Source organism: Macrosteles quadrilineatus, unplaced genomic scaffold (assembly GCF_028750875.1).
Source record: "Macrosteles quadrilineatus isolate MER2022 unplaced genomic scaffold, UCM_ALF_1.0 Scaffold_8__2_contigs__length_117827958, whole genome shotgun sequence".
In the NCBI taxonomy this organism is placed as follows: Eukaryota; Metazoa; Arthropoda; class Insecta; order Hemiptera; family Cicadellidae; genus Macrosteles; species Macrosteles quadrilineatus.
The window spans coordinates 74,723,963-74,852,757 of record NW_026542601.1 but is presented as its reverse complement, the minus strand read 5'-3'; the positions used below and the strand labels follow the sequence as shown (position 1 = coordinate 74,852,757).

Sequence of the window (128,795 nt, the reverse complement as noted above, 5' to 3'; positions counted from 1 at the left end):
TACAATCCTAACCTAACCACTTAATGCAATACAAAAATGTGTGCTCATTATGGACGTAGTTTACCCACAACTCACGACAATTGAAATCCAGACGAGATGACACAGTTTGTATTTAGCGGCTGCTGCGGAGGATATGCCATAATGAATGCAGACGCGCTTTTTTGCCCTGTGCAGTTCAACAGCCTACGTCTGCGTTCTGCTAGTGTGCGCCTGCCCTGACGCCGGCGCAGAACGGTCCTCTCTCTTCTGTCTGTTAGTGTTAGTTTTGCCGGTCCGTCCGTCACCGACAGATCTCCGGTGTCAGGCTTCAGGAATAACTTTACCATGGTAAGTGTATCATTTGTAGAAGCAGTAGTTTTTGGGCTTTTTGATTTTGTAAATAAAGTTAGGCCTACAAGTAGAAAAAGTTGTTCTATTTTGGAGATTTAGATTTAGGTCCTATTACCTACAGCAGGTTGAAGAATCATTATTGATTGTTGAGTATTTTGTTTTTCAGTTTAGTTCGTTAGAAAAATTTAGACTGACACAATGCGTACTTATCGAGTTTTGTTTTATGTTGTTGTTATTGTTATTGTTATTTTGTTTTTTATACCCTACCATTCAAAATCCGTTAGTTAGCGACTTCCTTACGGCGTTTACATTTGATAGCTTTGCATTCGTTTTTAATGTCCCATTCAGATGCTAAAATTCTTGCAATACACTAATGGTAGGGGAATAATTTTAATACGTTTTAGCACACTTTCTTAAATATTTTCTACCATTTTCATCCAAACCAAACACGACGATTTCTGATTTCATTTTGAATCATAAAACATCCCCAAAAACATTTTAGGTACAGTAGTTTTTTTTTTTAGAATCTCGAAATTTTTAGAAAAACGTGTAATCTATGTTTATTGAGCTTTAGCCCATGACAAATTCTGTACGGAGTTAAGAAATGTTTAAAAAATACAGTAAAACCAATGCAAAATATCGTTTGCACTTTAGTTGCAATAAATGTAGTAATTTTAATGTTTAAATATGTTTAAAAGACTGTGTTTAGTGCAATGTTTAGTTCAGTTGTTCAGTTCAACATTAAATAAATTACACTGTAAATAATTGATAGCTTTGAAAGAAATATATTTAATTTAATATTGAAGCTACACGCTTTAATTCCTGTCAAAATTATTTTAATCGTATATTTTAAAATATGCAACTACTAATTAAAATATTAGCCAAGTAGTTAAATACTTTAATACGTTAATATTTCAAGTTTAAAATGAGTAAAAATAAAACTTGTGGTAATAATTGGTAACATGTTAATAATTGAATTGTAAAATACCAAAGACGTTAATATGCACATGAATTGGCTCAAATGTATATAAAGGAGTTTAGATGCAATATTGACTCATCGATCATAACGTATTTTACTTGAATACTTAGTTAAAAATACTAAGTTAAAATTAATATATGCTTCCTTGACCATGACTTAAAAAATGGATAAGAATAGCCCATTGAAAATTAGACACACAATAATTGCGCTGAAATTAAATTATATGCATCGAGGGACATTACATTTCCACGTCAGGATTCCTATTGTAGATTGAAATTGGAATGTCTTCCATACGAATGCGAATTGAAATACTAATTGAAAGCCCGCGAGGAGGATGTTGAGTGGAACTGTGATAGAACGGTAGAATGGCAGACGGTTTCTGTGTCATCGTCGATTATCTACTGTCGCGCTCTATTTGGAGGCCTACACTCGAAACTTGATCCGGGGAAACTCTTTCCCAGACCACGAGCCACGTAAAGCCTAAGAGATCTGCCAAAAGTAGCCTATTTATTATTGTTAGATTATTTGTCACTTAAGCTCATCTATCTGATTTTGAATCATATGTTCTCTGGCGATCCGTTGCTGTTGCGGCTTGCCCGGACGAGAGCAGTGGATTCGATCAAACGTTTCAGGAGGTTTGGCAATTATTACCCATGAAAAAATTTATGACTTCTCTATTGGAAATTCCACAGAGAAAACTTCTTGGTGAATAATCAAGACTGTATAAAACTAACAGCAGTTGGTAGACGGTTGTAAACTGAATTACGTCGTTAAGATGTTATTCGAAAACTTAAGTTCTCAAAACAGATTTTCGGTTTATATTTTTTGTATATTTTGCTTCATTTTATTTTAAACTAGGTGTTGTTTTCCCGGAGAAGAGAGCGTAAAATGCCATATTGAGTGTTACAGAAAGACAGACAGACAGAAAGAAATGAAGATAACACGCGTTTCGGCTTTCCTATCGTATTAAATGAAAAATTACCGAAAAATTTATGATTCTACGCAATGTACAGACAAAACTCTAATTGTATTTATGTAGAAAGTAATAAATACTTAACCACTATTTTTTCAGTAGACATTCTTCATTTCTACGATAGCGTGCTTTAAACACGTTATTTTCTACAATCACATACAAACGGTTCTTCGGCGCCGCTGTTCGCGATCCTTACTAGGTAAGACGACGCTGGTTTTTAGCTCATAAACCGCGGTTATGCATAACTCTTCCTTATTGCTTTCAACTGCCTTCGCGTCTCATTGCCTTCGTAAACTCAGACGTTCCAGACTCCGAAGAATTCCTAACGTTTGAGAAACTGAGTGAGAAATGCTTAGTTTGAAAATAGTTAAATGTAACTGTAGTTCTAAAGTAGGTTAAATTAGGCGCGACCTGTCATATTAATGGTATGTGTGGCTAATTCGCGTTTCTACACGTAGCTCAAATTAAATTTACAAACCAATTAATCTAATTATGTTTTGGACGCATCTCTCATTTGCACCTTTAAATCAAAAGTTCGAAGCCTCTGAAGTTCAGCTTCGCTATTACCAAGAATCTAGGGAAATCAATTAAGAAGAAATCCACAGAAAGTCAATCATTTACTACAATTTCTTTAGCTACATGCCAAATTACCTGTCATTCTTCAATGTAAACTCAGTGTGAAAGAGATCATGCGGTTTCCATTGAACTTATGGAAAGTTCACTTCACCGAACCAAGGGGGTCGTGTACCAGGAAGCCAGCTGTCTCGACCCTGAAAAGACTCCTAGGATGATGCTGATGCCTATCAGGATTTTGAAAACACTTTCCACTTGATCATTTACTGAAAAATTGTACGAAACAATAATGTATAATGAGGCCTACTGAATATTTCAGTGATATACCGGTAAGTCAATTATTGTTATGTTCAAAAGAGACCTTCGAATCCGGGACGGCTGAAAAGAACCGGATACATTTAATTGAAAGAATGATAAAAACGGACCTTGAGCCTCGGATGATGCCACGGACCTTGAACTTCATCAAGCATTCGCAAAGTAAATACGTACCTAAGTTCATCATTTACTTGTGACATCATCATGGTATTTTTATACAACTGAGAGTGTTAAGGCACATGAAAAAATAATGAGCTTACCTTACAAGGATGACAGTCGTATGTGTTAACAAAAGCAAAACAATATGATTAGGTCTTTATAATGGTAAATAAAAGTGCTTCATACACATTTGTATAGGTAATTAACTACATTATAACCCTTGCCATCTTGTCAAAAATATATATATTTCAATCAAAAGTATTTTAAATTCAAACGTAAAGTGTTCGTTTTTCTGTGAGACAAAACTCGCTTGTAAAAAAAAAAGTCGTTGTAAAAAATCGGTTTAGACGAATTGGCTTATTTTGAGAAAATCCGTTCACCGTCAAATACAATTACAGTAATTCATTTATTTCCAGACAAAGTCGGTTAGTTGAAACTAGTATGAAAAGGAACTTTGTCTATTTAAAACATGTTAGATAAAATCGGGTCATGTCCGAAACCAGTTTGTTATGGACCGTAAGGTTTTACGTGTTGCAGTTAACGCTTCTACAACACTTATACAGCTAAAACTCTCCAAAATAACCAAAAACTACAGTTTTGAAAGATTTTCGAAGTGCGAGCATGAACGAGATGGGTCTGTAGTTAGTCAGCTCTGCTAGTGGGCAACTGTGTCAGCGCTCAGCGTAACTAGGTGAGCGCATTGTGATGTTAGCTGCTCGTGATCCTCATGGCACGATGGTCTGACCGTTTCAATTACTTCACCTCGGTCTGCTCTCAACACTCGACACACAATCGATTGTCACACTCCTTCACGCTAAACAGACGTTTCTTGCCTCCTGTTCCCAATATCCGGTAAATCAGATGATCCGGATGTAAGTGATCTAGGCTGATCTTGAAACTGGTGATCTGTTGGTGTAAAACCTGAACCAAATTGTCGACTAGGTAAGTAGGTCCATAGTAAGTAGGTATAGATCATTGACTATACACACATAACCATTCACCATATCACCAGAGGGTACTAGTGTATGGATGAATTAAAATCAATGCAGTTATCATAGCAAACAGTTGATTGTATAAATAACTTGACACAAAATATTGTCATTAGTTGGTAGACCATCTGAAAAGATTACATCAGGGTTTTTGTCTTCAAATTTTTAAATTACATGGGAAAAAGTCTAGTAGGTCTATCCATATGAATATTAGTACACTAACTATAAAGATCATAAACAAAGCAAATTACGTAACTAGCTCGAATCCTATAATAATAACGTTGGCATGGTTTAGTAGACAGTTATATTTTAGTAATGTTAAAAAATGTTTACCTACGGGGACAGTGACATAATTTGTCTATGTTTCTGATCCATGTTTCTGTTATAATATTTTTGGCCCTAACTCGCCGATATGGCAGAGAAGATTGACACTAAATAACCGTTGTGTTATAATCATTATCATGGGTTTCAGGAGGTGTCTAATTCTTAATTGGGGGAAGTGACGTTCCCAAAAAATAGCTATGCGGGTAGTTAATTAGGACAAACCGCGTGAACACAGGCCAACGACCTAAATCTACAGGGTGTCCTCGAACTCTGCCAAATGTTTGAGGTATCATTCCAAAGACAAATTAAAATACATCGTAAAAATAACAAAACTCAAGCAACCCGAACCACCGCAATTTTTTGATTGTTAACGACTTTCTGTTGTGAATTTAAATTTGTTACCGTACTGTATTGAATCAATAAAGCAATAAATAGATATATATTTAGAAAAATAACTTTTTTAATGTTTAGTTTCCAAATTGTTGTGGTTCTTTGATTAAGTAAATTCTGTATATTTCTTTACTCCTACAAACAACGAGCTGATGAAGATTAATCATTGTTACCATCATTGTTATTAATCATTGAAGTTAGTGTAATAATCATTTACAATAAACATATTTGTACAATAAAATTATCCAACCCCAACAAATGGGGTTACGGAACTAATTACAAACCCTTTTGTATATGTAAAAAAATCTGTAATTCTTCAATTATTTGTGAAATAAAAGTTACACCAATTGGTAAAGTCAATAATAATGTCACAAAACCTGTTGTCAATTAATAAATAGCAAAGTCGTATTCGATTGTATTTTTCAGCTACTAATTGAAGTTGATAGTCAACATTCTGGTACTAGTCACTATTTAATATACACATTGGGTTACACATATTTACTAGAGTAAAAAACAGCAAAAAACAATGCCACACTCTTAAGCCTGAGGGGCAAATCTCTAATTGCAGCTTCAAAACAGCAATCTTTCTGTCCATGTTTATTTGTTGACGAAGCACGTTATCGGAGCCCCGTCTCTCGATCTCACGCAGTCGAAGAGAGCATTTTGCAGATCTCTGCCGCAATATACATAGCAAACATTAATGAATAATTACTTACTTTTGTTAATCCGCTTGTTTAGAGTAATTTGAAAGCTGTTGATTCATAACTGTAAACTAAATCTGTGACTATGAATAAAAGTTGAAATCCAATCATCGTGTAAAGTCGTGACCAGTTTAGAAAAAAATATACGTAGACGAATAATTGAGACTCTGACAGTAGTATGTTTTCTGTGCACTGACTTAAAACAATGATTAAAAATTTAAAAGCCCACTTATTGTCAACCATAGCATCTTTTTTATCAAATGAAAAACATCATAGTTTTTTTTTGTGCTAAGACGAGCCCAGAATTGTTTTCCACATTACTTCACGTTAAAGCTAGAGGTTGCAGCATTATCACTTGGATAAAATCCATTGGTGACTTGGTGGGATTTGAACCCGGGACCTCAGGGACTGAAATCCCGAGCTGTAACCACTAGACCAGATCGCTCCTCCAGATCAGCTCGCTCCCCCGAAATATCATAGTACCATAATGACTAAAATGAGAAAATTAATTTTGACACAAGCATACACTGTGATAACCCGTTATCATTTTTAATGAACATTTGGCTATTCTGGTCCACACAGGTTGGATGTCTTCTTCAGTGTCCATAAGTCATAACCGGGTTTCACAAGTAAACTATAGTGACTTAAACCTTTAACATAGCAGTAAACTTGTTGTCATTGCATTTTCGAGAAACTAGAACGAACTGATGCAGTTTGGCCGTATCTCTTCCAGCTGAATCTTATATTCTCAGACAATGTAATTATTCGCCTACCACCTGAGTCCGAGTCAGTGCACTCGCCACAATCACACAAACCGGTCCCACTTGGCGACTTAAACACCAACCGGTCTAAAACAAGTTCCATATCAGCTGATTATCAGCCATTATCTTCTAATCGATCTTTGTTCTAAAGTATCAATCATTAGACAATCGGTTCTTCAGATCGCCGTGCCCCTGTATCGCTATTTTGTTCGCAATAACTTGAAAGACTCATGATTACTATTGCTCAGTTGGAGGAAGTACCCGAGTAATCAGGTAGATTCTGTGTCTGTATAAGTCAGTGTATTTTTTGAAGGTACGTGAAAAAACGCCTTTAATGTGTGCAATTTTATGATGGAGACAGGATCGTCAGAATCAACCAAAAAAGGTGCCTTAGTGTCAAAACGACCCGTAGTTGGTCAATCAATCAAACAACTGTTCCATGCTGAATGTCCCTCATGATCAAATCCGTATGGTAAGTTTACACGGGCATAAGAACAGAAACGGTACGGATCATAAACATAAACAAAATGATGTCACTGGACCGAAAGTAAACATATTTGTACTATTTATTTATATTGCACTGTCAACAAACGTCCAAACCGTATGTTTATGTTATTAGTATAAGATTCGGGCCAGTGACGTAATTTATGTTTATGATCCATACAGTTTCTGTTCTAATATTCGCGGTAAACCAGTATCGAGCGTTACGTTACGTGTGTGTTTGTTGTCGTGTGTTAATTGTATAATTTAAAACTTCTAGAAACTCCACCATGACAAAATAGCAAGACTAGATATTTTGATACGAAGATGTGCTCAATCTTCCGCAGCGCGAAACAGCTTTTATTGATTTACACTACAACGGATCGTTTCGACAATAACACAGATTACATAAGCTTTCATTTACATTTCTTTTTCCTCAATCCGGATTGATTCTCTACGACGATGTACCTCTTGTCCCGGACGATTTATCTGTTGGTGGTACAGCTATCGGCGCTACGCAGGATTTCCAGATCAGGATACTGAATAAAAGGCGTAGTCCTGGCATCCGCCCTGTGTCATCCCGACGCGTTGTTGATGTCCGTAGTTTGCAATCTAGAATTGCTTTATAGTACCATACCATCACCGTTATCACGACAATCTGTAAAAATGTCACACAGATTATGTGAATTTTAACTCCACATATACCAACATGAATGTTTATGTTCATAGATTTTCTAATCAATGTAAACATTGCAGCGTACATAACGTGATATTAAGGTTTAGTAACGTGAAGTTAATTGGTAAAAGTCTATATATGAAACCCTTTGGCTTTATGTTTTGCCACAGAAAAAATCCAAAGATCTATTTGCTTCTTGAGGTGTAAGGGGTATTAGTTGAGCGAAAGAGTTTGTCGGTAAACTGGGATGTCGAATGAACAAGGTTATTAAAGTAATTAGTTGGATAGATGTTGCATGATCTTGAATTCCAGTTCAAGATCATGAAATTCCAAGAAACACTTTCCCTAAATTTATACTTTAGTAGAAATTATGGATGGGCATTAATTGCACCAGCTGACCTGAGTCAGGTAGCCGGGTATTCCTGAATTGCGCCAACTACTCCAGAGAGACACCCGATACGTTCCTTAACTAAAGCCAAGTGGGCCGTCTTTGACTGTATAATTGAGAAGTTTACGTTATGTTAGGTTAGGTTAGGATAGGTTAGGTTAGGTTAGCTTAGGTTAGGTTAGGTTATGTAACACTTAAACAAGGACATTCCTTCTGCCGGCAACTCAACACCTCAACCCTACCACACCCTACCTGGCTTGGGCTTGGAGCAACCAAGGAAGATTTTTTGGGACCCTTTGAGGGCTTGGCACAATTAAGGAACTCTGGCGCAATTAATGCACGACCAAAATTTTTGTCCGGTTGAAAGAAGACCCCCAACCTGCGTTGACAGTCACCTTCATTGATTTATATGCAGAGTAATCGATGGCCCAAGCAAAGACCCACAAGTCTAGAAAGTCACTTAGTTCGCAACGGTGCTTCATTCCACGTCGTTTACCAGTGACAGACGTCAGACGTAAAGTGTGTAGTCATCCACAGTGTTGTGTTGGTTGACTGTAGAGTGTACAGTAGCCCATCAGCCCATCACTGCTGTTGAGGAACGCTATTGTTTACCGCAGTTGCATGTCGCCGCGTTATTTGACTGTCATCCGAGTCCTGTTAGAGACCGCTACCCAGCCAGAGCCAAGACAGCCAAGACAGCCAAGTAGCCAGTCAGTAGCCAGTCACTTAGTTCCATGGCCCCCACAAGGGTGGGGCTGGCGCAACTCTGGTCACAGGGCCCGGGCCCTCTGGGGGCCCGGGCCTACCCATTTTTTCCTTTTTTTCTTTTTCCCCCATTGAAGATCACTTTACAGCAGATCATAAATTGAAGATAAAAAATAGTATATATATATATTTTACAAAAAAAACTAAGTTAAATAATTTAAAATGTATTAATTCTTGATTCTAAGGAAGTTCATATTTAAATACTATATGTGCGTAGGTGCGTATGTACTATCACAGCCACCTCTAATACAGTACTATACAACAGCAGAACAGCCAGCTCGGGCCCCAGTGGCCGGCTCCACAAACTCCCTCTACCCCTTCCTCCCGCCAGGCGCCTAGCCACTCCTACCTCATTCCCCCCATAATAAACAAAGTTTGGTTTTATAATTGAACTGATAGTTTCAAGAATGAATTCTTATAGTTATAAGTTAAAATAAAATTTGTAAAGCATTGAAAAATTGACATGTACTATGTACCATAAGGTGACCAGACGTCCCGTTTTAGGGGGACTGGTCCATCCCGACAAATCCTCTCGGGACGCTTATTTGTCCCGTTTTATCAACATTTGGTCCCGGTTGCACTTTTATGTATGGAATATTTCAATTTAATTGCAATCTAGGTTATTTGACACAAACTTAAAAATTCTTTACTTTTGGAGTTTTAAAAATATGAAAGATTGTAGGCCTAATAATTTTGACCTAAGTTTTCTTCCCAATTCACTCGGTATAATACTGTACTAAAGCATGGATTGGATAGCATCGGCATCGACAGCATCGGTCATTCTCGGCATTACTCGTGCACATTCGTTTTTCTCCGTGACTACTCGGCGCGAGTACTACTCGCGCAAGTTCGGCAGCTCAGGCATCCACTCCCAAAAAATTTAGTATTGTTAAAATTCTTGATGAAAATTGTCACTGAATAAAATATGATTTCATTGGTGTAAGCTGTTAAACTCAATTTACGTAAGTTTTTTTCCTACTCCATATTACAAAGTACAATTATAGCAGTTAAGATAGCCAAACCCTTTTACAGGGAAATAAAAAGGACAAAATATTAATAGGCATGGAGCTTTTGTGTATTGATATAATAGTTTTAATTGCTGAATTCCTGTAATTTTAAGTCTTATAAAACTCATTGAAAAACTCTTTCTTCCTTAAAAAAGGCTGCAAAAGTGCCATTTACCACTCACAAATTTAATACCTAGATTGCATTAAAAACTCACTAAAATACATGACATTTTCAAAATTTTCCCGGGGGAGAACCCCCGGACCCCCCCTCTACGCCGGGGGGTATTCCATACCCCCCCGACCCCCCGGTTGGTCGGGGGGCCCGAGCCAGATCCTGGTAACAGGGCCCACAATTAAATGTGGGGGCCATGCTTAGTTCCCACCACATTTGCCGCTAACTTACTCCACTGATGCAGAACTGGGAATAATGCACGATCTGACACAGCTCAGACACTCCGGACATCTCTCTTTGTGGAACGGAAACTGTCGAATTCGAGATTGGATTCTGACTCTTGAATAGTGTCTATTCGTTATGTTACTGTGAGATGAAATAACTGTTATGCTACATATGGAGGATTTGTGAACTAAAATATCTCTTCGGCGAGGTCATTAAGATGTTGATGATCAGTGATATTTTAATTATATGTACAAAAAAATACATTTTAGTAAATACTGCAATGTTACTGTTGGTATTTACAACTCCAAATCTGATTTAACCAATTTGTTTTCAGATGTGGTGGACTCTTTTGGTGCTAGACGGATTTTTGTTACCGATCCTCGCTCGTTCCAACGGTAAGTATTTACGTTTATTGAATAGTTTTTCACCATGAACATCTTTATATTTCTAGAACGGAAACGGTAGGGATCATAAACATAAACAAGTGACGTCACTGGTCAGAAAGTAAACCTGTTTGTATTAAAGGAACTGTCAATAAACGTCCAAACCATATTTGGGCCAGTGACGTCACTTGTTTATGTTTACGATCCATCCGTTTCTGTTCTAATATCCGTGGTATAAGCTATATATAGTATATTTTTTAAAACCTGTATTTTTAAATATTTTTGTGTTATTTTTGTTTGTAACGTTTTATTGATACAATTTATCAAAAACCACCAATGAAAAAAGTTGTAGAACGCTTAAAAATCTTTACAAAAATACCAAATACGATATGTTTTCCTAAAAAGATTACGTCAAGAAACTAGATAAATCTCATAAAAACACCAATTTTGGCGCAAAAACGCCTATTAGTCCGGCATCTAGGGCAGTTCGCAAGTCTTATAAAGACAGTTTTACCATTCAATGTTGATGTATGTGTCTAAATAAGCGTTTTCAACTCGGGTGTCACGTCTGCACCCACTGCAGTTTCCGGTTATGACGTCATTAAAATGGCGGAAAGGGCTATATTAAAAATAACTATATTTTACATACCATGTATCGGATCGGAATGAACATTTTTTTGATTGAGAGATAAGTTTACATGCTATCTTTCTTACGTTTACACTTTTGTTGTATGTTTAGTACATTTTTCGTAATTTTGCAAAAACATATATTTTTAAACATTTTTGTGTTATTTTTGTCGATAACGTTTTATTGATACAATATATCAGAAATAACTTAAAGACAAAGTTGTAGCACGTTAAACGAGCTTTACAAAAATACCAAATTCGATATGCTTTACTCAAAGGATCACGTCAAGAAACTAGAAAAATCGTACAAAACAACCTAATTCGGCGCAAAAACGCATATAAATCCGACATCGATGGCTGTGTTCGAGTCATATATAGACAGTTTTACAATGTTGATGTATGTGTCTAAAGAAGTGTTTTTAAGTGCCTGGATTGATTTTAAATTAATCTATTAAATTAACATTGTTTAAGAGTACCTATGTTTTTTGAACGGTAAAAGTGTTTTTGAACAGTTATTGGTTACTGAGAAAATAAAAACATTTTTCATTTTAAACTCCAATGTTAAAAAAATAACACAAAAATGTTTAAAAATATATGTTTTTGCAAAATTACGAAAAATGTACTAAACATACAACAAAAGTGTAAACGTAAGAAAGATAGCATGTAAACTTATCTCTCAATCAAAAAATGCCCCAAATGAAAAGGCCAGGTAACTAAGAGGTCCATAAAGACAGAGTGGGGCTAACTTTATATAAAGTTGGCCCCACCCACAGTTTTTTAAACTATGCCTAATTTTTTGTTTTTTTTAGCGAATTTTAATATATTTTGCCTGTACTATTCTTAGAATAGTTACAGATAAAACAGCTTGTTAGACGTTACTGTTGGTGGAAAACTCCAGACAAAGACAATAAAACTCTAGATAAACCTTGTCTGGATTATGCTAATTTGAGAAAGATTCAGCAAAGAATTCGTTACACCACTGGGATGAGCTAAATTGAAATTTCTAGCGAGTTTATATTGAGAACGCAAGACCAGTTAAAGGTTTTTATTGTTTGGTATTATTAGACGCAAAGTCAAAATGGATGGAAGAACTAATCTGTAACAATGCACCTACATCTTAATCGACTATATTGCACCTATCAGACATCTTCAGCTTCTATGGGCTACCCGAAGGGATTGTATCAGTGATAAAATGTACAATGATTTCAAAAGATTTTGTGAAGAAAGTTGTTTAAAAGTACATTGCACCGAAACATCCAGAAACTAATGGTTTAGTAGAACGAACAAGCTACTTAAATCTGAAAAATCGGTCAAGGTAGGAGTGCAATAGTTTTTAGGTGCAGAGTCACACCACAGAATGAAAATCAGTCACCAGTAGAGAGTTATTTAGGTAGATGAAAGAGAACAAAACTTGAGATTCTTAAGCTACCAACAGCAATAAAACTGAGTCACAAGAGACCACCAATCAAACATGAGAGCAAGGAGTTCAACCTTGGAAAATTGTTTACGAGCTAGATGGGACACCTCTAATACTGTTATGGAAACTGGGGGTGGTCCCGTAAGTTTAGAATATATTGTCTCATTTTAAATTCGTAGGTTACACTTATAATTAAGCTTGATGACGAGGCGAGGGTATACGTCAATATAAAATAAGGCCCTTATGTCTCTGCTCAATTTTGTGGACGCCTCTGCGAACCTAGTTATTATTGTTTACATTAATTTGTTATGGGTTTGAAATAACTCCTGTAATACTTTGCATTTGATCGAATTCGAGCAACATGTACACTAGATATGATTTAATAAATCTAACTAAATGTGCACACCCTGGATAAATGAATTAAATACAGAGAATTGTTATACAGTGATATTATAAAAAATGAGAATGATAAAATAGCAAATAAAACTGAAATAATATGCTTGAATATTTATAATATAATTTTGAACTTTTGAACCATTGGTGTGCGTCGTATGTGTCCAACTGATGGTGTCCATTCGCCGTCGGGGCGTTGGTGTCCATCCATTGGTGTGTGTCGTATGTGTCCAACTGATGGTGTCCATTCGCCGTCGGGGCGTCGGTGTCCATCCATTGGTGTGTGTCGTATGTGTCCAACTGATGGTGTCCTTAGCCGTCGGGGCGTCGGTGTCCATCCATTGGTGTGCGTCGTATGTGTCCAACTGATGGTGTCCATTCGCCGTCGGGGCGTTGGTGTCCATCCATTGGTGTGCGTTGTATGTGTCCAACTGATGGTGTCCTTAGCCGTCGGGGCGTCGGTGTCCATCCATTGGTGTGTGTCGTATGTGTCCAACTGATGGTGTCCTTAGCCGTTGGGGCGTCGGTGTCCATCCATTGGTGTGCGTTGTATGTGTCCAACTGATGGTGTCCTTAGCCGTCGGGGCGTCGGTGTCCATCCATTGGTGTGCGTTGTATGTGTCCAACTGATGGTGTCCATTCGCCGTCGGGGCGTTGGTGTCCATCCATTGGTGTGTGTCGTATGTGTCCAACTGATGGTGTCCTTAGCCGTCGGGGCGTCGGTGTCCATCCATTGGTGTGTGTCGTATGTGTCCAACTGATGGTGTCCTTAGCCGTCGGGGCGTTGGTGTCCATCCATTGGTGTGTGTCGTATGTGTCCAACTGATGGTGTCCTTAGCCGTCGGGGCGTCGGTGTCCATCCATTGGTGTGTGTCGTATGTGTCCAACTGATGGTGTCCGTTGTATCTTGTAACAATTATGACAATTTAGTTTCTTTTCCAAACATTCTTTAAGGGTGGCAAAGAGTCCTTGTCCTTTTTTTTATTAGTTTTTATTTGTTTCGCTGGTTCCACCTTCAATTCAGTTTGACATTTGACATTTTTTAAAGGCGGAAGCGTTTTTTCTAGATGTGATTTTTTTGGTATTGACACTCTAGATTTGCTTGCATTACCTCTAAAAAAAATGGGAGGCAATGTGTGATTTTCGCTTTTTCCTTTTACGGCCGTAGCCATTAGTTCAGTATTTTTTTTCGTACTATTTTTCTTGATTGGTACTTTTGCCAAAGGTGGCAAAGTATTGTTTTTTTTTTGGATTTTCATTGCAGGAGGTTTTACATTAACATTTTTATTCGACTTCAACGGAGATGTCTTATCAATCCATTGGGTGGAGAACACAGTTTTGGAAATGGGAGGGTACTGCTTCCACAAACGGAATTCCATCACTTCTTTCCTCTGTAAAGTATCTGTTCTTTGCGCTGGAAGTATTGGCACAGGAATTTTAGTTTTCTGTTTACTTTTGTATATTAAAAATGTTTTCAAGCGTAACATTTTTTTACAGTGTATTTCTGTTTAGTTCGAAAATTATAATGATATGACTTTTGTCACCATGGATACAACTTTCAATTCATTGTTCGTAATATATTCTTACTTTTGTACTTTGTGTACTCAACTTCCTGCTACTTTGTACACATCCCTAACCCTTAGAGGCGTGGGGTTGAAGTAAGGAGTTGGAGGATACCTTATTTTAATACATAGGAATTCAAAGCTATATTCTAAATCCATTATAGCGGTGCCCTACACAGGGTCGCTTTAAAATAGTATAGAGCATATAAAAATACCTTATGAACTGTGGTCAGGTTTGATTAGTTAACAGATAATACAATAATATGATAATACTCTCTGTTTCTTTCTGAGAAAAAAAATATATATACAATGTAGTACAACTACCTTGTAAATAATAAATTGTATTCATTATTTTGAAACTAACCCAGCAAACTGCAGAAAAATGCAGTAAAATTTTGGATTACTGTATATGATTAGCAGTTCAAGGGCCAAAAAGAAAAGCATCCATCCAGTTTAACCCACTGCATGAGTTTCGCCGTATTTGGCGTTTACAAGTGGTAGTCTATACATCGATGGGGGCAACAGAACATCCGCTTTGCTAAATTCATCACTAGACGAAATCCTACAACTAACTGAGTCCTAAAATTTGCCGGTGGAACGTAGTCACGGCTCGATAAGGAGCAGGCAATTTCAAAAGTATTTTTGTAATGTTTTGTACTGGGACTAGACCTACCGTCTATTAAATTTGTGTTTAAAGTATTTCTTATTAACCACAGATATTTCTAAATGATAACACCATATTTTTGATAGGCAGTTTGGTTCATGTTAGCAGTTAATGTTTATCAAAACACCACACAGCCTCTAAAAAAATCTAAAATAAGTGTATCATGTCTAATCTGCTTCTACAAAAGATAGGTTTGTAAAATAATGTTTATCACATTTGGCTTGATATTTTACTCCTAATATTAGAGTAGTAGGTAAAGTACTTGTTATATAGGTTAACTTTTATGCAGTATAATTTGAGAAGTTATAGCTATGATATATTCCAAACACGTGTAGATCTGGATGGTTGTGAGGGTGTTGAGGTTTACGGTCAGGGAGGGAAAGGGCAAAGACGTTACAACTCCAACAAGCGTGAGGTGCAGTTGTACAAATCCTCCGTTACAATTGTGCTGTGTTCCCGCTTAAAATTGAGATTTCCTTATTATAATCGAAAACAATTTTGCCTGGACAACGAGACTTTATGACATGCTAGTTGTTTAAGCTATTTTTACGGTCCGTAGGCTGTAGTAAGGTTTAAGTATCTTAGTTAACAACTCTATCTAACACATACATACCAGAATTTAAAAGTATTAGTAATCCTACTAACATGGAGATCAGCTGATCCAGTGGTTCAAGCGCTTAGCTTCTGACCAAGGGATATTGGTTCAAGCCTTGTCAATCGCCAATGGTTTTTACAATGTGTTAAAGCCTTTCGAGCCCTCTTATGCTGTAGGTCCTTCGGTAAAGTGAAAAAGGTATGGTTCTTATACATAGGGTTATTCTTCTCTGATGTTTCCCTCCAAAATAATTTCAACTATAATTCTCTTATTTCTCTCTCTTAAGATGCAAGGCATGAGCCTGGGATTGTTTTTCACATTACTTCAGGCTAGACCTAGGGTTGCAGCATTATCTAAATTTCATTAATTATCATTCATTTGATTTTATACTTAGATAAAATCATTTGGTTTGGTGGGATTTTAACCCGGGACCTTAAGGACCAAAGTCCCGCGCTCTACCACTATACCATGTAAATATTACCACTCCCCATAATTCCCTCCTAACATAAACCCAAAGAAAATAAAATTATTCTCATTTTTAGAAATGAAGTAGGTCTCTATACACTACTGATCTGGGTAACTGAGAGGTTAAATTGCCCGCCTAACAATCAAAAGGTCGCCGGTTCAATCCTTCATGTTCGAAACTGGATCCATATGTCCCTGATAGAGCTTTGAAATGATCCTGACTGATAAAGCAGCTGATATTAGTCAGTAATAAATCCACACAGATCATCTCACAACATTCTACACTCGTTCTTTACTCATATTCGGGTTAAAATACGCACCTAGGTGGCTTCCCAATCTCAACTAATTTATGAATTATAATGAATTCATTCGATGATCATATATAATATGTTGAACATGATTGTGGATACACCTTTGAGTATTTTTATTATACAAAGTAAAGTTTTACATGGAGTTTGTATCGAGTTCATTTCGTTTTCAGAGTTAAGCCCTGTGAATGACAGTTGTGAGCAATAAGGCTCGTCTGTCACCACCATGTGTCATCCGACAAAAAAGAGAAAAAGCGAGTGAAAACCAACCACTAATTTATATTTTGTTTGAATTACTATAGCTTGTAAGACCAATCAAGGAAAGAACCAAATTGTTTAGCCACTTAACCGATATAGGTAAATTTAATGTGAAAATGTAAAAAAATCATATACCTCTAAGATGTGGTAACAAAAAAAGAGCCAATACAGAATTTTCCTATGGCAGTCTATTGGTGAAGTGTATTTAGGAAATAAGTTGTATGAAAAAAGTGGATTTTAATAATGTACGTTGTCAAAAGTAAAATTGAAATTTTTATTTCTTAGGCATTTGAGCTTATTTTATTCCAGGCCATGATGTTTGAATGGAGCTTTTTTTGAAGAACGTGCGTGAGAAATCAGCGGTTATTAACCTAAGTAATCAACTGAATTCTCGACACGAAACTTAAAATCAGATTTAACCACCGTTTAGAAACAACTAAATTTTCTAAAGTTTTCTTATGACTTGAAAATTCGACTAAAAGTATTTTTGATTATTTGTATATACATATAATGCATCTCTGGTACATAAAAGTATTTTTAGAAGATAGTGTTGTCCCAATTTGTGAACTTATCTTATGAATTTTTTTTAAATTGTCATTTGTTATAGGTATGACAGGTTGTTTCACGCGGGTACTGAGTTCGACAAAGTTACGACCCTCACAGGTTTTGCCACGTAATAGGATTAAATTTCTGCCCTTTTTTCACCCCATTACTTTTGTGACATTTACTTTAAAGCTGTAGATATCACAAGTAGTGGTAGGTGATTGTAAAAAGGTAAAAATTGTCTGGTTTTACCTTATTGCTGTATTTTTATACGAAGATTCTAAAATTATATTTCTTTTGATTAAAAGGGTCAGTTTCTTTTTGATTAAAAGGGTAAGTTTCTTTAATAACAATTGCCAATTGAAATATTTTATCAACAATGATCTTTTATTCTGTTCATGTGTTAACAATTATATTTTACACAATACTTGAATTTGAATGTTTTTAGTTTCACTATGTTTAACCTGGTAAATATATTTTTTGTCAATATATTTTTAACATTGAGTTGTACTTCACGTTGATTGAAAAATCATGTTATATAACCAATAAACACATTGTTACTCTATTTCAAATTTTCACCTAATACGTTGTAAATATATTGATCACAGAAATTTAATTCTCGGTTCTAACCTCCATTTCAATAATCCTGTACAAATGATTTGATAAGTGACTGTTCAACTTCAACATTTATAAAAGTCAAAAATATATTTTATGAGTACCATAAACGCTTCAAATGGCTGATAATTCCGTGCAAACAATTTAAACAAATTTAAATGATCATTAAAATTCAATTTGGGTTTCAAATTGTAAAAACACACATTACTATTTTTGTTTAACCAACTAAATCACACTACAGAACAACAACTTTTTCTGACAAATGTAAATAGATTGTTCTGAAAGGAGCCATAGTTTAATAGAATAGCAAGGGTTGCTAAGACTGTATATTGCAACCACAATCCAAGGCAAGATGAACGTTTGAGACGACAATTTGGTAACTGAATTACAGTAGTAATTTCGTTGCTAATGAACTAAACAGGCTTGTTAAGCTGTTAGCTGGTGTTAGGCAGAAATCGAATTGACAAAGCACTGTTTTCAGTTCGAGGACGAAAATAAAAAGTCGTAATTCAGACCAACAAAAATTTACTTTATAAATCGTAACTTTATTATAACAGTATATGGTTCTAATGATGGATAGGGTAATGGGTATAGTTGTGTAGGTGCAAGATAAATTCAAATACAAATCATTAATCAGTAAATTGTGAAATCGAGTATTGTAAATTAAATGAAGATCGTTTTCCACCAATGATTACAGTGTGATAATACATTAAAATGTACATAAATATAACTTGCTACATGATTCAAGTGTAACGAGTTGTTTTAAACATCACTTACTGACATGACATGGTAACGTAGACTAGAACTTAAAATTCTTATAAAACATGGCATTTCGCTTAAACTGTACGTTGATGGTATATCTGAATCACGTATATTAGAACAAAGAAAATTATACAAAATTGTATCAATGTCATTTATACCTTTAGATATACACTGTACTTAGACAAGGAAACACATACAACTTTTATATTATGTCAATATAAAACGTGTACAGAGAATTTTAAATTGTTTTTTCGTCATTTAGACTAAATTTGTATTGTACAAGCCACTTTTCCAATCCATCAAAATTACTTTTATAGAAAATGCGATTCCGTAATTGGCTGGCATCAAAAAATCAATGAAAAGAGTCAATGAAATCCATAAATAAAATAAGGACATCCATAATTTAAAGGAGTCAATGCAATCAAATGAAAAGTCAATGAACTTATTTTATACACATATTTGTAGGTAACGATGAAAGGATCTATCCCAATGTGTACCCAATGTTTACCACTTGAAAAGTAGATTATGACTGGCATACACAAAACAACCAAAGAGCTGTATAATATAGCTTATAAATTATTTATACACACATAAGTACGCAGCCCCTTTTAACAATAAAAATACAAAAGAATTACACAATTGAGTGGTCGAGTTGGTCCGCTCACAAGTTGCTTAATATGATCCAATCCATAAAGTAACATCATAATCCATTCCTTTATGTAGGGGGAAAACTTGTAGATGGACTTGTTTTGGGTTTTATTGTGATCTATGACGTAATCGTGAACACAAATGGCCACATTGAAGATCAGTGATGCGAGAATATTGTTCATTTTTGGCTTGCCCCTCTTTTCTTACCCCACTCCCTCATGTAAAAACAAACAACAAATCTTGAGGACAACAACACAACAACAACCGCGTTCAACTGTTTGATTAAATTGTGGTTATTTTAGCGAATTTCTCATATAAAAAATAAGCTTTTAATTGTTGGTCTGTTATCATAACTGATCATTTGCCATATGTTCCGGGCTTGTGCCGTGTTTAAATGTTTGTATATTTTTGTGTTTTGACGCTCTTCATATGAAAAAGGAAATGTCCTTGTACATCCTGATGATGGCTCCACATAGGAGCCGACTCTAGTTGAGTTTGCAACAAGATTGGATTGCAAAATAGTATTCTAAGCTTTTTAAAAATCTTTTATTATGAGGGGTATTTCCTAATCTAATCTTAACAGACTTAAGAAAGACACCATTGTGATAAAACTGATAATAGTGTTCTTGTCAGCCGATTTGGCGTTTTGGTTGCTGGCCCAGTGGACATTACATTACAAAACAAACAACAAACGCGGGGAAGTGGTAATTAGTGGATTATACAAACAGTATTCGTATATACAGACACCCGCAGACACCATGTAACTGTTGTTTATTCTTAAACTGCTTCCAATCTATTTTATCTACGTGTTAGCAATAACATTTAACCAAACCCCAACAAGGAAATGTCGAAACAATCACAGTGTTTACTCAAAACAAGATTTCCTTCCAAATTGCATTGCATCCAGAAGTAACGCCGCAGAAGCGTGATCGTTGCTGAGGATTCCTACTTAATTTCGCTCCTCCCAATTATCTAAATAAACCCATAAAACCACTAAACTATCTAATTTACAAGCTAACGGCCTTACTTCGTAATTAGCTTGATTAGGAAATTTAAATTTAGACTATTTTCATTACAAATTCTAATTAACGGATGGGTAAATTAGCTAGTCTAATTATATTAGAAGACGTTGATTGATTCGTCCTATGTTATGGCCGTAGCCTTAGATTTATTTCCCGTCATAATCCAAGAACGATAGAGTCAATTAAAGTTCAAGTATCCTTTTGTATTTAACATGTCCAGAGTGAGGTTTGAAGTTTTTCATCCTCAACCAACGATAGTGGTGATAGCCTTGCAATAGTCCGTCCAATGGTTTCAACGACCATCAAAGTTAATGTTGGTTTTTCCGTGGTCTTTGGCCCTGCAACAGTTATAGTGTACTGTGTGCTGTGTAGGTTGGTGACATTGTCGTGGTCCTCGAACCGTGCATGTCCGCTAGTCCAAGGCCGTTCCATGATAGACGAACATTGCCATTCCGAAAATATTCAACGAGCACTCTTGCTCTAAATAATAGAGCTTAGAGTAAGAGTAACAAACTTTTATGCAAACGTAAACACCATTGAGTTTAGAGCTTGAGAATCTTCTTGGATGGGAATTATTTTTCTTCCTTGTTTGTTCTCCCAGGCCAAGGCTGGACTTAGTCATGGAAACTTGAGAATTGAACATGATCAAATTGTTCTTTGAGGGGTGACGTGCATAAAAATAAACCTGTCTTGCTTACTAATAGAATAAAGGATAAAACATTTAAGTAGGGTAGTACAGTTGCAAGAGGAAGAAATTTAGACAATTTCAGGATCCTGAGAATTACTTCCATGTCTTGAATTTAAATATCATATATATAACATTTTCGTATAGTCTGTCCTTGCTGTGGTAGTCTAATTAACTTGTTATTTTGTAGCTCAAGAAACAATTTTAATGAATCCTACCAAACCTTTAACATCTTTGATTGAAATAACAATAATAATTTTGGTATACTGTATATTGTTACAGACCAATTTGTTTATACAGAACATAGCATAGAGTGTGATACTTATTCAAAAAACTATATTACATTTTTTAGACTTAAAACCTGTATCGCCAACCTGCTCTTCCCCCTTTAGCTTTCCAACAACCCTTATCATGAATGGTGGGAGTAACTATGATATTTTATGGGGAAAATCACTTTCTGACAGTCATTTTTGCAGCAATAGGGGTTGTATGGTTTTGTTATTATGATTATAACTTTATGACTATAAAGTTATCATAATAATAAAAAAAGTGAAAACCCACATACTTAATAATTTTATTCATAGGTCTGTAACTGTGCACACATCCACAGACACACCCACACACAGACATCACTTTTGAAATTCACCTTTTAATTTAGGGTTCAGGGGGGGCCTAAAACTAATATTTCTACCAAAGAATCAAACTCGAAAATGTAGAATCTCCATCAGCTTCAAGAATTAATAGAAGGCATAGAAACTCTGATCGTGCCCAGCTTAAACATTCGTTGCAATTTTGTCATTTTACGGAAATATAAATTTAGTACTCATATAATAAATACTGTGTTTGGTTTGTATTTTGCAGAGATATACCAGTTGAGAGGTGAAGGAGACTACAGGTTTGTCACTCTACACTGGCAATATCCTACACAACTGGCCGGGCTTCATGGCTTCCAGGTGGACTATTGCGAACTTCAGGCTTGGGGGCCCAACCGCTGCAGATCCAAAGTAAGATTCGGAGACGCTAAAACTATGTTTGTTAAGTCTCGTCCACACTTGGTGATTTGTCCCCGGAAACATGTCTACAGTATGTCTATGTATCTAAAACTGTGTTTACCGACTGTCGCCTGACTCAGTCTCCAAGCGTGGACTAGGATACCTACACTAAATATCAAAAGCATGTAAATGAAGCAAGAAATTTAAATTCTCTTTCAGAATATAACCTTCCACTTTGGTCAATTCCACACCATTTATGAGTTACTTGCAAAAAAAGTTAAGCAACCTCCAAATTTATAGTTAGGAAAATGTGATAGTAAGTAGGGTTACAAGTAAGCAGGTAGGGTAGTAGGGGGTATGCCCTTCTGTTATGAGAAAATACTAAGTTAGAGATATTTTAGATAAACTTTGTACAACTAAATCTACTATACCGTCAATGAAAAGCTTCATCCATGTAGATTTGCAAAATAATTATGAATGTTTGATTTTGTTTACAGATTTTTGTTAGTAATGGGTTTGCCATGCATCACCTGATCATATAGATCATGTGTTAATAATTTAACAGCTGACTGTTGTATCGTCATTTCCTTGATTTTTCTTTTTTTATGCCTAAAAATTACATTTGTGGTTAAAGTGTGTTCCTTATGTTATGTGCTTAATCTGTATCATTCACCATTCGTGAGTAAAATGGTGTTTGGATTTTATTACCATTATTTTTCTAGTGTTTTTAACCACAACCAGCTTGTTGTAAAGTAAACAAAAGTCCAGATTTACCATTTATAAGCTCTACAGTTCAAATAATAAATATTTAAAATATTCTGATACGATTTTGAACTTGATATTCAACATAAAATTGTACATAAGAGTCCGGGTAGTCGAGTGGTTAGAGTGCTCACCATCAAATCTGAAGGTCGCTGGTTCGATTCCAAGAGAGATCTTTCCAGACCCAGATGCAATTTTGTCGTTAGGCTTTGAGTTAATGCCATCTAATAAACCGGGTCGTTAGAGTAGCTATGCCAGGGTTTTGACAAGTCGCTTTCGAAACAGAAAAAATGCCATGGGTGTAAAAAACACACAACAAAAATAAAGAGAAATAATTTGCCAAGTATTATCTTTGACTATCCTATAGTCAAGTCAATGGTATTATTTTATTTATCAGCTGTTGAGTGCTTGAACTAAACGGTAGTGTATTCATTATCAATGCAGAACAGTGCAATGTATTCAGTGCAGAACAGGCTAACTGTGGTTTCATTTGGATAGTTTACATTTACGCTTGAAGAACTAGGCCTCTTATTAGTATAGATTTTCTAGTGTTTAATGGATCTTAATATCTCAATTCAAACAAGTGGATTGTTTTTATGAGAATAGCTTAAAAACTAAACTTGACAAATAACTTGTGCTAAGAATCTTAAATGTTATGTGCTTGTCTCTAGGTACATCATGATCTTACTGTAACTAGACTAATAAAATCCAAGTTTTAATAAATGAGCTGACAAAGAATTTGCCACTAATTAACTTAGTTTTTACTCTCTTAATTACATGAATAGTGATACATTTTGTTTAGCTTTTAGGTTTAATTACTTCTATACATTTAGAGCATTTGTTCTGTATATGTATGATCATTCAAACATAAAAAAACCAAGTGTAATTTTAAATTAAAATTAGTACACTGTATTTTGTAGCTAAATTTTGCAATATGCTGACATCACTCTTAAATAACTTGACTCAATCACACTTTCACTGTGGAAACAGTTTTGTTCCAGTAAGGTTTTAATTCAGAATATGGCAGCTACAGAAACATAAGTTGAGATATATTTTTAAAATTCTTCATAAATATATGTAGTGAAACAAATATTGGATTTATCTCCATCAATACACTACAAGATTTTTATAGAGAACTTAAATGTTTAAAACACATAACATTCAATTAGTGGTCAGTTCAATAGTAATAGAAAATAAAATAATGATTAAATCTTTCCTACTAAATGAATGCCCTAAGTTATTCCAGTGAGACACAACTTATTTTTCATTCTCTGGATCAGGAACCCTTGGGTATAAACCTCTGTTCCTTCTTATCTTTCCAGGCAAGTCCGCTTTAGTAAACTGAGCCTGGCCCAGGGGCATAATCATATTTTCACCTCATCATATCTCCTGTCATTTATTTATTTATTGCATTTGATAAATAATGTTATGTTTGGACGCAACTACAGTCGACGCACAGTCTCGCTGCCCATGTCGGCTTATTCCCTTTTAACATGTACGCTTTTTTTTAACATAGATGTAATGTAAAGGTTAATTTTATTTTATTCTTTTAAATTCACTTATGTTTTTTTTCTTCCTTTAAATATTTGTGTACATATTCTGCAAATAATTTGTTGGAATAAAGAAATAATTCGTTCATTTATTCATTCATAAGAGGTTTAGGTTTCTTGGGGGCAGAAGAATTCCCCCTCTCCGCAAGGAACGGGAGAAGGTGCGCAAATATCTCTTGGGCCCATAGCACATCACTTGCAACTTGCCTGATTCCACAAGCCTGTTTCCAGGTCTGGCTCTAACTTTAACTTTTCTTGTGACTGTAATGAAAAATATCCCTTAAAACTCTCTTGTAATCTTCATTATTTGGTATGCCAAATTAATATACAGCCTTACACATTTTCAATGCAAATTTACTTCCTCAGTGGTAACACACAAGATTCAAATAGAAAAATTGCTTAATGACAGTTGTAGTTTCTAGATGCCTCGTCTGGGGTACCTTACATGGGTGATCCAGAGTTCCGAGCATACTCAGTGATTGTCAACGGACTCAGGATGGCGACCAATTACAGCTTTGAGGTTCAGCCGAGAGAGTCTCGTAGGACAAGGTTCTACGTACAACCTCCGGCCTCGGCTCCTTGGAACCTCAATCCAGCAGCCGAGAGAATTGTGGTCACCACTAAAGGATGTAAGACATAGAGATTTATGACTGTAAACCTATTAGTCAATGTTAACTGTGGCATCTGGATTGTTTACAGGATCTTGTGTATAACAATAATTTACTTATTATCTTTTAGATTAAACTTTTTGTGCTTTTCGGATTTAATAATCGAAGGTAAAGAGTTTAATGGTTGGGCTGATATGGTCTCCTATAAATCTTTAGACATTTATTTCTCAACTTTGCATCAATTTATTCTAATCACCACAAAGTTCTATTCTATCTTTGATTTTAAAGTTACTTTCCTAACTAAAAGTAAACAATAACGACAATTGAGTATTGAAAATGTAATTGACGTATTTGTTAGGTGGAGTGCCAGTAAAAGACACAAAAAGAGTGTAAATCTTGCAATTTAATTCTAAGGTTATAAGAGTTTGATATAACATCTCAGTTTCTAACACTTTCAACAATTTTCACTGGGATTCATCTAACACTTGTCAAATTACGTAGGCAAAACTAAATAATTACTGAAATAAGACAAATGTATCAGAGAAGAAGAATGAAGGACTCACTAATCACTATTGCTCTCCAGCCAGTTAATGGTTAAACTTACAAACAGGACAAGTCCTTTCTATTCACACGATCGTTCAAATAATCTTTTACATATTGTCACGCTTTCCCAGTTTCCGCGAGAGCCAGCTTATGTCTACCCACAGCGAGTGAGGTGGAGGTGTGGACGGGGCCGTACTTCAGCGGCCGCATTGCTGTGGAGGTAGCCGCAGGGGTACCGGGACCTTGTAGTGTAGACGGAGACCCAACAAGTCCACAGGACTCTTACACACTCAGGATAGATCACGATCTATGTGGCAGCAAGGTAAACTGGCTATTCTCTTTGAGGATTTTTTTCTAGGACACTAGGCAATACAAAAAAATTACCCGTATGGTCAAAAACTGTACGGCCAAAGCTGTCTAGTGTTTAAGAAGCATTAGTTGTCTTTTTAGCTTAGCTTGGTCAAAAAATTTGTTGTATCCGACAAAAATATATAATTTACACCAGCACATTCTGTCACATTAACTATCACCATTTTTATTTCAAATTGGGTACAAATCTAACATGAATATGGAAAGTCTAGTTATACCAACAGTCAAAGGTATTACACTTGATATTTGATCTATTTACTGGTGTGTTGTTAGGTGAACCGCACTGCTGTCGAGACGTTTATCCTCGTACAAGAGAACCTCCCTATCCTGACACACAGTACTCGCAGGTTCCTGGTCTTGTGTACCTTCCAACCAGAGACACTCACTGTCAGAGCAGGGTAAGACTTGTTATTTCGATATAATATCTGGTATCTCTCACTATGTAGGTGCCTGTTAAAGTCAGCTGTTTACACTGATCAAATATACTTGCACCAGTTTTAAATCAAAGTGGTTTACATCGAAAAGTGGTAATGGAAATTCTGTGGCATCTAACATAATTGAAAATACTCCCAACTATTCCAGTTTCCAATTTTATACTAAAAATTTTCTATGGTAGTACTCCTGAGAAATGTCTGAATTTGTTCTGTTTCTAAACTTGGACTCAGCTGTCCTTGATCGTTTGACTTTTAGTAAATGGTTTTGATTAACGGCACAGCTGATCTTAGTAACAAAGCTATAATCTTGTTCACTTTAAGCTAATCCTTGACCTAAAATACACATAATGATATGACAGCAATGTATGAATTTATCCAATAACTAGTATGAAGGATTAATTTTACAAACTTAAAGGGAGTCGAGCTCAAATGGTAAAAGAAGGAACCATGATGGAAAAGAAACTATTCACTCTAGATAACCAAAGGACATACAAGTACAGTGGCTTCTTTATATTGTACCTAATAGTCAGATTTGCCAAAGACACAGAATAGACCTAGTATCATGAATAATGAGTGCTTTTTTTCTTGGTCAGTAAACATTTTGGAGATTGTAAAGTAAAATTGAGTATTGTTAAAATGTTTTGGGTGTAAAATAAATAAATTATATAAGCTAAAATAAAAAGCTGTTCAAGGTAAATAACTTCATACAATTTTTCAGACTCAACTTGCCTCACACAAGCAACGGTGTGACGAGTCCAGAGGCAGCCGAAGTAGACAACCAGGTTCACGAACACAACAACGTTCACGCGTCAGCACTACAACTGTCTGATGAGTCTGCTCGTGCCTATGCTGGTAAAACTGTCTTCATGTTTATAGATTGGAAATAAGTTCATTTATATTGTTGAAGATTAAAAGATTTAGTTTTGATTGGAAAAGAAAGCTGGCTCAATTGAGAAGTTTTGCCAAAATACGAAGGTTGTCTGTAAATTAAGTATCTAAGACCAATGTTGTGTTCCTTAAATCTTCTAATATTCTAGCCGGTTTCCGCATGGGACGATTAGTCTCGTCGTAGAATTTGAAAACGTTTTCATAGAACATTGACGCTCTTACCTATTATAAATTGTGTTCTCTGATTATCTTTGCCAGTCCAATTATAAATTCTCATGAAAAGTCTGGAGGGAACTGAGTGCCAGAAATTTGTTCTACGATAGGACGGGACAGCAAATGTCTGTATGTGAAGTATTGTTGTATCTTAATTTCAGGAAAGAACATCATGAAATTGAATGTTTACAAACTATATTTACGAAGAAAGTAGAAACTGACGTGTCATATTTAAGGTTGGGATGGTAGTTAAATTGAAAATACAAATGTGGGAAATATTTGTCAATATTTGAATGGTTGGTTATATGCTCTTTCAATTTTTTATGGCTGTATAGTAATTTTGGACTCAAATAAACTAACAAAATACATCGATTCAGGTTGCCATTTTGCTAAAAAATTATTACATTGAGTAGGCCTAATAAGTTCTGTAGATTATATATATTTAAAACTACATTATATCCCCCACCAACTTTTATCAACATTATCAACATAATTTTACTACTAATTTCCAAGAGATTGATTGTGACACACCTACAAATTCCCAGTGATACATGACGTATATCTTAACCAATAGTTTCCTAGAGAAACATAAACAGTGGTGAGATCTCATTTACATCAGTTTAGTACCAATTAGCTACAACTCAACAGTCAACACCAAGTGACAATCAACATGTTTTGCAGAACAAGTGTCCGAGGCCCACACAGTTATGTTGTGTGTGGTCATTGCGGCTGGACTTGTGGTGATTGGACTTACGGTTTGGTGGTTTATGCCTCTCAAGACAAAATCAAGTAAGAAACGTTTAGTTTTTAATTTTCATGAGTTTGTTAGTTTTAAAGTGATTTGGTGACAATTTTTTATGATTTTGAATGTATGATATTGTCTGTTATGAAATAGAACAATTAGATAGAGTCTTTATTTTGATACTTGATGGTTATAATAATAATCTTTTTTCTCATTACTATGCGAAAGTAATGTTTACTATCTATTTTTGGATTTTGCTGACATAAACACAAATATTTGTCATTGTTTTATCAACTGTTACAATTTCAACAACTTAAGTAAAATATAAACTTTAAATTGAAGGCATAACCTAAAAACTTCTACGAGTTTCGTAATGAAGAAAATAATTATTCTTTGTAGTGTAGCGAGAAGTAACGTACAAAACACAAGTGAAAGTGGGTCTATACATATTCTCAACCATTTAAAGTGCTCGATAAATCTCGCACTTCAAACATGGTCTCAAATATGTAATGAGTCACTTTCTACTCTTGTTATGAAATTTACTATTTATCACCACTTAAAGTTTTTACTGCGCAGATCCTATACCAATATAAGCTGTGGTTGGTTTTTATCATGTTTTTTTTACTTTAGCACCCAGCAACATAACAGTTTCTACCTACAGAAATGGTGCAAAATTCGACTTTAGATAGTAACAAGACCCGGGTCGGGTTTTGAATGTTCTTTCCCAAAAAATGTAAAAACATTTACTATATTTATGAGCACAAAACGTGGTGAAAATGTTACACAGTGTATAACAGTGTTGTTACAGCTACAGAATTCTAGAGTACATAAACTATTATCAGACCATTTTCAAATACTGTAGTCGTAACACTAGAATAACTTATTTATACCTTTCCCCAATATTTATCACAATCTGGACAAGAATCTGTAGGCTATTATAGCTAAATGTAACAGTACTTCTTGTTGCATTTCCAATAGTCTTGTTTGTTAGTTAATGTACTGTAATTTTATGGGTTTGTAATTTTAAAATACAATTCATCCCATTAACAGGATGGCCATCAATGTAGATAGTCAAATAAGCAGCACAAGTTTTGTTTCCACCTCAATCTTAAATTTCAAAATGCCAGTGTTTACAATGAAAGTATCGATGCCAAACCGAGATTATAAACCGGAAATATTCTTGTTGTAGGACGACAATCAATACTGTCCGATGACACGACTTACACATCAAACTCGACAGTTGATGAGAACTATGAGAACTCCATCCGAGACTCAGAGCTGGACTTTGAGACGGCCAATGACGTTTGTGAAGAGAGAGATGAGAATATCTTGAGGGAAGGTGTGTGTAACGAGATTCTACAAGAAACGTGCGTGTCTCTGAACGTAGATTGGCAGGATACCATCAGACCGGAGTGTGCAACGCAATCAGAAGCTTGATCAACAAGTAAACTAGTGAATGGATACAGTTTTAATATCAAACGTTATGGTGTACAATGTACACTTAGGCTAAAATGTGAATTGCGTTAAATTATTTTAGTTTGATGTGAAGACTAAAATATTTTATGGGGCTAAACTGAATGTATTGTGGCAAGAGATGATAAGTTTACTTCTTATCATGTCGAAACATGTTTTGAGCTTGAAAGAAAAGCTGGACATACACATTAGGTACTTTCAAAAGATTGACTAAAAAAACCAAAAATTTGGAATAAATTTTTAAAATAAGTTACAATTGTATTAGGGCATTGAGAGTAAACATATCCAAACCCAATAAAAAAATATGATTGGCAAGTCTTTAATGTAGTTATGGCTACAAATTTTTAAAACTTGATATTATTGGTAGTTTAAATAAATTATTGTCTTTTAAAACTATTTTTACTACTGAACCCAAAAAAATAACGTTTATGAAAAGAGTTAAATCTGTGTGGGTCAAAGTTGTCAAATCGAAATAAGTGTCCACCCTTTTCAAATGACAAATAATTAAGATTTTAGTTTCCAAACTAATTACGATTAGCAAATTGTATTGTGAAAAATGTTTATGAGTATAGCTTTCATTATTAAATAAATAATGGTCTGTAGAACTTATAGGCTATGTAAAAACAGCTTAGTATATTTCTAGATAGTGTTTGGATTGTAATAAGAAATGTAAAGTTACACTAGAGTATAAAGTTTATTAGGTATGTTATTTTTTACGTTGTTAGTTCCTTCGTAAGCTATTTCATTATGCAATGTGATATAATTTTGTATTGTAATTTATTAAAATGTTTTTATAATTTATTTTCTAGAATAATCTTCTAACCATTGCTTGACTATCCAACTTCATAGGATATTATTACGGAAAGTAAATAAAGATACGTCTTATAACACTTAAAACATATATTTACTCTTATACTGTTACACACAAGACGGTAAATATACAAAAGATGGTAAGTGGTGAACCACTTACCACCACTTACCATCTTTTGTATATTTACCGTCTTGTGTGTAACAGTATAAGCGTAAATATATGTTTTAAGTGTTATAAGACGTATCTTTATTTACTTTCCGTAAATTTAATAACACGTACAATGCTGATCAAGAAGTTATTTAGGATATTATTGGCCAAATAACACGTCTAGTCTTAGAGAAGTTTTTCATATACAAACTCTATATACCGTATCGAACACTCAATAATCGATTTATCAGAAACATCATAACCACCTTCCGCGATTGCAGCAAACGTCTGAACATAGTACACGGTCTTGTAGACATCATTGTCTTCCGCGATCACAGCAAAATTATCATTAAATTAAATATAACTAACTTGGGGGGATAAGTTATCTTTCATCAACTAATAAATTTTCCTAGTAGTGGACAACTAACCTAGGCAAATAGTTGAGAATACGGGGCTGATGGGTGGATAAGATCTTATTTCACTACTTTATTAGAGTATCTTTTAGTCTGATTTCTGTATGGGAATATTTGTAAAGACCTGGGAGCCAAGGGATTGCCAAGTATGACGAGGTTTAATTGATAAAGACATAATGTTACCAAATTGTTTATCAGGAGGGTGGATCCAGTACAAATATCTGTTTGGTCAGTTGTGGTTTGGGGAAAAGAAACATCAAGGTGCTAGCGTTGAGTTCCTCCAGAGCTAGTTGTGCGTGAAGTCTCGTCACATCGTCTCGGTCATTGTTGTAAATGTGCTTCAGAGTGTGGTAAAGTTCTAACAACACATCTTGCAAAACCTGAAAAGGGGAGGGATGAGTATACTTGGGGTTTCAGGAAGAATTGTATGAGGTGTGTTTTATAAAACAGCCATTTGTGCATATAGCTTCGTAGTTAGCGTGTAAGCTGCAATGAGACGGTGCGCCGCTAACCGACATTATTTGGGAATAGAATCGCACTATTTCAGTGATGGAGGTGGCTACTGTGTATGCTAGGTCTCGACATTTTTAAAAATTATTTAATCTTCCACCATATGTGCAGGATAAAGTCACTGATAAGTTTTTTGACTGCAAGAAACAATCCGATTCAGACACTCATCGCCACATGACTGAATGCATTGAGGGGAGGGAAGAATGCAGAAATAGGTTAGAGAGTTTGAAAATAGTGCAAATCTGTTTATAAATTATGTCAGCAAGTGGCATGGCACCTCATTGTGGCGTACATCAAAGTACGGAGCTTTATGCACGAATGGCCCTTACTTAAAAAACACCCTTCCTAGTTCCTAGGTTTCAATTACTGTATCTTTGATTACCTCTATCACGATCAGATAATAAGATACATCAAATTACTCAAATGAGAATTTCTTGAAGATTGAACATAAACAGTGAAGTAGTTAGGGTTGCAAAGGAACTAAGTTACTGCAGTATTTTTTTCAAGTTTTTTTTTTAACACCCAACAAAAGTTATATCAGATTTAATTATAGTCACAGTGATCCTATGATGTAAATTTTAGAACTAACTTGTCTATACCATTGGAGTACGAAACTTAACCCTCCGAGTGTTATTTGTCGCTGCAGCGACACATAACACACTTTGTGTAGTGTTTTATGTCGCTGCAGCGACTCACAAACACTGTTTACGGCGAAGGCTCTATGACTGACAAAATCGGATTGAACTGGATCGAGTTAGGTATCGTTTTATTTTACAGATTCAGAGCTTTCTCCGGAGGTCTGTCTCTAAGCGCTATTCATTTTAGTTCCAAAAATATTGCAGCAGACAGCTGACGTGCGTATTTGCAAACAGCTTGGTTATCCTCGGACCGATGACTGATGTGTTTTATTACGTTTATCATTGTTTTAGTGTTAAAAATCAAAAGTAGTGATATACGTGGTGCATTATAAGAAGATTTAAGTGATTTTGAAGGGCTGGTTGATGATCCTGAAGAAGTAGGTAGTGATATTGATGTAAATTATCAGCCAGATTCCTAGCTATGGTTAGGCTATGCATTCTTAGCTAAACGCTATGTACTGAAATCAGTTTTTTGCCCATAACTTATTTATTTGCAAATCTACTTCCTTATATTATTATATATTTGTAATCCTCATAAAATTTAGAACAAAGTGGCTATTTTCAAATATTTATAGGCCTATAATTTATACAATTTCATTGAGCGCAAACTTATTTTTTTTTTAATTTTCCAAAATTTTTTTTACCTAAAAAATTTTTTTGAAACAAATGTTTCTTATGTTCTATGTATAATATTGAAGCCCATGATTTTCCAAACAAAATGGTATATAGAACAGTATAATTAACATTGTTTTCAAGCTTCTCAGATCCGTTTTAATAAAACCTTGCAAATGAGCAAAAAATAGGCAGACATTAAGGCCAAAATAAGGGACACTCAGAGGGTTAAAGAACAAATTTGTTCTTTCTCATTGTGAACCATTTCAATTATGGTACTTTTGCAGTTTTTTTACAAGAAGTAGAAATGTCCTTTAACACATCCTTTGATTATAATGAATACAAAATTGAAATGAACACTTTGGGACCTATGACATAATGACTAAGTTAAAAGAATTTAAAAATGAAGTAGTGCAGTACTCACTGTGAGAACATCTTTTTCTAGTCCTTTCAGTAGCAAAGAGACAAGCATGACTGCAGCCCTACGAACCTCAACAGACGGATCAGACTGGGCTATACAGCGAACACACATCAAAACCTACGATGCAAAAACAAACAATAACATAGATCAAAAAAATTGTAACAATTAAGCTGACAGTAAAAAAAAAGACCAATAGTGTAGTTCTACGAGAAGTTTAGAGAGCTTAACTTGAGATAATAAAAATCCACAGGCACATAGATACACAGTATAAAGTGACAAGTTATATAACTCTGATATTTTCCTTTCTCCTAATGTAAGACTACTTCAAAAAGTAAATTTATCATTCCACTTTCCCTACAAAAGAACTAATTGAGTAACTGGTTACTGCTCACTTCACTTTGAACAACTGTTCCAATGTTACAATCATTTTAAAACCCAGGCATTTATTTGGAATCGTTTAAAACCTTGGAAAGTTTACAAACAATTTCAGCATGAAAAACGTGTTATAGTAGTTTACGCAACGATTTCGCAAAGATAGTGTTAACAACACAAGTAGAAAATTTAAGGAACGAGCCTTGGCGAGTGCCTTAAAAACTTCTACGAGTGTCGTTAACACTATTTACGCGAGTTGCGTACACTACTTTTTACCTACAACAGTGTTTTAATTACTAAAAATCACTACTCATAACTTCTAAGAGAGGTTGTGTTTTCGTTTATAACCTCTCATTGTCACTAACAGTGATGCAACGAAACATTGTGCCAAACACTTGCAACACTCAACAATTAAATTAACTTGACAGCTGATAAGTGAAATTCAAATCATTACAACTTTACTTCTTCTCTCTCAATGCTGTTAAGTGAAACTTTTGAATTCTAAGAACTGAACTGAAATGGCTACTCTAAAAAAACAGTCGTAGGTAAAAAAATATTTACAAACTTGGTTTGGTTCATGTTCATAATTGGTCAAGCTTCTGACTTATTCAAACTCCACCTACCATATTATGATTAACTTTCAACTTCTACTATAAGTGTGACATTCCCTACCTCAGCTATGATGGGTCCCACCCGGAACCCCAACACTCTACACAGTTCTCCAAGGTTAGAGAGACTTGAGGCTCGTACTAGGAAGTCATCGTCTCTTGTCCCGGAAAGGAAAGTGTTGATCAGTTCACTTTTGTAAACCGGTATCAAATCTCCTGCAAAATAAACGTCAAGGCTTTTAAAGGGATAAACCCTTTATTGGAAAACAATTTTAACATTTACGAGCTGGTGGCCCATCTTACGTACGGGATTCGAGTTGTCAACTAAAACGGAATAATTCAGAACATCTAGTTTACACGCATTGACACAAATTCTGGCAGTTTTAATGGGGAAGATCACCTTATAAACAAATGTAACGTGACCACCTATTTATTCCATTCGATTATAGACCTAAAATATGGGGATATGCATTTTAAATCCGATAATTTTACCATAAAACAGCATTTGTGTCAATTTGAAAAATCTTGAAGTGAGATTGGCGACTGATTCGCACTGGTTTTGAGTAGAGTACTACATGCTACCTCCAATTGCATACTGTACTACTTATGTACTTACCATACCTTATCTTACCTCCGTGACCACTGAAACTTTTATGAGGGTTCTCTTCTACCACCTGCCTCTTCAAAATTTAGATCCCAGTCTGAGGATGCATTTCATAAGTTAACTTGATATTTCCCGTCTATCGTGTGGTACTCCTTGGAATATACTTTTTAAAAGTTTATGCCTGTCCATCCAAGCGTTACCTACTTCTGGAAAGCATCCCTATATTTGGGTGTTAACATATTTCTCTTAGCTCTCTGTTCTTTTTTATTTCGACCTCCGGGCCGTTATCTTGAACTGGTCTGTATATTTTCTCTGCACTTTATTATCTAACCCAGCATTAAGGTTTTTCGGTTCTTTGGTCAGTGCCCAAGTTTCTGAATCATCGGTACTACTGGGATAGTTGGTATGGTATGAGTTGACTTTGGTTTCTGCTGCACCCTGCAGTTTATTTGACAGTTTTATAGAGACCTACTACACCGATTGACGCATTCATTACTAACCAAAATTTTAGTATGCCGACATACTCACATTCAAACATATAGAAAAAGAAGTATCAACACGTAAACCACTTATATCTTAAACAATTAAGCGATAAACTGCTGAACAAATATTTCCCAAATATGAGTTGAAATTTGCAATGCATACTTTCACAGATTGCATTTACGACAAAACTTGATTAAACTCAAGTGTTTGAGATGTTTAGTTCAAAATAACACATTTCTGATAACAGTGATAACGCAGATCCTTCACGGTAGGGGAAAACTACCTACATTTTAAAGTGAAATAGTATGTAGGCAAACACCAACGAACAATATTTTTGTAAACAAACAACTCGTAACATAAACATTTCAATGACAGTTATAAACCAGCTGTTAGTTAAACCAGCATTGAAAATACTTTAAATTGCTAGCGTCGGCTGCTAGACTTTTTAAAAATTAAAACTTAATTACTAAAAAACTGAAACCCTTAACTAAAATTATGGCTTCGACATTCCCTAGTTCTCAAAATTATCTTTCTTTCAACACAAAAATCATGAAAATCCGTCAAGTGGTTGATTCAGAATCGTGAAATAAAAAAACCCTGTTTTGTTTTAATATTATAGATTATGCAGTAGTATCAGGTAAACAATTAGGCAATAAATATTGAATATTTGTAAAACTATCAATACATAGAGGTATTGAGGTAAAATACAGAATTTAAAGATCAAATGTTGTTCAAATAGTTTTTTTAAAGCTAGCGTTACCCAAACTGTGGGTTGCGACCTACTAGTGGGTCACAAGAGTACTTTTGATAGGTCATGGGAAATGAGGCACCGCTTGAAGCAGTGCAATTATCGCTGCCACCTTAGCACCAGAGTGTTCTTACACTCAGTGCAAATCCAGCTACGTACTTGTGCGTATCATATCTCTCGTACTTGTCTGCAGTGGAGTGTTAAAATTAGGGCTTCAATTGCAACTCCTGCCAGTATTTAGATGTGCTCTGTGGTCAGATTTTTGTTGGCAAAGATGAAAAGCTAATTGAAATTTATCACTTAAGTCGGGACCGCGAAAGTTTGCAGTTGGTGGCAGCCAATCACACAAGACAAGGCTAGTGCGAAGTTGCCACATTGCCCATTGACAACACTAATTAAAATATATACTAAGCAATATTTTCAAATCAGCTGGTATTATTAGATTTGGCAACACCGCACGGTTCTCATTGGTTCGTTTAAAACCATATGTTAAATAGGCTTCTCCCTCAACTGCAAACTTTAAAAATAATTAACTTTAAAAATTTTAGTTAACTAATGTTCACGATCAGGACCGTAGTGTTAGGCCTGTGTTGAACTGGTAAGGAAATTCAATGACAAAATCTGTGAAAATCACAGTTTTACAATAATTATGGAACTATAGGAACATTTTCTCCAAATTTTACAAGTTTGGTTCATAAAACCGCCTTAAATAACTTGGTCACCACAATTTTTCTGCCCAGTGGTATCCAAAAATCTTAACAGATGATCACACCAACAGACACTGATATTCCACGAAGACTACAACAAAAGCGGAAAAAAAGTGTTAAGTTTTTTTTAAGTCTATGCACAACTCCTTACTCTGTCTTCACTCATTACTCCTTTGCCATAAAAATCCCAAACATGACAAGACAATAAAAATATCAATCGGCGGGTAAAATTTCTAAAAACAATTTGAGCACATAGCCCACCTCACAAATGATGGGAAAGTGCAATGGCAGCGCTCATTTTAACAATCCAATACAGACAAAGTACGAGAGAAATGACGCTCACATTACCGTAGCTGGATACGTCATGAGTGTAGGAAGGCTTTGATACAAAATTGGCGGTGATAGCACCAATGCGAAATGTCTGTTACTTTCCGGATGGTCCTCGTAGAAACTACACAATTTGAAACATGATTTGAACTTACCTAGCATCTTGATGACTCTTACTAAGGCCTCGCCCACTTTCATTCTAGTCTCCGGCTTCAGAGTCCGACGGCTGAACTGTTCAGTCAACGACAAAATGACACTGTCTGGGAATTCAGCAGCGGCGATAGACAGGCCTTCAATGGCACTGAGATAAAGGAATGAGTCTTCTTCTTTTAAATTTTCCTGAAACATAAGATACATTTTCATAGATGTATGAATTCAGAACGTTGAGGTATGTTTGTGGTACATAAAGGCCTGTATACAATGTAAATTCACTATCTCAAAATTGTACAGGTTACACAATTTTTAACCAATTTATATTGACCTGATACAGGATCCAGACAGTAACTACTTTTAAATAATCTTTAGATTTGAATAATGAATTTGGTGGATTGAAAACTGGTCCAAGGTATTTAAGGGTTCGTGGGTAATTCTGCCATCCCTGATTCATCTTTTGCAAGATTAGTATATTTTCCTGAGTGTTAAATACTTCACTTAACTGTTGTATTGTTAAATCAATAAATAACAAAAGGGTGTATGGCAGTAAATATACTACTTTAGCTATGGCAATGTTAATTGACTAAGCCGATGCTGCACTAGCCAATGTTTGGAAATAAAAGGGACGAGAATACCTTTTTTAAGTTCAGCTAACAATCTTCATTCAAGATTTATTTCATTACCACGATTACTGGATAATGTGGCAACTTAGTTCCAAGTGATTGTATTATTTTGTATTTATTTGTTTTGAAGGAATAAACTCATTATTTCATTATTATAAGATGGAAACTTAAAAGAAACCGACCCATTTCACATACCTGAAAAATGCATAAGATCTGATCCTTTTTTACTTTTGCCAGTTTGTCACCAGAGGCCAGAAGTTTTCCGAGTTGTATAAGAGCATGTCCTCTAACAGGAAGTAGTGGATCACATGAGTCCCTCAGGGCCTCTCTGAATAGATCTTTTTCCGCTGCAGCACTTTTAATTTCTGACGGTTTATTTTGCGGTGTTTTCTGATTACTTGTAATTTTACTTTTAGATCTAACAACACCCCTAGATGTTATCACTTCATACGCCTCTTCAGCCAACATCTGTAGTTCGACACTTTTGGCTTCACCTTTAAGCTTTGACAGCGGTTCTTCAAGTGGACTGAAAAATTTCCAGTTAACCGATTTAGAATGAATGCTATCGTTGAGAATCACATTCAGAACAACCAAAACCAGACAGATAATTTCCACATTTTCTTCATGGTGTGAATGCCTTTCGATCATTGTTTTCAAAAAGTTCACAACAGGTTGTGGATTCATGCTTAAACTCTTTTGCACTTCTGCGTTTTCTGAAAGCACAGCGAGTAGTTTCAAAGTGAGCAGTTGTTGTTCGAATCCATCAATGGTGCACTCTTTTTTCTCAGAGGAAAATTCAAGAAGTGTTGTAAAAAGTTTGTTCCCCAACATACCAGAGTTATCTCTTCTCTCCAACAGTATCATCAAACAATCTCCGAACTCCTCTAAAGAGTGTTCCACATCTGATTCAATATGTTTCACGCCTCCATCATCTCCGAAAACAAATTCCAAACCGTCCTTAATATGTACCCCACCAACTCTTTCTCGGTATAAAAGACAACGTAAAATGACGTTCAACATAGGTTCTTTGCATTTCGATAAAAATCTCCATACTAAATCTTCGACAGTTTGACGAACGGACGATACACTTTGGTAGACTTTGGTGTAGAGAGAGAACAAAACATGGATGTAAGGTGTGAGAAGCTCCACTGAAAGACACCATAGATCACTGGCTGGGACAGAAAAACACTTGTGAAGTCTTTGGAGACTAACGGTGACTTCTTGTTCAGACGCAGCATTCAGGAGAGGTCTTGTGATTGGCTGCAGTAAGTGAGATTCACACGCAACAGGATCTCGGCTGTGAAGTGTTTTGACACAAATCACTCCAACTTTGATGATTTCTGCCTCCTTTGAGTCCAACACCTCAAGAATCTGGGGAGAAAGTATTAAATAAATTTCACTTAATTTCAAATGGAATTGGTTATAACATAGTGAAAATTGCATTAATAGACACCACTTTATGTAGGCCTAACTCTTTAGGATTTTCAGACTATACTGCAGCTCTAATTATGCTTGAAGTATAAAATGTATCCAAACCAAGGGACAAATTAAATAATATGAAAAAAACAATCATGCATAAAGTAGTAGAGAATATAATCAATTAGTAATGCTGTTTAACTCTTAAGTTCAAATAGAATTTTGTTGATTTTATTAAAATGGATCTTGAAATTTGTTCTAACAGTATATTTACTTTTTGAAACTTTGCCGATCTTTTGGGTTTTGCTTTTTAATTTTTAGCAGACAATGAGTAAGTGCTTGTCCTGTAACTTGCTGCTTTGATTCCAAGCAATATTATTAGTTCCCAAATATTTATTGATACTTTTAAGGACAGTCCAACATTGTAGTGAGAAGAAAATTGTTAGGACAGTTCATACAAAAAAGATAAAAAATGCAACAGCTTTGAAAGACATAAAGCAAACAAAAGAAATCGCCACCAACCTGAGGACAGATAACATTGAGAGCCGGAGAGGCAGTAATGACTCTAGCGACAGACTCAAGGTGGGTCGAGGTATTTGGTGCTGCATAGTTGGCAGCATCTCTCACAGCATTCAGTGTTGCCAACACACCATGAGGTCGATGTAACTGCTGCGTCAACAGTCTACCAACACCTTGCTTTAGCCACTTTGGACTCTTCTGTGAAAGTAAGGGGAGGGTAAATAATCAGAAAACGAGAATTATAAACTATTTTAATTAGGTTTACGTTTTTTATGTTTTAGGAACAACAATGTTTTTGGGTAATGGGTATTTTTTAAGTAAAGAAAAAATTAAAGCAACAGTGAGAAATTTGAACTAGTCAATTCAAATGTAAACCCTTTCTAGACAAATATCAATGCCATATATCAAAAGTAAATACAAATTCTACAAACAAATGTCAAAATTAAAATTTTTTATAATATATAACTAGACGTGTGCCAGCCTTATATTTTCGACCAAGCTCAGCTTGAAGTGAATAACCTGATCATCTCCCACACATTTAGAGTCCATTTTCATTTCATCCACTTCCGCGATCACTGCAAAAGCCTGAATTTCTTTCTAGGCCAACAAAACATCATCCATTGTCTTCTGCGGTCGCGGAAAAATCCTGAACATTACTCAGCAGTAATGGGAACATCATCCATCATCATCGTCTTAAGATATCGCGGCCAAATCATGATCATCTTTGGTGGTCGTTTACATCATCATCGTTTACCACCTCCAGCAAAATCATGAACATCTCCCGCAGTCGTGTAAACTTTTATCGCAGTAATAGGTTTTACGTACCTCTGTCAAATTGTCCAAAGATTAAGCATGCTCAGTAGCTTAAACATGTTTTGTAATGAAGACAACATTTTCAAAGCTTTCAACTTGTCAATAACACAATTAAAACAAGCATGACACTACCATGAAAACGGTACACATACACAAATATTTAAATACCTGTAGCACTATCATGATAATACTGATTTACATTTAATATTGATAGACACTATCATCGTCATCTGCGGTCGAGGCAAAATTCAATTTTCTCCTGGAAGACAATGTATCATCTACCGTGGTGACAGAAATGTTAGATTGTTTATCAGAAAAAGCGTAAAATTTTGGATCGCACAGTCTTCTCAGGCACGTGTATTGGTATTGGTATTGACTTTTGATTATTTATTCTCAATACCGATGTTACAATGTTAAAAGTATGAAAAAAATGTCAAAGTGAACAAAAATCCAAAATCGATTTTCACCTACTCGGTTTCCCTCAATAATCATCAACTCTTTGATGACCATCGGCTGGTAGAGTTTGTTCAACACGTTGTCTAGATGGTGTTGGTAGACAAGACGCTCCTTCTGCAGCTGAAGGTAAGTATCTGAGGACTTCTTCAGCGGCACCATGGTCAGTTGACAAAGGCTGCACATAAGAGCTGTGAGGAACTGAGGCAGTATGATGCCATGGAGTGTGTCGTTGTGGTAAAGCTCAACAAGCCCTGAAGTGACCAGGCAGAGGCATTTGTATTTCTGAAAAACATAAAATAATGTATTAGCAGCTGGTTTTGAAAATCACAAACATACGCTTGTATCATGATTTCACCAACCATACTTATTACTAAGCACACAGTTTGGTGTCAACGTAATGACATAATAGGATATTCAGCTTAAATCTCTTTTAAAATTGTTTCTTGGTTTTTTTTAAAGTTCAATCACGCATTAACTACTGGTCGGATTGGGTTGAAATTTGCCATGATGATAGCTCACATTCCCGATTAACATATAGACATATTCTTATCTCATAAATCCTTCGGGACTCTGCCCCAGTGGCTCAAGAGTTTCCCATGTTAACCTTATGAGTATTCATATTTAAAAGGAATCGAAGAATTTTGACAGTTGTTTTAACTGCACAAATGCAATAAGCATTTTATACTCATACGCCAACCTTGTATGAAGGACTGGTACTCTGCTAATATATATAAACCAACCTCAAAATCAGAGAGTGAGTTCTGCAAGTCACTGCCAGCACCGAGGTTGACAGGAGGGCTCACTCCCGGGAGTAAGTTCGGCCAGACGCCCAAGTTTACGATGTGATCCAACAACAACCTCACTGACCTCTGGTGGGCGACACTCAATAACTGCCCTGTCTCGTCTTTCTCCCTCTCCAGGCATCCCTTCAGCCTTAGCAGACATTCTAGGCTCAAGAAGATGAACTTTTCATAGCTGAAGCAAAATAAACAAATCTAAATGTCTAAAAAATGGTATAGTAGGTATAGCATGATAATGTGGAGAGTCTATCATAGACTGTTACAATTGACAAACTAGTAAAACATAAATGATTTTATTGGGAGCAAGAAAAAATTACCTGGTATGATCATTAATTGTAAATTTTTCACTTTTTGTTAAATGCTGCAACTCTGAAAGTGTGAATACGTTAGGAACAGCTTCTTCTAACGTTTGTTGAGTATCTTTAAAAGCCTCGTCAATGTTGCCGGCAATACCTGAAACAGGCATAGTGCATCAGATTAGATTGGGTTTTTACAATTCCAATACACCAGGGTGTGTGGTACATTTATAACAAGAGCAATTAATTATAAAGGACAGCTGAATCTAATGTCGAAGCACATAAATTAAATTCTGATGTTGAATTTAAATCCTTCTGATACCTTCTGATTACCAGGCGAGCATTGGATTGAATAGGCAACACAACAAAGTTATGGTTACCTATCCATGGTTACCTAAACCCCTGAACCGCCTTTTTACTGGGGTTAAGATTTCTTACCCTCCATACGCCCATATATTATGGAACATTTAGATGGACGCCCATGTAAGAAAGGCCTATTGTATGCATTTATAAACCCGTGCTAAATGGTATTTTTATGTTTCAGTTCGCTAACTTAATTAGCCTAACTTTAACAGGCAATACCACTCATCCATAACTTAGTGCCGCTGCATAAGCTGTGATGTTAGAAGAAAGCCTTTCAGAATGAGAGTGTGAGACATTTAGGATAATGAAGTGAATACCTGACACCTTGAGGCCTGATGATGGTTCAGAGGAACCGAAACTAACAGCAACAGCCAAAACATCAACAAAGGATTACAGTACTATTGCTGGTATTGTAAATCATTTTAAGTAGGCCTATAATAAAGTAATTTGAAAGCTAAACAACTATTTGAAAATATATTATAGGCCTAGGCCTAATCTGTTACAATCTTTCCTTGAAATAACACTGAAACCTAAAAAAAAAAAACATAGGGCCTAATAAGTAACTGATGCAATGAAGCAATTTGAGGCATTGAAAACAGAAGTACATTATTAAGTAGGCCTAGCCGAAAGGAACCATATAGGGGTAAACTTCCATATCTGTTGGCACAAACAACCGAATGAAAATATCGATCGATATATTGATCATTCGATATATCGTTTGGTTATAGCTAGGTAAGGTTAACCCACAGAAAATGTACTACTATACCCAGAATGCCAACCGCATGGTAAAAAGCACTAAGCAGTTTGAGAGAGCTTTGCCTGTCAATCCGTAGGCAGCGCCACCAGCGTTGCCATGCAATAGCATAGCAACGCTGGTGGCGCTGCCTACGGATTGACAGGCAAAGCTCTCTCAAACCGCTTAATGCTTTTTACCATGCGGTTGGCATTCTGGGTTATAGTAGTACGTTTTCTGTGGTTAACCTAACCTAACTAATCAAACGATATATCAAATTAAACAATCGAATAATAAATATTACTCATTCGGTTGTTTGTGCCAACAGATATGGAAGTGTACCCCCATATAGTTCTGTAAACATATGCCTACACAGTTTTGTTATTTTCTTCAGTGGTACCATAACTTAGTTGTTCTAAGCTTACCTTTAATGTCTGTATGAGCTAATTTGTCTAACACAAATAGTAGATTATTCTTTTCCATGTTTATTACTTAATTACGATGCATTTTTTTCCATTCTACTTAGAGATTTATATCAATTCCTTTCATTTCTCTTTGAAACCTGAATCTGGTAAAACAATAACAACAACACAACATAACCAAACAACTAACTAAGTCAAACAATCAAACATAACCTAAAATAAAATCAAACTTTTTTCAAAATCTAGAACATTCAGGATACAATTGGTAGCCAAAGGTTTGGTGCATGAAGCTGTGGGTCATAGCGCTTTGATTTTGTTATTATATCATTAAACTATTACGGAAAACATAGTATTTCATTCATATTTTTCATCAGGGTCACAATCATGAGTGGTTTATAAATTGTACTAAAATTCAACAAACATAAATCTTCAGCTTTTAATAATCAGTTGTGTTCCTTACAGTATGGTAATCAATAGTTATGGATGAACATTATCTAATCAGCCTTACAGTCAAAAGTCAAAAAATCTTTGACGCATTACGCTTTTAATATTAATTATTGTATGATAAAATTATACAACGATGAATTTGATGTTTTCTCCGATGATTAAACAAATTCTCCTCACGTGAAATTAAAAGATTTTTTTATTTTCTAGAGAGAGCTACTCTGGACCTAATTTGGAGTCATCATATTAATGCATTATTAAAACATTGGTGTTTTGTAAGATTTAAGCCCACATCTACATGATATAAGTCTGCCCATAACCACGTGACCATCTCGTGACCAAATCTATGCCACAACAATTCTGCACTAACGTCTGGAAAAGCTGCTAAACAGCCAAAAACTCAAGAAACAAAACCGTACAACAATAATCAGGAATTAGGTAGGAGTCGTATAGCTCTGTAATAATACCTATTTTTTTAATCATTGTAAGTACAAGTATGCACCTCTTCTTCATCAGTAAAACAATAATCGAGATACTACTATGCTATGATTCATAATACTGTTCACATTTTAACTCGAACAAGTGTTCCTCGAGTTCGTTAACTTAAAAAATGACACTTAAAACTTATTTATTTAAAAACAGCTACTGTACATTGATTTATTTTTATTTTGTAACTTCAAGTCCAGTGTTGGATTTTTAATTGTTTTCAACCCATCTAGTTGAAGATTTTTATTGGTACAGAACACGAATACTAGAAAAATACCGGTATGGATCATAAACATAAACAAATGACGTTGTTGGCCCGAATCACGGGTGGCGTCGTCCTGTAATCCAGCTACTGTACTAGGAGGTCACGAATTGTGGATATTTATAGGCATGCACTGTGGATGCGATACTCCCTGGTGTGGACTAACGTCCGCACGAGTGAGTACTACGACATCCACAGTACTATCCTGATAATTAGACCAATTCGTATATACCAAGGAAAAATGTGGTTCGGATTCCACTATAAACTGTAGGTCCCTTAGTTGCCATTAGCTGTAGGTCTATGGGCTATTAATTAACAGCTGTGTCTAAGGAATGTCGGCCTTAGTCACTAACAAGACTACAAGATCGCGCCACTCATCTCCATTCATACTTGCTTAAAATACCTACAATCATAGACTATGTTTTATCTATGCTACAATGTATGGTCGCCATTTCATTGAACAGTAACAATCCTATACTAATAGCATTGATTTTATATCTACATGTAGATATAAAGTCAATGCTAATTAATAGCATTGAACATATGTTTTGGCAGTTCCATTTAAGCAATGTTAAATAATGCTTATTTTCGGGCCAAAAACGTCATTTGTTCATGTTTATGATCCATACGGTATTTTTTCTAGTATTCGTGGTACAGAATACAGATACAGAACATCTACAACTGATGTATAAAGAAAATAAACACAAATAAAACGTGCCAAGCAAACATATCGGCAAGCAAAAAAATTGTTCTTATATTGCTTGCTTGCTCTTATATTGTATGTAGTTTATGGGATTCTGGCATCTTATGGATATCATTATGGTATACAGTTGCCTAACAAGAGAGAAGCATTTAAATCCATTTTGTGTTTTATCCGTTGTGATTATGATTAGATACCCATTCCTCACATCAAATTAATTTTTCCACTTCTGTATTGTATGAAACAATTTAACATATCATAACCGACATAAAATTGAAATTGGCATAAATAGACGACAAAAAACCATGATTGAAGAGTAGTAGTTAAATATTTTTGTTCATATGTGATTTCAGAATTGTTCATGCTTTTTATCTCCTGTTACCAAAAACACTTTGAAATTCAATGAAAGTTTGTAGTTTATTTTTAACGCTCTTGATTCTTGTTGCAAAATTTGGTTTGATATTTAACGTAATAGCTCCATTTTTAAAATGAAATGAATTGAAAAATTCTTTATTTTACCAGGCAAAGTTAGGGCCACATGGCCCTCTCTTACACTTAACCTGACAAACTTTTTAAATCATATCGCAACAACACATCGGACAAACATTTTTTAGAGCTTTATTAAAAAAAATATGAAAATTAATATTATTTTATATTTTACATTCATGTTTCAATTATTTAAGGTTTCAAAACATACCATAAGGTGATAAAATAACTACACAATTTCTAATCACTTTTTGGCAACCACGTTTGTTTAATGAGATCGGATCCTTTTTCAGCTATCATAATAACCGGAGCATTGATGTTACCCCTTACAATATTAGGCATGATAGATGCATCAATCACCCGCAGATTGTTGACACCCTTAACCCTGAGGTATGGATCGACCACTGAATCTGAAGAGCTTGCAGGACCCATCTTGCACGTGCCACTTGGATGGTAAGTTGTTGCTGTCAAATATCTAAGAGAACAGTCTCTATATGCTATTGAAGCAAATGGATATCTATTACACTCTGGGACGTTAATTTCATGTAGCTCTGCGTTGACTCTCCTAAGGCCGGTTGTTTCTACCAAACTTGTCGCTATATCATAGGAGGTCAGAAGTGTCTGGATGTCTTTGTAATTAGAGAAATACCCAGCTTCTATTTTAGGTTGCATCGTGGGGTCTTTAGATTTCAATGAAATTCTTCCCTTACTGTACGGATTGAGCAATGAAGTGAGAACAAGAACTATGTACGATTCAGAGTGAAGTTTTGCATACTGATCTCTTATATCTTCCCGGAGACCCGTGTCGGATAAAATTCTTTTTAAACCTGGGAAATCCTGGGAGAAATCGACAAAATACATTTGAATGTCTGGATTGTCATCGTTGTCAATCAAGTCAATAAATGCTGTCAGAGAACCGAGGCCGAATCCGGACAGATGGGTTTGTTTTTTAAATACGTACTTTAAGAACGCTGCCACTACTCCTTCATCAGGTTTTGTGTAGTTGAGTGTAATGACCATTCCATATGTTAGAACGTGGTCTTGTAAGTTTTCTCCGACTGGTAAATCTTGAACCACTGTGATGTTGTGCTCCTCTAAATGTTTTCTTGGACCAATCCCAGACAACATCAACAGTTGTGGACTGTTAACAGCTCCAGCAGACAAAATCACCTCCTTCCGAGCAAATACTTTTAACGATACACCATTTCTGTTTGTAAACTCAATACCAGAAGCGGTTTTTCTGTCTTCACTTATCAATATTTTAGTAGCCAGAGCACCTTTGCATATTTTTAAATTATTTCTTTTTTTGATCGGTGCTAAGAACGCTTTGGCAGTATTACACCGTCTTCCGTCTTCCTGAGTCGCTTGCAATGTTGCATATCCGGTTTGTGTTGCACCGTTACAATCCTTGTTTAGATTGTGTCCTATTTCATGCATTCCACTGATGAAATGATCGACCAAGGGTTGAACTTCTTCCTTTTCCCATGTTTCTACTTTCAAATAACCACCTTTGCCATGGTAATATTCATAACCCGGGGTGTCCAAGACCTCTTCAGCTCTTATATCTTCGGACTTCTTGAAGTAGGGGAGAACGTCTTCGTACGCCCATCCTACATTACCATCTCTCGCCCACCCATCGTAATCCTTTGCATTGCCCCTTACATAGATCATGAAGTTAATCACACTTGTTCCACCAAGTACCTTTCCTCTCGGCCAGTAACACCTCTGGTCCTCCATACCGAGACAGTGTCCAAATCCCGGTTCAGTCTTGTACCTCCAATCTATCTCAGTTTCCTGCAGCCACGGGAAGAGCACAGGCATGTCTGAGGGTAGTGGAGGGTCGTATCCAGCCTCGATGACCAGGACTGACCAATCAGAAGGCTCCGTCAGACGATTGGCCACCACCGACCCCGCAGACCCAGCCCCCACAACGATGAAGTCGAACGTCTCTCCGTCCTCAGGATCATAGTGAGTGGGGTAAATACTTTCCCTGAAATAAAAATAGAAATTAGATGGGAAATAAAATTATTGTTTATAGAAAAATAATTGTCAATTCAAATATTTTTCAGAATTAAATGCAACTCTGAATTAATGAATTACAAACCAAATGGAACAAAACTTTGTGGAGAGTAAATAAAAATGTCAAATAACACTTGAAACATATATTTACACTTATACTGTTTCAAACAAGATGGTAAATATGTATAAAACATGGGATGGTGATCGATTTTGATTGGACACTCCAATCATAATCATACCCAATAGGCGAACTGGGTCCTTGTTAGCTTCCGTTAAACTGAACATTATAACCAAAGAAGAAACAAAATTGTCTTTGATTACTTTGACATTTTATTTGAAAAGAAAGTGGTTAAAAAATTCTAATTCATATTTATATATATGAATTTAAGAATAAAAATGAATAATAACCTACCGGCTTTCTCTTTTTCTTGATAGATATATGTTTTTATTTTTATAGTTTCATTGCATTGTACTGGAAAAACCCCAAATAGACAGCTACCCACCTCCAAACTTCCTGATTATTTTTGGCCCTAGGACTAAAAGGTACTAACATTGACTATATAACACTATATAGTGCATAGATTGTTCTAAAATTGACTTCCCAGCACTCAAGATTTCAGTTGTGTTGGAAGAGACCTTTTTAAAAAAAGTTGAAAAATCTGATTAGTTTAAAGAAACAGCTGTTTCAAAAATGGACTTAAAATACTTCACTTTTCACTTGTATCTATAATAAATTATTAACGTCAAAAATTAAAAAAATCTCCAAAATCCTTTACCGTATAAGAGAAATTCCTAATGTGTCCCATCACTACACACCTACAGTAATATTCATTGTAATATTTGTATACCAACTACCTATCTGTAAATAAATTCATAACTTATAAATAAAAATACACTTACTGTTTGGTGTGCTCTGTTATGATGAGAATTATCAGTGGTGTAGGCCAATAGAGCATAGTGAAACAGAAGACTATCACAGGTCTTGTGATAACATCTTAAACAAACTTTTCAACAAACAAGCTGTAGACTATTGTGTCACCAGAACCAAGGAAACAATAGAATAGTGAAAAGCAGATTTCATAAAAGAAGTATTCTATTCACTCCCATCAAAATTCATTTATCTGAAAATGATTCATACAATTTAACAATTTTTGTAAAAAGAGTTACAATTGCTTTCTCTATATTCAGGATTACCACTCTTGCGAAACACATGGATTCGACAAATCTCAGAATAAAAAATAACAAGTGCCTTTAAATCCACTATCATATTTCACTCTTACTTGGTTAAAAGAAATAGTGAACCCTCTTTCAACAATATTTATATTGGAGATTGCCATTGTTTATGATGAGAAGACAAAACTGAAGGTTGATTGATAGGATAAAATACTCTCATACATACAGCTTCTCCATTTCTCTGGGTATATGTTAATTCTTGGAATAATGTTGGATAAAAACTATACTCCTTGCTATTGCTTCATAAAGTATGATAGTTATTTTGATAATAATAAGTGTTTGTTTCTATACAGGATTATCTAGTTGAGAAAGGAAGAGTTTGATACAATCAACAATCAACTATATGTCTCATAAAATTCACTCTCATATCTCACTCTTACTTAGACAAATCTTTGGTGAACCCAGTCTCAATAATAATTAATTATTCACATTATTATTGTATGCTTTGTTCTTGATTTCAAGGTACACATAAAGAATTATAAGACAGCCATCAAGGCAAAATATTGATTGGACAGAACACTCCCATATACACTGTTTATCCATCACCTTTTTGGCACATAAATGTTTATTTTTTAAATCATGTAGGCCTACAGGTAAAAAATGTAGTCTTTCCAATTTTCTCAAATAATTTTAAAAATATTGCACAACGATAATTAAGAGGACGTGTGTATACATCTATATAATAATACAACTTTTTGATCACTAAACAAATATTACGTTTATACTACAAGTAATAAGTTTTAACCAGTAGTGATAAGAGAGCGGAGATAACTCCAGGGCTGTATCAGCAACAGCTGATTACTATTTGGCGGGTGGCCTTGGTCCGTTTGCCGCCATCGCGCCAGTCAGTGTCGGACCGCGCAGCTGGAACCGTCTACTGCGCAAACTCCGTCACTACGCCTGCGTACTCGATACCTCTGCGCGGTGAGTTTTGGTGTTTCCATAACAAAGACATGCATAGTCTACCGTGCGTGAAAAGTTCTTGGTGTGTTGTACAGATAGTTTTGTTGGATAAAATAATTATTTAGTTCTTGCCCTAATTAAGGAATACACATAAAACTGCTACATGTATATAATATATCCTGTAAACTTTCTAAACGTATAGTGTGAGTAGAGTGCTAATGGCACGTTAAACTATTTGATCAAATATATTGAATGTATTGAAGTGCTTAAGAAACTCATGTGAAATTATATACATATTGTATACAAAAAGGCTTGTCTTGTCAAAAAAACTCAGAAGCTGGTATGTTCGGGTTCTTGGGAGATGGTCTAGTGTTGGGGCTTCGGTGCCTGAGGTCCTGTGTTCAAATCGCCATCACAAATGGATTGTATCCATATTATAATTCCGCTACCCTCTAGGACTAGCCTGAAGTAATGTTTAAAACAGTTCTGGGCTAGAACTAGCCTCTTAAGATGTGAAGCTCGGACATAAAAAATGTTCGTGTTTACACATGGACACATTATAGAACATTAAAGTTAGATACATTGTTAAATTGAAGGTGATTTGGAAGATGTTTCCTTGTGTTGATTATGCATATTACCAATTAATTGAGGTCAGCTTGGCAAATAGAGATTGATGACTTGGCCAAACTAATACAGTACAGCCAGTACACTAACCTTATTTATATCTGACCAATTCAAAAAGGTCATCGTTACGACATTGTTAGCCCAATAATACAGTTTTCATCACTCTGTATTCGAAAATAGCCCATTTCCATACGCTGAGATCTTCGAAAATCCCCAATTGCCAAAAATAAAAAAACAAATAGTGATCAGCTGACTTTTCCTGACATTACTTTCGCTACACAAACAATACTTTGCCTGACATCAACAAAGTTACAATCAGCTGAATTTTACACTAAAATTAATTTTAATTGTACAGCCGTATTATTTTTAGATTAGAAAAATGAATAAATTACGAAATATCAGATTTTTTTTAGTTTGATGAAGTAGTTTTTTTCATCGTGATAAAAAGTATCGTTCAATACTCGTCACGAAATTCCCATTTCGGTGCTCGATAGTGTTTCCAATGTTCGTCTTAGACTTATTTACTTACTTAGTACTTTCTTGACTAGTAGTGAAATATACTATTTCATCATACTGTCCGGAAAACAGATATTTTTAGTTTTCTAAATCGTCCGCAAAATCATCGTTTTTTGGCACTTCAAATAGGGAACAGAAAACGCATGGTAAATTTTTCGATTCGCTAACCTCAAAAATGTTATAATTGCATTATGGAAACACTGCTAATCACACGATATTTTAAGTTATGTTAGTAAAAGCGAGAAATGTAAACACTAAAAACCAATTTGAATAACCTGAAATAGGTGGTATAATTTTGTAACGATTAGAAGGTTATTTTCACAGCATGATGAAAATAGTTGTTCATCACACGGAGCGAAAGTGTCTTTTTGGCACTTAATCGTATTTCCGTACAATTTTCGTACTTACGTAAAACTCAATTACGCACCAAAAAGAGCCACTTTCGCTCCTAGTGATGAAAACTACCATTTTCCATCAAGACTAATACTGGAACACAGTTTGAACTAAAAGCTAAGATTTAGGATTAACTTTGGGTGGTTTTACAAAAGCTTACTAAAGTATGACAATTATTCTAAGTACTGTATACGCACTAATGTGTTTATCTAATCCAAACTTCTGTAATCAGAGTGGCTCTTCCCACTGTGTCAGAGATATCATTATCATATGTAAATAATATTGCACATCACAAACTGTACATGCACAGTGTACTCTTCACAATATTTCGAATGTCCAAATTTTTATTTCTCATACCCATGTCCATGAACATTTTACAATTATGCATTCGCAGTACGGTACGGAGATAAATTTACTTCCGCTTCCCTGCTGATATCTTGTGACGTTGCAGACTTCAAAGTGAATTATTACTTCATCTACAACTATAGTCTAGTCACAGTAACCACTATGTTCACAGATGCACTCAGATCAGATAATGTTAGTTCTAGCGAGTGCACGTTTTCGTGATTTAGTGTACGTAAGCTTTACTGCTCTCAGTACCACTGTACCACATCAAATAACTTAATCTGTTTAGAGGGTTTGGTTTTATAATCACAGATACACAGAGGATTTCCTCATATAGGTGACACAAAAGTATTACTTCAGTATGGTAAAACCTTAAGAAACATTATGTGCATAAAGAATTTGTGTTGAGGTATTTAGAATTTCTAGACCTGTAATGTAAAACCAGATAGATATACAGCGTTTCAACCATAACCAACACAAGTAGACTTCTCATCCCATTGTAAATTTTGAAGCTCATTTTCGTGTCCAGTTCATGTCCGGTGACACTGATCGCTAGTGTTGACGAAATTTGTTTCTATTATTTTAGGGTTAATTTCATGTTTGTGCTTTACTGTTAGGTTAAATAACAAGGGGGCGAGTTAGTGTTTATGAGTTGATCGTTTTATTTGGTTAAACGAGGTTTTGAATGACTGAAATAAGAAACAAATTGTAAACAAAACACAACCTTTACAGTGCACCGGACAGAAAGAACAATAACATTGTCTTCAGCTGATCCATTAGAATGAGACAACAATTAATTAATGGAGTATGTTTTATCTAATGAAAACAAAACCGTAGTTCTACAAGTATGTTTTTCTTCTTCCAGTTTATTAGAGTGATTGCGTCGTAAATATTACAGAAGTAAATTTACCTAATACAGGAGGTAAAAATATGTTTGATAAAATAAAAGTAGGTAGTTGCAGAAATTAAATTATTTGATGATGAAATTTGTGTCAAAAGCATACTTGACCATACAGCTTACACCTCAAACAAACTAATTACAAACCATTCAATATGATTTTACGGTGCATTAATTTTATCATGACAATAAAATGTAAGGCAACGAACGCTTGGCTGTATTGAAGTTCGCTCATTTGTACGAGTCATTTGATTTTGTAAACTATACGCTCTAGCCTGGTATTATTATTCATATTACTTCAGGTTGTGTCATTTTCTCTTATATTATATATTGGTGATTTGCAGTAGCCCACTTGAACCTAGGACCTCTGGGACGAAGTCCCGCGCTCTGATACTAGACCAACTAACTTCCAATGATTTTAAATTAGCAAATACGAACCTAATTAGTCTTCATCTTAATTGGTAATTGATAATTTCAATTCGAGTTCTTAGCTGCAGTCGCCTCGTCTCAGCAATTATATCCTGAAAGTTAACTATGGGGCGGTTTTAAACAATCTTTAATTAGTTAACGATCCTTTAGAAAGTAAACTAGTTAATGATCAGTTAGTTGGATAGTTAATTGTATTAATCAAACTGAGATGCTCACCTAGCTCTGTGAGTACAAATATATACGTAATATAATGCGAGTGCAGATATTGTTTTTAAGCTGATTCGGAATCCATTGATCTAATGTGAAACCAAGTTTGAAGGTGTCACAAATTTCAAATCAAAACCTTGTAGAATCATATTTGTTCGATAAATAAGTAATTTAAGCAGTAGAAATAATTCTTTTTCAGGGGTCAAAATTTTAGTTCAAAATTTTATTTTCCGCTCTGAACAGTAAAAATAAAATAGGTAGTTTAAACAATCTTATATATAAAAACGTGACAGGGGTATTTTTATTTCACGATTCTGAATCAACCACTTGACGGATTTTCATGATTTTTGTGTTGAAAGAAAGATATTTTGAGAACTAGGGAATGTCGAAACCATAATTTTAGTTTAGGGTTTCAGTTTTTTATAAAATAAGTTTAAAATTTTAAAAAGTCTAGCAGCCGACGCTAACATTCTACACTAGCTTTTTGTATAAAGCCATTTGCTCAACGTAACAGCTGTAAACATTGGCGTGTGTGACACAAATTCAGCATTTGGATAATAATGACATGCATAGGGTTGACTTATTTATACTATATGTAATGCTATACTCATTTAAACGTTCATTTATTGGCTAAGATGTATTGATAAGATGTATGGTATTGGTAAAATGTTCTATTTAATTTATTTTTTGAGCAGTCTTTAAGAATATTTTACGTTTGTTTTAGTGCAATATAATTTGTTATAACCAGTGGCTGGTTGAATATAAAACATTCTTTAGAACTATCAGGTTAGTTTATTATTCTGTGATTTTTCCATTGGAAATAAGAATGATTGTATAACTATTGCTGTATACGAATCGAAGCTCAGGAATCTTCAAAAGAAAGATTATGCAAATTATTTTTCTTTCTGTTCGACTTTTTGAGGAAAGAATAGGAAAATAACAATGTTTACATGTTTTAATTCATCTTGGCAGCTTTTTTAACAGTAAATGTTTAACTTTGCTTGGGTTATAAATGGAAATATTGATACAGTATAACTTCAGTTTTAGTTGATTACTAAATTCCCGTACGTAATTTCTTGATTTATATTTTTGTTTCTATTGTTAAACAATTATCATTAAAGTTTACAGTACTGTACTTCCTTTGGTAGATTTTCGAAAGGCTTAGCTGTTGTATTTGATAATTTTCTAGTAAGTATAATAAACAAAATTAACAATGTGAAACTGTAGGTTATAAAGTAGGTTAGTATTTTTCATACATTATGCATTCTAGTTAGGCACATTTATTTATTTTTCTTATCGGATGCTTTAAGCTCCGGAATCAGAAATCAAACTTATAATTCATCATATATTCTGTGGAAAGTAATGTAAAAGGTTGGTGATAAGTCTTGAATTTTTTATGTCTACACTATGCTATTGGAAGGATGTAGATTGAATTTTATGGTAGTTAGTTAAGAGTTATGGCCCAGATGCGGAAAATATGTTTGCTTTGAAACGGCGTATGTTATTGTAATTTATGTAGCGAGTGAGATTGATTACGTACCATAATAATCAAATCCACAATTGTTGTAATGTTCAATAACCAATAACCAGTAACCATTGAGGCATTGTTATTGCACATACATAATCATATCCTTTGATTCACTCGATTACCGTATTTAGATCGGACGATAATACTGTAGTAACCTGCCGCAGCTAAGGTTGGATTTCGAGATGCGCTGGAACAGTATCTATGTATTTTTAACCGATTATTCATACGCAATTTCCATGATTATAGACGCATTTTTCCATCAAACTAGTCCGGCTAATCAATGCTTATTGTTGTAAACGACAAGGGTTTTCATTACTCCTCCTACCAGAAGACCGCCGGGTCGATCCGGCGTAAAGTCGTCGTTCCTTGATCATTCATCGGAGTTCTAATAAACAATAACTAAAGAACATAATGATCTCGACAGAAACCAAAACCACCATCTTATCAATTCAAAACTCATCCTTCACTCATTTTCCACCACACCCCCTAACGTGTCAGGTAGTATAAAATATAATCTAATAACAAAATAAAAACAAAAACTTGGTGATTTCGAGATCAAAAGGTAGAAGTTTGTTATTAGCGTGAAGATTACACCATCATATTACAATGTATAAGTACTCTAGGGTCTAGAAGAAGAGGACATCTTTCCAATTATAATTTTTCTGAGTCTACAAGATAAAATATAGAAAATACGATGATCGTCTCTATATGGTTTATAAAAAACACACGTATATGAAGCAAATAATAAATTTCATTGTTATAGAGAACCATACAATGGAACGTAGTAAAGTATCTGATCTATATGGTCGATTTACAGCTACAGGTCTGCATGTACTACTGTTTGTGGAAACCTCACACCAACCACAATAACCACATAAACAACAACGTGAAGACACGCTGACCACATCCACTGTACAACATACCCCACATGCAAAACAACAAAACCCTATCGTCACCAACAAGTACTGAAATTTGCTAAATAGTAAAACTCCGCACTCTATAATCAGCAAATGCGAATGTTCCAACCCTGTCCAAGGATGGAGAGGGTCTGTGTGTCCCAAATTATCTAATTGATAGATATTTTCAAGAAAAAGGTTCAATCAGAACATATTACATATGGATTCTAATTCTAAATTTACGCTAAAGCAGCCTCCACTCACAAAGGTACATGGTAAAGTCAAACGCGTCTTTCCTAGTTATAACGAGTCGTTTCAAGTAGGTCTGGCGAGATTGCGCCAATCCACATCCAGTTATGTTCGCGCTTCGCCAATCAGTTGGAATAATTATGTGGTTGAGGATTTTTATTAATTAGTTTCTACTATTCGTGACTTGTTGGTTTCATCTTGATTGCAGACTCCCTTTCATGTTTGACTTTTGCCTCTTCCTCCATCTTCCTCCTTCTTCCACATTCTTCCTCCATCTTGATCCCTCTTCCTTCCTCTTCCCTTTTCCTCCCTCTCCCTCTTCCCACCTCTTTCTCTCTTCCTCTCCCTTCCTCCCTCTTCCTCCATATTCCTCCCTCTTCCTCCCTATTCCTCCCTCTTCCTCCCTTTTCCTCCATCTTCCTCCCTCTTCCCCAATCTTCCTCCTTCTTCTTCCCTCTAACTTACTCAGTATTAGTGTTGCATTTCTAAAGATAAAATCATGTTACTCATGATTGTGTTCTTCCTGGTACATAAGTGTATAATGGTGTTTGTGAGAAAATCAAGTGTTAGTTGCCTCATTTAGACTACATATACGAGCGTCCCTTACAGAAACCTTAAAAATGTCAGTGTAAATACCACATAAAAACTTCTCAAATCAGGACCATGTTTCCATAACAATGGCGAATACATGCCGAGACATGAACATGTTATGGTGCTAATGCGAGCTTAATATTGTATAAATAAAGTATGTCAAACCTAGTTTTGTTATTGGTGAACAGCCCAGGACCTAGAATGGAAGCGAATTGAAATTTATTCTATAAAATTCAACTTCTAGCTAGGCTAAAACATTTATTTTATGGCAAACGTAATCACGGTTAAATACCAAATGAAGTTAGGCCAGTCCGTTTTATAGTACCTGGGGACCGAGCCATGGCTTGGTAGTTTATTTTCATTGTACACCTGTATCGAGTAATCTTTGCTCAATAGTAACAACTGATGTTTTTCCCTTTGTACTGTATTTTGCAATTTGCTAGTATTATGTGGATGGCTCGTTATAAACACATGTTACAAGTCTTCTGTTTACCATTTCCTTGTTAATTTGTTCAAACAACATGATAACTTAGTAGCCAATAAGACCAATGTTAAATTTTAAAATAAGTTGTGTAGTGAAATAAGAATTTGGTTTTCAACGGATTTGTCTACTATGGATTGCCTAAAACATCGATCAACATATTCATTCCTTTCATGAGGTATTTTATAAATTTTGATAACAAAAAAATTGTTAGCCTATAGGCCTATAGATTATTTCATAATATTAACCATTAAAACAATAGGTAGCCTACATGGTTAAAAGTAAACTATCCATATTAGAGTATTCTCGATATACGTTCCTACTTTAACGTTTCAGTCTAGTAGCTCAAACCTTGCCTAGTGTTCGCTAGAAAGTAGTTTACTGTTGAATAATGTACATTTATGACTCTATCTGGGCATTGAACAAAAAGTGAAAGTTTACCATTTCATTCACGTCCGGAGAATTGAAAGACTAGAGAAGAACAACTTTGTGGTGCAAAGCGATTAACACGTTAGAAATCAATGTCAAATGTAAATATCAAGCACAATAAATGCTACCAGTGAAACATGCACCAATACAGCATAAAAATTGTAAAAAGCAAGCACCAGTACTGCTTGTCAGAGTAAATGCATACTTTAATACTTAGCCTACTTATTTTGTCTTAAGGCGCTAGGCACGAGCCCGGGATTGTTTTCACATTAGCCCTACTTCAGGCTAGACCTAGAGGTTGCGACAAAATCACTTGGATTCTATCCATTGGTGATAGGCGGGGTTTGAACCCGAGACCTCAGGGCCGCGCTCTTAGAGTCCAGAATCAAGAGTCAAGAGTAGACCAGTTCATTCCCCAGCCTACCGAAGATAGAAGAGCAGAACAGAATGAATTCTAGCAATAACAAGACTCGTCCAATGTACGATTGATTTCTACTTAACATCTATTCAGTTCTCGATTTTCAATTACCGTGAAAGTTTCGTGCGGTAGCTAACGAGCCATACAATTTTGCAACAACCTGTTTCAAAGGTTGAAACGATTTATATTGAAGTGTCTAACCTATAATTACTTTTCGGATTATGTTTATCATGATTATTGTTCGTCAATTACTACTATGCGCTTGTGTTTAATGAACAACAACTTCTGAAACTAAAGAAATGCACCGCTTTAATATTAGTAGTAGGACTATTCTACATTTCAACATAAAACTAGGTATGTATTGTTTCGGGATGTACATCAACGGCATTGGTATAAAAGGCAAAAAAAGAACATTCAAGGCGGTTAACAAATTTATAGATACAAGGTCTTCTGCAGTTTCACTGGCTTTAGATACTCAAGTATACACATACAACTGTATAAAATGGATGTAGTCAGTTGTTATATTGTAAAACACATACAGTAACTGAACACAACACAAGAGTTTCATTGTTAGCTAAAAACATTTATTTCCCCTCTTGGACACGTGGTAATCTGACAAATTTACCGAGTAAAACAGAAAACATAGCATACCAACTCTGTCAAAGGCTCCGTTTAACCACGAAATATTTATAAACCTCTCACAAAATTTAGTATGAAAGTGAAAATGTTAACAACACCGTACTACATCTACAGTTAAACGTACCACAGTTTTGCATTTATGAAGCAAGGTTTGTTGTACGCCAGTGGCCATTCTTTACAATTTTAAGGGAAAGCGGTCCAAATTTATTATAGGCTACTAAAGTTTTGTGGATGTGCCGGGAATTGAACCCGTCCCTGCAACAAAGTCCGAGACACTAACCACTCGGCTAGCACCCCCAACAATTACTTGTTTTGTAATATGGTCTAAAGTAGTTCCACACAGTATAGCCTTTGATGACGAAACAGCCAAACACTAAGGAAAATGCTGACGAGGAATGGAAAGGCACTTCCAGCTGCAGGCAGTAGTGACGCGATGTTTGCAATGAATGTAGATTGTGCACTTCAAAATAACGAGCTATGATGAGCGTCATGGACGATATAATATCAAATCAGATTCCCTTCATAGAGAAAGTACTCAGTCTTGTACGGTGGCGTATAGAGATTGACGATGATTGGTGAATACGTAATGTCGAGTGGTGACGGAGAAACTTCAAGTCATCAGATTCACTTGTTTCACAACGCCGTTAGCTTTATGTTCACAGCCATCATCCGGAAATGGCGTCGTTTTAGCTGTCGTCATGCAGAAATCTTCATCAGCATCATCAGACGCCTGGGAAAGACTTTCACTGACTCTTAAGGTTACTTTGGAGATTGATGGAACTTGGTTGTGGGTGTACCTCACAAAGAATAATGTTCTGTTGATGGTATTGTGAGAGTTTGAGGCATAGAAGATCGAAAAATGAAATTTCTTGACTTGTAGGTATGCAATGCCTTATTCAATTATTCTTTGTAGGTTATTCATTTATGCCGACAGGTGGAATAAACAGCAGATGACGATGGTTACCTTGTAACGTTTAATAGCCGAAGGTTCATCAGCATATTAAGATTGAATGTACAACCAGACTATTAAATATCTAAGCGGAATGGCCACATGCACTTTATAAGGAGTGTAGCTGGTATCAATATACGGCGTAAAAGTTTAATCGACTGCAAGAACCTCTTTCAATAGACGTTATGTTAGGTTCATACTAAGTTTAAAACGCGTTTAAATGTGTGATCCAATCGTTTGTAAAAATGTCTTGTTCGGTGATGAAATTGAACGCCTAAATTACGCCCAGGCTTTTAACGTGACATCTGTCACCGATGCAAGTCTTTGGTCTGAACCATGCCCACTATAATTGTACTGACTTGTTTTTCTAAGCAATGGTAATCTATCAGAGAGTTGAAAAACACTTTTTTCTACAATGGCTGAACTACTTGAATCTAATATAAAATCCATTCATTTTTCTATGACGGTATATCGCTAGCTCATAAGACAAGCTTCTAAGCTTATAAACTTCTTCTAGGCTGTTGTAGTGCTGTTCAGTAATTGAGTTTAACAAAAAAAATTTAAATATCTAAATTATCTTTTAGAAAGCGTAATATTTATCAAGAGTCAAATTATGTTACTGCTGAAAACAGAGGTATCACAGTGAGTGAACATAATCCAAACTTGTATTTGTGTTATTCATGGTTTTTATCATAAGAACAACAATTCAAAAACATTGTGAACAATGCAACAATAATGCAAGAACATTGTAAATGTAACACGTCAAGATCGTTTAACCGACAGATGGAGAAGTGAAACTGAACAGAGACCAGGAACAACAACAATGCACAATAACAATGACTCGACCAACACTGATGACGATGGAGAGTTTCGCTACGTAACCTTGCTAACCACCCCAGTGAATCACTAGTCATTGTTGGCCAACTTGTCTGTTAATGGTAACATTCTCTGCTTCCTCTGTTTGCTTTTGTCTTTTTTGTTTTCCAAGGATTTGGCATAAATGATAATTGAGTCGGAAAACTTCATGCTCTAACAAAGGATTGGTTTAGTTTTGATTCTTCTTTGTGTGTTTTGCAAACTCATTTGTTATTTTTGTTTCCTGCTCGTATTTAGGAATTGTGACTCTTTGAGAAGTTTGATGTTATATTGATCGTAATTATGAAATAAAATCTAGTATTGTAAAAAGTGCACAGTATTTTGTCTTTTAAACATGAGAAATTCTCATTTTCATTCTATTAGATAAGATTAGATTTGTATGCATACAGCACATTAAGTTGCGAAAACGACACATTAGTTGTAAAACGAAAATAACCGATGAACGAGTGTTAAATGGATACTCCCCACAAGAATAATTGTTAAAAACTTGATTAAAGACGGCTGTTGATGTAAACAGTATTTTTTGACGATGTACGCCCCTGTATTTCTCAACGTTAAAGCCCTCATAGGTCCTTTAGATGCTTTTATTGCTGGTGTCGGTCCTTAGAAAGTTTTGAAATATTTTTTGATGGATTTCATCCCTACTAGTTCTTTTGAAAATCAACTCAGTCAGTCCTGGACTTCACTTATTCAGTGACAAAGACTTCTCGCCAGTCATTCGTCGCTTGCACAATTCATCTTCTTCTTGAAGAAGTATTCACCAAGGCTGTTATGAACGTTGTGAAAAGGCATATTGACAAATAAACAGCTGATGAGCAAACTTTGTATAATTCCATACGTAAGTTTAAAGGCGGAATGATATATTCAACACAGGCATTGACCAATGACGTGGAAGAAACCACTAAAAGCATTCCCGAAAATCCATTGTGTACATCAGTGCAGCTGGTAGAATAAGGTTTCAGCAAGGTCATTTGTTCAACAGGTACCAGTTTTTGTGTGTTTGGCCTTGTGTTTTCGATGGGTTTCTTCCACGGTTGTAGCGAGTTTTACATAACTAGTTATAACACTTTTTGGTTCAATTCCTTGGAAGCTGGGCTAATTTGATTTTAATTTACTGGAATAAATAACTTTACCAACGTTTGATCTGTTATTGAAGCAAAGAATAACAATAACATCGCAACCAGTTGAGCAACATGAAACTAACAACACATGATGTGGGAAATATTCTAAAACGGTTTTGGTTTTTGGGTAAGAATGTATTAAACCACTTGATGGAATAATTGTTTAAATATGAGACGCACGACGATTGCAACAATTCTAATAATTGAAACTTGCATTTGAGACTAAAAGTTGGAAATACTTTTCCCGTAAGAATACTGAATCCAACATAAATTCTCTTCAACAATCCGTATTTTACTATAGCTAACCAGAGTTTACATGGAGTTTTGTCAAAGAAGATACTAAATAATTCGCAAGTGCTAATAAACTTGATTGACCAAGAAACTCCATTAAATTCCACTACTCATTAATCCGACCAATCTAGCTAAACACATGTTACCAACTTCACATAAATATTTATACCCGCTTATTAAGTCCATTCCCAGACTAAAAATACATCTAAATGTCCAAGTGATATCCTGACATTTCCCATATAACCATTACCATCAAGGGTTTCAAGGTTTTAGTAATCTCATTGCAGAAAATTCGTAACAGCAACTGCTGTAGTGGCCTTGGTTTTATTAACAGCGTACTCTGGACTTCATTCCGAGATATATCACGGAAATTATTAAGTTTTATGGTCAATGAAATGATGTTTTCGTGTTAGACAGTGATAAGAATGTTCACACTATAGTAATTAAGCTATTTTACTTCTAGTGTGAATGTGAAAAATGAGATGTTAATTTAAGATGGTGTTAATTAGTGTCAGTCGTTTGTTTTGTTGTTGGTCGAATAATAGATTTTAATGAATGGGTAAAGTTGAAGCGCTGCACGGAATAATAATCTGTATAACGGTACGTCCAGAGTGCACGCCGATTCGGATTCAGATTTAAGATAATGTTGTCAACATTAAAAATACCAGCCCTAACAGCATAGTGTATAGTGTCTTTGGTTTGTTTGTAAGTATTTCTTCATACACTTTAAGACGTGTTCGTCATAAGATGATGACGTCACGTCAACAGCTGATGACTATTGTTGACGTTGATTGTTGACAACCACAAACCGCAAACGCGAAGGCCGGGATAAGTATGCGGTTGCAGGTGAAATCTTTCGTATGTTGTTTGAGTCGGCCGTCTTCTGCAGTCACAATGTCTTCAGTCCCTCTTGCAGTGAGAGCAATAATAAAATATTCGTGGATATCTATTATATTATTAAAGTGATACAATGTAATACAAAGTGATATTTAAGTAAACGGTTAAGATAATTTACCAAGTAAAATAAAGACATATGGTAAATCAAAAAGAAGCTTAGATGGTGTAGATTTGCCGACGGATTATCGGTATGGACAAATTCTTTAGGGCTCTGTCCTACAGGCCGATTTCCAAAGTGATATGCTTCAAAAGTTTAAATGCATGGTGATTGGTGTAAGGAAAAACATTTTAGTCATGTGCTGACGTCACCCAGATTGCAAAAGCCATTTTAATATTTAGAAAAAAATATAAAACCATAACAATCCAAAATCAAAACAAATATATACTTTATATGTGACATTTACAATCAGGTGATTTTCTGTTTGCAATCTGGGTGACGTCATCCTATGACGGGAGTATGACACCTATATTTATCCTTTCACCATGGTTTAAATTATAAAACAGCTGGTCAATACAATTAACTGGCGATTGTTTACTCGAAAAAAGATGTTTGTGATGCTTTATTTGGTAGTAAGAGGGTTATGTTTGGTTAAAAGAAAGGTAGTATATGTTTTGTAGAGTATTGATCACAGTTTCATTTGTAATATATACACTAAGCTGCATGTAAAGAGGCTTGACTAAAATTGAAGAATTATGGTAAAACGTCTCATTCATGAAGCATGAATATCAAGTACCGTAATTGAAGTTATTGCTACACTAGGTGTGTCTAAGATTTGGATCTATTGACATGAAAAGTACGGTTTGAAAGTAAGCAGGTTTACACTTTTAAAAACTTTTTTTTCTTTCAAACTAAATCTTAGAGTTGCAGTATTTTAACAGTAACATCAGCACCACTATATATAACACTGTAATGGCTGCCTAGGTCACATTTTCTTCCCGTTGCAAAGCACGGGTATAACAGCTCGTTTTTGTTTAATTTATCACAAAGTTAAGTTTATCGTTATAAGTCGATATGAAGAAAATGTTTTGAATACTGTATCTGCAGCTCAGCGCACTCATATATTTAATTACATGACAGTTTAGAAAAGTAATTGAATTGAATTATTGTCAGAAACCATTGTGTTAATCATATTTTAAACAAATGTCTAAAGTTAGTTTGGTTTTGTAAAGTACTGTTCAATATTCATACCGAATATGATAGCTTTTTAATACGTCTATTGCGTGAGATAGAACCGTAACACGAAATCGTCATTGTTAATATTTAACAGCGAAAAATTGTTCTGGAACTTATAAATCTTTAATAACAGTTTCTGTTGTTTTTCACAGACGCTGACCCATGTATTGAGATCTACACTTCTTTCAAAAACCAAGTGAGTAACATTTTAATCTAATAACGTAATATTATAGATCCGTAAAAGTATAAAATGTAGAATAAATTGATTATTTTACTCATTTACAGAAAGAGTTCAAAACCGAAAAAACAAAAACGAGATAAACTAGATATAATTGCTATAAAATATGTTGCGGTTTTAACTGCTTGATTTGTGGTCCTATGGCTACTAATGTCTGTCTGATGGCACTTGTCACCTGCCAGGTCTACATGGGTTCAAGGTCCAGATGGAGGGTCACGAGACAGGTTCCATTATACATACTACAATCACTTTGCCCCTTAACGTTGTTTTCTTAAGTCTGTCAATAGTAAGTGGTAGAGAGTAAGAACGTACCACCTCTAGAAATATTTTTACATTTTTCTGATTTTGTAAATCAAACAATATATAGTTTATAGGCCTAAGCTTTAGAAATAGGAATTAAGTGCAAATTGCATTACAGTAGTACCAAACGTTTCTGTTCCACAGTACTTAAAACTCTGTGTTTTCAAAATGTTCATGATTTAAAGAAATGTATTATTCTCGGTACTACGATAACTGTATTGACTTTGATATAGTATTAGGATAAGCCTCCTTAAAAAGTATAGCATTATAATTCATTACGATTGTTTTGTACATTTTGCTTAGGTAAATAATTAAAAATAACAAGTTACAAAATATTAATCCTATTACCCCACTACTAAACATTTCCGCAATGGGGGAACCTATTCTCAAGAAAACTAAAAGAAATCTTCAGACACTGGAAACAATGACACATGGGTCAAAGTAATTTATTCTCAATCCCAACCTTTCTATTATCTTCAGAAATTGTAGGGAAGCCATGATTTCCAACCCGTTTTGGATATCGAGGCAATGCTGAATATCACGTTGATTTCATCTAACTGGAGAACATCAGTTCCGTCTGTAGAAATTTGTGAATATTAACGAAAATTGAATTATGCCATACACTTTTTACATTTTCTTCTGTATTCTCGACCTTCTTTTACCTTCTTTAGTAGTCATTCATTTGTATGGAAAAGCATCACAATTACTTAACAACCTATTACGGAACTATCGTTATAATCCAAAAGTGCTTTTCTTTGCAGATAAAAAGCCAATTTATTATATGAATAACCTATGGACTAGTAACTTGAATGACGAGTCCATAACAATGGAACAGGCTACATTTTACTTTCATTGTAGTAGTTAATATTGAATTATAGGATTATAGATACCTAAAATCTCACCCTAAGCGTGCTGTATGCAACATACAGTACACTTAAATGCCGTCCACCTTTGGATTTGCTTTCATTATGATTACCTAAATAAAAAGCTAGTTTTAAACGAAGGTTTTTTAAAACGTGCAAAGGCTTGTTGGGGTTTTTACGAGTAGTTGCATGTATTATTCTTGAAAGATATATTACTTTCCCTAGATCCTGTGATTATTTTAAATTTTATGCTCTTTTCTTACATACGTACACCTTGACCAAACCTGAACTTATACTTACGTTCAATACTAATCATCATAACTGTGTCCTTTCCGCCTAATTTTACTGCAATAAAACAATTAAAACTTATCATAGGTTGAATTCTGAAAAAAAAACACATTTATGGGACCCTTAATAAATTCCGGTGGCATCTGTGGTTGGCTTATTTTATTCACGCAAATCCACATTACTGTATTGTTATGTTCAAACAAAAGTTTCACTTTATCAATCCAAAATTTAGATGAAATATACAGTAAATCACGAAAGATATTACCTCAACTGTTTTTACGGAAGCTTTATGAGCTCTTGAAAATTATCTCAAGAAACAATTTTCATTTCACCTTTGATGAAATTCAGTTGCTTTTCAAGAAACCGACTCGATTCTACATGTTGTTCTAGGTAAACACATTTCTAATTCTTCTAATTGCATCCACTTACCACCCTTACGTCTAGAAGGGTATAAGTTTTGCACTCCCATTAATAACCATTATTAGAGAAACGACTTGCACATTCATCACTTAAGACATGTCATAATTATCTAAATGGGGCAGAGCGGGTACCTGTAGACCACACCGGTGGACGGCAATGGTGAGGGGGTACCTCATAAGGAAAAATGTCTTTTCGTGATGAAATTTAATTCCAACCAAATGGTCCATGTCTAGTGATGAGGTTTCGGTTTCGCTAGAGTAAGATTGTTTTACACTAGTGTCGATGACGTAGGTGTTAACCAAACGTAATTATAATATTATAAAACAAAAATTTGATCTTTTTATGATTTTACAAGACTATGTGATGTTTACATGTTGTTTCAATAACTGTCATGTCGTATACCCACTTGGAAATATGTAAAAATAGAATTTAAGTTTAGGTAAATACAATTTATAAGTTAACTAACATATTGATAGATAGTATTGAAAATTGTATCATGTAAATATGCTGTTCGGACTAAAAAAAGCCCAATACAAGAAACCAACAAGCATACCCAATAAACAAAACACCAATGAAATGTTTTGAATGATTTAATGTGTTTGCTTCAACGAGCACGTTTGCTTGGCTCTTGATAATTAGTAGTTGAAATGCGTTTAAAAGACCTTGATTTTTACGACGCATTAAAAATGACTTAATTGTTAAGACGTGCAATAATTCTTAAGGATTACTAATTAATAAACTGTGCAGTTTGTTCTTAACTGTGACCGGTGTTAGTCCTTCTCAAGCAGATTTCCAGTTAATCCCATTTATTTTATTAATTTAATTTTTAGATTAACTTACAATAAATCTTGTTGAAATAATTTTTATTTTACGTGTAAAGAAGAAATATTTGCTTGGATTGATAACCAATAACGTCACTAAATTAGATACTTAAAATAACTTTCCAAACACTAAGATATTACAGATCAAATTATTCAGCTATGTATTCGGAGGTGTCAAAGAAGCGATGGAAAACTGTTGTAAGCCTTATAGTCCAGGAGCTGAGGGGGGTTGAGCATGCATGAAAGTAGTACGCAATGTTATTGCTGATTATTGTAATATGGACTATGGTGATCAAAATTACGTATGTCGCCTATTTCAAAAGTGGTCGATAAGGTGGGGGGGAGGGGGCAAACATGGCGGTTTGCGCTATGCGTTAAAACGCTGATAGTTCGAAAACGGTAAAAGATAGAACATCGGTTAAAACGTCGTTGTAATCCTAAAAATGTGGCCAACAATAATGGTCATTGGGTCCGAGGTCGTATCTCTATAAATAAACAAGTTATTGTATAAAATATGTAAAAATGGACTTTTCGTGTAGATTTTTTACCGAAAGTAGAATTAATTTGTGAGTGTCGCAAAGAAGTAATATCAAATATCTTTGCTGATAGTTGTAATATGGACTGTGGTGATACAAAATACGCATGTCGCCTACTTTTCAGGTGGTCGAGAACTTGGGGGGAGGGGGGCAAAGATGGCGGAACGCGCTATACATCGAAATGACTGTAGCTCGAGAACGGTACGAGATAGGACATCGGTTAAAACGTAGTTTTAATCCAAAAAATATTACCAATAGAAAAGGTTATCGGGTAAAAAGTCGTATCTTAACTAATAAAAAAGTTATAACAATAATAAGTTTAACAAAATCTACATCGTACAGCTATTTTTTTCGAAAATCGTATGGATTTTTGATAAATAATAGTGTAATTACTTAATTACTCGGCTAAATATTAACTAGATGCATTTTCTTATAAGAAAAAAATATATTATTACGAATACATTTGGTTTAAAATGTAAAACACGAAAAAAATAAAAAAATGTAAAAAATAGCTGTACGATGTAGATTTTGTTAAACTTATTATTGTTATAACTTTTTTATTAGTTAATATACGACTTTTTACCCAATGACCTTTTCTATTGGTAATATTCTTTGGATTAAAACTACGTTTTAACCGATGTTCTATCTCGTACCGTTCTCGAGCTACAGTCATTTCGATGTATAGCGCGTTCCGCCATCTTTGCCCCCCTCCCCCCAAGTTCTCGACCACCTGAAAAGTAGGCGACATGCGTATTTCGTATCACCACAGTCCATATTACAACTATCAGCAAAGATATTTGATATTACTTCTTTGCGATACTCACAAATTAATTCTACTTTCGGTAAAAAAAACTACACGAAAAGTCCATTTTTACATATTTTATACAATAACTTGTTTATTTTTAGAGATACGACCTCGGACCCAATGACCATTATTGTTGTCCACATTTTTAGGATTACAACGACGTTTTAACCGATGTTCTATCTTTTACCGTTTTCGAACTATCAGCGTTTTAACGCATAGCGCAAACCGCCATGTTTGCCCCCTCCCCCCCACCTTATCGACCACTTTTGAAATAGGCGACATACGTAATTTTGATCACCACAGTCCATATTACAATAATCAGCAATAACATTGCGTACTACTTTCATGCATGCTCAACCCCCCTCAGCTCCTGGACTATTACTTGGATTGCGATAAGTTCCCAAGGATTAGTTATGGTCTGACGACTCTACGATGGTTGTGATGAAATAAACTATGTTTGAGGCTCACGGTTCTGTATTTGATTGTCAACACATTTTCTACAAGCAACCGAATAGTAATTAATTTATTGAATCGTAGAGAGGAATGGTTTCTATATGTTTGCGCGTTTGTATCACATGTTAGTTAATAGTAAGTCTTAGTAAGTTGACTAAGTTGACTTGGCTGATGCATATATATTGTCAACCTGGCTAAATAATTGAGTTACTGTTTAATTGTTCCGGCTGATAACCTACTAAACCTGAGCTGAAAATTTTACCCAAAATTAGATAAATAGTTTTATTTATTTCAACACAGTTTTATCGAAATATATTATTTGGAATCCATAGTATTTATTATGTATTTAATATGCAAACATGACTTTTGTGATAGTTGATTTGAAGCTGTCAAGCAATCGATCACCATGTTTAAGGTGTCGTTTGATTGGTTGTGGCACGTTGATTTTCCATTAATTAAAAGACTTTTGAAATGCCATCAAGGTTCTGCCCCTAGTTTTGTCAAATAAATCTACGATAGTTTTTTGTAAAAAAAAACGAAAAGTATACTAATCCCATTGTTAAGCCCGTTAAAAAAACGAATTGTAATGTTAACCACAACACTTGAGGGGCTGTTCATTGTATGTATAATATATTTTTATTTAATATAGACTATATATATCAACCTTTTGGTTTTATTGTACGTTTTATAATAATCGACGCATTTTATCACCATTAGAATTTGAGATTTTCATCTCCAAAAATTTTATTTCTAAAACTCTTTTTGGTGCAATACATGATTTCTGAGTGCTGACATATAGAAGTTTTCATTATTACATCCGACTTCCTGTATGTAAACCAAGATGGAGCAAAACCACCAATTCACATTCCACTTACAAAGTGTTCATTTTCTGCTGGGCTCAAAATCGAATAATTGCCGTAGGAAATCGTGATAGCGGGCACGGGAGAGTGGTCATTTGGTCATTGCCCATAGCAAAACCGGTCTTTACAACTAGGAGAACAGAACAGATTGTCCGATGCTACGTGGCTACGGAGACGAAGTGAAGAAACTGTCTTTTTTACATTTCCTCAGTTGTACCGACGCTGACAAGATGGTAGTTTCCACTGCAGTGAATAGTCAATGAATATTCTTTTATTCAGGCCTTATACAATATAATATCGTAATTCACATTGCCATGGTACAAAATGAATATACAGTGGAACCTTAATCAATAACAAGACCCTCGTTATAGAAAAAAACATTCTTTGTTAAACACGTGTGATGCAAAAACATTACCTGTAATTATATGCTGTTGAAAACCTCGATAAGAAGTCATCCTTGATAACAAGTCTTATTTGATAATCCCCATGTGAGACTGTTTGTCTAGTTCATCTATGTTCCACTGTAGGAGAATTGCCTGTATACGTTATATGTAATACAATTTGACCTAAACTAAATTAATATAAGAAATGAAATAACATGAGGAGCTGCCAGTAATTAAATATCACCGATTTTAGAATGTGAAAACTTAACAAATCTCTAGGGTCAAAACTGTACATTTTACAATTTTCCCATGGTTGGATCACAGATAGCTTAAAACAACCTTGAATATTAAAAACGTAATCTGTGAACATAAATGATACAAAAGCCCGAAGTTAAATCACAGATGAAGATGGCCTAACCTGAAAACTTTGAACATTTGAAAAAACAACTTGAATGAGCAGAGTTCTTTCGTGTTTTAGCGCAAGAACCAAACCATTGGTGTTGGATAAAGTTTAACAATTGTTAAGCTTAACTTGTTGGTAGTGGCATTGGATATATACTCTATATACCCTATAATATATACCCTATAGGGTATATATTCAATGGTAGTGGTTTCCGCCCTAAATCTTCAGGAATTTAGTTATCCATTGTATGTGTCAGGAAGACTAGAAGCTCCGGTAGCTAGGCACGTCTTCTGCCTTGGGAATTCCACGCAGGTCGCCATGCAGTGGGAAAGGGATGGGTAACATGGCACGAGATATGGCAACCAATTAACCTTATAGAGACTAACTCCCTTAAGTGACAGCTGCTTGATTAACATCAGCTGGGAAATATACGGTATGAGGTGAACACGACTGAGCTAGAATACTACTTGAGGGAGTACTGAAGCGGCGAATTGAGACGCTGTAAAATGTTTTGTTATGTTGGTACCAGCTAGGGGAATCATCTCATTGGCTAATAAATGGCTTTGTATATACAATCCCACAATCCCTTAGTTCAAATGTCTCAAATACAATGTACTTTATCCTCACTACAAATGGTGGCCAACGTCTCTCATTCTCTCATTGAATGCTTCCTCCAGTTGTATCACTAGCTCAGTGATGAACACTCTTCATCTTGAGCTGTGTTTTCTTCCATTGCTGGAATGAAATGAAAGAGATAAGTAAGTAGAGTCATTTATATAGACACGATACGGCCGTAAACGCATTTGTTAGTCGCTCTACTCAAACTATATGGTCCATTTCGTTGGCTCAAGGTATATTTACGGGGTTTTCAGCTGTAAATAGTACAAAATTATAATGTCAATGATTTCTGTAGACTTTGTTGACTGTCACTGCTGTCCGTGGTGACGATTTTCTGTGTCAATCGTAGAAGTAGACCCAAACTAATTCAGCCAGACTTTGGTTAACCTGAACATCTTATGGCAAAAAGATACAAACTACATAGGTAACCTAAACCGGTTCTGCATTTATTTTATGTTTAGAAAATAAACTTTAAACGCATTTTTTCATCTATCACTTCTCAAAGTAATTTATTCCACTATAAACTGTAGGTCCCTTAGTTGCCATTATCTGTATGGGCTATTAATTAACAGCTGTGTCTAAGGAATATGTCGGCCTTAGTCACTAACAAGACTACAAGATCGTGTCACACAGAAAAATAAGTCAGGAATTATGAATGAGTAAATTAATAAACATTTTCTTTATCACGTCTTTGCTTCATGGAATTTTTAACGCCTACTTTTGCATTTCAGTAACGATTTTCAATATACCAACACCTTACATACTCCTTCAGTACTAGGTGAGCCAGAAAAAAACCTGTAAATTATTCACAATAAAGTCATAAATTTAACTGACCAAACCTGAGTTGTAGCAGATGTAGTATGTCATTGACCTGTTTCATATTTGGTGCAACGGTTGGGTAACGTCTAGCAACAGTTAATTCAGTTTTAGTATCAAATAGCTTGTATACAACCGGTCCTAGTGGCCAGTTACGTCATCACTGACCAGTCACGTGATTATGATTCTTCCACAGATGATAGGTATAGTGACGTAGTCGCTTTCAATGTCAATCATAATCCCAACAAGGACAGATGGGTAAAATGTCAAAATGTTAAAAAGTTTCTGATTTTTCAGGATCAAACCAGCAAACCTTTGATTGATAGGCGAGCACTGTAACCATCTACTTACCTTAATTATCTATCTCATATACAAAGTACAAATATTTTACTTCATTTTCTAGAAATTCGTTTCATGGTCAGTCCAATAATGTTTATTATAGACTAGTAAATAATTATGTTAGTAAAAAAAACCATCAACACTCGTAATTAATATATATAACCAGTTACGAGTAAACTGTGTTCGGGTGCTTTTGATTCAGATAGGTCAGCAACCAACCCTCTTCTTAGGGCTGGGAGTAGAGATATTTACTTCTAGTGAACGTGGAATTTCATACATATGATATAACAACTGCTTGTATAACCCATTTTATTTCAAATTCATGATTAAAACTAGGTAACAGATAGATGTAATTAACTTTTCTTGTCGTATTTTTCTAACGCAGACATACGATAATCGTATCAAACATTTCGCTTTCTTCCCAATTACATAGAACCTTGATTTTACAATCCAGCGACATTTCACAAGAAAATTGTTGAAGGACGATTTAATTGTTCAGAAATTATTACTGACATTTCCTATTAATGATTATAAGGAAAATTCACCAGGTTTTTATCGAAGATCTGAAATAATTCCCTTTCACTAGGGAAGTGTATTGCGTTACTCAGATCCTATCGAAATTAGGAAACCCGTCAAGTAGTTACTAGCGAAAAGATTAAAATTATTAAATTACCTTAGAGAGAATGGTAAACTCAAACAAGCCTCAGAAAGGGTCCGGAAGGATTTAAAGGACGATACAAAAAAAATTAAGCATAACTTGTAAGAGTTTTTTTATTCACTTCAGAAAATAAACTACTGTATTTGGTGAAATAAAATTTATAAATTCTACTCATTTTGTAAACAAATATTTATAATACCTTTAGTTAAAACTTTACTAGTGGTTCGGTCCGGGCCTCGGCATGGAAGAGAATGCAGAAAAGGTGGTGATTCTTCACCGCCTTTTCCAATGCAAACTGCTGGTTGATCAGAAGTAAACAAGTAAATCAGAAGTAAACAAACTAAAATGAAACAACAAAGCAAACAGCTGACAATTAATTCAACAATTATGATTGCAGCTGATGTATCTTCAATATTTTAATGTTATTGAATACAACCTACTTTGTGTGGTCGCCATTTCATTGAAAAGTATTAAAAGTAAGTATTAAAGTAAAACCCTTTAATTGAAGTTCCTGCCCTTAGGAGAGGGTTTATAAAAAAACTGACATTTTTCGGACAAGTTTCACATCAAGACCTTTCATGTAAGTATGCAGTTGATAGGGGCACAGCATTATGGTTTTCTCAAAAGTTCAGATCCTCCTTAGCTTTATCTCTTTATGGTTCGTGTACTAACACATATTTTTACCCGAAGAAGTCTTATCGCGAAAAAATGAAGTACAATTAGTTTTAAGCTTCACTACTGCAAGTGGTAACCAACAATACATCATCGACATGTTGTGCAATGGCTTGACCTCTCATCCGAGGTATATTACTATTGTTAACCACGCAGACTGATTATAGAAGTATCATTTGTAAAGATGATGGATAGACAAGTGTCTAATTACAATCATGATAACACATGTAAGAATACGCGAAGATTTAATCGTGTCTTGAACTATCTATGGATGCTGCACAAGTCAAACTCTAGAAGAAGAAGAACTGTTCAAGTTCCGACCATTCTCATTTTTCTTTATACTCTTCTTCAAGACTTGCCTAAATTCTTGCTAGATTTTACGTAGAGACTTATAAAAAAATTCAGTTTAATGGTAGACATTGGATTAACTGATTATGTGATGGGTTATTAACTACTTAACCTTAGTTACCTTAAGCGATTTTATGTAGCAAGTTTGCATCGCGGTTTCAACTCCATTCAACCATTTCCTTTCAACTCCTTCATCTTTGTAACAAAACTGCAAACTAAAGATTGTTTGTTACATTATCGAGTTTTATTACATTAATGTTAGATTAATGGAATTAAAGTTCGATCCAAGCCTAGTATTCAGTGAGTACTTACGTTAAATCTGTCCCCCCATGGAAACTCTGTAAATTTCGATTAAATGATAGGTTCTAACCTTGCGGAAGTTTACTATGTAATTCATCCCATGGTTTTCCGATCTTCAGAATCTTTGGAGAAGAGATTCATTTACATTTCAGGTATATAAAACATGTTTCCTACTTTCACCCATCGTTCGTTTTATGTACAGTTTCTCACATATTCCATACATATTACGTAAATGTTCTATAAAAACTCTTTAAAATGGAGACACTTGTCAGGTCAAGACTATATTGAGTCCATCTTCAGTTAGTTTAGCAGGTTTTAACTTTCAACAAAAATGTCGAGACTTCAGCCAATTCCCTAACAGTTTTGTAGTATTGACTGACTGGTGTTAATAGTGCTCGACTAACATTCAAAAGGTCACCGGTTTAATCCTGAGAAAAGTCAGTAAGGTAGCTTTTTGACGATTTGAAACCGAACCCAGCTGTTCATGAACATTGGGCTTTAAAAATCTGATGAACCAGCTGATCTTAGTCAGTATAAAGCTACATAGATCACCTCACAACTTTCTACACTCATCCTTCACTCATATTTTGGTAAAAATACGCACCTACGTGACGACCCCTCAAAAATAATTTATAATTTACATGGTTTAAATAATTAAAAAAATGCCTACTCATTATTTGCTTAGGTCACAAAATGCTATCACCAACATTTGATGCTGATTCACAGAAGTGTATACTTTGTCAGTCAGCCAATGTTTACTTGTCTCAAGCAAACATCATAACTGACTCCGCCGTGGTATCGTAACCCCATTGTGAGGTTGCTTCGTTGCAAGCGGCTGTCGCAGCGCGTTTCACGGTTGCATTTCACGGTTGCAACAGCTCAACAACGGATCACGTAGGGGCGTGAAATGCGATTACATCAGACAACACAGCTTCTGATCATAGATACCGCGTGTGTAGGTTGAATATGTTAGGCAAAAACATTATTAAGTTGAACAAATACATACATTTTCATTTTCATTCTTGTCTTGCCTTATTACATGATTACAGAATTACAGAGACATATTCTGGTCGACTGTTAAATATCGTCATCATTCTCAATCGAGATGGGACTCAACTAGATATATATTACCCCAAATATAAGTGAAGGATGAGTGTATAAGGGGTTGAAAAGATATGTGTAGCTTTTCTGACGAAAAGCTGTGTCTATAGCATGAACTATTTATATTTATTTATTTACTTTCATTTGGGCCCAATGTTCAAGGACAGAAAATTCAAAACATGAATAAGTGTCTGTATTGTCCAGGATGGAACCAGCAAACTTTTGATTGTCAGGCAAGCACTAAAACCAATCAGCAGCCCAGCTTTTGTATGATGCTAAGCATTGTTGGTTGTACCCGTTGTACCTTGTGCATACTATTTCACCCCGACGAATCGATCCGTTTCTTTGGGTCCTTTTATGCGGTGAATCCGTTACATTATTTATAGCTTAAAAAATGAACACCTACTATTGTGCAGACAAAAATGCAAAAACCCTTAAATCATTATACCAAGATACCCTTGGAACACATTTACGTTATTTTGCATTTTTGTAGTATACCTTATGTAATAGGTTTTCAACACAGCACCTCAATAAACTGATTTTGTAACAATGTACTAGTATTAAGGTTGCTTTCTTGATCTTAAGTATATTTTCTAAGTTTCCAGAACATGCTTTACTCATTTTCTGTGCCATCTCTGTATTATGCTGTACCTTATACAGGGTGAATTTTAAATGAGTCCTCCCCCTACTTTTTTCTATATTTCTTAAGATATCATCTCCGGACCACGTCAGATCATTGTTGAGTAGTAAGTACTTTATTTTGACTGGGTATACATTTTTGGCCGCCATCTTGGATCTGCCATATTGGATACAATGGTTTTTTTTCAAATCTAAAGGTAGGGTTGTGACCCATTATTTCAAACTAGAATTTTACGCTGACTACAATGCCGTAATTAGTTTAAAAAATCTTGATCCGTTCTAAAGTTATGATGACTTTTTATAACTTTATTTTTAGCCAATTTTAACATTGTGCATTAAAAAACTAAGACCATAATCTCAAAATAGTGCTAGATAAAGATAAGTATACACCACCATTCATTGTCGACATATTTTCACTTGGTTATGACGGATGTAGTTTTTTCAGCCGCCATCTTGGATCCGCCATTTTGAAATGTGATCAATTAATTTAAATATGAAGGTGGTGTTGTGACCCATCATTTTGAACTACTCTTTTATACTGGACTCAATGCCGCAATCCGTTTTTGGATATCAAGCTTTCTTGATGAAATATTAAAATACTCTTATTTAAAATTTCAATATTTCAAAATCCAAAGATGCAAATGATAAACGGATTGCGGCATTGAGTTCAGCATAAAAAAGTAGCTCAAAATGATGGGTCACAACACCACCTTCATATTTAAATTAATTTATCACATTTCAAAATGGCGGATCCAAGATGGCGGCTGAAAAAACTACATCCATCATAACCAAGTAAAAATATGTCGACAATGAATGGTAGTGTATACTTATCTTTATCTAGCACTATTTTGAGATTATGGTCTTAGTTTGTAAATGCACACTGTTAAAATGCGCTAAAAATAAAGTTATAAAAAGTCCTCATACCTTTAGAACGGATCAAGCTTTTTAAAAACTAATTGCGGCATTGTAATCAGCGTACAATTCTAGTTTGAAATAATGGGTCACAACCCTACCTTTACATTTGAAAAAAAAACTTTGTATCCAATATGGCGGATCCAAGATGGCGGCCAAAAATTTATACCCAGTCAAAATGAAGTACTTACTTCTCAACAATGATCTGACGTGGTCCGGAGATGAAATCGAAATGTAGAAAAAAGTAGGGGGGAACTCATTTAAAATTCACCCTGTATGTTAAAGACAATCTTTTCTACTTATCTTACAGATCTTGAGTATTTTAAGATATTCTCTGTATGTGTTTTATGGAGATTCTATTCAACACTTCAAAGTTTTCACACAACATCTTAGGTTTAAACAATCTCTTTAAAGATTGCAAGTAGTCTTCTGCCAGGACATTCGTGCACTCTGTAATTTTTATGTAACCTAGTTCTTGGCAATATCATCTACCTTATCATTTTTGTTACACTTCGATTTAGGAGCAGTTGCACCCGCTACTCTCTCATGTTCTCCTCAACTCAATAAATTCTCTGTCACATCCTCATGTTCTCCTCATGTTCCAGGTAGGATGCCCACGTCGGTGAGGGAGGACGAAGTGGGTGACGTGGAGGCTGACCTGGACCTGGACACTCTCCCAGAGGATGCCCAGGAGTACGCGAGGACGGTCCTTGGGGAGACTCCAGAGACTAGGGTCAGGACGGTGCAGGAGCTTTCAGACATGATCTATGGTAAGTATGAAATGCACGACCTATGTACAGTCTTGTAAAAAAGGGCAATTGATAGGAGAATGCAGCTGTTCATATTCAACATTTTGTTACTCGTTAGAATTATCAGTAATAACTTAGTGTACCTCATCGAGACAAATTCGCTGGTCTGGGAAAACATTCTTGGTAGAGATTCATGTTAATTACAGTAAGATTAGGATAAAATAAGGCAAGTAACAAAATGAAAATTTTTTAAAGAAATTCATTGAGTTGAAGTAGAACCAGAATATTTGCACATAAAAAAATGCTCAAACAATACCTCCAATTATCTGACGAAACATTGAGAATTGAGAAAAGCTATTAATCCTCTAGGTTGTATATGATTACCGTTAAATAAAAATATACATGATTGGGAAGATTTTAGGAACCTCTTTACTTTTATAGCATGCCATAATAGTTATAATTAAGGAACAATTTCAGCTTCTTTATTTGTCGTCGCTTTAAGAGTTATGCGTGAGGGTTAGAAAATTAGGCAGTTTATAGAGTTTAGTAACAGAAAACACATATTATACATTTTTGTGGATTTTTTCACAGGATAGTGTGAAGCATAAGTGGTCTATTGTAATTGTACGTACCTCATTCGTCTCCAATCCTAGGAATAGCATAAGTTTGCCTGGTTGTGCTTATGACTCAAATGTTTTTTCACCACACTATGATGTTGATAGCTGTTTAGATACGAATTGGTGGCTGAAAGTTACGTTTTGCTCGCCATGCCAGCTGTCTTCGTTATTTGGGGACCGAGCAGGTTTTTACATTCCTAGGGCCGCAAAATCAGCTGCCCGCTTACTTTCTTAAAACATGAATACATATTCAAGACACAATAAGTATCCATAGCATTACGTTAGAATTTTTTATTGTCACCGCTGCCTAGCAACTGTTTATTATTATTTTTGGTGATTCTTCAAATAGTTTCTTCACATAACCTTAAAGTTGTAGTTGTGTTGACTGTTAGTGTACATTATTATTGCGGCGAATAATAGGGTATAGTGTGGTGAAAAATAGCGTTCGTACCTCGGATCGAAATGGTTTTGCAGCTCTCGATCGATTTGAACTATCTCGAGCCGGCAAAACCTCATTTTCGGCCCTAGGTAGGAAATATATTATTAAATATCCGCAACTTTTACTTCTGACACCGAAGACGACCAAGGCACGTAAACCACAAATACATATTTATGACTTCAAATCCTTTTTCTACAGTCTCTAGACGTGTTTCTTCCAATATCCCTCTCTATTTTCAAGTCATTTAAAAATCGCGTAAATCGATGGGTCAATCTTCGTAAAATAATAACCTACTGAAATAGTTACTGCACTAAACGGCTAATATCAGCTGACTGAAGTCGTGCTCCTACAGTCACCTGTAATGACTTCCCTAATGTGTCTAAATGACAGCGTTCACCGTCCACAGGATAACTTTATGTCGCTTGTCACCGCTTATATCCTGCCACAGTTAATGAAGGACTAGGGAGTTGCAGGTGAGAACTGTGGCATTTCCTCAACTGCGCAATACCATCTATAGTTGACTGAAAACTCATATTAGAGTCATAGTGGGGAATTAGGTTGTGATATGTAATGTGTACTATTTTACTAACTATTCGGTTTAGTTTAGTTTTTTGACTCAATTACTGTGTTTTCAACTACAGTACTTATACGATGAACCGTTTTATTTTTTGGATGCCTTTGATGTATGGGATTGCATTGGAAAGTTAAAAAACGCGAGAAGGGGATTAGGTTATTTAGTTGATCATCAGTGGATACGTTACGAAAGCAACAGTAAAAGCCTGATAGATATTATGTAGTGCATGATGTTTTATGTAAAAAAACATTTTTTACCCTCCCTGTTGCAGCAAACCTAAGTACTTGTTATATTAAAGCTATTTAAATGGGGATTAAATGTGATATTTTTAAGGAGACATTTTAGCGTAAATCTAATCAGGAAAATGGAAATTCGCTTAGTCTGCAGGTTTGCTGTGGCGGGGGTATTTGGTATTACGACTTGGTTAACATAGTGATTCTGCTTATAAACGATCACTTCGGACATTTTCCATCAAAATAGGTAAATGGCAGAATCTTCACAATGTTACGGTATCGGAATCTTGTCCATCTTTAGATGAGAAAGAACGTTAGTAGATCAGTACACAAACCGAGATTACTACACCATTTGTTTAGATATTGTTGGAAAAATATCATTTTTGTTAAACCAATTCTTGTAACTAAACCATTCATTTTTGGAACTACCAATCAGTCAACAACGTTTACTATATAAAAAACTTGGTGAGGAGTTTGCCTCGATAAGAATCATGTAAGCTTATGTAATTTGAAATTATGTACTTTCAAATAAAAATTTGATTTGGCACACAAAGCCTATGTAGCTGTTAATTCCTTTCACTTTCTAAAAAAATCCACAAAACTTTGGGGGAGTTTGCCTCGTGTAAGCTTCTGAAATTTGAAATTATGTACTTTCAAATAAAAATTTGATTTGGCACACAGAACCTATGTATTTGTTAATTCATCGTATTTTCAAACAAAATCCACAAACGCAAACAGCACTCTCGTTTTGTGTCCGTGCAGTCATGAAGTTTCCTTAAAATTTCTTTGTTCGCGTAAATACGTACCTGCAATAAATATCTCCTATTTGGTCACAACGGTAAAACGGTTGTTTTATGGTCGGGTTGTTTTACGTGCCTGAAAGTTTTACCAACAAAAGTGAGTAAATTGGCCACGGTAGGTTCAAGTCGAGATTTGTGGTGAAGAAACGTCAGTTTCATAGTTTTACTTTAACTAGCTTTCCACTCAACCGCGGACATGGCCACTTAGACAGTTTTCAAGGAATGTTGAACAAAACACCTGCTTGAGGTACTAGGAATTCAAAGAAAATGACAAGAAGTAGGACGGGAACAAGTCGAGGTATTCAATGATTGTAATCGTTTACTTGTCAATCGTATTTTATAGCGTGAAGAAAAATCACAGCATTTGTTCAAATGACGATCAAACCAAGAACGCTGTCGCACTAGCATTGGAATCTTAAAGATAGAATGTTTGCTATGTAGCCTTCAAACTACAGGACTTTGTATGTCAAGTGTATACGTGATAAGGTTTTTCGATCATCATTGAACAGTATGTTATTACGAGAGTAAGTAGTAGAGCTTGGGCTTCGAAGCTTGAGGTATCGAATTCTAATCCCCACTAGGACTAGCCTGAAGTGATGTATAAAACAGTTACGGGCTAGAACCTGGTGTTCTAGGATGTGAAGGTGGGAAGAAATAACGGTATATTTTTAACAAGAACTTGCACATTTGTGTCCTGGTCATAAAATTATCCACAAACAAGCAAACAACAACCGTTTACTTTTTATCCATAAAAATGACATGGAAACTTAATGTACAGTATTTTTTTCTTTATCTTCTCCGTATAACCAAATTCTAACAACGCTTAAAAAAATACAAAATTATCCGCGTTTAAGTTCTAAATTATTTGGTTGCATTGATAAATAAGCATATCCACATTTAAAAATAACAATTTGGAAACCAATTTTTGCAAAATTTCATAACTACATTACACCCAGTTCGTATGACCTGACACTGCTGGTTTGCGAACTCAATCAAGTGTATACGTCCTTTCACATCCATACCTAATTTAATCAAAATCGGATTGCAGTATATCAAAGTGATAAAGTATATCGGTCCTGGGTGTAGGTCTTTCCGTGCTCCCTACGGTAATAGCTTCTTTCTTAAAGGGAAATTTGTTAAAAGTCAACGTCAGATAGTTAACACCATAAGGGTTTGGACTGTTCCCTAAACAATAAACATTTCAATAATTTTGACGATAAAAACAATAATATTTTAAGCCATGATAGCAAACGTTTATAGCATGCAAAATAAATCAATCCAAAAATGTATGAAAAACTACACGATAACAAACTATTCTTCACTTTTCCATTTATTCCTTCCATCCTTCTTTCCTCTTCCTCCTGTTATTGGTGTTTCCTTCTTATCTCTTGTTTTGCCACTTCTCAAGCTCTGAAATAATAATCACCTTCTTCGCCGTCCCAGTAAGCTATCACCGATCACGGTCCCTCGGTTTCCTGATTTCACTTCGTGACAGATCCAACAATTACCTGGGATAATTTGTCGTGTTAGATATTTCCAAAGGAAAATGAGGAAACGGATGAGGAAATGCGAACCTTTTCCGTTAATTCACTACCACTAGTAGCTCTAAAAAGAGCAATAGATTATTGGCAATAGAAGTGGTAGTGAATTGAACTTTGGTTAGGTTAGTATAGAGTTAGGAAAACCTAACCTAACCTAACCTAACCACATTCTGCTAGTGGTAGTGAATTAACGGAAAAGGTCCGGAAATGCTATTAACTAGGCTGATGGTAGTTTAAATTCGTGTAATCGTTCTTAAACATTTAAAAGTACGGAAAGAAGTTCCTTTGTTTATTTTGTAGTGAGCCTACAAGTGTTTGTTATGTTTTTCAAATGATAAGTCAACTTTTTATCTTATTACCATCCAAAACAATATCTTCTTGTTAAGAAAATTAATAAAATGTATGATTGTATACGTAATAAAATACATCATAATAAGCGTGGTGTAGTACTTATTATTTAACGTAAAATGGTTTACTAGACGTTGCTACAGGGGTGATGCATTTTACGGAGGAAGTAATTTTAACAAATCATATTTGCAGATATATCCTAAATACAGAATTTCTCCTAATAATGTTACCCCCAAGTGTTTTTAGTGATATTACGCAAGTGGTTCTCTTTGGAGGAAAGCAGTCCGAACACATAACTGACTTGTGTTTGTTGTGTTTGGTAAATAAATGTTGATTTTGTTGCAGAACGTGGAGATGTGATGCCGATTCGTATGGATGACGACTATCTCATATTGTTCCTTCGAGCAAGAAACTTCAAAGTTGACGCTGCTTACAGACTGGTAAGAAAAGTTTTCCATCTTTTAAATATGTGCAAAATGTTCTTCTTATACATCACAATATACTAAGTGTGTTTAACATCATAGTAACGTATAATTTGCATTAACGTCAAATTTACCAATCTGGTTTTAATGTAAAGTGAAGATAAATTTGGTTTAATTATAATTTAGTGCCTGAAATTGCCAATAGATTAGGTACAAGCATGTACAAGAGAGAATGAGTTATATATGTCAAGGATTTCTCACATGTAACTCAGCAAAAATTTTTATTTAACCGTAGAAATCGTTGTTTAGTGTTATTGTAGCCTTAAAAAGTATACATAATTTTATTTGAGCATTTACTCATTCAGTACTATATGTTTTATCACTGGGATCCAACGTAGATTCGATAGATGATTTCAAACCGAAAGTCTTTAAGCCTATAGCCACCATATTATTCCTACTAATACTATCACCTATTCCTTTACCATAGTCATAATATTCGTTAAAAGTAATTAAATTAACTGGATTTAGAGTTTGTTGAACTAAGTTTTAATTTTATTCAAGATGGAATTACAAAAAGAGTTCCGTACCAAAAACAAGACGTAGCAATCTTCGTACAAACCGCACATTATGTTTTACGATTCACGAGATGCCGAATGGAATTGGACACCTGATGACTGTCATAAAAATATCAATAGAGTTTCTACGATTTCTCTTTCAATTCTGCAAATGCTATTGGCACAATCTGTGTACTCATGGGATATGGTTGTAAGTAACATTTTCACCACTACGATGTTTTTGTCTATGCCAGCTGTCATCGTCATTTGTGGACCGAGCAGGTTTTTACACCCCAAGGGCCGAAAATCAGCTGCCCGCTTACTTTCTTAAAACATTAATGCATAAATACACAATCAGTATCCATAGCATTGCAATATAATTGTTTTATTGTCATCACTGCCTAGCAACCGTTTATTATTATTTTTGCTGATACCTCAAATTATTTCTTCACATAACCTTAAAGTGTTGTACTTGTGTTGACTATCAGTGTGCATTATTATTGTGGTGAATAGTGGTAATAGGGTGAAGCGTGGTGAAAATAGCGTTCGTACCACGTACCGAAATGGCTTTACAGATCTCGTTTTAAGTTATCGACTTCGTCTGGAACTTAGGAACTGCCTCGAGCCGGCAAAACCTCATTTTCGGCCCTAGATACGAAATATGCTATTATTATAAGAATGCTTCTAACGAAAGGTACAGAAGATATTTGGGCCTAATATTTAGTCTACTCTTATATTTTACCCTGTAAGATACCCATAAAACTGGCCTTGGAACAGCAATGATGGTTTATCACCAACCACCAAACAAATGCAGAGGAAATTATAAGGATATGTGTATATGTTTGTTTTGGTTTGTGGGAAAATGGTTTGCCGGCTGTTAGTTAAAATTTCAGGAGATAATGGAACCATGAAATAAGAGATCTTTTTACAAGTTACACATAGTTTCAGAAGTTCTCGATTTTTAGCAAGTTTTTTACTCGTGGAGAATCCATACTCTAATACAGTAGCCTACTATTTGACTTGCGTGTGTTTAGCGAAAGCACGTCTCCACGGACTGTGATCTTCTCGTGTCTTGGCGTTACATTGAGCTTCATTTGCATAAGAACCAGTCAGGAAGCGTGTCCTCATCAGTCATCTTTCGGATGCAAAGTCCTTTGGCGCAAGCGATTGCTTAATTTCCTTGTCACGGATTTGATTCGTGTGTGAATAGTGAAACGTGAACTTTATTTTTGTCAGTCTGGATTCAAGGCATGACTTGTTCGTGTGCTTATTAGAGTATGAATAGCTAAACACTGTTACCGACTGAAAACAATACTGAATGCTTTCTTTCGACGTTGAAAAGCAGGCCAATGTTTCTAGCTATGCATCTAATGCGAGTATAGAACTTACACCATTGAAAAGGAAATAGATTCTCTACATACTCCAACAACTGTAGTTTATTCGATTCCTTAGTTTTGTAATCACTTATATATTATTATAGATTAATCAAGTAGATTAATCACTTAAAGATTATTATGCATTTGACGGAAACACAAGAGGTTCCTGTGCAGAAAGTTTTGTTCAAATATTCAGAGTATCTTCTTATTTCTACTCAGAAACAATGCCGATAACGGATATGGTCCTTAATTTCTCTGAAAATAAAAAAAAACATTGAGCTAAATGTGTTGTGTGATTGAATTCCGATGTTTAATACGCTTTTTTAACTTTAATATATATATATAGCAGAGCACCTATGCAAACTGGTGAGAAACATTGAGTATTTTTATTCAAAATCTTACACAAACCCCAAATAGGGACTATAATTTTTGTCATCTACGCAGCTAACTGGATCGTATGGTATTAATGTAGCAAAAATCTATATTCCAATCACAATTGTTTGCATGCCACATGGTTATGAAAATATAGATAACTAAACTAAAACAGTTTTTCTGCAACTTGAATCCAACCTGTGCTGCGAATCTTTCTCCAGAACGCAGAATTTACACCTAGACAGTCTGGAGTCTGGTGTCCTGCAATGAACGTGTAGGATAGTCACTTTCACCACACCTCACATGACGTCACACACTGCTGGTCACGTGATGACCTTGCTAGGATATTGACCTGAGATGGGTAAAACACAAGAATATCTGTCAGATGATAAAAATGATAAGATGCTTCGGTTGAGTAGACATGTAATAACCGGTGTACAGTACAATGTTAACTCTTACCTAACCGATGTTTGCATGCAATCGTGTTTCTGAGTCACCCAATCACAACCGTCGAACTAAAACGTTTTACAAAAGATATGCAAGAGCAAACATACGTGAAGTCACACAAATTTAATTTGAAAATTAGTATAGTAGCCCTACTAATCTCTTTTATTTGAATACATTTTCGTAGCCTGAACCATAGACTAGCCAAAAAAGGGAACTAAGGGAGTACGTTTATCTATGACAGCCCTGAACAGAATACGGAGTACGTCCACTAGTACGCCATCAAACAAATTACTTTGTGATCAATTCAGTCTGATTGCAGTTTTGATTTATGCAATTGGATAGATAGGTTCATCTATGAAGTTTGAGTAATTATTGGAATCAAACTCAGAGGTAGTTTAAATTAGGTTGTAAAGAAGTGAATTATTATGTTACTTGGTTGCTTATACTTTATGAAATGAGTTAGAAGATGCTACGCAGGGTTATTTGTTTATCCAGGAGACTTGAGTAATTTTAAATTTTTATCCAGGACTCTTGAGTAATTTTTACGGAAAATAAATCCTTTTCAGTAGACATTAGCAACTTCTGGAAAAGACGGTGAAAAATTTACTGTGGGCGCTGCTATGCTACCCAAACAAATAGCTTGATAGATATGGAGTCTTTAAAATTGAGACGGGTAGTCGATCTGTATTTTTAGGTTCTTATTTCCTCATTGCTTTTTGAATTTTAACCAAAAAGTTGGGCCATTTTATAACCAAAACATTAATAAATCTTTGGACACAACTTCACTGCAGTTTATTCCTGGTTCTTTCCAACCTATGGCATGTTGCAGCTTGTAAACTACTACACATTCCGAGAGAACAACCCGGAATACTACAACGTCAACCCCTTGGACCTGTCGTTCATTGGAGAGGCGGACGCCGTCAGTGTCATGCCTTACAGGGAACAGACCGGCAGGAGGATCCTCATATACAAGCTGGGTGAGGAAAAAGTCCATTGTGACGTCAGCCATTGTGACTAAGTTAAAGAGAGACATAAAGTTATAATTGTACGTATGTGAAGAATTGTCTGAGATTTGTGAGAAAAGTCACTGCTGATTTATGAAATTACCTGTTCCGATTTGGTTGGAGAAAACAAGAGCAGAATTGTTTAGAAGTTGAAGAAACGTGTTTAGAATCACTTTGGCGCTGAAGAATGTAAAACTAAAACGATAGGCTATGCTATTACATAGTATGATTAGAAATACATCCTACTGCATCCTTGCTCTAGACTAATACGAAAATTATTGCTCTTTCCAGTAGAATAAGAAGTGTTGTGTCAGAAATGTACTATATATAGATTATCATCCTAGTCGTGAGTTTAGAAGAACTAGAACTAGTATTTAGAATATAGTAATAAGAGTAATCTAGATAGTGTAGGGAGCAAGCTGGTCTAGTGCGGGGACCACGTTCCCTAAGGTCCCTGGTTCAAATACCACCAAATCACCAATCAATTTTATCCAAGTTATAATGCAGCAACCCTTATGTCTAGCCTGAAGTAATGTGAAAAACCATTCCTAGACTGGTGTCTTGAAACGAAAAAAATCTAGATTGTTTGACCAATAATGCCCATGAACCATCTCACCCAGGACAATTGCTTTGAAAACAGTTACTATACCTCGAGATAATACATAGGCCCTAATGTAGTTTTGGAAACTTGATCGATCAGAAAAGAACCTTAAAATGACTCATACTCTTAAAAACAACGACAAATCTATTGTGAGTTTAACCATAGTGGTCGTTCTTCCAGGTAAATGGAACCCCAGCGAGTACGCGGCGGATGAGCTGTTCAAGGCTACCCTGGCCATCCTGGAGCTGGGAATCCTGGAGCCCCGCGCTCAGGTCTTAGGAGGCAGAGTCATATGGGATCTGGAGGGCCTCACCATGGCCCACTACTGGCAGATCACTCCAGCCATCGTGCAGAAGGTCCTGGAGATCATGGTGGTGAGTTACAGATAAAACTATCATTGAAAAATGTTTTGGTGTTATCTGAGCTTAAGTTCCGATGACGTTGACGATGTATTGGGCCATCAAAGAATGCATAAGGGTAGAATAAAATTGATTTGTGAGTGCATTGTCAGAAAGGGTATAAAAGCCAAAACATCGTTGAAAGAATCTCTTAAACACCCCAAGTGAAGTAAAGTATAAGTAACAGCCAATTGAAAACGGGAGGAAGTTCCTCACATCCCAAAACCTACTGTAGTCTAAACATTTAGCGGAATGAAAGTCCGTAAACCAGAATTAAAAAAATAAGTACAAAGTACAACATTACTAGTATATTTTTTACTGAGAATGACTTTAATTCCAGACTCCTCTCAGAGTATGGTCTTTACTGTCTCTCACTATCTAAATCTGTTTGTTACCTCTACTTTGACACCTCTTAACAACCGGGTCTTGCTTTCCATCTTCAACTATTAGTGCCCTCCTCCCAATTATGCATAGGCTTTCCATAATTTGTTCTACAATATTTTACTATAGTGATCGTGAAACTGTAAAGTATATACTATATATTGTTTAACATCTTGTATACTATTTTCAGACCAGTTTCCCGATGAAGGTCCACACAATCCACATCGTCAATGAATCCTGGGTGTTTGACATGATCTTCAACATGTTCAAACCGTTTTTGGGAAAGAGATATAGAGATATTGTAAGTAATAATTTTATAACAGTAGAAGGCATAACTAGAAAGAAGTTAAATTATTATCATATACGCTTATTTGCATATATTTTTACCAAGTAATCTATTTATTGATTTATCCCTTGGTACCTAAGATTTAACTGTGTGAAACTGTTGGAAAAATATACTATTCATCCTTAAAGATAGGCTAAATGATGTCACTGTGGTTAAAAAGTCATTGGGATGGTGTACTTCGAAACGTTTGTCAGTTGTTCTGTTGAAATTCCCTCACCTCATATCAGTAAAGCTTTTAGTGACACTAAAGCATACTTTTGGTAGAATTATGACATTGTGTCTTAATTTTAGAGACGATGACTTTAAAGAAAATCCTCATCTTTTAAGTTGTTTAGATATCCAAAGTTTTTAAAGTAGGCTAACTTAGCTAGACTGTTAATAGTCCAAAGTAACAAAATGTTGTGAAAAGCATTTTGGACTAAACATTCGCCTAAACTTGACACAAGGCCATCTTCGTGTGTAATAATTATTTGCTATACGGAATTAGAAAAGACGTTCGGTCAAAAGACCAATGTAAATTAAAACCCCAAACATTGAGGGAATCGCAAGCATTTTGGACTAATCTTCACCTAACCTTCACACAAGGTCATCTTCATGTGGTTAGATGATTACCTGTTTTGGTAGAAGGAATTGGAACGGTTGACCTTGGAATTACCTTGACAACTGGTTCTACAGCAAGTCCCATTAGTATTCACTGCAAGCGACCGACAGATGGCATGCATTTCCAGTTGGCCTTTAGAGTGGAACTTATTCTTTACACATTACTGTATATGAGTGTGAAGACTGTATATTCCAACCTACCAGGAAGAATAAATGGTGTGTGGGGACGATTTATAACAGATCACTACCTCTCTGGACATTCAATGACTTATAACATCACGAACACATGTATTTGCAGCCTTTAAAGTATATTATTTATTTTTAATTAGGTTCATATTGATTTAAGTTATTGGGAATTCTCCCCAGAAGACAGAGTCAAATCCATTCACCCAATTTACATTTTATTTCGCACTCTTTTACAAGACACCATCCCCACATAGATGTCTACTAGTGTCTACAGATAATAAAGACAAACATTTGCTAATACAGATAAAACAAAGAACAACAGAAAAAATTACATACGTGTAAAAACTAAGCAAACGACATCCAGACAAACATAGAATAAAGAACAACAGGACAAATTGACATGTGTAAAAAAAAGCACACGGCCTCTAGACAAACATTTGTTATTACAGATTCACACCTATGTTTTCACAAGTTGAATGAATGAATTAACTCCAGGCAATTAGGAACGAATGACAGACAAGAACAATGGGGACAAAAAGTTGGCGACCGTCATTAGTTGGTAGTTATCAGGTCAAGGTAACTACAATGAGAGAGAGAGAGGGAGAATGATGGGAGTAATGAGAGGAACAGGGAGGGGAAAACTGCAAACAGAGCACTGGGATGTCATGATGAAGATACGAGGTTTATTTAAGTTCAATTAAACATGTAATTCCTAGAGACCGAGTTGTTCATAAGTTTTTCTGTTGAGTAGGGACGAAGAAAAATATGAATTGACAAACCAAGTATCGGTGCCAGTTCATGCAGCATCGAAGTTAAATTTTACGAGTTTGAACTGCTATTAAACAACAGTATACGTGGGTCTGTTGATTATACTTTCTTTGGATTCTTTTATAATACTCCTCATATTTTTATCTTACATTTTATTTTGGTGAATTTAAACCTTTAAATAAATGATCAAGTTTAATGGTTTGAATTAGGCCTACTTTATCTGCTAAGTAGTCCAAAATACTTGAATTACTACGAGTTTTTTTTTTCATTTAAGATTCCGACTCAGAACTTCCTTTCTGAATATCCTAGACGATCGCCGACCATTTAGGAATTCTATGCTATTCTATTTAGTTCTAAAATAACTGATGGTTTAGAATTTATATTTATATTACGATATGCATGCAGTTAATTCAAACCATTTACATGATAATCCATGTACAAAATAAAGGAATATCGCAAGTATTTCACAATAACATGTATTTCAAAAGTATTCTTAAATTAGATTTGGTCCGCAATACTTTGATTCCAAGTGTCGATAGCAATATAGCTTCAAATTACCCCTTCCCGTGTAGCCTTATGAGGGAGCCAAAAATGAAACCGGTTGTAATGTATTGCGATATTACCAAAAAGCGGCCAGTCCACTCGCCATCTTCTAAACCGCAAATAATCATAAGTCGCTTAACAGTTATGGAATTGCTGTTGTGACGATGTAAACTACTGCCAATGGATGGTTTTGAGTTTCGAGGTTTTTTTAGGATTACTAGGGGGTCCTTACTAAATATATCTATGAATACACAACACAATCTTTATACTTCTTTACATCTTTATATCTTTGTATCTTTATACTTGATACTTGTGATCTTCAAGTTCCACACAACCAATAACTGGACCTGTTCCGGATTTTTGTATGATTCTGTTAGTTTAATATTTGTTTTTCTACCAACAAATGCTTATTTTGATTTATTTTCTGAGCTTTCCAGCCAAACTAAGTTTTTAAAGAACAGTACCATTGGTTGAACAGAAGGATTGATATTTGTCTACGCCTTAACAGAAATTTTTTAAGTTTTTATTTACCTTACTTTGAAATCATGATGTTTAATTATTTCGTACCCTCTGTTTATTTTTTTATTTGACCATAAAAGCTGATCAAGTAATATTTGTTCAAAACTGGACCTACAGTCCTTAGTACTTGCTACTTACTTTCCGTGTCCGGAAATCAGACTTCGCTTTTCCAAAAATTAGCTACCGATATGGCTTTGTCATTCGCATGAAAAAGATCATCCAATGTGCAAGACTGGTCTAGGCGTGGGCAGATCAGCAGATGGCCAGGATCCTGAACAGCACCACACGCGCACAAGATGTTTTCTTCGTCTGGTAAGAGATCCCATTTCTGCATGTTTGTCTTGCATTTTGGTACCTCGACCCTAATTCGATTTAGGGTCTTCCACACCGTGTAATGAAGGCCTCCACCAGGAGCCAGTTCCTCCCTGGCTGGTATGGGAGGGTTAGTCAACGTGGCCTCCCACCTTGCTACCCGATTGCTTGAGAGTGATCCATCCAGGACTCGTGTCCGTGATAAAAAACTCTTTCTGGACCGAAGCCGTCGCTCTACAGGTTGGTGGCCGTGTAATGGGTGACGAGGGTCCGTCTCTTGCTTAGTCCTTTCTGCGTCGGCAGCGACATCACGTCGGATTGATAGAGGGGCGATCCCTATGATAGGATAGAGTTTGTGTACTGGAGTTGGTTTCAAACACCCAGTTACAATCCGAGCCATGTCATTGACTGCAATGTCAACCTTTTTTGCATGTGACGATGCATTCCATACTGGTGCAGCGTACTCCGCAGCCGACACACTGAGCGCTAAAGCTGAGGTTCTGAGGACATTCACACATTCACTGAGGACAGTCCTTAGTCATTGGGCTTACGATAAATCTAGGGGGGCTAAAGAAAATTCATTCAACCTACCCTACAACACCGACTTTATAGGCTTTAAATACTTCAAGATGGGCCACAGTTACGGTTTAGTGACAGACTGGCTGTTTTCTTACACATGATTGTTCTGTATTTTTACTCTTCTATGTCTTGTTCCAGATGTTTTTCCACGGCTCGGACCGAGAGTCGCTCCACCAGCATATCCAGCCCAAGTACCTACCCAAGGTGTACGGCGGAATTAGGCCAGACTACAGCTACAGGGACTGGTTCGAGTCTCTTAGGCATAATCCGCGGATCATCAAACGTAAATATTACATCACTGATACAACAACTCCATTCACAAAACTTAAGCGGTTTGAGGGGAAGCGATTCCACCCTAACTTTTCAAACATGTGACAGCGGATCAGCTGATATATGGATGCTAATAAAAGTGGTGGTCCATAAAACCTTCCCTTGAAATCGTAAAATTTTGGGAACGGACTAAAGTTAAAATAGTGTATTGTGTACTTAGGTTTGGATATCTTAAAATTGTGAACTTTATGTGTCGGCATGTGTTTAAATCAATTTCCGTCGTATTAACTGACCAATTTGACGAGGGTTTGAAAATGGGTCATTTTACCCGAAACTAGTCACTCAAGACTAATTGATTAAAATACTGAAGACGGGCAAAAGGGTACTTAACCCTTATGTATCACATTATTCATTAGGGTTATTTTACAATCCATACCCTTTCGAGGCTAATAATTTGATTTTATGAGATATTTTTAAGTTTTTAATCGGAAACTGTAGAGCTGGCATAGTGGAGACAACTGGGCTTTTGACTTAAGAGTTAATGTTCCACCAATCATTAATGCTAATTCGCTATATAAAATTGTTGAAATGATGTGTTTGAAATTCTGGTCCAAAGCCAAAGCCCAGTATTGTTTTGAACTGGAGTTTGAACCCTAATCTAATTGGAGATTACATTACCATTACCATTATCATTAACATTAATATTATTGGAGATTACGGAACCATTACCATTACCATCAGATTACATTAATATTATTGGAGATTACAGAACCATTACCATTACCATTAGATTACATTAATATTATTGGAGATTACAGAACCATGTATTCTGTATTTTCCAGTAAACCATTGAAAACTTAAGTTAATGAGTATTTTTATCATGAAACTCGGTGTATAGCAAAGCCATAACCCGTTAGCGTTAAAAGTTACGGGAATCCTATTGGTGAATATTGCATTTAATTGTATTTAATGGAGATATTGTTTTAATTATTGAATATTTTACCATTTTTATTTTCCAGAAATGGAGCTCCTTGGATACAAAAGAGACGATCTCGAAGAACAGACTGTAGAAAAAGAAGTAACAGCGTGAACACAACGTACTAGTATCAATTGTAAAAAGTAATAGGTTACATATAACCGTTATCTCGTTCTGACAAAGTATCAAAAGTGACTGTCTAATGGTGCATAGCGGAAACGTTAAAGTGAGAGTATTTTAGGCAAATGTAGGATAGGAAAATATTATTATTTTGTATGTAATAAAATTATACGTTTTTGTTCTGTGTATTTCATTCTTTCCCGTTTTGTTTGTTTTATGTATACTTGTCAGTCAAGATGTAGTCCAACTAGCCTATAGCTTATTGAATCACACCTTGTTGATTGTTACCATTATTTTTGTTGTCAAAATTAAATGGCGATACTGTAGTCATACCAATAAAATTGCACGTATTGCCGATATTACTTATTCAAGTTTCGCAACGAGAAGATTAACATTTTGTTCTTTGAAACTTCTATAGAAAAAAATGAACATTGACTATAGAATATGAGTTTGACTACTGTAATTAGCTTCCCAAAGTCTATTTGAACAACATTCCTATCTTTGTCAAAGTGTAGACAGAATGTGAAAATTATGGTGTAATCTTCGAAATTTTAGTGACCTGAAAATAGATAAATTAGACATATACTATCTTTCTACAACAATTCAACTAACTCAAATGCATTAGGCTATTTAGTGATGGAAAACTATCTCTTATTTCCACTAGGGATTACAACGCACTATACAATTGATTGTTTACAATTGGTAACATTTTAAGCTTCAGCAAATTAAGATGCATGCTCCATTACATAACATGAGTAAAGACCAGTCCTACAGAATAGCGTATTGCACTGAACGAGGAAAAGAAATATTGAGCAAAAAAACAAGGCCACCACCATTTCCATCCCTGATTAAACATCGTTGTTTAATATTTTTGTTAAAGCTATTACGAAAACTAAAACGTGCCTAGGTTATAATCCAGCCAATTTACAATATGCTGAACAATATTATTTAATTATTTATAAATTATAACTGCATTTCATTACGTCAATTCCTACACATGGGTATACACTATACAAGTGATATCATAGGTGATAAAACGTTACGTTTGTTCACTTTGCTCTGTGTCTACACAACAGGCTGTCCGTGATGTCAACCATCACCATCAATGCAGTTAACCATCTCAGGATACTATTGTCAGGTAATGGAACCAGAGAAAGCATAATAGTTACCATTGTTGTCAAATTATAAGTGAATTTTAAGTGATTTATGATTTATTGTTCAGTAAGTTTGTTAGTTACCTATTTTGAAAGGAGAAATAAAAACAGGATTCTTGAAATTAGGCTATTTATTTGTGTTTGCACGTTTTTGGCAAGTTTCAATTTTTTTGGTAGACATAAATAACATCTGGGTTCAGAGACGCTCTAGTCTGGAATCGAACCAGCGACCTTCAGATTTGAGGGTGAGCACCATGACCCAGGCTAACTAGAGTATTGTTGGACATAATATTACAATCCCTAAATTTTTATAATACCAAATGGTTGTATACATCGTTTTAACATTGAGTTTGAAATCTAAGTCCATTGTGATGACTAAACCGCTTAAAATGTGACAGGATGATTGTTACAATTAATTTTCACTATTGATAAGTAACTGTATTGACTCAACCTGTTTCGTTTTAATAATTTGATTGTTGAAATAATTTACGTCAAATTTATGATTTGAAAACAGCTGATTGTTCTCCTCTTACAAATAATTCAATCATTATCAATTGCTCGTCTCAATACTCTTTGTATGTGTAATACGAGTATGTAATATGTAAGCTGTGCTGTAAGGTTAGATTAATTTAGCGTATGGTTTGTTAAACTAGGGTTGCTTTCAGAGAGGTGAAAGCCAGTTGAGCGGAACAAACGTGATTTTATATTTGTATAAGTAACTAAATGTAAAAAAGTCAATAGATATACTAATGCTTGTTTTATTGATAAAAATTATAATAATACAAATTTGTTTTAACTACATCTTGTTATTCAGATACCTCTTCCAGAAGTGCATTATGGCAGTTTTGACCAGAAAAATATTACAGTAGTTGGAATCTGATATTAACACCCAAAAAGGGCATTCAAGTATAAAAAAGAGAAAGGAAATTTAACATTCAAATTCAACTGTAGCCTACAACAAAAACATTGGACTTCATTTTTCACCCTTACAATCGGTTAAAGTATTTAAGTATAAAACAAACAGTAACTATTTAAAAAACGAGTATTAAAGTATAAAATCAGGAGGGGAAATTTGACATTTAAATTCAACTGTGCAACATAAACATTGGTCTTCATTTCAACCATTGCAATCGGTTAAACTCAGCTTTCTTTGCTGGAAATAGTTTATGATTGTTAATACCAAGTATTCTTGATGGAGGATATGATTGTAATGTAACTGGAATGTAGGTCTTCTATCATTATTGGGACGATTTAGAGACGGCATTTTAATACTGGCCTTAATAAAACCACTGGACAGCCCTAGACAATTATCCATACCGTGGTTGAAAGTGTACTTCTATAAGCCCAGGTAATTAATTATTTACTTATTATTACGGCTGTAACTGGACGTATGTGTAGTCCGTGGCCTGGCAATCAGATAACAGTATTTATATAGGATAGGCTACTGTTATCAACATTTGAAATTACTGAATTGTTACCAAATTACTGTTTCACAAAATGCAGATTCCATTTGTAGCCAAGCCATTAAAATGAGGATTTGCCAAACAATTATTAATTGGCTATTACATAATAGTATTTAATGATATACAACTTTTCACATTTCATAAATTATATGTTAGTTTTGCTATGGTCAAAGGTCCAAATCCAAATGTTCTTTTCTTTTGGTCTGTATGTAGTAATTTGCTAGTATCATTGACTTTATATAAAGTCAATGCTAGAATACTGTAGATGGTTTGTTAAGAACTTATGCAGCATTTTTGAAATCGTTTCCCCGTTTAACCATCTATTCCAAAAAATAAAAAATAATATGGTGCAACACAAATAAATAAACCGATCACCTACCTATAACCTACACTTTACCTCCCTAATCTAACCTTACTTCAAAACACTTTATGTAGTCACGAATACTCATAAACCCCGACCTACCTTCCCCACATGCCTAAATTAGATCAGTGTTCAATCTGCGTTTTATTAATAAGTGTAATAACTTACTGTATCATCGATGTAATTCAACATAATATAACCTGTGAGGTACTATCGAAATAAATATCGATTTCGATATATCGCTTATTAAATCCTTATTTCTAACATTGACTGTTTCTAATCAGCTGGCAATACAAATAGGTGCCCAAGCCCAAGAGTAAGTAGTCACTGCGATATGCTCCGCGCATTGAGAAAGTAGTTCCGTCTATTATCGCAATTTGTAGTGAATTCCGCGCCTTAAAAAATGTTTTAACGGTATTTTCTTGTTAATTAAGATCATAGGAATGATTTAAAAACGTTTAAAAGAAAAGTCTAGAAAGTTCAGAAATACCTTATGATTCTCTTGTTTACATTTTTCTTGTAAACAAAAAACTGTCATATGGCTACTTTAGTCCCATAAGCCTAATGTTAAAAATTAGAAATTTTAAGTTCGTTTTAAATTGCATTAGCATTATCTAATTGAAATTTGTTTGTTTAAAAACCATCTCACTATTAATCTAAGTAATTTTGTTAAGTTTGGCTGAAATGCGTTCAGCCGTTATTGAGTGATGTTTCTCTATTTGTTGCATTGAAGTTGATCCCAAAGAGCTTCGCTCGCTTCGCTCGCTCCGCTCAAAGAAATTAAAACATCAGATCCAGAATGATGTAACTAAATAATCCAAATGATAGTATTATCTAGTAGGTCATCCTTACAAAATTAAATCATACTCAATTCAATGGTTTTTGATATAGAAAAATAGTTTATTAAACTAAAATTAGTAATATTTAATCAATAATTTATCAAAAGTGTAAGGAATTTTACCACTCTAATTGTTAAGTAGCAATAAAAACTAAAATAATTAATTTATTTTATTATGATGATTATTTATACAGGTTTGAGTAACATTTTAATTTACTTGGATAGCTAAAGTATGTGAAGTTTTTCGTATGAAAACATTACACAAATATTGGTTTTTGTTCCGAATGCAGTTTTCCTTGTGGTATCATTTGTTGTATTACTGTTTATCATTTATTGTACAACGGTCGATCTGTTATCTTTCACCTACTTTCCACACAATATTTCAATGTGTTATACACTTTTGCATTGATTTAAATGAAAATTAATTGAGTTTTGCATGAACTGTGCATTAATTTTCTGCTTTGTTTATTGCTCAATACTTTAAGTTCCCTTTTAATTTGTGTAGAACTACGACTAAACATAATTTTACTCAAGTTTATAACACGCTTGAAGCCGAAAGCAAGTAATATTTTAAATATTAATAGGCAAGCCTGTTTCTTGAAGAAATATATTTTCCTGTTAGATGAGCAGAACCCCTTTACAAATTAAAATATGCCCAAAAATAACAAATGGGAGAAATTCCAATTACATGTTATATTTACAACGTGGGGTGAAAATAGAGAAGTCTGTAGGGCCTATATTACATATTTGTGGTCGAGTTTTCGACTGAACTACCTCCAGTTACACTTAATTATACACAACAAAACATCTTATTATCGTCGATGTTCTATTTCTTAGTTAGATAAAAATTAAAAGACCTAATAAAACTAAACTGTTTTTAATCAAGACATAAATACAAGACAACATCACTCAACATCAGTAAAGAAAGTAAATAAAAACATATGGTTAAATGATAATTAAATAATCATAGAGGTTGAACAGTTAACATAACATTGTATACCTTATGAGGTGATCAACATTTTTCAGAAGAAAAATTTCTTTTTCTTGGAAACCCTGCTGATGAGAAACTACTTCAACTCTTTCTCCACTTCACTGATTATGACATCGACAAAGCGTTAGAAAAGGTAAATCAAGCATTTTTAGGACTGTATGAATTCATTTGAGGTCTTTTACCTCAAAGGAAGTGGATTTAAAAATATGTCTTCCATTGATAAATAATACATATTTGATTGTGCTTAGGTAAATATTGATTTTTGTGTCTGAAATGACTTATCTGTTCAATTATTGACACAACATTGTTTGGTCACAGTCAACTATTCACTCTCTTGAATAATCTTCTAAAAAACTATCTTCAGTAAGTTAAAATAATTATCTACGTTCTGTTGTTCGGTTACTTTCTTGCATTTTTGTACAAAAACATATTAGTAACCATAGGGAATTCCTGGTATTAAATTCCTACTTTTACATTGGCAGGTGATATCATATTACAAGTTAAAAGAAAAGTACAGCGACTTCTACGCATTCAAGAGGGATCCTAAACTACACGATGTGATTCTCAAAAAAGGCATTAACACAATGTTAGAAGACAGAGACCCGCTGGGCAGAAGAATACTCGTCTACAAACTTGGTGAGTTTGTTATATATATAAACTAGACATCGTCCAGTGGTCGAAAACTCGACCAAAAGCAATATGTAATGTGCAATCGCCTGCGGCTCGTGCGTAAACATTGCTCTCGTGTGCAGCAAAGTGCCACTTTGCCCACTAGTTACATAAATAACTATTCCAAAAGTATGCGTAGATTTCCCCTGCAATGCACACGAGCTGGGAAAAATATTTTAAAGAAACATACTTTATAGATGTGTTGTTCATATTGTTATACGATAACAATATGATATTGTTTCATGGTTGTAAGATAACAATTAAATTTTAAATCGGTTCAAAATTGGGGCTACAATCAGGAAGAACTAAACACTTTGCATTCGCGAGCGCCAGACGGGTAGAGCGCACCCTTAAATCCTGGGAACTGGCCAATGGTTTCAACCCAAGCCAGGCCCAAGTAGCCACGAGACGCTGGAGACAGGTTCCATCATACAGGCTATAGTGAGACGGATGTTGCATCCCGGGACACTCTGGAGAGCCTGTGTTGAGGCAAAGTAACGATTTTGTGCGTGTAGTTTTTAGTAAGTAAGAGTGTATGACATTTTGACTATCATTTCGACAGTAAACACTTGAAGGTTTCAGCTAACTTGGTGTACGGCGCTCACGAGGTCCATGAAATGTTCCAAGTGGACGACCTTTGGCTGACCTTGGCGTGCGACGAGGAGGAGACCCAGAGGAACGGTCTGGTCATCGTGTTCGACCTGAAGAACTTCCCTTGGAAGTTCCTGAGGAGCTTCACCCCATACAATATCCGGGCGACCACTGCCAAAGCTGAGGTTAGTTGTGGGAGCAGAGGTTAGTTGTAGGAGCAGCTAGAACAGTTCTCAAGAAATTCTTTTACTTTTTTATTTGTTTGATAGAGTTTACACAAGTTAATTTTGAACCACATTCCAAGAGACAGAAGAGCAAATCCCTCAAATTAGGTAGGAATTGAACCCATCCCCCTTGCACCGCAGGTCCGAGACACTAAACCAGCTAGCAACATGCCTAGATACCACTGTTTGTCTTGTAATTGGAGGATATAAACAATAATAAACTGTATCAGATCTTACACATACTTTCTCCCATTCGCTTGTGAACAACCTTTATCGTGAGCAAGCGGTGGGAATAATGATATTAGGGGAGTGTCAAATGTTGCAATTACTTTAGAACCGTGATTGTTTCAGCAATAGGTTGGACTATTTTTTAGAATTATAAGGACCATAACACACAAAACCAGATTTGTTTTTGTTTTTGTGGGTTTAATGGGAAAATAACACAAGTTACAAACACTTTTGAACCGTAATTATTAATGGAAATGGAATTTGTACAATTTTTTCAAAATTCAAAGTACCTACTATAACATACCATATTTTTATGAAAATCGTTCTGGCCATTATCGAGAAATTCCTATTTTTCAGCTATTTTATGGGAAAATCATAATTAAAATAAAAATTTCAAAAAATGAAACAAATACCTGGAGATACTATGGATTAGTGCATACATACAAATGTCATCAAAATCGAACTACAGGTGTGGTCTGTAACTCTGTACACATATATACAGACAGACATACACATACACTATGTATATCACTTATAAAAGCACTTTTGGGTTCAGGAGGACCCACAACGGATATATTCCAAAACTCAAACTTCAAAATTTGTAGAAACAATTCTTTTTTCATACACTATAGTATAGGGCTCAAGTTAAATTGAAACTCATATGTTTATTTAAAGTAATAGTGCACTAGCCTTTTAATGGTTTTTATCTATTGCGTTTTTGTGATTTTTCAGAGTTTACCAATCGAGAACATCCAGTACCACGTGATCAACTATGGCTGGGTGGTCGGCTTGTTGGTCAGTCTGGTGTTCCCCTTCCTCAAGGAGGAGACGAAAAACAAGGTTCTTATTCTTATAATGTAAATAGCTCAGAACTATTACTAGGGCAAAGCCAAAATACTAGATCGACAAACAGTTCAATAGTTTCAGCTATATTATCGGCTATTATACGGATAACAGAAATAGCTGGTAGTAAAATACTGTAACTAAAAAATACTTATTCTTTAGGACTTTATTTCCTTCAAAAAGTTATTTTTAAGAGAATAAGCAATTAAATTATTTAGGGGGTATAACACTTATGTAAAACAAAGTACGAGTAGTTAACCGTTTTAAAATTAAGCATTTTGATAACGAAAGAGTGTTGGTTAAATATGTTTAGTATAACAATATGTGTGAGATAAATTACAGTCAAATGCGGTATTTACTCAGGGGAGGTATAGAAGAGGCTACGATGACAGCTGAGGGCTTCTTATTAGCTGAGGGAACGCCATTACCGTAACAAAACGTTAAACAGCCATCGGCCTCGGTGGTCTATAGGTTAGCGTGCCGGGCTGATATACTATAGGTCCCGAGTTCGAATCCTCCTGGTAGCATTAACTTTTTGTCCAAGATTTTTTTATTATCAGCAAGTTTGGTTTGGTTATTACAGTTTAATTTTATTATTAAGTCATTATAAAATTTTAATAATTAAACAATTTCTAGTTTTATTTAATAAAAATAATTATTTTTCCGATTACTAAACTTTTGTTATATTATTTCTTTATCAGCAAGTTTGGTTAGTTCGGTTAGGTTATGATAGTTTAATTTTATAATTAAAAAATAGTAAAATTGAATTTGAGGCATTTATAATTTTATTTTATGAACAGAACTATTTTTGCGACTAGTAAACCTTCATTGCCAAAGTGCTCTCTACTACAGCGCTGTTCACGGAGGAATTTTGAACTAAATGCCTCATTTGTACCTCCCCTAAGTCAGACCCGTCAAATGCTAGTTATTGTACAAAAAAGAATGAATAATGAATCAAGTATTGACTATTATAGTATAGCCATGACCAACAATTATTGAAACGAGAATTGCATGCAAGCACATGATTATATCGGTAGTGGCTTTTCATTCCTTCGACAATTTTTGATCCCCGATTATTCCTTCACCTAACCATAATTTCTTAGTTATTTGTTGTCTTGGCCACCATATCTATGAGTGTTTCATATTATTTAAGTCTATATAGTTTTATAGTTTACACGCCAAATTTTCCGTCTCAGCTCCGTTTCTTGTAGTAGATGATTTGAGGTTTGCTCTTTTTAGCAGGCCCTAATCATTTCCGAATCCCGTCAGGGCCTTTAAATAACCCTTCCTGAAATGTCGTCAAGCATACTCTAAAAAACAACACACTCAAAACACGACATTTACGAAAACTAGGCTTGGATTTTTATAATCATTCATAATTTTCTCTGATGATTATGCAGATATATTTCCACAACTCCATGGAAAGTTTGCACAGTCAGGTGTCGCCTTCAGCTTTACCCAGAGAGTACGGGGGTGACAGACCTTCACCAGTGCAGGCGAAGAGGGTAAAAGAATACCTGGACCCTCAAAATACCCGATTATCAGGTAAAACTTGTTGAAACAAGAACTTTTCAAGTATATAAAATGAGATCAAACTATATTTTTTTGAAAAGTAATAATATATGTTTTTTCTGTATTTTAATCATTTGTATGAAATAAATTATTTGTCTCACTTTATGTAGGAAACGTTAGGATGCGTTAGTTTTAGATAATTTACCTATAGCGAAGACGCTATTACCGTAGGTGGTATGGTAAGACCTACAGACATCTCAAGATCAAAACAACCTGTGCAGAAACGAAAAGATCACGTTGTTCAAGCCGGTAGGTGTGGCGTACCCTTCAAACCTGCGCGGCTCGAAATGGTCCAGGGTTCTTTTGTGTCTGGTATGTCTATAGGCCTAGGCGCGATTTAATTTTTTTCATTTAGATCCGCATAATTTGCAAAACGTATGTATTTAATTATAATCTATTATTTTTAACCAAAAATTCTTTCCTTCCCTGTAGCAGCAAATCAAGTGTTTGTAAATCCAATTATTAAATGTTTACGGAAATATTTTAGTGAAAATCCAATCAGTCAAATGGAAATTAGTTTAGTCTGCAGGTTTGCTGTGGCGGGGGTATTTTCCTGTCTAAAACGCAGCAAATTCGAAGGAAAAACTCAATAATTTATTTCTTGCAAGTTTGAATGGAATTAAAATGTCGATAGAAAAAATAAATAAATTCTTTATATTTCAGATTTATTGTCATACGGATATATGAAGAAACCTGAAGACTTCTAGCGCAAGGCCTTGACGTACTTATTTTCTTATTACAAACTGTAATTGTTATATGTAATAAATTATTATTGTTCTGTTTAGATATGATTTTCATTTAAATAAGAATGTGTTTTAATGTGATACCAACCACGAATTTGATGAATGTTTTTACTATGCACATTTCTTTTTATGTATCCTCTTCATAAAATTCTCAAGTCCATGTAGAACATACACATGCTGATATTTTATTATTTATTTCGATTTTTAAAATTTTCTCACATACATTTTGTACGTTTTAAACAAAACTCTGTTTTAAGGGAATCGTACACGATTGCAAACACTAGTCTGGGATATTTCTGGTGTATATATTTGATTCAACTTTGTTGAATAATGTGAGTAGAAAACAATAATATAAGCAGAACCCTCCCCTATAATCCTTTCATTTTTCTTAATCTCCACCACCAATTGTTTAAAACTTGCTTCAACACGTAATCTGGCCTATTAAATTTTGAAAAATATTTAGATTTATCCAGACAAGTAATTTAAGATTGAATTCTTGTCATGCAGCATGGACGATTCTTAATTAAGATTCATAAGTTGTTCTGTTGCGAAATAGAGCGTGGTCATGCGTGTTGATCTTAGAACTTGCTCACTTCAGATTTAATAGTGACAATCACTAAGAATATTGCTCAGTTTATCAGGCTATTTCGAACTAAATGTCCATTAAGAAATCCATGCTGGAAATTTCAAACAATACAATAGCACAAAAGAAATTAACATGAGCGTTAAGTCGATTTAGTTGATTTAAATTAGTCTTACCCAATTCGTCTAAAGGTATTACTTTTGTATGAGTATGCAAGGGAACTATATAGACTATGTATGTTAGGGAAGTGATGTAGACTTATAAATGTATGCATTAATCTCCGATTATTTTGTTGCGTCATTTCTGTACATACTATAAGACAATGAATCAATTATCTAAAAAATATTCAATTCAACAGTTAAAATCATGAGTTAACTGTTAAAAAACAACAATAATAGCAACAGGTACCTACTCGCTTTTCAACCAACAAGATCAAATAACATTATTAATTGCTTAATTTAAATGTCATACTGTTGGGAGGTTATTTATTACATTTTAATTATTTTATAAAATAATTAATAAAATTGATTATTTAATTAATAGTAATAATAAAAAAATAATAAAACACAAATAATAATAATTCATTGAAATTAATAATTAATCAAATTATTGAGTATAACGCTTTCTAAATATCTTATTAATACAAATTTACTAATATTTTACAATATTAGTAATGCTGTACTAAAAACAATCTAGGTATTTGTGTATAATAAATATTTTTCAAACTAAGCATGAAGATAGTTTTCAAAGTCTCAAGAAACGAAATCTTTTTGTAATCTTTTAGAAACAACTATATATTTATGTAATCTGTAAAATCGCTATGTATAATTGTATCTAGGCACCAAATTTTCCGTCTCAGCTATAACCGTTCCTTGTAGTAGATTTGAGGTTTTTTTTTTAGCAGGCCCTAATAATTGCCGAATCCCGTCAGGTCCTTTAAATAACCCTTCCTGAAATGTCGTCAAGCACACTCTAACAACACCACTCAAAACATGGCTAACAAAACATCTACTAACAAAACCTAACTGCACCAACCAAAAATTTAAATTTTCACCAAATCTAAACCATTTTCCAATAACATTTTATGTAAAACTGCTCGACTGTTCATCTCAAACAGAAGTCAAAGCCCCGACTGTGGTATGACGCACAGATGGGCCGAGATAGCCCGTGTGTCGCCAGTGTGTAGATAGTGTGACTGGGGGCGGTAGTGTTAGTGTTAGTGTTGGTGTTAGTGTGGTCACTAGTGGTGTAGTGGACAACATGGCGGGAGAGACGGAGGCTGTGGAAGCTCTCAAGAAACTTGTCGAGGGTAAGTCCAAGTTTAAGTTATCATATTTGTATAAAAGCTGAATTAAAATTTACAAAGAAATATTTTAGTCAAAAGCAATAAGTATATATTTTATTGTATTGAACTGCCTGACAAGATTGTCAAGATTTGCCTTTTTATTTGTTACTTAAGTTGTGGATTAGTTGTTCAAAAAGCTTGAATTTTACCAGAATATTTTTAAAACTTAATTTATTAAATAGTGTAAAGTTCCAAAACTGTGCATAAATGGGCAAATTGGCAAGTGATATAAAAGTTTAAACCTCTTCGTGGGGCACCCTGTATATATTCACTTAGTAAGGTTTAAAAAAATGATATGCACACTGTTAAGCTGTTTTATAAAATTTGTTTAGAAGGATTGGATTAAGCTTTAAACTCTAAGCCTAAAAAATTCAAATGAAAACTAAAACCCTAGGCACTCTTTGGGTAGTGTAGTTAGTGTCTACTGTCTAAAATAAATGTCTCTTGTATTTTTTTTTACAGTATTTTATAGAATCAATTGCAAATTAATACATCGTTAGTTAACAAAGTGCTGAATTCATTAACTTTAAAAGTTGGTATTGTAAGACTAAAAAATCACAAATCAAAATTTAAATTATATTTTACTATACTAAATGAAAACCAAATTTTAATATTTTTTTTAGTACAACTATTACTCAATATTACCGAATTTAAATTACATAAACAGCACATACTATTTTACAACCGGCTGAGATAAATATTGTTTACAATTAAATGAGTGCTATGAACTCACCAGTTCACCAGAAGTTGTAACAATATAAACAACAATAATCAAGTCTATCAATAGCACACATTTAGCCTGGCTGATAAGAGGTTAGATTTCATATCAACTTCAGTTTTGGCTTGCATGCATTTGTTACTATGTGCAATTGTTACCAAAATCAAAATATCTGCCTCTGCCATTGAGGTAGCAGGATACAGAGTGGTCTTAAGACTTTATAATATATCAAAGTTGATATGTTTAGTAGACATTTTTTGAACTTTTTTTAAATAAGATTTTTCAAAATTGGCCACTGAATTGAAGGAAGTTAAAAAAAAACTTTTACTTTCCCTTGTTTCTTGTTTGTGTTTTCTACGTTGATTTTTTTAACTATGGTTTCAAACCAATAATAACATTGAAGCAATTTATGTTCAGTAATTGGCACTTGTGATTTTTCTTCTTCTTTCTACTACTTAACAAGCCAATTAAGCCACCAAATGAATGTTTGATAAATTAGCTGTTTATGTGTTTTGTTAACTTGAGAATCCTAATTCTCTTTGTGTGGAAAATATACAGCTTTAACCTAACAGCAAAACAAATTGATAAGTCCAGCAAAAAGCTTTTGAAGTTCAAAGATTTCTGTTTGATTAGCATTGGAAATTACAAAAGAACGCATTTAATTAACACATTAAAGGTATTACGAATCCAATTAAAAACTTAAAGTTCTAAACTTTTAGTATGATTTTCTAGTCTCTATAGCCATACATTATGAAGATTTCTCTAACTGAACTAAAGTGATCACCAGTGAGTGACCACTATTCATGAGGAAACCTTTTCTTTTAGTATTAACTAATTCTCACTTACAACACCTGATTAAAACAACACCTGTGTTAAAAAACACCTGATTTACATGACGATGAATTATAATGTATTTAAATTAGGACAGACTTTGAATGTACAACAACAATCGAAAGTTGGTCAAAGGGTCACTCTGTGGACTTTAAGCTGATAACAGGGTCAAACTAAACGAACCCTAACGATAAAACTGTGTTCTGTCAATATTCTAATTATATAGAAAGAAGAGTTATGTTTACATAAGCTGTTTTTTGAGACAATAATAATTTTTTTCCTGGGTGCTCACTCATACTGTAGGAGTAGTTTAAAGAAGATTGTTGTAAACAATAAAAATACTCAATACACATCAATGCTGTTTTTAAACTGAATAAAAACCTAGTACGGTAGTAGTGGCCTAGTATGGTACAAAAAAACTAAGTAGGTAAAATATAGCCTACAACAACATTTTAGAAATACCAAAAAATACTATTTGATTTATTTTTTATTTTTTGTTTTATTTATTTTTTTGTTTTTATTTTTGATTATTTTTGATTATTTTGTATTTTTTTATTTATATAGTAAAAATTATTGTAAAAAGTTAAAACTAAAACAGCTTCAGAGTATTTAGAGTGGTAAAGCTGAAACATACACAACCAGAAATAGGTCGATGTTCTGTTTTCAAGGCAAAGATCATTTATTGAATAGGAAAATAAGAATGACACCTTTAACAAATCCATTTGAGAAGTAAAAAAATCAATATTTTGACTTTTACTGTCTACAAACTGTATTGTAAGCTATATTTTTTTATTCCGTAGAAGCATAGCATTTTATCGTAGAAAACTATAGGGAAATAGCATAGAAAATTAAATCTTAGAGGATAGATTTAAAAAGAAAAATATCTTTATTTACCAAAAATAAAATCTTAATGGAAAATAAAAATACATGAATAAATACAGCTATAAATGAACTGCAAATATTCATATGTCGGAAAGTACTACCTAAACACAAGTAATAATCCAAATCATCCTAGCAAGCACAAACTACATATCAAATATTTCAAAAATTTACTTGGGTATGAAATATCTTGTCCAGTATAAAATTTAAGAATTGTGTCAAGTTTTAGAAAAGTGAATACTATACACTGCTTTTATATGAAATCGACTTCAGGTCCTCTAAAAAATGAGCCAGTAGACAGATTCCAACTACTAAATTGTGCTATTTTCTGTCAAATTTTTAAAAATAAGAAAAGTAGTGATTTTGACATGTTACAAGTACCGGTAAACCTTAACTTAAGTATACGTATGTAAAAATAAAATAACCATAATTTTTCTTGTTTAATGTTGCAGGAGAAAACAACTTATATCTTGGAAAAACGACTGATGAGACAATTCTACGGGAGTTCCTCAATTTGACAGACTTCAATATTGACAAAGCATTTGAAAGGGTAATATAAAACTTATATTATGTACGGTATTAAAAACAATATGATTCACATAATAAAATCATTTTGCCTGTTTTAGTTATAAATACATATATGAGTTACATAGACAAACAGCTCAATTTGAGCTGGAACGGAGTAGAAAGGTATCCCAGGACCAGGTTTGTTTTTTCTTCTTGGGGAGTCTTTTTTCAAACTATTTTTATGAAAGATTACCAAACATAACCCTAATTAGTTAGTTGTGTATTGGTTACTGTTTTCGTAGTATGAATATGTAAAATTCATAGTGCAAAGTCTATTTGAAGACAGGTTTTATTCAAAATGATCTACTTCAAAACACTTTCAACCAATCCAGATGAGAATAGATTAAAGGTCCAGTTAATATACTAATTTATTACTAATTTGCCATTAATTTTGATACTAATTTATGATACTTTTCAATGACAGAGCAGGGTTCAAACTGTTTCTCAGAATGTCACAGGGCTGGAAACGAACAAAATATAGTAGAAATGGTTTACCAACTGGTTTCAATTTATCATTTTTGTTGACTCAATCCCTCAAGCCTCTCCCTGAGTTAGTTCCACTGGCATTCCACATCCCTCTTTTGGCTGATTCTCTCATCAACATTTCACAAGTCTTTCACTCCATCTTCAATCCTTCCATCTATGCTTACAATATTTTGAAAATAAGATAGCAGAAAACAGTGTAAAATTAGGGATTGTTGCCTTGGATAAGCTAACGTTCAGTTAAAACTTAAAAGAAGAAACATCAATGTATGAGACACACACCTCGAGATAGGCTGTTTGGCGAAATTTTGCTAAAGAAGGAAAAGAAAGAGTCAAACAGTTTTTTAATTTACTGAATGAGAATGAGTGTCTAGTTAATTTTAAAGTTATTACTTCTTCCAGATAAAACTATGGTTCAGACTAAAAGCTCAAAACAACCAGTTCTACGCTTCCAAAAGAGATCCAAATGTTCACGACATAATTTTGAAGAAAGAAGTTCACATGATGCTACCAGACAGGGACCAGCTAGGAAGAAGAGTATATTTGTTTAAACTGGGTGAGTTTTTAAATTTAAAAAAAAACTACTTCACTTAACACAAAATATTTTTGTTTCTGTTATCCCATCCCAAAAGTTAGCCTCTAAAAATGAACTTCCTACTTTATGGAAAGAATATTATTACAAAGCCTATCATTATGTTAAATTTTAAATAATAATTGAGATCAAAATTACTTTCTTAACAAGTAACTGTAATGACTATACACCTCTGAAGCTGAAGCGGTAAGCAGAGTCGCCTCTCCGCAAGTGAATCATCAGTTAACAGAGTTGTAAGAGCAAAACGGTTGCACAAATGTAAACTGGGAGTGGTGAGATAAGGTCAATATGTAGTATAGACTCTGTGTTTATTTAACTTGGAAGACAAGGAGGAGTAGGAAGAGTTGCTGCTGAATTTAGTGAAGGATCGAACATGTGCAAGTGACTCATTTGAAAGGTGTTAAAATGAAGGAGCAGTGTTCAAGTATCAATAACCACTTAAATTAATGACAAACTTACTTGATTAATTAACTGATAAATACTTTGGTCCCTGCCTTCTGCTCTCCGCTTTTGCACCTAAGAAAACCCAGCTTTATGGAATGCACAATAAATTATCCCATAGTTTTCTGGAATGTATATATGAGATCACCCAATTTAACAAAAGCAATTGTCCTGCAGGGTACAAAGGGAACCAGACGATGAACTAATTGAGACTCATCCCTTCAGACTGCTTTAGCTGCAGACAGTGATGTGGGTCACATAGTTTGTTACCATGTAACTGTTTCCCAGCATCTTGGTTTTAATATGTTTAACAACCTTGAAGAACTCATTACGTTGAAGGGTTACCTCATGGGTTCTGGAATGACTTTTCCTGCTGAAACTCAAGATTTTTTGAGCAGCTCTTGTTATGTTCAGTCGAGAAGCTACACAAAACTGTAAAATACTTCCATTAGTGTGTACCACTTTTCCTTAGCCTGGCTTATTGTTTGTTGGCTCAATAACTGATTTGGTTTGATTATGTATCCTATACTAGCTAAACAGCAAATCATTTCATAGCTGGAAGGGTACCAGATGGATGTACTAATTATATTGAAACTGGTATCTATAGGTAATCTAGTGTACGGTGCTCACGAGCCTTACGAGATGTTCCAAGTGGACGACATCTGGTTGACCTTGGCTCTCCAAGAAGAGGAGACTCAGAAGAATGGACTAGTGTTTTTGATGGACATGGACAAGTTCTCTTGGAAGTTCTTGCGATACTTCACTCCACACATCATTCGGTGTTCCACCGCCAAAGCTGAGGTTGGTTCTTGTGAAAACAATGAAATATGTACATTAAATTTCTTCAGTTTTTAATTTCAGACAAGTGTTTTGAAAATGAAAATGTACACTAACGTCTTTCTTTATATTTATTGCATCATCTGTGTTTTTTTTATTTTGGTAATTGATTACAAATTAGCAATGAGTGGTTGTCACCCTTTTTCCAAATACCTAACCCATTTGCCATTTATCCATTTCAATTTATCTGAGATAAGGATAAGACTATTTGACCAAAACTCCACTTACAACTACTATCCAGTATCTGTTAAGGTATAACTCAATGTAAACAGCTGAAAGATACCTTTTGTGTAGTGCAGCACTGCAGCCTAGTAGTTAATTTTAGAACTACTCTCTGCTTCGACTTAGGGTTGAACAGTTTTGTATGTGCAGAAGAAATTATCTGTGGCCGAGCAGTCTAAGTATTGTTTCTCTAGGCAAAAGACTCATATGTAGATTGAAGGTTTGAATCTAAACTTCGTTTTGATGAGCAACTCTGTAGAGTTCATCTGTTAGTGGCTGAGCTTTATTGATTGATTGATTCTGTCGGGGCGGACCTTGTCCTGATGCACGTCAGCCGCAGATGGGCTTTTTGTGCTCCCCACTTGGTGCGTCAGAGCCCGTCAAACATGAGTTGCTTGATGAACTGCATTATCCTATCTATGAGCTCCTCTTGAGGAAGGTGTATGCCCCTTATAATTGTTCCAAGAGTGCTATTCCTTACCTCGTTCAGAGTTGTGCAGTCATAGAGTAGATGATCTGCAGTCTCCTCCTACATTTCCTACATGCAGTGTCTCCATTATTGTACAAGCGATGCAGGTGCAGTTTCAGGAAGTTATGGCCAGATTCCTGATGACCCTTCCTGGAATCTGTCTAAGTCCTGTCTAATCATAGAGCATTGGAGGCAACTGTTTGGGAAGGGGAGAAGAGAGTGAGCTTGCTTACCCTATGGTGTTGAAGCCTAACCCATATTTTCCTGTTTTCCTCCTGAGCCATGAAATGACTGAGTGACATGCATATCCACAAGAAATTCCACAGAAAGGCTGTGGTCTCAAAAAGTCTGAGGCTGACGCGATGTTTGCTAACTTGTCAGCCACCTCGTTCCCTTCTATCTTCTATCCCTGAGTGCACTGCAACCCAACAGATTGTTACCATATTGCAGGGCGCATACTGCAGTGAGGCAGTTCCAGACCACCTTAGACTTGAACTCGCAGGAGCTTCATGGGAAAGACCCACCAAAAATAAACTATGAGAGCTCAGGTGGAGTTGATGCAATGGACACAGATTCAGTGTACATTGCAACTCAAATGAGGCATTTTTCTGCATCTTGCTAATCATTACTGTATGTTTGTGTGTGTATGTGTGTGTGTATATGTAGGTACACTGAAAACTTGTTTTACAGGAATTTAGATCCCTTCAGCGAATTTCCCTGTAGGGAAGAAGCTAATTCCGTTTGCGGCAGAGAAAGACCTAGACCTGAAACTGTAAATAAAACACACTCACATTACTATCTTAATTTTATAAAATTGAACTATTCGACACCGATGAATATTAGAAATTCAATTGAAATAAATTGGTACCTTTTTGAAATTGTATGGCAACAAATATACACAGTATTTTATACAAACATTATACAAATGTCTAGGGAGATGCAACTTCATAATATTATGTAATGTAAGGGAGTTCATAGTTAAGGAGGATTCACCATTAAAATATGGTTTGTTTCAGAGTATTCCATCGAAGCATATACAATATCACATTATAAAAGCAGGGTTTTGGATCAACACAATTATCACTCTTGTCTTTCCATTCCTAAGTCAAGCAACAAAAGAACAGGCAAGTGAATAATTAACAAGATACATTATTTTTACCATATTTGAACATTATTTTGTATTGAATGTGCTTAGCAATTGACCATATTATTTTATAAGCAATAAATCTAATTTATCGCCCACAAGCTTAAGCCCATTTTTTATGATGGTGATGGTTAGTTTTTGATAATATTTCAGAATGTATGAAGATATAGTCTTCGAGATGCAACAAAAAAGTAAATTGTTTAAGACATTGTAACTTGATTAAAAGAAGTAGTTGATCAATAAAACTACATTACTAAAATTTTAAGCAGAAGGTTCTATTAATTTACAGGTTAAGTTTATTAAAAAAAACATTGCCTGAATGATGGGATCCCCAATATCCCACAAACATTTGGGAAGTTGGAACTGCTCGATCTTCAAAGCATTTGTGCATTATTGGTTAAAAATTATTTACTTTGGTTTGGCAAAAAAGTATTTCTTCACAGTATTTAGAAATGTTATCTATCTCTTCCTTTTTACAAACAAACAAATAGTCAACCAACCTTATGTGAAATATAAACTTTGGATTGAATGAGACAGGAATGTTAGCTGTCTATTTTGGCTTGAGATTTCTTACGATCTGTTTACTGTTTCCATCAAATCCATTTTTGTTCACAGAACCTCCTGATGTTTTCAGGTTGTACATATACATATACAAAACTTGTTTCTATCTCAAGATAAAAGCTACTGTACCTTCCTATTATTATGAGTCAGAAAGCTGAAATAAGGTTATTAAAAAGTGTAAAAGCATTGATCAAATTTTACATAGATTCTTTCTCGTTAGATGCTGCTCATCATGCATACTTTTATTAAATATATGGCTGACCTTATTGCAAATTTTGAATAGACTATCTAGTATCTAACATATGTGATGCAATTTCAATAGGTAAATCAATCAGTTCCCCCAACATTTTATAACCTTTTCCTGAAAGAATTCTTTTGGAAAAACTACAAAAGATTATGTTGGAAAACTTATTAACTATTAAAACTTTTTGGAAAATGTAAAACAAGTAATTTATAAACAATCTTATATACTAAAAAAAACTTTTGCAAAAATTATGACAGCTAGCCTGGCTATACTACTGGACCAAATTACTCACAGTTGATACCAAACAAAAGATAAAATAAGCACAAAAAATGAATTTAAAATTTTAAAAATTTAACATGGGTCTTATGGGTTACCATGTTGGTGACGAAATAACAACAAAACATAAACAGAAAATCAAGACTAATGGAAGAAATTCCAATCACATGTTTTAATTACAGGGTGGGGTGAAAATAGAGAAGTTTGGTACAATACATAGTTTTGGTTGAGTTTTCGACCACGGGGTGAGCTCTCGTAAAAAGCTAAATCACTCCAATACATAGGTTTACGACTAACCTAAGTTGACGTTGTTGTCAGGTATTTTTCCACAAGTCCAATGAGAGTCTGCACGCACACATCACTCCCAGTATACTTCCTCCTGAGTATGGAGGAACTAAACCTCCTCTGGTCCCAGCCCAGCTGGTCAAAGATTACCTCGACCCAAGCACGGACAGACTCAACGGTCAGTTTTGGAAGCAGACTTTTCATTCACAAGTAATCAGTATAAATCTGAGTTGACCAATGAGATATAAGTTGATTGTTGCGCAATGTTGAACAGAATTGGAAATCCTTGATTGGCATCACTTGATAGCCAGAGAACCTTTGTTGAGTTTTATCACAGAAAACATATTACTATAACCCAGAATGCCAACCGCGTGGTAAAAAGCATTAAGTGTTTTGAGAGAGTGCATGGCAACACTGGTGGCGCTGCCTACGATTGACAGGCAAAGCTCTCTCAAAACACTTAATGCTTTTTACCACGCGGTTGGCATTCTGGGTTATAGTAATATGTTTTCTGTGGTTTTACTTTTATTTTTTTTTTTACTTAGGTTGAGCCGTTGAGCACATATAAGAATATTAAAGTTCTTGTTCGTATTGTCTCATAGGTGAGACACTCGGATAAATGGATAAGTGCAATGGTGCCAAAAAAATTGATTGGGTAGGGAGTGACTAGCCCTCCCCGGGGGTTAGGGGCACCCATCAGAAAATTCAGTGCTTAAAAAATAATAAAAGGTTAAATATTTGTAGTACTGTGATCCTAAACCAGGATCACAAGACAGTACTACAGGTATTCCTTTTATTAGTAAAATACTAGCTACAGAGGCTAAACATGTTAAATAAATTTTTTCAAGACGTTGCACACAAAATGAGAGTAATAATTCATGTTTATTTCAAAAAATATGTCTTCATCATACAAATTTTTTTTTATTTCTTCCCCCCCCCCTTTATTGTGGCATTCATGTGTTAGTGTGAAGGATTTATGGGGGTTTGTTTTGGTCATTTGTTTATACTTCTATTGTAGCTCAGTGGTTTTAGTGCTCCCCTAGTAATTAAAAAGTCACTGGTTAGATCCTGAGAAAAGTTGGTAGCTTTTTGATGGTTCAAAACTGGACCCAGCTGTTCCTGATCATTGGGCTTTTAATAAATGATCCTGGCTAATGAAACAGCTGATCTTAGTCAGTAACAAAGCTACACAGATCATCTCACTTCATTCTACACTCATCCTTCACTCATGTTTGGTACCTAGGTGGCGTCCCCATCTCTACTAGAAATAATAATAATACTTATTATTATTTTGGTCGTCTATCTCCAGAAAGTAAAGATATCCTTGATAAAATAATGATCTAACTGTTGCAGAGCTTCTTTCTTATGGCTATACTGAGAAGCCCAGTGAATGACCAGAGGAAAGATGGTGCCATAAGAAGCATTCAAGCTGAGAACGACAAACCATCTGTGCCAAATAATTATTACCAAATATGATTTTACTGTATATATTTGATTATATATTTTAAAAGACACTAGATAAGTTTTATATAATGTTATTTGCTAAGTGAAGTGAATTTTGTATCATAGAAATAAAAGTAAACAAATTTGCCTTTTAAATTATCTGAAGAAATCTTCCTTAATTTTATTTTTATTTTAAGTTTGCTCTCTTGATAGGGTTATATTGAATCTTTGATTAAAAATACACTCCTCTACTCTGAAAATACCTGGCTCGCAACTACCCCCAAGTAGAGGACTCTGGACTTTATTAAACCAGTATCATACCCCGATGGTATAATACCTGGGACAATTTTACCGGGGCCCGGGCTGGGCCCCGCCAAACATATACTTATAGGAAAGGGGCGGGGCCCGGCCTAATATCTTTACCGGGGCCTGCCAAAGCTGGGTACGGCCCTGAGTAAAAAACACGGCTCAGTGATGCAACTGTGGGGAGGCAAAAAAACCCTGACAGTGAATGGTTTTGTAAACAACTCTGTTTTTCCCAGCAGTGGTGTATAGTGTTCCCACTCAGATTTTTCCTAAGAAACTATTGGCCGCGCAGGAAAGCTATTATTAAGTGACCCGTATTTTTCTGTTAAAATAGTTCTTGCACTGGAAACCTTTGACTACACCAATGCTTACCAGGTGGGTTAGGTTGTCTCATCTCCAGAAGTAAAAGTTAGGGTTGACTTGGCTTAGATAGCTCTATTCGGCTTTGTAGAAAATGGAACCACATTCTTGCAAACTATTAAATTATTTCAGATTTTAGCGAATTTCCCAAGTAGGGAATATTTAACGAATTTCCCATTTAGAGAATAAGCTATTACTATAGGTCCCATGGTAAGACCTATACCCGGGACCAATTTACGTTTTCGTTTTGATCTCCTCAGAGGCCAAAAACGCCATCCATTCAAATTTATTTGTTCATAAAATAAGCCTTTTTTTGTAATTGAAGTAAGAATCACTTTTGCTTGAGTTATCGCCCTAACAGACATATATATAAATAATATATATATATATATAATACACACATATATATATAAATGAGCGGATGGTGTTTTTGGCCTCTAGGGACCTCAAAACGGAAAATTAAATCGGTCCCGGGTCCTATCTCACCATGAGTACTACGGCAATAGCTTATTCCCTATATGGGAAATTCGCTAACACAGCTGATCAACTTAATTACTGATGGTCTATGTAAAATTCCCTTTCAAAGGACACCAAGTTCAAAGAAATCGAATAATAAATAGCTGAGAAGTAACGATTTTTATTTTTAAGGTCCGGGCCAAAAAAGGCCTTGCAGTCAGGGTTCCCCTCATTTTGCGCCAAAAATTGTGATTTCTCAGCTATGTTTGTTATTAGATGTTTTTGAACTTGGTTATCAAGTGTTGTTAGATCGGGAATTTTAAATGCTAAATAAAATGTCCTCAGTATTTTTTTATAAAATCAGCCTTTTTTTGTTATATAAAAAATAAAAGGGGGAAATGGCTGCCATTTTGAAAGAACAAATATTTTGTAATGATTATTTTTCCGTTAAAATTTTATGATAGAAATTCATATGAATTTTCATAAAGATGTCTTAAATAGTTCTTGAGATATAAATTTAAAAACATAAAACAAAATGGCGGACATCTCACTAAGGAGGCATTTTTGGAATAATTTTTTATTCTTGATTTTCATCTTATTTTTGACCAATTCAATAAACCTATTCCTGGATTCTTGTTCTCAATTTGAGACACCCTGTACATAAAACTAATAATATGAGAATTCCAGCCAAAAGTTATTCAATAAAGAATCATGAGTAGGCTACATTGTAGTTGTATTTTGAGGTTATGATTGCTAATCGCGACAATGACACAGCTATAGATGTCAGCACTTGTTTTACCGCTCAAGCTCAAACCTCAAAAACAGGGTTATGTTTTAACAGTGAATGCTTATATTGCTGATCCCCAAAATGGGGAGATTTTCAAATGCGATCAACTATCATCCAGAAAAATTACACCAATGTAAGAAAATTGCTCTTAACAATGTTAACATCCTGATAAATATAAAACAATATATTATTAGGGTACGGAAGAATGGACCAGATAATCATAAATAATTTAATAATTGATCATGAATCTTAAATATTTTGATGACTTGCACGTTGTATAGTCTTATATAGCTTACTTAATTAAAATGTGTTTTGCGTAAATTAACTGGAATTACAGCTTATTTTGATTAGGCTACCGGCTACCGTACGATACTAATTAATTATGGTTAGCTACACTTGACTAAAGTAATAACACAGAAAATACAAAAACAAGGTGTGTAGTCAATGCCTGTAGCCATCGCCTTAACAGTTCCAGTTAATTTCACGAACAACCAAACGAACCAGAGTATCATTGTGCCCACATAATCATCAAAGCCCCTACCTTCTGAACATGTGACGGCAAAGATGTCACAAAGTATCACAGATGACAGTGGAAATTACAAATCAGCTGATTAACAAAACAAACATAACCTAATTGTAGTTTAAATTCCCGTCACTTGTGACCTCAGGGCCGCCTCTAATCACCAGCTGACCCCTGGTAATCACTAATCACCGATGTTGTTTGTACACCAGACTGGAAGGAAGGGAGGGTAACAATTAGCTCTCAGTACGTGAGTGACAGAGAATCTGCTAGGACATCATGAGATCCCCGCCTTCCGGCGACGAACTTCAGGAGATTGTGAAGGCAGTGAGGAGGCTGGTGGAAGGTAACCTTTGATGTTTGTTGTGTGCATTTTAGCATAGAAAAAAGAATTAAATATAGACCGCGGAATTAGATATATGTGCCGCGGATACCATTGGTCCTGGCGCACACCACTGGGAGCGCCATGCAGTTACGGCTTGCGCTATGCAACCACACTGCACTTCAAGCGGTGTAAGCTACTCCTACTGTAGAACCTATTGTAGCCATGGTAACAGTTGCACTGCTGACAGTCTATATTTAATTCTTTTTGTCTATGATTTTAGTGAGCAATTTCCCTATACGGAAGTAGCTATTACCGTAGGTCTCATGGCAAGACTTGAGCCCGGGACCGATTTACTTTTTCATTTTGATGTCCCCAGAGGCCAAAAACACTATTCCTTCAAATTTTTATAGTGTATATAGTGTGTGTCCGGGAACTTGGGTAATTTTTGTTCGATTTTGATAAAATTTGGTTTAAAGGTGTAAGGCGGGATAAACTTGAACGATTTCGTGAACCAGCATGATCGGACCATGGGAACGGGGTTTTATGGGGTAAAAATTGGTTTTTCCAATTGTTGACCATCAAAAAACAAAATTTCACTCAAGAACATTTGAAAGAGATTAAAATTTTAAATTTATACTAACCTATTAATATTTTAATAAAAAACTCACTTTATTAGCCTCCCTGTGTAGCAGCAAACTTAGGTACTCGTTCAACCTAATGTTATTTAAATAGATTTAATTGTATATCAATTTAGGGAAATGGAAATTCGCTTAGTCTGCAGGTTTGCTGCGGCGGGGGTATTTGTATTTTGTATAGTAGATGTAAGTTAAAAGTATTTTGGGGGTTGTTTTGGTACCGTTATGCAGTGGTTTTACAGTAGCTCAATGGTAATTAATTGCTGAAAAGTTTAAGAATCCTTGTCAAGTACATATAGTCTGATGCCAATATTTTAATTAATATTTTGTTTATGCTATAATATAATTATTATAAAAATTACTTATTCTAGCTAATTAATTAACTTGACCCTGATATAATTTGGGAATCAGATGTAAATCTCATCCAATTGTGAGTTTTGTGAGGGATTAATGTCTTTCACTTAAGACAGTGAAGCAGAGCTTTATGCATTTTTTTTAGTAGCGTTATTTATTGAGTCGGTTTCCTCAAAGACATATTATCTGAGTTGTTGGTTGTTTTTATTGACATTTCTGTTAAGATGTGACTCCGTTCTGTGTACTCGAGTACTAAAATGAATAAAGATGATTTGATTTACAGAAGAGCAAACCTTATCCAATCTCAAATGTTCGACCAGTGATGAGTTTCTTCTTCGTTTTATCCGTGCAAGTCTCTATAACATTGATGCTTCCTTTCATCTGGTAAGAACCACTTATATTTGGCCAATAAATTATGTGAATCTTGTTTTTAAATGCAGAATCCATACTATAGAGGTTTAAACGTCATACAAAAAAAAAAATTGTTTTGGTTCAAAAATCCTACAAAAAATTTGTCACCAACAAATTTAGGATCCAGTGTGTTGCTTTAACTCTTGATTAAAACTAAAACATTAGAATTGTATTATGTACATGAGTTAAAAGTCACAATCTTAAACTTTAGTAAGAAAAGAAAAAAAAACTGCACAGAATTTTAGAGTACTATAGTGTATAGTTTGTACGATGGAACTTGTCTATTGCCCCTCAGTCTTTAGCTGGGGACTGGCCAATGGTGTGGCCTGGGCTAGCACCAGTTATAGCAAACAGGTTTCATCATACAGACTGCAATTAAAATAAATATGTATTCACCCATTAAACAGCATTGCATGAAGATAAGCATGAAATTCGAAAGTTGCATCTAAAGGCAAACACATTTTCATAGTTGATAATTAGGAGAAAATACAGCACTTAATGTTGAAGGTGTTTTGAGAGGACGGATAAACAAAAAGTGTTTAAATTTTTATCTTTGATCTTCTTATCTTTTTAAGTGTATGATGTGCTGAGAGCCATAATATCATAAACTTGAACATGCTGTGATTGCAGGTCAAAAAATACTTCAAAGCGAAGATAGACAACCCGGAGGCCTTCATTGTTCAAAGCCCAGCAGCAAATCTAAAAACGTTGACAAGAAAAGACCTCGGCCTTCCTCTTAAAGACAGGGACAAATGTGGCAGAAGGGTCTTGAATATTAAATTTGGTAAGTTGGAAAACATCGCCAGTTTTTGACATATTATATTCTTTGCAAAACTTGGTGATAAAAGTGTTATGGGTTATTACTATTGAATTTATCTACAACGTAGGTGTACATGGTCATCATTGCTGTAGTATTATCCTAGTCTTGTTACTATCTAGCAATGACCTTTTTTGTTATATATAACATCATTAATTGATATCCAAATGACAAATAGTATCTGAATTCAGAAACAATCCTGCTTTGAATCAAACCAGCGACCTTCTGGTTTGAAGGGAGAAATGTAATCACTCAGTTACAAAATAATCTTAACATAAAAAATGTTTTCACCGGTTAAAAAATTAAAGAGTATGAGTACATTAATCATAGTTTAAACACCTCAAAAGGACCAGGAAGTGATGCTTAAAACTGAGGTGAAAGCTTAACACCTGAACTGACAAATAACTCAAAGCTATTTCTCCAGCAGGAAATATAACTGTGAGGACTTTAATGTTGTTGTCAATATTTGGTAACTGTTAATCTAATTGTGTTTATGGCTTGGATAATTATAAGGACTCACCATTAAGTTACTGCACCACTAAGTTATTAGATAATAGCAGTTCTAATTTTGAACATGAATTCTGACATTTTCTACAGGATTTGAAATGTTTATATAACCATTGCACAATGCATGAAACTGTAACAAATTAAAATTGTAGTATTTATTGACAACTATTTTTAGAACACTACCTACATGAAAATTGTTACAGAATTTTCCAAATAACGTTCTATGGAAATTTCAAACATTTATTGTAATTTATATTTGAACTATGCTTGTTTTGTTTAGGCCCGCAAATAAGTTTTGACACAGAAAAAAGATTACAAGTTATAAACCAATTTAATGCATATTGTTATACGTTGATTTTTTAGAGGTTTTTTTATTTGAATGATTATAATACACACTCCCCTGATTATAGACACTCCCATTCTTTTTGAATAAAATGTGATGTTTTCAGTAAAATTTACTGAGCAAAAGCTAAAAACTGGAAAGTCAAGCTCCACGAACAACACGCTTTCTTGCAGACGGTCGCCAAACTACTTGCGAACCGAATATTTGGGGCGCTCGAAGAGCGTAAACTAATTTCCTACCCCATGTCACGTCTTATAGGTTTTAGTAGTCATTGCTGTCACTGTAACCCTGTAACTTATATTAAACAGAACATTTATTTGGATACATTTATATTGATTTTAATTCAAGAACAAACTGTACTGCAAATTTGTACTTTTCTGCAAAAAACATTACCCAAGGTTGATTACACTCAGGACCATGTTTAGGGTTTAGCATTTTTTGACCTTTATGTACACCGTTTTACTATCAATATTTTTATTTAGTGCCTAGGGGAAATGTTGGCCCTGACAGTTATGAATTTATTATAAATATCTCAATTCATAATAGATTCTGTTAAATAATTAAATTAAATCTGAAAAAGCCAAGTATGTTTAAGAATTACTTTTTACATTAGACAGCTAGACTGTCATTATTATAGATTGTTTATTCATCCGATATTTGTAGTTAAATTCTGTTAAAAATAGCCATTATTACTGATAAGACGGAAGCAATTAGAGGCAGGATATGGGGATAATCATTTACACAATGTTCCTGGTCCACTGAAAGTTATAGGTTAAAGAGTAAGCAGATAAAAATAATGAGGAAACCTTCATGTTTTGAAGCATAACACTAGGTCAAAGGTGTCAAACTAATACAGTGATATGTAAACACAGTGGAGAAATACTGGAATAACAAATAGTTCTTAAAAACACATTGACATGTTTCACAAACTACTGAAGCTGTCTTCCCCATCAAAAAAAAGCTTGATTCTTAGCAAATTTTGTACAAAACACATAACAAAGGAAGATTTACTGTTAAAATCGACCCTCATCTTTTCTATTTCCCTCTATACATAGTAGTTCTGTATGGAGAAAGTAATGTTTTTGTCAAAATTTCTGAGTTTGTGTTATATCCCTGATGGATATTCCTTTTTGGGTAACCCTGAACAAAAAAGAAATTGTTTTTATATTATGTCTAAGTGTGTCTGTCTGTCTGTCTGTATATGTGGATGTGTATAGAGCTACAGACCACACCAGTAATTTTTCCACAAAAACCCATAAAGTAACGAAAAAAAAAAATTTGAAATTATATAAAATTTTGAAGAAACGGAACGTAAATAAAGATACGTCTTACAGTGACGTAGCCAGGGGGAGGTCCTGGGGGTCCGAACCCCCCTTTCAGGTCTTATAAATATAATATTTTTTTGTTAAATTAAATGTAAAATTATATAATCACACTGTTGACGTTGGGGTTGATTATTTTCAATGCTAAGAGAGCTAAAAAGACCGTTTTAGGGCCTATTTAAAAAAATTTTCCCCGACCCCCCTTTTAAATGGAGGGTATTGAGTACCCCCCAGGCCCCCCCGTCGGTCGACCCCCCCCCCCTATTTTGAAATCCTGGCTACGTCACTGCGTCTTATAACACCTAAAACATATATTTACGCTTATACTGTTACTCACAAGACGGTAAATATACAAAAGATGGTAAGTGGTGTAACTGGTATGGCGTACCACTTACCATCTTTTGTATACTTACCGTCTTGTGAGTAACAGTATAAGCGTAAATATATGTTTTAAGTGTTATAAGACGTATCTTTATATACTTTCCGTAAATTTAATAACACGTACAATGCTGATCAAGAAGTTATTTAAAATTTTAAACACAATATGTGTCTGGCTCACAAAACTATGTTCTTTCATTGATAAAAAAATGTGTTGGTCCATATGGATCTACAATACTTCAATACCTATCCAAAATAGAATGATAATCAGTAAAATTACTAAGTGGTGCGCATAAATAAGTAAAACGCAATAATTTAATTTAAAAAAATTTGGGTCTCTTAGATATTTTCCTAAAATTAGATCAAAAGTTGAATTTTGTTTGTTTTTACTCGGTGTATTGTTGTTTTTCCATAAGTTCCAAAAGCTCGTCAAATGATAGATTAAGTGTTTGTTACTGTCCATTTTTTGTACTAGTACATAACTTTTTTATGATTAAAGCTAGTGACTAGGATTGGAATGATAATAAAACTAATTGCAGGTACGTTCGATTTATCTATCATCAGACAAGGCATGACATAACATTACAAATTAATCGTCGATTTAATAATGTCAAAATTTGTTATTTATTTGTTGTAATTAACCTTACTTTATCACCCCTCAACCAAAATCAAGTTAAAAAGAAGTGAGGCTCGCTACGTTAAAAATGATTACAGAATATTATTACCAGACATTAAACTATGTTTAATCGAGTAAAAGTAGTAATATATAGAATTAACCCAATCAGATTTAGGTCTTGAAGAATGCCAGGCGATTTATTCAAATTGAATTTATATTTCAGGATGTTTAGATCCAGGCAAAGAGAACTGGACGAATATTATTCAATCGATGATGATGTGCCTAGAAGCGTTTTCTTTGGAACAAGATGTTCAAGAAAACGGAGTGGTATTAATCATGGACTGCTCTAACTTTTCTTTAAAAATAATGAAGTGGGCGACTCCTCATAAAATCAGAACAGTGTTGGGGTTTTTCCAGGTAAGAAGATCAAAACAATGCATCAGTTTGGTGTAATTCTTGCAACTTAATGTTGGTTCTGTCATGAGAAAGAAAACTTTTTAATAAATGATTTTATTTTTATAACCCATTTTTAAAGGTTTGGCTAAGGATAATAGATAGATTATTTCAATCCGATCCTTCCTAAAATGGTTTACTGTTCTTCTGTTCAAATATGAAAAAAAATTTTTTTACCCATTGATGAAAAAAAGTTATATAATTAAATAAACCCTAAAAGAGTTTGTACTGTATCAAATTTGTGTTCTTGTAAAGTAATAAATTTTAAAATTGCAGTATTACTGATTGTTGAAGTAATAAAAAAAAATTTATGCTTTTCTTTCTTTAGTGCCTGCAAACATTGAAGGCTTATTTCCACACATTTATGATTCATCGTTGGTATCTATTAACTGTAGGAATGCAAATTTTAACCAACAAATATTACAAGTTAAGTTTAAAATGTTGGCGTTTTTATTGTAGACTGTCACTAGGTATAAAATTAGCTACACCCCTTTCACATTAGTTAGCATTATTTTGCACACACTAAAAATTATCTTTTGCAATTTTTGTTGGTTTTGTAAAATATTTTCAGAAAACTCCAGTTTTGATTTATTTCAGTAGGTTGTTCATAGCCTTAAATTGCTCATCCACATGGGTTTCAGCATTGACTATTCAATGGTTTCAGGTTTAATTGTAAACCAGGAAAGCAAAACAAGTACAGTAATGTAGTTATAATTTACAATGTGTGGCAAGGTTTTTACTGTATGGCTTTGAGGGTCCCCCTGAATAATAAATTCACAAAAAAATTCCATTCACAAGTGACCAGCATAAAAACGAGTTAATAACAATTACAAAACCAAATTGGGATTTGTCACCATACTGGCAACTAAAAAAGGGTTGTAGATACAAGTTTTATTTCTAAAACATACTCTCCAAATTAAACCCTGACTCAAATGATTGTTACAGGAATGCATCCCACTCAGGTTTGAAGCTGTACATATAATTAACTACCCTTACATATTCAATGTGTTTGCATCTGCATTGAAACCTTTTATGACAGAGGACACCAAAAGAAAGGTAATTGTTTAGTTTGTTCGATCATCTATGATTATTATACAGAGATTTTTCTTGTGAATTGATGATTTATAAATAATGCAAAATACATTGATAACAATACCCCCGCCGCAGCAAACCTGCAGACTAAACGAATTTCTATTAACCTGGAGCTGGATTTCTACTAAAATATTCCCTAAGAATTGTCAGATTTATTTCCTATTTAAATAACATTATTTTAGTGAGTACTTAGGTTTGCTGCTACAGGGAACATATTGAGGTGTGTTTTAAACAGTGCTAAATAAACAAAATTTCAAAATTAGGTTAAAATATATCCATAAACAAGCAAACTACAAAAGTTTATTTATTAATTTATTTACTATCCATAAAATTAACATGGGAATTTTAAATTAACAATTTTTTAATTATCTCCCAAACCTTTGGGCATACAACAACGCTTCAGTATACAAAATTGTTTCTTTTTTTAAGCTTTACAAATTGGTTTGGAGATAAATTATGAAATTTTGTGTTTTAGGGTCTAAAATGGAAAAAATCTATACTTTTACCCCATAAAACCCTGTTTCCATATCCAATTATGCTGGTTTGCAAATTCGTTCGAATAAATGTAGGTTTACATGTTTGTACAAAATTTCATCAAAATTGGATAATTTTTGCTTGACTCATCGGACAACAGACACACACATATGTATATATGAATTTGAACAGATGGTGTTTTTGGACTCAAAACGGAAATCTTACCATAAGACCTACGGTAATAGCTTATTCCCTATATGGGAAATTCGCTGAAAGGCTACCATGAGGTCATTAAAAGTGTATTCTGATGAAGTTCGAATGAGGTGTAGCCTTTACTAAATTGAACACTTGTTCAACTCATCACCAAGCACTTCCAACCATGAAATTAATTTACTTTTAGTGGTAACAATCTACTCATTTGTTATTATTTTCAAATTCAGATAATTTGGCACAACGAGCTTACATCCCTAGAGCAACACATTGACAAACCAAAACTCCCGGTAGATCTGGGAGGAGAACTGAAGCCAGAAGAAGTAGAGAAGTGGTACGAAATGGTTTTAGAAAAAGAAGAACTATTTGCAGGTACCGTTCTAATTTCAAAAATTTTCATAAGTGCTATATTGTTTAGTTAGACACCATCCCATATATTGGTACGTTATTTGGAAATACCAGTACATCATTTGACATCTTAAGAACAGAATATTTATAAATGTTAAAACAGAATTAGTTTTACATGCATTAAAAAAATAGATGATGATAAGGTACTTTACCACTCCCTCACTTTCTCCTTAGGCGACTAATTAATCGATTGCAGTACAATCTTAGTGAGGGGTATCTCCAGAACAGAGTTAGTTCTCCTATTCTAAGGGAAACTGACCTTCCTTTTTTTTACTAGATGGACCTACAGTTTAGGGTTGTTTATAAACCACTGAGTCCAATTTACAAGCTAAATTGAAGGTGTGTAGCAAGTTTTTTTTCTTATTATCCACCCCTGTGGTGTTTTTAATGGATGTATTATAATATATCTGAGGTATAAAAATGCTATTGGAGCTACAAAATGCTGTAGAATGAATTTTAATCCTCCTAATATCTATTTAATAATGGGAAAAATGTTTTAATCTATTGACACAACTTTTATTTCTATAGTGGCGGTAACATTTTGCTGCAGATTTAATTCATAATTCCTCTTATCATTGAATTATTTTTCTGTTGAGTTTGAATCCAGGTGGATGTAATTTTATGATTATAACTAGCTTTTACCTGCGGCTTCGCCCATGAGGTTATAACCATACATAGTAAATAAACAGCGTACCTAGTATTACAATGTAACTCAAAACAGGTGACACAACTGGGTACTTACCAGTTTTCTAATTTTTTTAGAAATTTTCACTTTTTATCATTTATGCCTTTAGTTTGGTTACGGTTTTGCTAACAGTTATCTTCAGTGAAGTCATTTTCAATGTTTCAATTTTGAATTGTGTTACAGAGTTCAGAAAAATGGGATACATGAAGTGACTGATCACAATAGTATTAAGAGAAAATCCTCAAAGACACATCTGAGGAAATTACTAAATGGATCGCACGTTTCAGAATCAGGAAGGGATCCTTTTGTAAGGTTTTACTTATTGAAAGCTTTACTGCTATTAGTTTTACTAGTATTGTTTGTTGAAATATCTGTTTTGTAAAAAATAAAGTGTACATTTTTAGTTTGGTTATACTTACCCTAACTTTAAGCTTTGCTGTGGACTACTCATATAAAAAAAGTTCTTTAATTTTCTCAAATAGATGCATACTGTCACTTAAAGATGAATGTAAAAATCACCCTCTCTCTCTATGTAGTAAACCTAACTTTCCTGTAATAATTATCCCTTTTATTCTCGAGGTAAAATTCTTTAATGCTGTGAGGGAATATATCAAACTAGGTGAAACCCGTCGAAATCGACGGTTACTTTCAAGGCTTACGCTAATTTATCCAACTGTGATAAATTTAGTGAAATTATACATGTTATGAGCATTTAGCATTGTTTGAAGAGTAATAACCGTAAAAACAATAATGGTATTAATTGCATTAGTTACCAATTATGGTTCATCATTCAATCAATAAAATATTTCCCATACCGGACGTCATCAGAGTTAGTATTATTATGTTAACTGGTATCTCTTCTTTTGGAAGAACCTTTAAATAGTATTAAAATCGTATTAGTGGATCTTCTGTAGTTAAAAACTTCCGTGATTTCATCAGTGTAATAAAGATAAATCTATGATTTTATTTAAGAAAAAATATCTGTTTGTTGAGAGGACACGTTCTAACTTCAAAGGAAGGTCCATTCGTTACAGTGCAAGTTTGATTTTTTCTTCGTCACGTCGCGTCAGTTCATATCGTACTTCTGTGCCAATGCATATCCCTCTAACCATAGTTTTGAGAAATTGGTTGAGGGGTTACATTTAAAGCTAATAAGAAACTTCTGCACTTGTATTAATTTGTATTGTACAGTATTATACAATTGAAGATTTTCCCAATGACTGAATGTTGAATCTCATGAACCTATGATGATCTGTCTAGAATGATAAAATATAGCCAAAAGTCATGAAAAAGGCAGACACCAACCCGTACAATAAATATAAGATAGTTCAATAAGAAATAATTGTAAGAGTTACTGTAATAACAGGATTTTCCACTGATTTCGTAATGGAACTTTTTTATGCAAAACATGACATGACACAGAAGAAAATCAATTTTTAAATCAGAAAATAACATTGCAAATACTTATTTTGGACAGTTCAGTAACTCCCAATAAATGTGTGTTGTTTAATGGTTGTTTAAAATACAATTTAAAAATTAACAGCTGCTTAATTAAAAAGTATTGTCCACATTACCAAAATGTAAACAAATCTATGGAGGGCTCTTTAAAGGCTTCTGAGGCAGAGCCCTAAGTGAATATACTTCGTTTTTCTTTTGATAACTCATCTACAGACCAAGACCTTTCTTTGGACACCTCTACCAAGTTTCTACGCCCAGCCGTTCTCTCAAATTAGTGGAGACAAAGTTTCCAATTAAACATTAAGATTCCCCCATGTTAATCTTATGGGAGAAAACCCAACTTTGATGGAAGATCCTGCCCAAACTAATAAAGATAACAAAAAACTAAAAACACTTTGCAAAACTACAGATCAGGGCAATTATTTTGACACTTTAATAATCAAAATCGGTCCAAAAATGAGGGAGGAGTTCTGTTTACAAAAATCGGCTTAGCGTATTATATATATAGATGTTTCCCAGTGTGCAAAGACTCCCACTAAAACCCCTCACTTCTGGCTGTCATCCAATTCGGAAAAACCTTTTAAGTTATCAAGCTTTAAAATGGAGTCTCTCATGATCCTCTGAGCAAATTTTTCTGAGCCACCCACGAACCCAGTTTTATGCATCTTCCAGTTTTTCATCTTGAGAAAGTTAACAACAAAACCCGCTTCCAGTTCTCAAGAGAATTTTTAAACCTTGCCTTCTCAATATTTATTTAATTTATGGTCATCAACAAAAAAAACAAGGACCTCGTTCTTCTGCATTTCAACAAAATAATGACGCAGCCAATCCCACAGGCTTTACAGAAGTACTGTGTTACGTCATCATTAATTTATAATGCTAAATAATAGTTGGTACGGACAAAACATCCGGGAATGGAGGAATATGTATGCATTTAGGAAAATTGCTACACCTTGAATGAGCCATGAGACTAGAAATAGTAGAGTTGCGCAACTGTTGAAATACGTGGGAAAATTCATTTGCTAATGAATCAGATGCTTGTAGGTAGCAATGGGAACGCTGTTTTATTGCTTGGCTTGTGTACCAATTAAAAATAACAAGATGGACTTAAGTGGCTGGTTAATTCCTGAGAATAAGGCTAGATTTTATATGTTTAGTAACTTGTACTGGTCCCAGCTTAAAATTAATGATCATCGCTGAACAAACATCTAGTCTTAGTAACAAAA

At 34.7% G+C, this 128,795-nt stretch overlaps 7 protein-coding genes across 9 annotated transcripts; 5 read left to right on the top strand and 2 right to left on the bottom strand.

Annotated features, from left to right (window-relative positions):
• The first annotated feature begins 21,565 nt into the window (after positions 1-21,565).
• LOC129000482 (uncharacterized) lies at positions 21,566-29,933 on the top strand. Its single transcript, XM_054427443.1, has 8 exons — positions 21,566-21,572; positions 22,016-22,158; positions 24,874-25,087; positions 25,741-25,931; positions 26,252-26,376; positions 27,131-27,264; positions 28,195-28,302; positions 29,445-29,933. Exons 1-8 carry the CDS (start codon positions 21,566-21,568, stop codon positions 29,690-29,692), a joined length of 1,170 nt encoding a protein of 389 aa, XP_054283418.1. The 3' UTR covers positions 29,693-29,933.
• A 1,343-nt stretch (positions 29,934-31,276) lies between these two features.
• LOC128999950 (transport and Golgi organization protein 6 homolog) lies at positions 31,277-43,882 on the bottom strand. Its single transcript, XM_054426741.1, has 10 exons — positions 43,727-43,882; positions 42,227-42,362; positions 41,850-42,084; positions 41,125-41,391; positions 39,844-40,038; positions 38,101-39,276; positions 37,285-37,468; positions 34,325-34,476; positions 33,284-33,397; positions 31,277-31,479 (listed from the first exon to the last, which is right to left on the bottom strand). Exons 1-10 carry the CDS (start codon positions 43,782-43,784, stop codon positions 31,294-31,296), a joined length of 2,703 nt encoding a protein of 900 aa, XP_054282716.1. The 5' UTR covers positions 43,785-43,882; the 3' UTR covers positions 31,277-31,293.
• Positions 43,883-46,341: 2,459 nt separating this feature from the next.
• On the bottom strand, positions 46,342-49,076 carry LOC129000480 (glucose dehydrogenase [FAD, quinone]-like). Its single transcript, XM_054427442.1, has 2 exons — positions 49,021-49,076; positions 46,342-48,091 (listed from the first exon to the last, which is right to left on the bottom strand). The coding sequence occupies exons 1-2, from the start codon at positions 49,074-49,076 to the stop codon at positions 46,342-46,344; spliced, it is 1,806 nt and encodes a 601-aa protein (XP_054283417.1).
• Positions 49,077-50,184: 1,108 nt separating this feature from the next.
• LOC129001087 (alpha-tocopherol transfer protein-like) lies at positions 50,185-93,233 on the top strand. Of its 2 annotated transcripts, none has more exons than XM_054428258.1 (9): positions 50,185-50,277; positions 64,360-64,403; positions 77,586-77,750; positions 82,627-82,721; positions 86,282-86,429; positions 87,238-87,431; positions 88,027-88,137; positions 91,828-91,972; positions 92,979-93,233. In XM_054428258.1, exons 3-9 carry the CDS (start codon positions 77,591-77,593, stop codon positions 93,047-93,049), a joined length of 924 nt encoding a protein of 307 aa, XP_054284233.1. In that variant the 5' UTR covers positions 50,185-50,277; positions 64,360-64,403; positions 77,586-77,590; the 3' UTR covers positions 93,050-93,233. The 2 variants fall into 2 exon arrangements, with proteins under 2 accessions (XP_054284233.1, XP_054284234.1); XM_054428259.1 differs by lacking the exon at positions 50,185-50,277 and adding an exon at positions 57,475-57,591.
• Positions 93,234-94,128: 895 nt separating this feature from the next.
• On the top strand, positions 94,129-102,773 carry LOC129001843 (alpha-tocopherol transfer protein-like). Of its 2 annotated transcripts, none has more exons than XM_054429298.1 (7): positions 94,129-94,193; positions 97,898-97,995; positions 98,345-98,498; positions 99,159-99,307; positions 100,307-100,414; positions 101,818-101,962; positions 102,653-102,773. In XM_054429298.1, exons 1-7 carry the CDS (start codon positions 94,142-94,144, stop codon positions 102,694-102,696), a joined length of 750 nt encoding a protein of 249 aa, XP_054285273.1. In that variant the 5' UTR covers positions 94,129-94,141; the 3' UTR covers positions 102,697-102,773. The 2 variants fall into 2 exon arrangements, with proteins under 2 accessions (XP_054285273.1, XP_054285271.1); XM_054429296.1 differs by having other exon boundaries at positions 99,114-99,307.
• A 1,726-nt stretch (positions 102,774-104,499) lies between these two features.
• Positions 104,500-114,808, top strand: LOC129001219 (clavesin-1-like). The gene is made up of 7 exons (XM_054428445.1): positions 104,500-104,624; positions 107,541-107,638; positions 108,541-108,694; positions 109,779-109,972; positions 111,716-111,823; positions 113,243-113,387; positions 114,563-114,808. Exons 1-7 carry the CDS (start codon positions 104,576-104,578, stop codon positions 114,601-114,603), a joined length of 789 nt encoding a protein of 262 aa, XP_054284420.1. The 5' UTR covers positions 104,500-104,575; the 3' UTR covers positions 114,604-114,808.
• Positions 114,809-117,288: 2,480 nt separating this feature from the next.
• On the top strand, positions 117,289-126,514 carry LOC129001468 (clavesin-1-like). Its single transcript, XM_054428765.1, has 7 exons — positions 117,289-117,427; positions 118,679-118,779; positions 119,437-119,590; positions 123,013-123,206; positions 124,188-124,298; positions 125,249-125,390; positions 126,295-126,514. Exons 1-7 carry the CDS (start codon positions 117,361-117,363, stop codon positions 126,321-126,323), a joined length of 798 nt encoding a protein of 265 aa, XP_054284740.1. The 5' UTR covers positions 117,289-117,360; the 3' UTR covers positions 126,324-126,514.
• The last annotated feature ends 2,281 nt before the right edge of the window (positions 126,515-128,795 follow it).

Coding starts and splice junctions, on each gene's coding strand:
- LOC129000482 (XM_054427443.1), top strand. Junction 25,932..26,251: donor ACGATCTATGTGGCAGCAAG/GTAAACTGGCTA, acceptor GTGTGTTGTTAG/GTGAACCGCACTGCTGTCGA. Junction 28,303..29,444: donor GCCTCTCAAGACAAAATCAA/GTAAGAAACGTT, acceptor TTCTTGTTGTAG/GACGACAATCAATACTGTCC.
- LOC128999950 (XM_054426741.1), bottom strand. CDS start 43,784: ATGGAAAAGAATAATCTACTATTTGTGTTAGACAAATTAGCTCATACA. Junction 42,363..43,726: donor AGCTCATACAGACATTAAAG/GTAAGCTTAGAA, acceptor TGCCTGTTTCAG/GTATTGCCGGCAACATTGAC. Junction 37,469..38,100: donor AGATCTTATGCATTTTTCAG/GTATGTGAAATG, acceptor CTTATGTTTCAG/GAAAATTTAAAAGAAGAAGA.
- LOC129000480 (XM_054427442.1), bottom strand. CDS start 49,076: ATGCTCTATTGGCCTACACCACTGATAATTCTCATCATAACAGAGCAC. Junction 48,092..49,020: donor ATAACAGAGCACACCAAACA/GTAAGTGTATTT, acceptor TTTTTATTTCAG/GGAAAGTATTTACCCCACTC.
- LOC129001087 (XM_054428258.1), top strand. CDS start 77,591: ATGCCCACGTCGGTGAGGGAGGACGAAGTGGGTGACGTGGAGGCTGAC. Junction 87,432..88,026: donor AGGTCCTGGAGATCATGGTG/GTGAGTTACAGA, acceptor TACTATTTTCAG/ACCAGTTTCCCGATGAAGGT. Junction 91,973..92,978: donor TAATCCGCGGATCATCAAAC/GTAAATATTACA, acceptor TTTATTTTCCAG/AAATGGAGCTCCTTGGATAC.
- LOC129001843 (XM_054429296.1), top strand. CDS start 94,142: ATGTCAACCATCACCATCAATGCAGTTAACCATCTCAGGATACTATTG. Junction 94,194..97,897: donor TCTCAGGATACTATTGTCAG/GTAATGGAACCA, acceptor AACATTTTTCAG/AAGAAAAATTTCTTTTTCTT. Junction 98,499..99,113: donor AATACTCGTCTACAAACTTG/GTGAGTTTGTTA, acceptor TGAAGGTTTCAG/CTAACTTGGTGTACGGCGCT.
- LOC129001219 (XM_054428445.1), top strand. CDS start 104,576: ATGGCGGGAGAGACGGAGGCTGTGGAAGCTCTCAAGAAACTTGTCGAG. Junction 109,973..111,715: donor GTTCCACCGCCAAAGCTGAG/GTTGGTTCTTGT, acceptor GGTTTGTTTCAG/AGTATTCCATCGAAGCATAT. Junction 111,824..113,242: donor GTCAAGCAACAAAAGAACAG/GCAAGTGAATAA, acceptor CGTTGTTGTCAG/GTATTTTTCCACAAGTCCAA.
- LOC129001468 (XM_054428765.1), top strand. CDS start 117,361: ATGAGATCCCCGCCTTCCGGCGACGAACTTCAGGAGATTGTGAAGGCA. Junction 123,207..124,187: donor CAGTGTTGGGGTTTTTCCAG/GTAAGAAGATCA, acceptor TGATTGTTACAG/GAATGCATCCCACTCAGGTT. Junction 124,299..125,248: donor CAGAGGACACCAAAAGAAAG/GTAATTGTTTAG, acceptor TTTCAAATTCAG/ATAATTTGGCACAACGAGCT.